Here is a 144,179-nt window from a genome sequence, read left to right as displayed (position 1 = left end):
ATCTAAGAAGAAGATCGGATAGGTCAGGTCTTATTCGCCAAGTAAGTAAATAGTTGTCTAAAGGTCGTATGTACACATATATATAGGCATTCATCATAGCAAGCAATCATGTAACAACATAATCATAGCACAACATATAAATCAACAAAGTGTTTAGTGAGAACATGACGTTTGAGATTTCATTAATTACCGACCAAAATTACATTATTTACAAAGTGTATCACATAAAAAGGGACATAGGGTCACACTACCCTTGTCCAATAAGTCTGTTAGTATACCAAAAATCACATGGTCAAAAGTGGTCTTCAAAAGTCTTCACAATCTTGGCTCAATAGTAGTGCTCTCACCAAAAGTAATGCATCTGCATAAGACCAAAAACCTACTGTACTGATGGCGGAGGAGGAGGTGGGAAGAAAAGCAAACTACGAACATGCGCAAGCTCCTCCTCGAGCTTGTATACACGGTGAAGCAAATAACTGATCTGCTGCTTGACAGTAAGGAAACAAGCATCAAAACCTGGAAAAGGTGTAAGAGCAGCAGGTGGATGTGTAAAAGGAGACGGTGATGAACGTGGAGGAACAAAAGTAGACTGGCAGGGACAAGGTGGAGGACGTGGAGTCAGCTCAAGTTCGAAAACTCTGCGACTCAATACCTCAAACTGTAACTGCAATGACAAAAGCAACTCGTCCCGTGTGTAGCCAACAAAGTGGGGGGATGATAGGGGTCTGAGATCGGCATAGAGTATGGTGGGAACCATCGGAATGGCTCGTCAAGCGGTGTAGAAGTGAAGGGAGAAAACGGTGCAGTCTGAGGAATCTGAGGAAAAGCTACCGAAGCAAAAGGATCGTAACTCGGGTGCTGGCCTGAAGTACCTTCCCCTGGACGGGGTGCATGGATGTTCTGTAAGAAAGTAATCAGCAAATCGGTGCGGTGGACATCAGACTCTATAGGAGGGAGAGGAGCAACATCAGCGGGTGCGGGTGGGGGAATAAATGGCTCAGCAAAAGGAAAATCAATAGGTGCAGAAACTGGGCCAGGAATAAGACGCACAATATCAGGTAACCCAAAAGGGACATGGTCATGAGCAGGAATCGGCTCAGGGTCAACAGGTGCAACATCAGGCTGACCAAAATGAATAGGGTCCGGCTCGGGGACATGCTCGGGGTCGTGTGGAGATGTAGGGTCACGAGCAAGAGATGGTGCAGCAGACATAGCAGTGTCATCGTCAGAGTCAGTAGCAAAAAGCTGTAATCTGGCCGCCTGTAAAGCTGAAGAAGTCACAGACTCAAAGGAGTCTGAAACCGAGTGCAGACTGGAATCAGAAGATATCTCAATGACAGTAATCTCAGGAGGTGGGACAGCTACAACATCCTCATCTATCTCCCCATCGCCCTGGGTGTTAGCTGGGGGACCATCTACAAACAAATCGACGTTGTCATCGAACAAGTCACCGAAAGGCCAGTCCTCAGGGGGGATGACCACAAGAGGACAGGATCGAGGATCGGAGCTACGATGTGCTCACCATCAGGGTGACCAATGATGAGGTGATCATGGACTGGAGCAGGAAGGACAAAAGGATCCTCGTCAGGGAAACCATCAGCAATAGGTAAATCATCACCAAAGTCTGGTAGCGCGAACGACTGGAAGTCGTCCTCGTCCACGAATAGCATGTCAGGATCACTCTCAGTGTCTGACATAAATATCTCTGGCTCAGGTATAACCTCGTCGTCTAATACGACAGCCATCGGGTCATGGTTATCCGACAACCCACTCTCTGAAGATGACATGATGCCTGTAACATAACAATCATAACATGTGCACATATTTTAACCACTAACACTCAGTATAGGCAAACAAATCAATCATCACTTAGTCATGTATTCACGTTATCCTTCGTGAAACCTTTCTATCTTTCCTAGTCTACCCCCTACAGACTAAACCACCAATGTGACCTTGCAATCGTATTTCTTGTCTTTCCTTTTGTAAAACGTTTGTTCCATGGATCTGGGTGTTTTATGTATGCAATGAAAAATACGTTGTAAAAATATTTTTGTGGGAGAGCCCTAATGATTGTAGTCTAGACTCGAGAAAGAATCCTAGTTCGCTACAATCGAAGCTCTGATACCAAACTGTCACACCCTGACTATTGCGGAAGCATGATTACGTGTGACTTGCTTAATATCATTGCATTCAACCATAACAAACAACTATATGATAGAAACCATGATGTTCATCCATAATTAAGTTTCAAAATATTACAACCAACCTTGTTTACCAACAAACCAAGACTTCACGTTTTAAAATACACAACAACCAAAGTTTTAAGTTCCATATTGGACTTCACAAAAGACACTAGTAAAAACGAGGCTTTGAATCATGTATCCTATCAAGGATAAAACACACGATTCAAACCCTTCAGTGCTGGATGACATCACTTATTTGAGACACAACTTGATATCTTGAACGCCCGCCAGATCCATAATCAGTTTCCTGAAATACATGTAGTTTGAAAACATCAACAAAAGTTGAGCGAGTTCATGTGTTTTGTATGTGTGCACGAATAACATTGTAAAACTTATGTATGTATGTATGTATTTGTAAACCTGGTAAGAAAGCAACAAGGAAACAAATCAATTAATGGTTTGTAAGGCCATTAATATGTGTGCAACGGTGTAGGAATGGCTCAATCCTTTATGCATATTTCGTATTGTGCCATCCGGCGGGAACGACATAGTCGCCTCATGGTCCAACCCGCGGGATCATGGGCAGGGCTCGCAACACCTAATAGATCTATCACTCATGCCCCTCGGTCCTTATACAAAGATTAATGGTCTTAAGTTCATCGCCTACCCATTCACATGATCTAGCAGTTCATTCCTTAGCAAACCATACCATTTGTAATTATCGAAACATTTGTAACATCTTTTTCACCCCGAGAGTTATAAATCTGAAAACAGTTAAAAGAAAAGGGGGACATGAACTCACAGTCTTGCGTTCTTCGATCAAATAACTTAAAGCTTCCTTTAGGTCGCAGGACTACCTACAAACGTTCTACGGTTTGTTAGACGGATGGGTCGTGCCTTGGCTTTTAGTCTTACTTAATATCTTTGAGTTACCTTTCTTTGTGTCATAAATATTATTCCACGTATATAATTATTTGTTAAAATAAATAATATTTAAACTTAAATTATGTTTTTTAAATTTCGGAATATTTGTTAAAATAATATATTTTAACTTGACACATTTATGTATTTTCACATATATAACTTCCCAAAGGATGGGTGTATCATATTCGTATTCGTAAACATGTATATTTTTTCCAAGTATCGGTGGCGTATTCCGGTGTATTTATACGTACGAGAATACGTATACTTATTGTGTTTATTAAGTATTTTTATACTTAATTTTCGTCTTAATTTTTCCAGAATAATATTTCTAATAAAAATTCACCAATATATATTTTTAAAATATATATTTTTAAGAAATCATTTATAGAAATTTATTTATATTTCTTCTTGGCAAAAATGTTTATATTTTCATATAAATCTCAAAAATAATACATTTTCAAGATTACCTTAGAAAATATTTATAACTCCATTTTTACCCAAAAATAATATATTCTAAGTTTATTTAAGAAAATATATATTTCTCCAAAAATAATATATTTTCTAGTAATCCAAGAAAACATATATATTTTTCTTTACCCAAAAATAATATATTTCCTTCTTGTCAAAAATATGATATAATTTTGTAATAATTGTAGAAATCATATTTTTGTTCTCTTGGTGTCCAAAATACCGTTTACCAAAATATACTCATGAATTTAATTCCGGAATATTTATGTAGGGTATACTCCTTGTTCGGTTTCTCCAATATTTTAGGCATAAATTGTATATTTATTCTCTTGGAATTTTGGTAATATTTTATATTGTAATTTTTGGTATTTTGGTGAGTTATATTATTTCAAGTCCTAAAATAATATAACTAATACACATAATATACAAATAATCACACACATGGTGACATCTAAATATATATTTCCCTAAATACATATTTAGTCACTTTTATTATAAAAAACCAACCTCCAATATTTATAATTTTTGTAACAAAAATTATGGCAAACTTTATATGAAAATTTCATGGTTAAAGATATACTTGTAAATATTTGTTTAAAAATATTTTCCTAAGTGTTTAATTTCTAAAAAATTTTTGCCATAGTTTCCCCTTAAAAATGGAGGTTTCCATGCTTTCAAAGCATATCATTTTCTTTTATAAATCATTACAATCAACAACAAATCAAACAATACTTACTAAGTGCCAAAATCAAGCATTAATCACTACTTCATAAACTTGAAAATTTATAAAAATTTGTAGTAACTTAGTAGTGTGTTTAGTAAGCTTAATTACCCTCTAAAGTGTGGTTGTTTATTTAAAAACATCATTCTTGAAGAATTTAGATGTTTAAAACTTATAAAATAATTTTCTAAAAATATTTCTTCTTGAATTTTTCTTGTTAAATACATGTTTCTACACTTGATTAACGACTAAAAATGTGATTATTTTCTTCAAGAACCAAGTTTATGTAAATCTTGTATTTTTAACTTGGCTTCTTGAGAAAATTATTTTTTAAAATCACTTATTTACAAGACTTATATTATACTTTGATCATCATTATTCAAGAAAAACGTTTATCCTTTCAAGTTCATGTTTCACATAAGGATGATCATCTTGATTTATAACATAATCATCCTCTCATCTTGCTAGATCATATCTTTAATCATAATCTAGCAAACTTCATATGATGTTTAACATCATTAACACCAACAATCAACAATCAAGAAGCATAATAACACTTAAACAACATAGATCATCATGATTTTTAGTCTTATGTTAAAGATTATGTTCTTGATCTTTCGTGTTCTTCATGATTAGTTACTTGTATCATCTTTTAACCAACTAAACAAGATGTAAAATGAGATTAGGATGATCTTACTACTAGCATAAGGCTAGGGATGAACACAAGATGAAGATGATGATGAATTTGGTGGTTAATAGCTTATGAGAGAGGTCCTTCCACTTCCAAAGGATCCTAGCTCCTTAAACAAGCTTCTTACACCTTGGGATTACTTGAAAATTGGATGAAGATGAAATGATGATGATGGTAGGGGTGATAGTGATCTCGGCCGTAACCAAGAGAGGGAGAAGGAGGAAGAGTGGTGTTGTGAAGTTTGTGAAAAATGAGAAGGTTTAGTCTTATGGTTTCTTAAATAATCTTCCAACACCATTGAACCCATTGTGTATTATGTTTTTAAAAGGCCAAACAATATCAAATAAAGAATTGAAATAAAATCTTTTGGTGGTCCCTTGTTGAGGCCGTAAGTGGGGGGGGGGGGGGGTGCACTAGTTGGGTTGTAATGACTAGTTAAGTTTAATAGTTGAAATCCAATGTTTAGTAAGGGTATTTAGTTGTTATGTTGTTCATAGAGTGTGTTATGATGTTCGGGGACCATAACTAGCTCGGAAACGATAAAACAATGCTTCTAGTGAAAATTTGGTGTTTCGGGTAGTGTCCAGTTGTTCGGTTGGTTACCGGTTCGTTAAGGTGCTAAACTCTTGGTTTCTGGCCCATTCTGTGTCTCAATACCATGTCTGTCTGAGTACTGAACTCCTGTCAGTATTTCTGATTTGTTTGATAACTGTGCTAACTTTGTTTCGTGCATCATTTGAATCATAGAGTGTTGCATGCAATAATGGTATGACATTATGCAAAATGTGATGCACATGTATGTATGATAATAGTAATCAGAAAGTATTCATGTCATTAATTTAAATCAGCACAGTCATTAAGTCATAAATTACTGTTTAAGTATGGTACAGACACATGAAATTCTGACAGTTGTCACATAAATAACTCAAAACAGTGTTGTAGAACTTATGTTTAATAAGACTTCTTGGTTAAAAACCTTGCAAATACTAAAATAAAGCTTGAAGTTTCAAGCTCTAATGGAGGTTGGAGAGTTTTGGAGAAGAAGGTAAGTGACAAAAATGGCAAAGAAAACATGGTTTGAGAGAAACCTTTTTGAGAATATACCTTTTAAGGTATGTGTGAAAATCCTAGCGAATCTTTGTCTTTGGAATTGGTCCAAATGTGCAGAAACAATGCTGACTTTATAGAAAATGATAGCACACTAACCACGACCCCGTGGTTAGACAAGATTTTGACACTTTTGTCCGTATTCTGAGCACGGGGCGTGGTGGCCTGAGCACGACCCCGTAGTGAAATTTGAGGTGGGCACGGGGCGTGTTGACCTGAGCACGACCCCGTGGTTAGAGTTTTTATGAAGTGGCGTATTTGTTTTTAAGGTTTTCATTTGGATCGGGTGGTTCCTTACTGGAGGGAACAACACCGAAATGCCTAAGGTACCTTAATTGCTCTTGATTTATGCAAGAACGCAAGAGGTTATCGGAAAGGGTAAAACCTAAACTACTTACCGGTGGGCAAAACAAACCTTTATTCCCTTTATCCGGGCTCTTGTTAAAGAAGGTGTATGCCGAATCGCTCAGGTCTATGAGCGCATTGGTGGGGGCCGATGGAGAGTCCTTCACGGCACAATCGACACATGGACGACTATCGCTCATGCTTTCACAAGAGGTTGAGGTACTTTTGGTATCGTCGATGTTAGTAGATTCCGAATGTGGCCCCAACATTTCTCCTTGATTTTTGTCTTGCGATGAATACCTCATTTTCATCATAAGTTCTATTTCTTTTATTTTTAGGAGAATCCTTTCTTCGATTTGACATAATTCTTCAGAGGTTATGTCGGTTGGAAGAGATAGTTGAGGGCACTCGGGCGGGTAATAGTGATCATTTTTACTTTCGCCCATCTTAAGGTGACTATAGGAAAACGATGGGTCTAAATAGTGGGGTTCATAATTTAGAAAGCAACATTCTAAATCTTGATGAAATCCACCACATATTTGACACCACTCACCTTAAAAGTGGCGAAAGAAAAAATAATCAATATCATCCATATTTTTGTCAGAAATTAACAACCGTCGGGATCTTACGGTCCTGTTTTCAGTAACTGGATATTGGACACGGGGGCGTGTTGAATGGATAAGGCCCCGTGGTTAGCTACTGTCTGACTTAAAACAGAGTTGCCAGTAAGGGAGATGGACACGACACCGTGTCTGGCTTAAGTGCTGAGTTCTGCAGAAGTTGAAAAACTAAGAAAAAAAATCCTAAAAATTAAAAAATGCTAAAAAAAATAGGCCGTCGATTTTAAACTTTCTTAAAATCCTTGTGTCCCTGGCAACAGCGCCAAAACTTTGGTGTGCGTTAAGCGTGATATGATTTTATTAATATTTTAAGCCCGTTTTACGCATTAGTCAAGTTTTAAATTTATAAAACACGATATTATACTAACACAAAACACACACTTTGGCAAGTGCACCCATCGTGAGCGTAGTATAGTGAGGTCGTCCAAGGACACAAGGTCTTTTAATACCGGTTTATCCTCAACGTCTAATCGATCCAAATTTTTTTGAGAAAAGTTTTGAAATAAGAAAATAAAACTAAGAATGAAAAGATAAATAAAATGAAAAACAAATAGACAAGATAGAATCACTTGGATCCAACTTATCTTTAATGTATCCTTTGATGATTTTCGCACTTTCAGACTTTTTAAGAGATTATCTTAGTTATAGTAGTAGGCCCCTCTTTTGAAGGTGATGTTACCCTCAACCCAGTGGTTTGAGTCAGCAGGGATACAATCCCAAAGGGTCGGAATATTGAAAGACAATTAAGTTAGTTATTAATGCGAAATGTGGTAGGCCCCTCTTTTGAAGGTGACGTTACCCTCGGCTAAGTGGTTTGAGTCAGCAAGGATACAATCCCAAGAAGCCGGTTTAAAGTATTAATAGTAGTTTACATATGAGGGGTTCAAGCTATTCGCACCCCTACCATCCAATAATGTCGGGCATTAAAGGAGGTCCTAGTAAGCTTGAACCAAGTCCTCGCAGGATCTATAGACTAAACGAGACAAGAACTTTACCAAACCAACCTCCTAACCCCCTTCAAGGTAGTTAACATGCTTTATATAGACCGTAAAGACACGAATGAGCAAATCAATGAAATCATGAAGAAATTGTAAAGAAAATTCACTTTCAACATAAGAAACTAGTTATTAAAGTCATTAATACAAACCCAATTAAAAAGTGCCTGTAGGATCAAATCGAGCCAAAAATCTGATTTTGATAAAGAAATCAAGATGAACACACAAAATAAACATTTAAAACCCTTGAAATGATTTGCAAAGTATGAATACAATATAGCCCCCAAATCTTTATCTAAATCTTTGTTGCTAAAACCCTAAACATCTCTATCTATTTATAGCCTTTACCATTTAAGGCTAATTACATTTAAGTCCCTAGAGATGATAACTTACTAAAGGGGCACTAAATATGAAAACTAATTAACTAAGATAATAAATATATTTTGTCTAAACAAAATATATTTAATTATCCAAAGCATTATAACTATCGAATCTCGAACTTCCACACGCCATATCTTTCTTCGATCTTCTCATGTCGACTTGCGTGTTGACTTTGACTTGTTTGTGTTGACTTTGTTGACTTGATTCGTTGATAACATTAGACTACACGTTTTAGACCCAACAATCTCCCCCCTTAGGCTAATGTTAAAAAAAAGGTAAATGCACGGTACCCCTGACCGCGGGAGGGATTGTCACACCCTAACTTTTGCGGAAGCGTGATTATGTGTGACTTGCTTAATATCATTGCATTCAATCATAACAACAACTATATGATAATACCGAATATGTTCATCCATTAAATAAGTTTAAAAACATAACAACAACATTGTTTTAAAACATAGAATTCAAATTCGAGTACAAACCATGCAACTTGTTTTTAGAGTTCACAAGGACTCGACAAAAGACATTAAATAAAACCAGGCTTTGGAAGACGTGTCTCGTCCAGGATAAGACACACTAACCAAAACCTAAGACCATGGATGACATCTTTTATTCTCAAACAACACTTGGAACTTCCGAATGCCCGCCATATCCACATTTAATTACCTGAAATACATGTAGTTTGAGAACATCAACAAAAGTTGAGCGAGTTCATGTGTTTGTTTGTGTGTATGAATAAACCTTTGAATCATTGAAAATATGTATGTAAGTTTGTAAATCCCGGTATGAAAGCAACAAGGAAAACAGATCATTAATGGTTTGCAAGGCCATTAATATGTGTGACGTGATGTAGGAACACTCAAACCTAGCCGACTTTGCACCGGGCTTCCAGCTGTAAGACATAGTCATCCCATGGGCCAAACCCTGGTCCAACATGGGCGGAGCTCGCTACACCCAAATAGATCTATCACTCATGTCCCTCGGTCCTACAAAGAGGATTGATGGTCTTAAGCGTCATACCCACCACTCACATGATCTAGCAGTACCCTTCCTTAGCTAACCATACCACGTATAAACGTTTGTAAACAGTTTGTAACATGTACTTCACCCCCGAGGTTATAAAACCGAAAACAGTTAAAGAAAAAGGGGGAGCATGAACTCACAGTCTTGCGTCTTCGTATCACAGTAACTCAAGCTTTGCCTGGCGTACACGACTACCTACAATCGTACTAACGTCTATTAGACGAGCGGGTCGTGCCTTGACTTAGTATTAATTAGTGTCTTTGAGTTGCGTTTCTTCGTGTCTTCGATATTATTCCAAGTTATATAATTATTTGTTAAAATAATAAATATTTTAACTTAAATTATATTTATTAAGTTTTGGAATAATTGTTAAAACAATATATTTTAATTTAATACTTTTCAAGTATTTATACATGTATTTCCTTCCCCAAGGATGGGTGTATGCGTATTCTTGTATTTGTATATTTTTGACATGTATTGGGGTCGTATTCCGGTGTGTATTTATACGTACGAGAATACGTATTTTTATTGTATTCATTAAGTATTCTTATACTTAATTTCGTATTAATTTTTCTGGAATATCATCTTTAATAAGAGTTCACAAATATATATTTCCAAAATACATATATTAAGAAATATTACTTAGAAAAATTATTTATAAATTTTCCTTTGGCAAAAATATTTGTAGTTTCATATAAGTTCCAAAAATAATATATTTTCAAGTCTAACTTGGAAATTATATATAAACTCATTTTTCTCCAAAAATGATATATTTCATATTTAGTTGAGAAAATATTCATTTCTTCCAAAGGTAATATACCTTTTAATAATTCCAAGAAAAATATATATTTTTTTATTCACCCAAAATAATATATTCCCTTATTGTCAAAAATATGATATAAGTTTGTAATAATTGTAAAAATCATATTTTTATTCACTTGGTGTCTAAAATATTATTTACCAAAATATACTTGTGAATCAATTTTTCGGAATATTTTGTAAGTTAGATTCTTTTGTTCGGTTTCACCAATATTTTGTGTAAAATGTGTATATTCATATTCTTGGAATTTTGGTAATATTTTGGATTGTAATTTTTGGTATTTTAGCGAGTTATATTATTTCGTGTCCTAAAATAATATAACTAATACACAAAGTATACAAATAATCACACACATGGTGACTTCTAAATATATATTTCCTAAATACATATTTAGTCACTTTTATTTATAAAAACCAACCTCCAATATTTATAACTTTTGTAACAAAAATTATGGCAAAGTTTATGTAAAGATTTATGGTTTGAAATACACTTGTAAATATTTGTTTAGAAATATTTTTCTAATTGTTTAATTTTTAGAAAGATTTTGCCATAGTTTCTCCTAAAAATGGAGGTTTCCATACCTTGAAGGTAGTATATCATTTTCTTTTGTAAAATCAACACCATCAACCAATAATTAACAACAAACAATCTTTACTTACCAATTTTGCCAAAAACAAGCATAATCTACTACTTCATGAACTTGAAATTTCACCCAAATTTGTAGTAACTTACTAGTGTTCTTAGTAAGCCTTGTTACCCTTTAAAGTGTGATTGATTCTTTAAAAACATCATTTTTAAAGAAAGTAGATCTTTACAACTTATACTCATGTTTTCTAAAAATGTTTCTTCAAGGATCTTTCTTGTTACATAAGTGTTCCTACACTTTATTAACCACCAAAAATAAGGTTTATTTTGTAAGAACCAAGATCAAGTAAATCTTGTGTTTTTAACTTGGTTCCTTTGAAAAACCATCCATGAAATTTTAGATCAATAAGTATTACAACTTACTTTGATCATTATTTTGCAAGAAAACCACATATTCTTTCAAGTTCATGTTCTATGTGAGGATGATCTATAATCCTACAACATTTTCATCCTCTCATTTTGCTAGATTATGTTTTTAATCATGATCTAGCAAGAACATATGATGATCAATATCAAAACCATGAATAAACAACAATCATCAAGCATAACAACACATAAACATCATAATTCCTTCATGATTTAAGCTTATGTTCAAGTATTATTCTTGTGATTCTTAGTGTTCTTCATAATAATCAACATGTAACATCTTTTAACCACTTGAAATAGATGTAAAATAGAGTGTATGATGTTCTTACCACTAGCTCAAGGCTAGGGATGATCAAGTGAAGATAAGAGATGGATAAAAGCAAATGAAGGAGGTCTTTCAACTTCCACAAGCTCCTATCTCCTTTGTGCAACCTCTAGCACACTTGTATAAGCTTGTAATGTATGTAGGATGGATGAATGATAGTGATGATAGTGGTGGTGAGTTCGGCCGAGAGCACAAGTGAGGGAGAAAGAAGATGTGTGTGTTTTAGTGTGTGTAAGAATGAGACTTAGGACTTCAAGTTCTTCTTATAATCCATTTCTAGTGTTTATCTCATGTATATTATGCCACAGAAAGCAAGAACATGATCTAATAGAATATTCAAATGAAATCTTCATGTGGTCCATATGTTGGCTGATTTCATAGGTGGGGGGGGGGTAGTAGGCTAGGTTAAAACTATCTAGTTAGTTATTAAGTTAAAATCCAAGTATTGGTTAGATAATTTAGTTACTAGATATTTATGTAGTGTTATGATGTTTGGGGACCATAGCTAGCTTAGTAATGTTAAAACAGTGCTTCTAGAGAAAATTTGGTGTTTCGGGTAGTGTCCGGTTGTTCGGTTGGTTACCGGTTCGTTAAGGTGCTAAACTATGCAGTTTAGTGTGCTTTATGTTACCTTTTGTGACACTTTTGATTCCCGACACTTAGGAAAGCATTCAGGACCATTTAACCATATTTCTGCATGATATTATTGTGTTCAAATGCTGAATATTACTGATTTTTGCTGAATTCAGCACTTTAGGTGAGTTATAGGCATTTTCCGGCACTTAAACTATCTCTAGGAATGCAGTTTTGTGATCCTTACTTTCCTACACACTATGCTAGTATAATACTTGGTTTCTGGCTATTCTGTGTCTCAACACACTGTCTGTCTATGTACTGAACTCCGTCAGCATTTTCCTAATTTGTCTGAATACTGTGCTAACTGTGTTTCGTGCATCATTTGAGTCAAATAAGCTTTTATGCAATAATGGTATGACATTAAGTAATATGTGATGCACATGTATGTATATGGAAATAATCAGAAAGTAATTCAAGTGATCAATTGTAATTCAGCACAGTCATTAAGCACTTAATCATGGTTTAATAGTTGTACGGATACCTGAAATTTGACAGTTGTCACATTCTCCCCCTGTTAAGAAAATTTCGTCCGAAATTTTAAGCTTTACTACTAGCAGCAGGGGAGTTGGGGAACAAATGCGGGTATCTTGCTTTCATGCGGTCTTCACGCTCCCAAGTGAACTCTGGGCCGTGACGCGCGTTCCATCAGAACTTGACGAGTTTAACACTACTCCTCCGAGTCTTGTTAACTTTCCAGTCGGTAACCTCAACAGGTTTTTCGGTAAAGTGGAGTGTGTCGTCAATGTGAACTTTGTCAGTAGGGATAACCACGGTTTCTTGAGTTGGACTTTTCTTCAGATTAGATACATGGAATGTATCATGAACACCATTAAGTTCTGCCGGTAGCTCCAACTTGTAAGCTACAGGACCAATCCTTTCCAGGATTTTGAACGGTCCGATATATCGTAGGTTTAACTTTCCACGCTTTCCAAAGCATGCCACACCTTTCCAAGGTGAGACTTTTAATAGAACCATATCACCCACTTCAAATTCCAAACGTTTCCTTCTTTGCTCCGCATAGCTCTTTTGTCGATCACGAGCCGCCTTGATGCGCTCTCGGATCTGCATGATCTTATCTGTCGTCTCTTGGACCAATTCGGGACTAACCAGCTGTCTATCACCTGCATCTGCCCAGCATAATGGTGATCGACATTTGCGTCCGTAGAGAGCCTCGAACGGTGCAGCTTGAATGCTTGTATGGTAGCTGTTGTTATAGGAAAACTCAACCAAAGGCAGGTGAGTGTCCCAACTGCCACCCAAGTCCATTACGCAAGCACGAAGCATATCTTCTAATGTCTGAATCGTTCTCTCACTTTAACCGTCCATCTGTGGATGAAAAACGTTGCTCAGATTTAACTGAGAACCAAACGCTTCTTGGAAGTATTGCCAAATCCTTGATACAAATCTTCCGTCTCTGTCAGAAATAATCGAGATAGGAACTTCGTGACGTGCGACTATCTCCCTTAGGTACAGCTCAGCTAGCTTACCAGTGTTATCCTTTTCTCTGATCGGCAAAAAGTGCGCAGATTTTGTCAGACGGTCCACGATTACCCAAATTGTATCATGACCTCTGGGTGTCTTGGGCAACTTTGTTACGAAATCCATTGAGATCTGTTCCCACTTCCACATGGGTATCTCAGGTTGCTGCAGAAGACCTGAAGGCTTCTGATACTCGGCCTTCACTTTGGCGCAGGTCAAACACTTCCCAACATAAGTAGCCACATCACCCTTAAGTCTTGGCCACCAATAATAGTCCTTTAAATCTTGGTATATCTTGTCCAATCCTGGGTGGATCGAGTACCTCGATTTATGAACTTCATCAAAAATCACATCTCTAAGACCACCAAAGAGGGGAACCCAAATTCGTCCCATAAACACAAGGTTCCTTCCTCATTGGGCACCAACTTTTTCTCCATCCCACGGAGATATTCATCCTTCAGATTCTCTTTCTTAAGAGCTTCTCTCTGTGTAACATGTATACGCAACGAGAGGTCTGTCTGTATAATCATCTCCAAAGCCCTAACCCTTATGGGCTTAATCCTCTCGTTTCAACTCAAGGCGTCTGCCACCACATTCGCCTTTCCTGGATGATATTTGATTTCACAATCGTAATCGTTTAACAGCTCCACCCATCGTCGCTATCTCATGTTAAGCTCTTTCTGATCAAATATGTGCGGAAGGCTCTTGTGATCTGTAAAGATCGTGCATCGGGTACCATACAAATAATCCCGCCAAATCTTCAAAGCAAACACCACTGCGCCTAATTCCAAATCATGTGTGGTGTAGTTTTTCTCATGAACCTTTAACTGGCGCGAAGCATAAGCGATAACCTTTTGTCGCTGCATCAGCACACAACCCAATCCCTGACGCGAGGCATCACAATATACCACGAAGTCGTCGGTGCCTTCAGGTAGGGATAAAATAGGTGCATCACAAAGCTTGTTCTTAAGCAGCTGAAAAGCTTCTTCTTGTTTGTCTCCCCATTCATACTTCTTATCCTTCTGAGTAAGGGAGGTCAGCGGTTGAGCGATTTTAGAAAATCCTCAATGAATCTGTGATAATATCCTGCTAAACCCAAAAACTGTCGGATCTCGGTCGGCGTCTTCGGAGTTTCCCAATTCTTAATCGCCTCGATCTTGGTGGGATCCACATGGATTCCATCCTTGTTTACCACGTGACCGAGGAACTGTACCTCACGTAACCAAAACTCACACTTCGAGAACTTAGCATACAGTTTCTCCTTCTTGAGCAGTTCTAAAATGGCTCTAAGGTGTTGCTCATGGTCTTCCTTCGTCCGCGAATAGATCAAAATATCATCGATAAACACAATCACGAATTTATCGAGATATGGCTTGCAAACTCGGTTCATCAAATCCATAAATACTGTCAGTGAGTTTGTCAAACCAAACGGCATCACCAGAAACTTGTAATGTCCATAACGAGTTCTGAAGGCAGTCTTTGGTATGCTCTCTTCTTGTATCCACAGCTGGTGATAACCTGATCGAAGATCGATCTTGGAGTAGTAACTCGAACCTTGAAGTTGATCGAATAAATCATCAATCCTCGGCAAAGGATACCGATTCTTGATGGTTAACTTGTTTAGCTCTCGGTAGTCAATGCACATACGAAAACTACCGTCCTTCTTCTAGACAAACAAAACTAGAGCTCCCCAAGGCGAGAAGCTTGGTCTAATGAATCCCTTGTCCAGTAGCTCCTGAACCTGCGTCGACAACTCTTGCATCTCGGAAGGCATAAGTCGATAAGGTGCTTTGGCTACAGGCGCGGGGCCTGGAACCAAGTCAATATGGAATTCGACTTGTCGTTGCGGCGACAATCCTGGCAAGTCTTCAGGGAAGACTTCAGGATATTCCCTTACCACAGGGATATCTTTCAGCTTCGGCTCTTCGACTTCCTTATCAACAACGTGAGCCAAGAAGGCAACACATCCTTTTCGCATAAACCTCCGTGCCTTCAAGCAACTGATAATCCTTAGAGGCGTATCATGCTTCTCTCCATGCACTACGATCGTCTCTTCATTCGCCATCGGGATACGGATGATCTTCTCATGACATACAATCTCAGCTCGGTTACTCGACAATCAATCCATTCCAACTACTACGTCAAAACTTCCCAATTCAACAGGCAGCAAATCAAGTGTAAAGTCATGCTCTCCAAGCTCTATCACACAGCCTCTAATTACTTCGTTTGCTTCTACTAGCTTTCCATTAGCTAGTTCTATTGAATACGGGATATCTAACTTACTGGTAACTAACCCAAGTATATCCTTAAACTCTAGGGATACGAAACTATAGTCGGCACCGGTATCAAACAGTACAGATGTAAAGTGTTGATTGATAGGGAACGTACCAGTGACTACGTTCGAATCCCGACGAGCTTCCCTAGCTCCAATGTTGAAGACTCTTCCTTGGGCTTGATTGTTCTTTGGACAATCCCGCTTGAAATGCCCAGCATCACCACAGCTAAAGCAACCTTGTCTGTTTCCAGTACCACCCTGATTGTTGTTTGCTCCACGGTTTCCGTTACCAGCATGATTTCCATAACCACCACGATTTCCATTTCCTCCCTGATTATTGTTTCCACCTTGGTTCCTATTCCCATAACCATTTCCACCACGGTTCCCATTGCCATTACCATTTCCTCTCTGACCACCATTTCCACGACCATTACCAGCCCAGCACGTCTCCTTCGAATGACCATTCTTTCCGCAGTTTTCACATTTCCTAAACCTACACTGGCCGGCATGATGGATCTAATATACATCACACTTGGGTAGGGTGTCCATGTATCCTTTCCCTTTGTTCTCAGAACTTGCAGCACCAGTCCTGACCTCGGCTGGTGGGTTAGCATCTCTTCGCTTACTAGCACTGTTGTTGTTTCCTTGGGTACCCTTCTTAAAATTCGAGAACTTCCTCTTGACGAGTCTCCTTCTTCTTTCCCTCAGAGATCGAAAACTTGCCCAATTTGATGGCTTCCTCTGTCAGTGCCACACTCAAGTCAATCGCTTCAGTGACCGTTGGAGGCTTCGAAGTAGTAACCATGCTCATTATTTGGGGTGCCAATCCCCAAATGAAACGTTCAACTCGCTTAAACTCCGGTTCTACCATGTAGGGGACAACACGAGACAGGTCATGGAATCTCTGTACATACTCAGCAATCTTAGGTCCATCCATTTTCAGATTCCAGAACTCGGTTTCCAACTTCTGAATCTCACCCGTCGAACAGTACTTCTTGCGCATCAGCTCTTTCATCTCATCCCAAGTCATACTATACGCTGCAGCCTCACCTAGAGTCTGAACCTGAAGGTTCCACCACGACAAAGCTCCATCTAGGAATAGTCCAGAAATGCAAGTGACCTGGTGCTCCGGCGCACACTTGCTCATTCGCAGCACAGAATCTGTTTTTTCAGCCCATCTTACGAAAGCTACAACACCTCTAGTGCCGTCAAAGTTCAGAGGCTTGCAGTCAAGGAACTGCTTGTAAGTATAGCCTGTACAAGCAACATCATTCACAGGAAGCATTAGCAAGTGTAAATGGAATGTCCAAACGTATTGTAATGTGTCTTAGGTGACTTAAACATTACCGTGAGGTGGGTTATTTCCTGATGTACCTCCGCTGTCTTCAGAGCGCAAGGCCTCATGTTGTGCAATTGCCCGTGAAATCCGTTCTTGTAGTTCTGCCTCTATTGTGGGCAACTGAGTATTCCTTCGAGGAGGCATCTTCTATAAAGAAGATTGTATAGGTCAGGTCGTATTCGCGTAATAATTAGTACGTATATAGTAGTGTTTACCATAACAAGTAAGCATGTAATCATCACAATCATAGCATAAACAAGTAAATTAACAACGTATTTAATGAGAACATGACGATTGAGCTTTCATTAATCATCGACCACAAATATTGTTACATGTTTTACAAAAGTATCGTATCAAAAGGGAACACATGGTCACACTACCCTTGTCCAAAATGTCTATCAATCTACCAAAAGTCATATAGTCAAAAGGTGGTCTCCAAAAGGCTTCACTAGCTCAGCTCAATAGTGGTGCTCTCATCAAAAGCAAAGCAACCTACATAAAACCAAAAACCGGCTACGCTGATGGTGGTGGAGGAGGAGGTGGTGGAGGAACAAAAAGCAAGCTGCACACATGCGCAAGCTCCTCCTCAAGCTGATAAATATGACGCAACAGATAACTGATCTGCTGCTCGACGGTAAGAAATCGAGTATCAAACTCTGGAAATGGAGTAAGAGGTGCAGGAGGATGCGAAAACGGGGACGGTGATGAATGAGGGGGAACAAAAGCAAGCCTGACACGGACATGGTAAAGGACGCGGTGTCATCTCAAGCTCCAAAATCCTACGACTCATGATCTCATACTGAAGCTGAAGTGATAAGAGTAGCTCATCCCGTGTATAACCAGTAAAGTGCTAGGGATGGTAGGGATCAGAAATTAGCATGTTGTAAGGTGGGAACCATCGGAATGGCTCATCCGGTGGTGAAGAAGTATAAGGAGCAAAAGGTGCAGACTGAGGTATGTGTGGGTAAGCTGCTGAAACATGAGGGTCATGACTAGGCTGCTGGCCAGAAGTGCCCTCCCCTAGACGGGGTGCGGGTATGTCCTGCAAGAAAACGATAGGGAGATCAACACGGTGAACATCAGACTCCACGGGGTGGAAAGGAGCAACATCGGCGGGTGCAGGTGCAAGTGGAGGAGTGACTGGCTCAATAACAGGAGGATCCACGACTGCAGGAACTGGGTCAGGTATGAGGGGTGCAATGTCAGGTATGCCAAAAGGAATAGGGTCATGATCAGGCAAGGGCTCAGGATCAACGGGTGCATCAACAGGCTGATCAACAGGGACAAAATCGGGCTCAAGTCCAGGCTCATAGTCATGTGGAGGGGACAGTGCAGCTGACATGGTCGTATCGTCATCAGAATCAGTGGCATAATGTCGTAGACCAACTGCCTGCAAGGCGGAAGATGTCATAGACTCAAAGGAATCTGAGACAGAGTGTAAGCTGGAGTCAGAGGAAATCTCAATAACAGGGATCCCAAGAAGTGGGATATCAACAACATCCTCATCGAGCTCTCCATCACCATGGGCATCATCGGGAGGACCATCAACAAACAGATCAAAATCATCGTCAAAAAGATCATCAAAAGGCCAACCCTCAGGTGGAATGACCATGAGAAGAACGGGAGTGAGGATCGGTGCCACAATATGCTCACCATCGGGATGGCCGATGATAAGATGATCGTGGACAGGAATGGGAATAACAAGAGGATCCTCGTCTGGGATACCATCAGCAAGCGGTAAGTCGTCTCCAAAATCGGGCAGTGCAAATAGCTGAAAATCGTCGTCGTCATCGGACATCATCTCCGGGTCACTCTCTGTATCAGAAGTAAAGATCTCTGGCTCGGGGACGATCTTATCGTCAGAAACAATAGCCATAGGGTCATCAGTATCGGACAATCCACTCTCGGATGATGACATGGTGTCTGTAACATAACAATCACAACATATGCACATATATTAACCACTATCATTTAACATCCAATTAAAGGCAATGTATCATGAAATCACTTATCCTCACAAATCCTTTCTATCCTTCCTAGTCTCCCAGACTAGACCACCTAGTCTCCCAGACTAAACCAACTAGTCCCCCAGGCTAAACCAACTAATCTCCCAGACTAAACCAACTAGTCTCCCAGACTAAACCAACAAAGTAACGGTGCATTGTGTTTCTTGTCTTTTTATTTTGTAAAATTGTCTGTTTCCCTGGATCTGGGCGTTTTGTGTAGGAAATGAAAACATGTTGTAAAAATATTTTCGTGAGAGCCCTAAGGATGGTAGTCTAGACTCGAGAAGGAATCCTAGTTCGCTACAATCGAAGCTCTGATACCAAACTGTCACACCCTGACTTTTGCGGAAGCGTGATTATGTGTGACTTGCTTAATATCATTGCATTCAATCATAACAACAACTATATGATAAAACCGAAGATGTTCATCCATTAAATAAGTTTAAAAACATAACAACAAAATTGTTTTAAAACATAGAATTCAAATTCGAGTACAAATCATGCAACTTATTTTTAGAGTTCACAAGGACTCGACAAAAGACATTAAATAAAACCAGCCTTTGGAAAACGTGTCTCGTCCAGGATAAGACACACTAACCAAACCCTAAGACCATGGATGACATCTTTTATTCTCAAACAACACTTGGAACTTCCGAACGCCCGCCAGATCCACATTTAATTCCCTGAAATACATGTAGTTTGAAAACATCAACAAAAGTTGAGCAAATTCATGTGTTTGTTTGTGTGTATGAATAAACCTTTGAATCATTGAAAATATGTATGTAAGTTTGTAAATCCCGGTATGAAAGCAACAAGGAAAACAGATCATTAATGGTTTGTGAGGCCATTAATATGTGTGACGTAATGCAGGAAGACTCAAACCTAGCAGACTTTGCACCGGGCTTCCGGCTGTAAGACATAGTCATCCCATGGGCCAAACCCTGGTTCAACATGGGCGGGGCTCGCTACACCCAAATAGATCTATCAATCATGTCCCTCGGTCCTACAAAGAGGATTGATGGTCTTAAGTGTCATACCTACCACTCACATGATCTAGCAGTACCCTTCCTTAGCTAACCATACCACGTATAAACGTTTGTAAACAGTTTGTAACATGTACTTCACCCCCGAAGTTATAAAACCGAAAACAGTTAAAGAAAAAGGGGGAGCATGAACTCACAGTCTTACGTCTTCGTATCACAGTAACTCAAGCTTTGCCTGGCGTACACGACGACCTACAATCGTACTAACGTCTATTAGACGAGCGGGTCGTGCCTTGACTTAGTATTAATTAGTGTCTTTGAGTTACGTTTCTTCGTGTCTTCGATATTATTCAAAGTTATATAATTATTTGTTAAAATAATAAATATAAATATTTTAACTTAAATTATATTTATTAAGTTTTGGAATAATTGTTAAAACAATATATTTTAACTAAATATTTTTCAAGTATTTATACATGTATTTCCTTCCCCAAGGATGGGTGTATGCGTATTCTTGTATTTGTATATTTTTTCCATGTATTGGGGATGTATTCCGGTGTGTATTTATACGTACGAGAATACGCATTTTTATTGTATTCATTAAGTATTCTTATACTTAATTTCGTATTAATTTTTCCGGAATATCATCTTTAATAAGAGTTCACCAATATATATTTCCAAAGTACATATTTTAAGAAATATTACTTAGAAAAATTATTTATAAATTTTCCTTTGGCAAAAATATTTGTATTTTCATATAAGTAAAAATAATAAATTTTCAAGTCTAACTTGGAAATTATATATAAACTCATTTTTCTCCAAAAATGATATATTTCATATTTATTTGAGAAAATATTCATTTCTTCCAAAGGTAATATACCTTTTAATAATTCCAAGAAAAATATATATATTTTTATTCACCCAAAGTAATATATTCCCTTCTTGTCAAAAATATGATATAAGTTTGTAATAATTGTAAAAATCATACTTTTATTCACTTGGTGTCCAAAATATTATTTACCAAAATATACTTGTGTATCAATTTTCCGGAATATTTTGTAAGTTACATTCTTTTTTCGGTTTCACCAATATTTTGTGTAAAATGTGTGTATTCATATTCTTGGTATTTTGGTAATATTTTGGATTGCAATTTTTGGTATTTTAGTGAGTTATATTATTTCATGTCCTAAAATAATATAACTAATACACAAAGTATACAAATAATCACACACATGGTGGCCTCTAAATATATATTTCCTAAATACATATTTAGTCACTTTTATTTGTAAAAACCATACTCCAATATTTATAATTTTTGTAACAAAAATTATGGCAAAGTTTATGTAAAGATTTATGGTTTGAAATACACTTGTAAATATTTGTTTAGAAATATTTTTCTAATTGTTTAATTTTTAGAAAAATTTTTCCATAGTTTCTCCTAAAAATGGAGGTTTCCATACCTTGAAGGTATATCATTTTCTTTTGTGAAATCAACACCATCAACCAATAATTAACAACAAACAACCTTTACTTACCAATTTTGCCAAAAACAAGCATAATCTACTACTTCATGAACTTGAAATTTCACCAAAATTTGTAGTAACTTACTAGTGTTCTTAGTAAGCCTTGTTACCCTTTAAAGTGTGATTGATTCTTTAAAAACATCATTTTTATAGAAAGTAGATCTTTACAACTTATATTCATGTTTTCTAAAAATGTTTCTTCATGGATCTTTCTTGTTACATAAGTGTTCCTACACTTTATTAACCCCCAAAAATAAGGTTTATTTATGTAAGAACCAAGATCAAGTAAATCTTGTGTTTTTAACTTGATTCCTTTGAAAAATCATCCATGAAATTTTAGATCTATAAGTATTACAACTTACTTTGATCATTATTTTGCAAGAAAACCACATATTCTTTCAAGTTCATGTTCTATGTGAGGATGATCTATAATCCTACAACATTTTCATCCTCTCATCTTGCTAGATTATCTTTTTAATTATGATCTAGCAAGATCATATGATGATCAACATCAAAACCATGAATAAACAACAATCATCAAGCATAACAACACATAAACATCATAATTCCTTCATGATTTAAGCTTATGTTCAAGTTTTATTCTTGTGATTTTTAGTGTTCTTCATAATAATCAACATGTAACATCTTTTAACCACTTGAAATAGATGTAAAATAGAGTGTATTATGTTCTTACCACTAGCTCAAGGCTAGGGATGATCAAGTGAAGATAAGAGATGGATAAAAGCAAATGAAGGAGGTCTTTCAACTTCCACAAGCTCCTAGCTCCTTTGTGCAACCTCTAGCACACTTGTATAAGCTTGTAATGTATGTATGATGGATGAATGATAGTGATGATGGTGGTGGTGATTTCGGTCGAGAGCACAAGAGAGGGAGGAAGAATATGTGTGTGTTTTAGTGTGTGTAAGAATGAGACTTAGGACTTCAAGTTCTTCTTATAATCCATTTCTAGTGTTTATCTCATGTATAATATGCCACATAAAGCAAAAACCTAATCTAATAGAATATTCAAATGAAATCTTCATGTGGGCCATATGTTGGCTGATTTCATAGGTGGGGGGGGGTAGTAGGCTAGGTTAAAACTATCTAGTTAGTTATTAAGTTAAAATCCAAGTATTGGTTAGATACTTTAGTTATTAGATATTTATGTAGTGTTATGATGTTCGGGGACCATAGCTAGCTTGGTAATGTTAAAACAGTGCTTCTAGAGAAAATTTGGTGTTTCGGATAGTGTCCGGTTGTTCGGTTGGTTACCGGTTCGTTAAGGTGCTAAATTATGCAGTTTAGTGTGCTTTATGTTACCTTTTGTGACACTTTTGATTCCCGACAGTTAGGAAAGCATTCAGGACCATTTAACGATATTTCTGCATGATATTAATGTGTTCAAATGCTGAATATTGCTGATTTTTGCTGAATTCAACACTTTAGGTGAGTTTTAGGCACTTTCCGGCACTTAAACTATCTCTAGGAAGGCAGTTTTGTGATCCTTACTTTCCTACACACTATGCTAGTGTAATACTTGGTTTCTGGCTATTCTGTGTCTCAAATACTGTCTGTCTATGTACTGAACTCCATCAGCATTTTCCTGATTTGTTTGAATACTGTGCTAACTGTGTTTCGTGCATCAGGGGAGGGGGTGGTCACTAGTGATAGAATTCTATCACTCACAAGCACCAATCAAGTTCCGCCATGTCATCAACCATTTTTCCATCACTCACAACCTTTTTTTAGTGGGGGTGGTCATCACTCACCACCACACCCAACAATTTCCCCCCAACCAACAACTACCCTCACAAAATAATATCATCACGCGTTGAAAAATTCACGGAAACATGTTTTCGTTAATGTATCACGCATTGATGTTTATGGTGGCGGTGGGAAATAACGCGTTAATGTATCAGACATGATGGTATAACGCACGACCCCCTGTGGCCTCATTTGAGTCAAATAAGCTTTCATGCAATAATGGTATGACATTAAGCAATATATGATGCACATGTATGTATATGGCAATAATCAGAAAGCAATTCAAGTGATCAATTGTAATTCAGCACAGTCATTAAGCACTTAATCATGGTTTAATAGTTGTACGGATACCTGAAATTTTGACAGTTGTCACTGGGATCCCTCTCCCTAGTTTGCTACCCGACCAAGCGCCCTGGCGGTGAATTCCCCAGTCTGCTCAGGGTAACAATCGAACTTGCGACCTTCCTCTTGCATCATCTTTAGAACCTTCAACTTCATGCATGTTGTAATCTTTAATTTGGCAAGCTTCAGTCTCAATTTTAGACCCAACAATCTCCCCCTAGACTGATGCTTTCCAAATTTTCTTCACTGAAGATCTTCTTTTCACACGTTGCTCTTTGAGTACTTTATCTGGATGAGCTCCCCCTTTTTGCATGCATTATCTTTGACAATCAGGAACAACTTTTTTCCAACTCTCTTTAGCTTGAGTAATTCAGAAGACGTAGGAGGAGGATTCCTAGCTCGGTATCTTCTGCAATCTTCAGGAAACAGGTGTTTTGGTATGATATCTTGCTCAATTGATGATCGGCCATCATTCCAGCAAATAGTGGAAGTAACCTGTTCACAATCACAAACACAACTTTGAATTTTCTTTTAGATAGATTCAAAGTATAGACAAAACCGTATTCATCTGTAGTGTGCAATGGAAAGAGTATCTCAAGTGGTTTGAGACACAATTGATGTGATATTGAAGACTTAGAAAAACAACTGTACACAAATCAAAATATTTTTGGATTTTAGAATTTTTCTTATCTATCAACCTTTGAGATGTAGAGCTGATTAAATATGTGATCATACCAACTTGAAAAGCCTAGTCACACTTCAACTTTCTTTAGGATAGCTACCACTCAAGAACGATTGCTGGTATGTTTGTCCTCTTAAATCCATGCATCCTTCTTTCAACATGCTTTCGGTGAGCTTGTTATCATGTTTTGGTAATATTGACAAAAATTCGATGGCCCCCACACAAGCTATTAGGAATAGAAACATTACGCCGGTGAGTCCCACATCAGGACATACCCCCGCGATCAAGGTATGCACAAAGGTTCCTCATAACAGGTGAGTATATCGATTTCATTCGTTTGGCTTTTCAACGACAAATAATTGGTGATCGGGTCAGTACTTCTGTACAGTAGAGAGACCAATATCTACCGAGGGCTGAGACAGATACCAGAAATGGTACGATTTATGCAATATTGCGCATTTTAATGACTTTCTATGAAAGCTTCTTCAATTTAGGGTTTTGGCCGTTTTGGCTCTTTTGAAAAGATATCATAATCGTGTCTAGGTCAGCATATATCTGGATGCAGCAGAAGAGCGACTATGATATCTCCGAATGATTAATCAATATAAAGACCTAAAATCTTGGACTTTGGCAATCTGTCAACGCAAGATTCAAGACCATTAAGCCATATGCCGCAACGTGTTACCCACAAGAATGCATAATGCTGTGGAAATCCAGAATTTTTGTGTAGACTTTATTTTTGTCACCAAGATGTAGTTTACTTGTCTGAAATGTTGAATCTACCAACATATCGTTAACTTGGAGCCGTATCTTCCATCAGATCCTATTCATGCGAAGACATAATCAAGTTAGTTCCTAACATTTCTCATATAAGATCATGATTATTTTGAAATAATTACATCTCATGGTCTAGGAAGTATTTTAATACTCCCCCTTAAAATTTTATTTATGTACAACCATTTACTGAAAAACTGTATTAACAAAATAAAGTCTTCCACACCAAGCACACAAAAGCATATGTCAGCAAGAAAATGAATGTGTTACAGTGCAGTTGAGTGCGCAACCAGGTTAGATACCATTACCAAACCTGTGATTTTCCTTTTCAAATTTGTATCTGAAACAACCACTGATAATAACCGGCGTTACTAACAATCCTTTTTGGAAGTTCCTACACTCATAAGCAATTCAGTTAGAGAGTGGAACCCAAGCCATCGTAGTCTTGGGTTGTCCCCTTTCATCAAAATAAGAAACCTCCCAATATGCCAAATCTTTTCCCTCATTGATTTCTTTTACAACCATTGGTTTGACTCGCCAAACGTGTGTTGGTTTAAAAATTTTTTTTGTAAAAGATTTAAAGTTTGAAATAATTTTATGTTTAAGACCGGAGGGACATATTGAGGTTTTGATGTGTTGGTCCTTTTCATCTTTGAATCATGTGAAACCGGCTTCACATGTGGAAACCTGGATGAAAAGTTTTTCATCTGATTTTTCAAAGATGTGTGATTTTTTCCTTTTGATCCAGAGAAGCAATACTGGTTGCCTTTACCATCTGGATCATGTCACTCTGGGCATTGCTTGAGCACGTGACCTTCTTTTCCACACCTAAAACATGCCTTGAATGGCTTTTGAGACTTTGCAGTTCTGTGTGATGCAACTAGGGGTGGGGATTGCTTTGAACTTGACTCAGCATGTTGACACATGTGAGGTTTGATAACTTCAGATGATCTTTTGATCTTTGACTCCCCAAGACTTTCATTCAACACTGATTCTTCATCTGAGCTTGTGGAGTCTTCAATAACTAAGTGTTCTTCTAGTGGATCTTGATTGACTGGACTTGCAGTGTCATTTGAGGTTCTTAATGTTTGAACATCAGACGGTTGTGATGATGACTCTTGATAAATTTCTGAAGATCTTGATGTGCTTGATTCTTTGATCTTCTTCAGCTTTTTGTTGATCCAACTTTCATCCTAAGAGTTTTCTTTGTCTTTATTTGATAAGTTTTGCGACTCTTTAGATGTGGATTCACTTGAGCTTTCATTTGCAATCGAAGAACTGAATTCCGATTTGCTTTGTGAGTCGCTGCAGCAAGATGTTTCGGTAGACTAAGGAATGAATTCTGGGATTTTCTCTGTCAGAAATTTTCCAAACCTGTTCTGATTCAAAGCAGGCACAAATACAGGTGGGATACATACATATTTATCATCAAAGAGAGCTAATTTAAGTCAACACATTCAGCACTCACGTCACAAACATCAAATTTAGGTCTATGCCTATTACAATTGTCCATCTTAGTTAAAGACTTATTACATTCATCCTGAATTAAAGTTTTCTTTGTTTTATCACAGTTCCAGGCGAACCAGTTAACAGTAGTATAACTGTCGCCTGAATACCCTATTCCTATTTTCGTGCCACCACAATTCTCAGCGCACACATCCTTCTCGCGCTCAATCACATCTGCATTGCTTTCAGAAATGTTAGTAATTTTATCATTTTCGCAATTGATATTTTGAGCAGTTAAATCATTTTTATCAATTAAATCGTTGTCTGGATGAGGAGTTGGCATGGGTACATAGTTTTTGCTATGAGGAGAAGGAAAGATTTTTCTTTCGTTTCCAAGCTTATCTTTGTACCCAACACCATCTTTCACATGTGTCGGTCGTTGGCAATTTTTGATATCAACCAGTGCCTTTTTACAGACATTCCACTTATCAATTATGATTTGCAATTTATTGTTTTCATTCTTAGATTTCTCTAATCATTCTGTTAAATCATTTATGAGAAAATCTTTTCTAAAAACAAATTCCTTTAAAGTTTGCATTTCAGCCAAAGTTGAGTTCAACTTTCTCTGATATGCTGCTTCGTTTTGTTTTAGTTCTTTATTAAATTGCAAAACTCTGTCCTTTTCTCTGATTAGGTCACGGTTGAGAGATTTATAATGAGCCACGACATTAACACATGGTTGTGAGCACAGTTTTACTTTGAACTCGAAGGGTATGTGTTTACCAAGTCCTTTTCTTCCTTCTCCTTGCTAGATTCTGCCTGTTGGGTTTCAACAGGCGTCTTCTCTTCATTCTTTGTACCTGTTTAACTAAAGCTTGCATCCACCTTCTCAATTTGCTTCACCTTATCAGCCTCCTCAGTAACTTTCTTTCCATTATCAGTTGTTGACTTTGCAATTTCCACCATTGCTTTTTCACTTAAGGATGTTTTTGTAGGACATGCGGGAAGATTATTTGGAATCTTAGTTGAAACAGATGATGAACTTCCTACACTGATTGGAGAAGTGAAACCCATGATGGTAGGTGTTGTTGGGCTTGCTTTTGGAGTGACACCAATCTGATTCTGCGCCATTTCAAGAGATTTCAAAGCGTCCACGACATCTGTCAGCGTTGTAGGATACATTATAAAGTCATTTTTAAACTTCATGCACCGCATACTCCATTCTTTTGGTAGCGAATCTAGCAACCTTTTGATTTTAGCATAGTTGGTAACGAGAATTCCAACTTTCTTCATCTTTGTCAGCAAATTCATGAACCATGTAATATGATCTGACAAACTTTCACCACGAACACTTTTAAAGTTATCGTACTCCTTTTGAATTTCATCCATTTTTTTAAGCCCGAAAAATATTTGTCTCAACTCAAAACCCAGTCCAAGTTACTTATAAAATTAAACCCGTATCAACTCCAAATATTCGTAGTACTTGGTCCAAATAAACTTGAAACGCCTGGTCCGGTGAAATTCTGCGAACACAAGTTAATTTTAAAAGGTTCAAAAATAAACTATGGATACCAGGCCCAAAACTGATAAAATTTTAGACCCACAAATAAAATTTTAAAACCCGGCCCTATTTTGAACTTGAAATAAACCTTTAGATCCAAAATAATTTTCACGAGGCACAATTTTTAGAAATGTTGATACCCGGCCCTTTAGCGTCAATTGTCTAGGCCCACTCAACTTAATAAGTCCACTAACCAACTATTGATTTAAAATTTAATAAGCCAATTTCTATAAATTCAAGCCCAATTCTTTAACTAGCACTAATTTGGTTCAATTAAAACTAGTTTAATACCCGTCCGTTGGACGGCTTACGCTAACAACGCAAAACAAAGCTAATATATATTGAGGGTGTTCGGGAACGCTTCTCCTTTTCTTCTTTTCCATATCCTTTTTTGAAAAGGTTGCAACAGTCTAACTTTTCCTTTTCTTCTTTTCAAACCACTAAAACTCATTCTCAAAACCCATTATCCAAACACTACAAAAAGGAGCTCAAAATAAGCAAATCCCAAACACCCACATTAAGTGGATACAAGTCTAAACAAAATTATAAATAAAAGCACCATTTTTAATTTATAAAAGGAAAACGAACGTGAATAGTGTACAACCACACAACAATATAAAATAAAAGTGATAGAGTGACAAAACATGAAATGATGTCATTTTAATGCAAAAGTAAACGGTAGGCAACAATGTGGGAAAGTTTTGTAACAGTCAAACATGGTTTACTTCCTCAATTTTTTCGGCTTTTGGATCGTCCTCTTTAACCTCAAAGATGGCCTTTTTTTGACTTGTTGACTTGATGCATGGTGCCCATTTGTCAAAGTATCAACACTAATATATGGTAGCAAGGGGGCAACATGTGACATGGTTTAAATGTTCTTATGTGATAATATATCCCACCTTGCCAAGATAAGTTCACCCTTGGTGAAGCATTCTCAAAAGTCTTTATGCGAGGGTATTTAAATACATGGCAAATATAGGATGAGCTGTAAAAAGGACAAATGTGCTCCTGAATTTACTCAAATGATTGGTTTTCTAATCTTACCAAAACCTAGGCCGTTGAGCAATGCCAACCCTGCATGGAAATAAAAATGGAATCAGATATGAATTTAGTGGGTGATTATGATATAAAGTTGAAGAATTTGGAGTTGCAGATTGACTCGCAAGCCGTTTTGGTATTAAGTATACTTTTTTTATTAGTGCAACTTTTATATAAGACTATTAAGTATACATATAACTTTTAATGTTTTTGTTATTACATTAGAAAACATGTAGATAGAGCGTGTCTTTTAAAAAAAGTTATTTACTTTTGAAGGTTTTTGAATTTTCTTAATAAAATGGTTCTTTATTTGCAAATACCACTAACTCAACTAATTTAGAAGAAAGTGGGTGTAGTAGGTATGCTTTTAGCAACCTCTAAATAACTAACTCGGTTAATAAGGACCAGTTGAGTAAACATAACTCTACCATCATGTCAGCATTCTTAGTGTTTAGAATCTCGATCATCTTGCATGAAAGACAAAAAATGGAATGATTAAAAAATTATGCAAAATTATCAATATTGTCGATATCTCAGCCCTGTCACAGTGTGTCTTTATATATATGAAAGATAAACTTTACCTGTTGCTCATCGTGCATTGGATTTAACCTGTTTATCTTACATGGAAACCAAAAAAAAGTAAAAGAATTGATTACTACTTAATAATATAAATTAAACAATAAGTAATAGGGTCATTTACCTAGTCAAGTTTATATGTTGATGTTAACCTCGACTGGTCCATAAAAAACTAATTTTTAACTATGAGACTTTCTTTCTAAAAAATAAAATAAACATAAAAATACACATCCTACAAGAAAACAAAATTCATTGTTGATTACATTTAATGAAGTAGGTTAGTAGAATATTTAATAAAATAAATTACCTTGGCAAGTTAGTTTATGGTTTCATTCGGATCTACTGTTGCTCCATGTAAATGTATCCATTTCCACTTATCCTTTGCTACTTTTGTTCCATGTCACTCGGATGAGATGAAAAAAAAGCATAACTATATTACAACAATGAAACATGTACGTCTCCATCTCTACTGTTTAGTATATCTTACCTTGGCTTTCGTAATCGTCAACTTCGAAAATGTACTTCATTTCTATAAGTTGAAGTGCTCCGCAAGTTCTGTTGAGAAAAAATATTTTTTAAGACACTATTCGCGTATTATATAGATATGCTAAAGGGCAGTTGCAACCCCAACTTCCCTCGTTGCCCCACTTTGTTCCTGCTAGTGTTAGTCTGAAACTTATGAAAAGAAATATAAATATTCAGCATGTCTAAACTTTACCCGTAGTGTTAAAAGTAAAACAAACATTTTCGAGTATTGTTAAAGTAGAACAAACCTTTTGTTCTTTCTTGATCGGGCTGATGTGTTGGTCCTGCTTGGCTACAAAAGCTTTTTTAGAAAGCTAAAATGTGATACATCAAGTGGAGGGGTTTCAATTATATAATAAAATCAACAAAATAAAAATACACTCATGCATGCATGCAACTCTAAAATCGTATAATTTAATGCATTGGTATTGTAAAATTACATAAAAAAGGTCACCTCTTCACTAATCTTTCTCAAACTGAGATTTGTAGGGCTGAAACATTGGCCGTAATAAAGGATCTCAACACTTGGGAGTGTTTCTCTGATCGGACTAACTATAAGCCAGTCCTGCTTGGCTTCAGAATCATTGTTAGAAAGCGGAAATGGAAAGTTTCTTAAGTTGCTAATACAATATATATAGTATGTATTTTGTCACTTTTGGATCATACACTTAAATTCTGCACCATGTAGAAAATCAAAGTTACCTTGCATGCAAACTCTGCTGTTGAAAATAGGTACTGCATAGCACGAAATATGTCTTGTGAGAAATCTGCAGTGTTTGTCTTGGTTATGTGACCAACAAAATGAAATACGTTTTCATGCTCCCTACGTATTTTATACACATTATGCTTGGAAGTTACGTAGACCGCTATCCCCACTACTTGCTGAAAAGTTGGGCTAACCACCCATTAAAAGATAACCACCAAAGTTGTGGAGATAATGGGTAGGAAAATGTGGAGCTAACCACCCATTAAGGAAACCGCTAATAACCGCTCTGAACCGCCACAATAGCGGTTAATTTTGTGAGTTTAAGTGGCTGAGATTTAATCTCAGCATGATCCGACGATGAAGATTGATTTCAAAGGTAACTTCCACTTAATGGGTTCCATATATATATAATTTAGATACAATTTAATCCTCAAATTAACAAGCTACGAACTTTAATTAAAACCAATATGAATTTTAAGGAAAATGTAATTCTTTGACCTTTTTAAAAACCTTACTTCAAATTTCAAGAACTGCCAACGAATAAGTTTGTTCTTTTATTTATTTATTTATTTTAACTATATATAGCCAAGGATTAATCCACCTCAACCTTTTAAAATTTATAACTGAAATCTTACACAACCTAATGTAAAATACTGTTTACTTTATACTTTCTACTAGGTTAGAACCCCGTGTATTACACGGGTTGAATAAATATAATTTTGTATACTAAGTAATAAAATAGTTACATCTTTTAAAAACTCATGTATTGCATGATTTGAATAAACACATATTTAGTGTGCATGATCCCAATTTCTATATGCTGTGATGGAGATCTTTTAATGTTATCTTTTTATAGTTCAGTGAAAGGATGATGTATGGTTTGGTTTGCTTTAAAAAAAACTTCTGCTTCTACACTTTCTCTTCTGAACACTAAATATGCAGGCAGATCTTTTTCTATCCCCTTTCTGTAAATAATTAAAAAACGCCGGTCGGAATAAAATTGACGGAATAACGACGCCGGAAAAGTCGTCGGAATTTTTAACTACGCCGGAATGTCGCCGGAAAACACAAATACACCGGATTTTTAATAAAACGCTATCTTCAATAAAAACGCCCAGATGATGAACAAATGCGCCCAGATCCGAAAAAAAACTTCAAAAACACGCAAAAAACTTTCTGATCGGACCTGAAATACCTCTAAATGATTTGATAAACAACTACAAATCTCCCTAATCACCTACTAATCAATCTCAAAAAATCTAAACATCAATTTAAACCATTTTCAAATCAGATTTGATGAAAATATTTAAAGTCTATAAAACCCAAAAACTTCAAAAAAAATACTCAAAAATCATATTTTTATGAAGAATTTGAAGATTATTAAATCTTAAATTCAAGTACCAAACTCTGATACCAAATTGTAGGATCAAATCGAGCCAAAAATCTGATTTTGATAAAGAAATCAAGATGAACACACAAAATAAACCTTTAAAACCCTTGAAATGATTTGCAAAGTATGAATACAATATAGCCCCCAAATCTTTCTCTAAATGTGTGTTGCTAAAATCCTAAACATCTCTATCTATTTATAGCCTTTACCATTTTAGGCTAATTACAATTAAAATTCCCCAGAGATAATAACTTACTAAAAGGTGCACTAAACATGAAAACTAATTAACTAACATAATAAATATATTTTGTCTAAACAAAATATATTTAATTATCCAAAGCATTATAACTATCGAATCTCGAACTTACACACGCCATATCTTTCTTCGATCTTCTCGTGTCGACTTGCGTGTTGACTTTAACTTGTTTGCGTTGACTTTGTTGACTTGATTCGTTGATAACATTAGACTACACGTTTTAGACCCAACAGTGCCGAAAGATTAAAAATCAAAAGTAATACATTAAAGACTTGTCTTCACCAAGTGTTGTAAGAGATTAGCCAAAGATGGCCTTTGATTGACAAAAACTCTTACGATCAATCTTAGATCCCGAGACTACTACGCACTCTAAAGATGGATGATGGATGATGGTGGTGGGTGTTGGTGGTGGAGTGGTGGTGGAGTGGTGGCAAAGTGGGAGAGAAGTGGTTTGCCAAGGGATGCATTTGAAGTGAACCAAGCACCCCTATTTATAGCTAAAACAGAGCCCTGGACACGGCCCCGTGTCCACTAGGCACGGCCCGTGGCCATCATTTTCTCCTCCTTCATTAATTGCATTTTTCAGCAGAGGGTCCCACATGACCCAATGTCTTATGGGCACAGCCTCGTGGTCAACTCTTTGTTGTACTACCAAGATTCTACAAATCTAAAAGTTGACCACGCCCCGTGTAGAGCTGGCATGGCCCCGTGGTGGGTGTAGAAGCTTCTACAGGTTTGTCTTGTTGTGTAGGGCCTGACTACGCCCCATGCCTGGCTGGGCACGGCCCCGTGGTCAGATTCTGTTTCCTTGTTTTTGTTTTGGGGATGCTGCCGAGGGGTCGGGCACACCACTTTATTCCTTCTTCTTGTGTTTATGTTAGTTTTGGTTGCTTATTTGTTCCTTTTGTTCTTTTAAGCTTGTTTAGTCCTGTAAATTCAAAAGGAAGAAAGAAACGCGCTTTTTCCAACATTAGTACTAAAAAGGGTTAGTTTTATGTCTCTATTGATGTAATTTATATGTTGCATTTTCCACACATCATCGCCCGCTACCACCACCACCTAGTCAGAATCCATACCTTGTCCTTCGTCGTCCTCCTCCTCATCTTCGTCTCAAACCACCATATAATCCCGGATGTAGGTGATATCATTTTGCATGGAGAGGATGTTGCGTGCCGTGCTGCCGATCCGGGTGCTTGAGCTTTGGCCTAAGCTATAGGCGTTCTTGGAGACTTGGAGGGTTTCCTGCATAATGTTATACAAATTCATAAGGTTATGAAAATCACCCCTTCCTTGAGACGAGGACCCCGGGAATTGTCCGGGACGAGGACGGTTCGGGATATCTTCGATTGCCAATATCATGTATGAGTTGTTTGGATTCCAAGCATGACCTCTTGCATCATTGAAGTGCATGGTACCGCGGGGGAATCGATGATAAGATACATGCTACGGTATACCGCGAGATCAACCTTTGTAATACTGACACCCTTGTTGAACGGCTATGGGGTTTGCCGAATGAAATGCTTGAATAACTTGGCGATCCATCCTCCATAGAAGATCGGCGTTCGGGTGTCCGCGGTGGCGTTGGCAGCCATGTTCCGAAGCAAAATGTGGGCGACGTCGATAGGTTGGTAAGTTATGAGACAATAGAGGCAAGTAAGTTTCCGTAAATTCACCACCCCACCAATGTTATCCCTTTGGCACAAAGAACCACTAAGGACCCGATGAATGTAGCGGATGAGCGGATCCCTGATTTTAGTGATCTTTGTGGAGCTTGGGTTGTAGTGGCCATCTCCAATCAATGCCCATGCAGCTTGGCGGAGGTTGTCTGGTAATTCTAGAATGGATTTAGTAAACTCTGGTTCTGCCGCATCCTCTTTGGTATATAGCCCGATATTGATACCGAATTGGGCGACTGAAATGCTATACCATTTTGCCCCACACCTGAACTCGATTGCATTAGAATCAAAGAAATCCGGCTCGGTCCTTTTGAACTTGAGCGTGCTTAAGAAGTCCATATTGTATTGATGTATGGACCAGAGTCGGGTTTCCAGAAAGATTCGTTGTGGACCAGTCACAAGTGCATTGTATCTCTTCCTTTGTCCAACCGTCTCGAGCGTGTCGTAATAAACCTGCCTCGGGAGCTCTTCATGTGGTGCTTGCAAGGTTTCGAATCGTGTTTGGTTCTCCAATTCAGAGTTTTTGAACCTCAAGAATTTGTGTGGTGCCATCCTGCAAGAAAGAACCAGTAAGACGGTTGATATGTTTGAAAAATATGCAAAAACATGATATCAGAGGGTCTGGACATGGCCCCGTGTCTGTCTGACATGACCCCGTGTCTGAGGTTTAAGGTTGGGCACGACCCCATGCTGAGACAGCACGGCCCCATGTCGAACAGTTTGTTTCTCAAAAAATCAAGGTTTTCAAGCCGGCTTCGAAAAATTAAAAATTTTTGGTTCATTAGCAGAGGTTTACCCTGATTAACAAACCCCAATAATCATTTTTACAGAAAACACCCGTTTACCCTTCCAATTTTAAGATTTTCCGTCAAGAACAAGGGTTTGGTTGAAACAGTGTGAATAATTCGATTTCCTCAACAATGTTCAGATATTTACTTCTATAAACACTAATGCTAACTACTACTAACAAGATCTAAACAAAAATTCAAGATTGCCACAGGTCTAGTTCAAGAACCCTAGATTAAACCCGAATTTTTAGTGTTAAACTACATGCAAATCGTTAAACTAACTACCATGATATTAGAATCATACCTTGTAGTCAGATTGGAGTGATCCAACGTCGAAAACCGTCAGAAAATTGGCAGGAACCGGTGACTCCAGAGAAACGGGTCATGTTGTGCTTGAAAAAGTGAAGACTGAGGGTTTTATATCTCAACAGTCAGTCGGCCACGGCCCTGTGCTAATGCAGCATGGCCCCGTGCCGTGTTTTTATTATTTTTTTGTATCTGGGCGTTTGGGCACAGGGGCGTGTCAAGTGGACACAACCCCGTGTTCAGACTGCCAATAACCTTATTTTTTTTATCCATGCACGTGTGTGTGACCGTTTTTATGTGGTTCGTTTGGTACTTACCTATTTTTCGTCAAGTCTTCATGGATGATGCTTTCCAATTGTTCCTACAAGATAAATAAAAAGAAAAATATGAAAATAAAAAAAATAAACATTTGATCGTTTTACCGATCACGTATCTACCTCTTGAAGATCCATTTCAATTTCCTCCTCCTCAACGAAGCCTCGTTAGAGTTTAAGCCTTTTTCCATTTACCTTGAAAGGTTCACCGTTTGGAGGCTTAATTTCTACCGCTCCATGTGGAAAGATTTGGGTGATGGAGAAACGTCTCGTCCACCTTGACTTAAGTTTACCGGAAAATAATCGAAGCCTCGAGTTAAACAATAGCACTTGATCCCCCTCCCGAAATTCTTTAGGTTTGCTTATTTTACCATGTATATTTTTCATGCGTTCCTTATAAATTTCGGAATTAAAGTATGCTTGATTTCTCAATTCATCTAGTTCGTTTAATTGATAGAATCGATTTTTACCGGCAAGATCTTGGTCTAGGTTTATGTTTTTTTAATGCCCAATAGGCCTTGTGAGCAATTTCTACCGGGAGGTGACAATTTTTCCCATAGACGAGCTTATATGGGGTGTTGCCTATTGGTGTTTTGTAGGCGGTTCGCAAGGCACATAAAGCGTCATCTAATTTATCCGCCCAATCTTTCTTGTTTTGACCTACGGTTTTTTCTAAAATTCCTTTTAGCCCTCGATTTGTTACTTTGGCTTGACCGTTGGTTTGAGGATGGTAGGCGGTTGAAAGACGGTGATAGACCCCATATTTTGTTAAAATTTTGTATAATTGATGATTGCAAAAATGGGTTCCTCTATCACTAATTAGTGCTTTTGGAGCACCAAAACGAGAAAATAGTCCTTTTAAGAATCTTACCACAACTCTACCATCGTTGGCTGGAAGAGCTTCGGCCTCGGCTCATTTGGACAGGTAATCAACTACTACAAGAATGTATTTATTACCTTTTGATGGTGGAAAAGTTCCCATAAAATCATTACCACAAACATCACAAATTTCACAAATAAGAATGCCTTTTAAGAGTATTTCATTTCTTGTCGAGATATTATATGTTCGTTGGCATGCATCACAAGTTTTAATGAAATTTTATGCATCCTTATGGGTGGTTGGCTAATAAAATCCTGAATCGAGTACCTTTCGTGCGGTGCTTGCGACTCCATGATGTCCTCCATACGATCCTTCATGATAATGGCAAAGAATTTTTATTGCTTCTTGACCATGGACGCATCTTTGAATAAGTTGATCGGCACACATTTTAAAAAGATATGGGTCTTCCCAAAAGTAGTGTTTTACATTGGCAAAAATTTTGTTCTTTGTTGATGTGACCAACCTTTGACTAAAATGCCACTAGCGAGGTAGTTAGCATAGTTGGTGTACCATTGTTCTTCTTGGTATTCAACCATTTCTAAAGATTCAGTGGGGAACCTTTCATTGATGAGCTCTTCTCGCGTCGACCCCAAAGCTGGATCTTCTAAGCGTGACAAATGGTCGGCGGCGGCACTTTCGGCTCCTCTTTTATCTTTTATTTCAATGTCGAATTCTTGGAGGAGAAGAATCCACCGGATCAAACGTGGTTTGGCATCTTGTTTTTTGAAGAGGTATCGAATGGCGGCGTGATCCGTAAAGACTATTGTTTTAGAAAGAACAAGATAGGAATGAAATTAATCAAAAGTAAATACTATGGCTAGTAGCTCGTTTCGGTTGTTGCATAATTTTCTTGAGCATCATTAAGAGTTTTACTTGCATAGTATTTTGGGTGAAAATGTTTTTTTTTCGTTGTCCTAAGACGGCTCCAACTACAAAGTCACTTGCATCGCACATGATTTCAAAAGGTAACTTCCAATCGAGCGCTATCATGGTTGGTGCATTGACTAACGTTTCTTTTAAGGTTAGAAATGCTTTGTTGCATTCCTCGTCAAAGACAAATGGTGCATCTTTTTCAAGTAATTTTGTTAGAGGTCTAGAGATTTTCGAAAAGTCTTTGATAAATCGCCTATAAAATCCGGCATGTTGATGTGTGTGCGGTGTTATATATTTTTATGTATATTTTTAGCCCTTTTTACACTTTTGTCAAGTTTTAAATTTATAAAACACGATATTTTACTAACACTAAACACACATATGGGCAAGTGCACCCATCATGAGCGTAGTATAGCGTTGGTAAGATACCGAGGTCATCCAAGGACACAAGAGCTTTTAGTACCGGTTTATCCTCAACGTCTAATTAAATCAAAATTTTAGAAAAAGGTTTAAACATGAAAATAAAAACTAAAAATGCTGAAAATAAAAATTAAAAAAAAAACAGATAGACAAGATGAATCACTTGGATCCGACTCGCCTTTAGTGTAACCTTTGATTATTTCCGCACTTTTGCACTTTTTAAGAGATTATCTTAGTTATAGTAGTAGGCCCCTCTTTTGAAGGTGACGTTACCCTCAACCCAGTAGTTTGAGTCAGCAAGGATACAATCCTAAAGGGTTGGATTATTGAAAGATAATTAATTAAGTTATTAATGCGTAATGCGGTAGGCCCCTCTTTTGAAGGAGACGTTACCCTCGGCTAAGTAGTTTGAGTCAGCAGGGATACAATCCTAAGTAGCCGGGTTAATGTTTTAATAGTAGTTTACATATGAGGGGATCAAGAAATTCGGACCCCCGCCATCCAATACCAGTGGGTATTGAAGGAGGTCCTACTAAGCTTGACCCAGGTCCTTGCAGGATCTATACACAGAACAAGGCAGGACGCTTACCAAACCATTCCCTTAACCCCCAACCAGGTGGCCAACATATCTCCATATAGACCTTGGAGATATGAATGGTGTAAATCTTTTATTTTATATACACAGTAAAATAACGCAGGGACACCACGAACAAATGATAAGGAAGTTTCACCTTCAACATAAGAAACTAGTTATTAAAGTCATTAATACATAACCAAATAAAAAGTGCGAAAAGATTAAAAATAAAAAGTATTACACTAAATGCTTGTCTTCACCAAGTGATGTAAGAGACTTAGGCAAACATGGCCTTTGATTGTCAAGAACTCTTACTATCAATCTTGGATCCCGAGACTACTACACACACTCTATGTTGGATGATGGTGGTGGATGTGGGTTGTGATGGTGGTGGTGGGTGGGTGAAGTGTGAGAGAGGTGGTTTGCCAAGGGATGCCTTTGAAGTGAACCAAGCACCTCTATTAATAGCCTGCACAGAAGCCCAGACACGGCCCCGTGTCCATTGGGCACGGCCCCGTGTCCATCCCTCTTCTCTTTCTTCATTAAATGCAGTTTGTCTGCATTAGTTGACCACGCCCCCGTGTCGGCTGGGCACGGCCCCGTGTGTAGAAGCATATCTGTACAATCAAGATTTGCTTGGATTCTGCGAATCTTAGCGTTGACCACGGCCCCGTGTCCGCTGGGCACGCCCCCGTGTTGGGAAATAGAAGCTTCTATAACTTTGTCTTTTCTACAGACACTTGGGCACGCCCCCGTGCTCTCTGAGCACGGGGTGTGTTTAGCCTTCTGTTTTCTTGTTTTTGCTTGGGAAGATGCTCTCGAGGGGTTGGGCATGCCACGTTTATTCCTTTTCTTGTATTATTGTTAGATTTGGCTGCATTTTTGCTTCTTTTGTTCATTTAAGCTCATTTATCCCTGAAAATACAAAAGGAAGACAAAAGCACACTTTTCCAACATTAGTACTAAAAAAAGGTTAGTTTTATGCCTCATTTGATGTGTTGGTGCATATTTGTGACAACAGCTTAGATTTGGTCTTTGGATATCTTGTAATTAGTTAAAAGATAAACAGTTAGCGGGTTTAGCTTTGTATTAGTGAGATAATTGAGTTTGGGCTAAACTAAACCCAAAATTTCGAAAATTTTGGGTCTTGAAGGCTCTTGAAGGCTCGGTTCAAAATTGTTTGCTCCAGAAACAGGACAAAATTTCGAAAATTTTAAAACCTGAAATTAGGGTTTCGAAATTTTCTTCTTGGTTTTGATAAAATTTTCGAATTTGTTGGCTGTTTTGATCTTCTGGTTTGTTTGATTGCTGTTTTGCAGGATTTCTGGAAAGATTCTGTTGATTGTTTGAAGGATTTTGGCTGGAAACACTTGAAGATTCGAAGATTGTTCTTCGTGTTCTTCACGTTCTTCGTTATGTTTCTTGTTGATTTTCGAAAATCTCTGATATTTTGCTGTTTTGATTTTGCAGATTTGTGTTGGAGAGGAGATAAAATCTTTAGAATTTCAAAAAGATTGAATTTCCTTATTACTGTCTAGCGAATTTAGCAAATTCGCAAACAGGACCAACATAATTAACTGAACGGCGAATTTGGAACTTAATAACTCGGTCATTGGCGAAATTAAATCCAAAGGCGACTTTGGTAATCGTATAATTTTCCACAGCGAAATTACTACGATTTTCGGCGACTTTACCAGTTGTCATATTCGCGAAATTAACCAGCGAAATTAAGGTGCTTCCCAGCGAAATTAATCAAGTTGAACAGCGAACCAGTGCAGCGAATTTGATTTGGATAAACCCAGCGAAATTAAGGTGCTTCCCAGCGAAATTAGCAGCAAATTTAAAAAGGTGGAAGATTTTTTGGCAAGCGTAAGGAAAAATTCACGTTTTCGAAAATAGAATGTGAACCGTAACTCATCTGAAGAAACCGTCTGCACCGTTGAATTCGTGGGATTTTTAGGACAAAAAAAAATGTTTTCGGAAAAAAAAAACTCTGGAAAATCCCAAAATCGTTTTTTGACATTATATATCATTGGATTCGTCTTTTCGAGACGATTCTAAAGGTGTAATTTGGTAACCACTGTTTTCGGAAAAATTTTGTGCGGTTTTATCAGTCTGTTACGTTAAAAATGTCGAACATGAAGACTTTGAATGCTCCTAAGATGATGAAGGTGGAAAATTATCTTACATGGAAGGACAGCTTCAAATCCTTCATTGAATCTCAGGATGCACACATGTGGATATGTATTGAAGATGGGTACATAAACCCAGTAGATGATTTTGAGGGCAGACCACGTAGAACAGAATACGTGAACATGAAAGAGGCTGATAAGAAAGTGTATGAAGCTGAAAAGAGAGCCTTAGCTGCTATCAGGATGTCCTTACCTGATGGCATCAAGCATATCTTTAATAAGTACACGAATTCAAAGGATATGTGGGATGCATTACAAAAGCGATATCAGGGAAACGAATGTGCCACTCAGGCATTCATGGCAGAGATAGTGCCAGTTGATGAGGCTGAAAGTACTGTGAGTGATGCTGAATCTGAAGTGAAAAATGCTGAAGCAAAAGTGGATGCTGAAGTAGAGAAGGAAAGTGAAGCTGAAAAGGTTGTTGCTGATGAAACTACAGAAGTTCATGAGGAAGAGGTAAAATCTAATTTTGTGTGTTTAAGATGTCGTGAATTACAGGGTGAGGTTGACAGGTTGTTAACACAAAACCAAAGTCTGGTGAGCGAGATGTCTAGCATAAAAGAGTCAAACTTTTTTGCTAAAAGAAATGAATCTCTATACTTGAAGAAGATAAAAGGTTATGAAAGTGAAATCGAAGCTTTAACATGCAAATTAAACGAAAAACTTCAAGTAATAGACTTAGCTCACGAAATGATGGCTGAGAAAACAAAAGAGATTTCTGAAAAATACAAAGAGTTGTCAGATGCACAACTCAAAATTGTTGAACTTGAACAGAAATTAAGCCAATTCAGAGATTCGTCTTTTGTTATGAAACACATGATGGGTGGGTTAAAGAAGAGTAATGACAAAACCACTGTGGGCTTCCAGGGCTTTAATGAAGTCCCACCTCCTCTTAGTCATGACTATTCTTTCCTGCCTGATGAAGATGAGCTAGCAGACTTTATGTCAACTGCACCAAGTAGTTTCGCATCCACATCAAGTCAAGGTGAGGGGTCTGAGAGTGATGATGCTAAGAAGAACAATAACAGGGAACATTTGAAAAATCAAAATTCACCTCCTAAGAGCAAAAACCAAACTTTTGTTAAAAAGATTAATTTTGTTCAAGGTAGTGATATGAAAAATGAAACCGCTGTTATTGAAAAAGAATCAAATGTAGAGTTTGCAAAAAATAAAACATAGAAAAATCTGAAATTAAGCAAACTGAACAAAATTCTTCCAAGGCATCATCACCATCTGATAAGGGATCTACCTTAGAGACTCCAGCTAAGAAGTCTTTGAAAAGGAGATCATGCTTCAGGTGTCACATCAAAGGACATGTAGCTAGCTATTGTCCTAACAAAAAGAGTGAAGCACAAGTGAGTGAGAGGAAGAGAGAGAAATTACCTAGAAGAGTGGTGATGATGAGGAGAAAGGTTCAAATTCTTCAAAGAAATCTGCTACTAAGCAACCGGAGAATGTTGTTGTTGGTGTAGATAGGGCTGGAACAGGAACTTCACAAGTTCCACGTTTTCAAAGAAATCAACAAAGATTTCAGCCTAAATCTCCACCAGGCAGATATCAGAGACCTAGAAGCAGTTCACCTAGAATGAACAATTATAATTCTAATAATTTTAGAAGTTAAGGTTAATATCAAAATCGATACCAGAATAATGGTGGTCGAACTTTTTATAACAATGGCTTTAGAAATTACAATAATAATGCTTCTTGGAATCAAAATTCAAGGTTTCAAAATCAAAATTTCCAAAGGTCAAATAGTCCAAATGTATATAGGAACCCTCAGGACCAAAGACCTAGTGGAAATCAAAATCAAATTCCAACAGGTCTGAGATCCAAGACTCCAGTAAGGAGTAATGGATATTGGATGGATGTTACAGTGGTTGGTGAATTTGGACGACCCAAGACCATTAAGGCTTGGGTCCCCCAATCTAACTAATTTCTTAGTTGGTGTGTACAGGAGCTGCTAAGGAGGATTATCAACTTATGGTATGTTGATAATGGCTGCTCTAAGCACATGACGGGGGATGTGAGATTGTTGATATATATATTAAATGATTTAAATTGAAGTTCAAAGTGCTGAGTCGACACACAAGATAACCTGGCAGATCTTTATACTAAAGCATTTGACAGGCCTCGCTTTGAACATTTAGTCGAACTCAACGGGAGGAGGAATCTGGAATAACTGGTTTTTCATAAGAATTTTGTAAATAGTTTACTGCTTTTCTAAAAAATAAAAAAAAATACAAAAACATTAAAAAATAAAAAAATAAAAAAAATAGAAAATAAAAAATGAGATATCACTGTGTGAAAAAGAAGAAATGATAGTACATCAGCAAGTTAGACTGTCACACTGAAACTGAATTAAATTGCTTGAGTGTGATAGCAGCTTCACCATATGATGTACCAGTAGGCGAAAAGCATGAAATAATCAACTTACCAATGTGATATAAACCTAAACGAACTGAAAATGAGTGGGGAACACATCAGTGGTGTATGGTTTAATGTCCTTAATTCTTGCGTTGATAGATTGTCAAAATCTGAAGTTTTGGGTCTTTATACTGTTTTTTTTCTGGGGATATCTTGGCTGTCTTTCTGTTCAGAACTAAAAATGTACATGACCCCAGGAAAGAAAGTCACCTGGAATTAGCTCATTTCTATTTGAATGTCTATATGTTGTTCCGATACACACAATTTTGATCTGATTCTAAAATCTTCTCTGAAAAAAGTCGTGTACCTCCTCTGCTGCATCCAGATATATGCTGACCTGTAGGTGCTAGGCAACGACAGCTTCTGCTGCATCCAGATACATGCTGACCTAGCTGTACGTTGTCGCGCTATAGATCTAATACACCCGAAAGAGGCCCTCAAGTGCCCAAAAGAAACCGAAGGAACCTATATCAAACTGAGAAAATCTCATTTGATCTGTATATTATACCATCTCCGCTAAAGATCTATTCTGTTCTCTTCTCAACCTATTCCCAGTTAAGATTTCAGAAATCTGGATTGGACTTGTGAAATATGTGGTAGGGAAGATACTTGCATGATAGAGTGTGTTGTTTATATTTCCAGGATTTGATTAGTATTTATTTGGGTGTTCATTGTTAAGCAATCAAAACATGACAAAACAGATTATATGCAGACCTAGGCACGTTCAGGATATCTTAAAGGATGACATCAGTATACTCACCTACTACGATGAATCTTTGTGCATACCTTGATCGCGGGGGTATATCCTGTTGTGGGACACGCTAGTATTTCAGAAAATAAAATTACCTTAACGTATCATACGGTAATGGTACTTGAAATGTTCATGCATTTTGTTTAAGTGGACAAACATACTGGTAATCGTCTTGAACTCCTTTTCACTAAAAATTAAACATAGAATAATCTTATTGTGTGAAACAATTTGATTGTGCTGATATGATCTTCTTACCAGTGATTCTCACAAAAATAGACTGTTTATTGCTTTTTGTTATTTACTTGCTTTCAGAAAATATAAAAATCCAAAAATAGTGTCTTTTTCTGTTTAAAATTCTTAACGTACGGAAAACTGTTATTTATTGAGGAATTGTTACTGATAGGGGGAGACGGTGTTAGAAAGTGAGTTCAACATTTTAACTTCTGCTGGTTCTTATGTGTTGGACAAAAAGTTTTGCGTGTTGGTGATGAATTTGAAAATGCTTAATCTGTAATACAGTTTAACTATCTCTTGAAAAATAATAATTTATTTAACTTTGTTGAAAAATTCTTATGGTTTCTCGAGATGTTTGTTTTATAGTATACAGATTGAACCGGTTTGTTGCTGAGAAGTTGCTGTGAAGTGTGAAGATGAGAGTTTGATTGGATGCATGGTAGAACCTCCTTTCTACATTGCAGACAAGATTGAAGAGCTTGAAGGTTGCTGTGCAAATGCTAAACTGGAGTTTACTCAAATGCTAACGAGTTGAAGATTTGGTGATTGGATGCATCAGCTTAGGGGGAGTCTGTTGCTGACAGAAGCTATTGAAGCTAAAGCTATCCAAAGACCAAAGACAGTGCAAGACTACATGAAGATTGTAAGAAGACTGAAGACAAAGTTTTTATGAAGCTATTGTCAAGGGGGAGTTTGTTGGTGCATATTTGTGACAATAGCTTAGATTTGGTCTTTGGATATCTTGTAATTAGTTAAATGATAAACAGTTAGCGGGTTTAGCTTTGTATTAGTGAGATAATTGAGTTTGGGCTAAACTAAACCCAGTTTGGGTCATAGGGGACGAATTGGGCTTGCCCATGTAGTAAACCCTAGCCCAAGTTGTAAACCTTGTGTTATATAAACAAGGTTAGGCTTTAGGGTTTAGGTTAATCCGCCAAAACAGAGTTTGAGAGGATTTTCGTGAGAGCTATAGTGCTTGGACGAATTTGAAAGAGTGTTAGGGTTTAGATTGATTGTAATTCCTTGTGATTGATAATCAATAGAAAACCCAGATTGAAAGTGAATTGCTGTTTCTGTTTCTACACGTTTCTGCTTATTTTGATCAAGAGGATTCCGGACTCTTGATTGGATTTACAATTCTGTGAAAGATCCATACATCAAGGGGACCTACATGATGTAATTTATATGTTGCATTTTACACACATCAAATACCCCCACACCTGAATCTTTGCTTGTGCTTAAGCTAAATTCTTTATAATGTAGCTTACACTCCCAAATGGAATGGGTAGAAGAGAAGGTTTTGGGCTTGTCTTGAGTGTCGGGAATCCAAGATTTTTATTAGGTTTTATTTTTATGTTATTTACAATCCTATTCGTTATAATTTATTTAGAACATTATATAAGAGAAATTTTTTATTTGGGCATAACCTGCCTCTTTAAAATTCCATTTATATACAAGTTCACATACCTTGCGGGAGATCACTCAACACTTGGCCGAAGATGTATTTTTGTGAAACACTTGGGACCGGCATGGAACTTACTTCTACCATATGCTTGCCAAGCAATCAATCCTCCTCCTTTTAACTATATACCTTTGTAAATATCAAGAGGACTTTGGGGAAGGGTTAGGATTGGGTTAAAGGTAGGTGGTTGGGTTAGTGGTTAGTAGAAAAGGGCGAAAGGTGTAAAAAGCGTCGGTTTTCGTAAGACTTTTTTTATGACTTTTTTATTCTAATGAAGCAGTTCTTCAAACAAAGTTCTTTTTGATGAACTTTTTTGTTTATTTCTTGACTTCATCATATATATATATATATATATATATATATATATATATATATATATATATATATTGATAAGGAATGTCACATGAAAAACCGAGCTTTTTACTAAAATAAAGGGTTTAAAATGAAAAAGGGTTTTGGTGGGTAAAGGGTGTTTGTTTTGTGGGTTTAGAAATGAAAAGGTTTAGGCTCAAAGGGGTTAACTAGGGGGATTTTGGGTAGGTGGTAAAAAAAAAAATAATGGTGTTGAAAGAAAAAGGGTTAGTCCTAATGCCTCCATCACTTACTTACTTGGGTTTAAGTTGGTAAGAACCGGGAATGTATCGTCGTGGCAAGTTCTAGAGTCGTAAGAAACCAAGCGGCTATTCACACAAGAAACGAAAAATGAGCACTTAGTTTTAAAGATGTGTATTTGTATGCTCAATAAAGGCTCAAAACTCACTTTTTGTGGGAATGAGTTTTTATGTGATCAAGTATATATAATCAAATTTTAACTAGATTTGTCATGCCATTTCATAATTTTCTTATGTTGGTTCTTTTTTTTATCACGACGCTATCGGTTGTAAATTTGTAAAAATATAACCTTTTTAAAACTTGTAATTCCCAAATTAAACCAATACAAGTAAAAAAATGAAAAGTTTTTGAAAAAATTTGGGGTGTTTACCGGTTCCAATAGAGTTTTGTGTAAGGCTTGTAACTAGGACTTGCAAAATTCAAGGTTTTAGCATCCCCCCCCACACTTAAATTACACATTGTCCTCAATGTGTCCCAAAAATAAGTTTTTAGGTTGATTGAATGTGTACAAGGTGTGTTAAAAACAAAATTTAATGTTACTGGGCATCTGGACACGGCCCCGTGTCGGATGAGCACGGCCCCGTGGTCAGATTACCAGTAACGAGAACTTACAGAAGATGGACACGGGGGCGTGTTGGCTGGGCACGACCCCGTGTCTGGCAAAAAATTTGCATAATTTAGACAAATAGCAGGTTTGGGCGATGGGCACGGGGGCGTGTCGGCTGAGCACGACCCCATGTGGACAAACTACAAAGGTGTAAAACAGGTTTCTGGCTTCGGTTTTGCTGTCCCGACATTAGTAGCACTAATGTTTAGTGCTCTAAGCCTCGTATGTACCTGTTTAACTAATAAATACCACACCAAACAATAACCAACATCCTAAGTTACCAAAGTTTAATCATCCACATCACAAGTTAAAAAGAAAAAGAAATGCAGAAATTAAAAAGTGTTAAAGGAAGTAAATTGTTCGACAAACGACACGCAGACCAGAAATTGTTCATAAGATAAGGGGGTTAACCTGTGAGACCTCCAACCGTGGAATGCGACCTCCTACTCCTCCCGCTCAATCCATGTCCTCGTCTTCATCATCATCATCATCCCCTCCGTGGCCCGCCATATACTCCCGGATGTTTCCAATGTCATCTTGCATGTTGGAGATGTTTCTCTCTATCACTCCGACCTGGGCGTATGTGTTGCTGGCCATGTTGAAGGTGTTCCTGGTGCACATAAGGTTTTCCTGCAGTAAATCATGTAAGCTTTGAAAGTTAGGAAAACCGCCTCCTTGAGAGGAGGATTGACCCGGATCACCCTGGTGTTGGTAGTGGTACTGAGGAGGAGGAGGTTGGATGTGTGGAGCGTGTAAGACGAGTGCTTCTTGCGGGTTCCATGCATGCCCTTGAACCCTTGGAAAACTGACCGTCCCGTCATCTGCTTCATAAATCAAGTTCATGGAGCGGAAAATGACCATGTCCACTCTCCCCGACCATGGGCTCTTTTGGAAAGACCTTGGCATCCTATCAACGAAGTGTTTGAAAAGGTGGTAAATCCACCCTCCAAAGAAGATAGGAGTTGGGGGAGTAGCAAGTTGGTTCCAGTGCATGGTACGGAGTAATAGGTATGGAACATGTTGGTGCATGTTTTGTGACAACAGCTTAGATTTGGTCTTTGGATATCTTGTAATTAGTAAAACGATAAACAGTTAGCGGGTTTAGCTTTGTAATAGTTTGTAATAGTGAAGTAAGAGTGATTGGGCCAAACCAAACCCATATAAGGGGGAGGGTTTGCGATTTGGGCCTTGCCCAAGACCTAGCCCATATGCAAAGCTTTGTCCTATATAAACAAAGCTTAGCATTAGGGTTTAGGTTGATCTTCTAATCACCTTAATCACTTGGAGAGAATTCGTGAAAGAGAAAGGCTTGGACGAATTAGGATCTTGATTGATTGTAATCGTTACGAAGATAATCAATAAAGATCGGGTTTGAAGTGATTCGTGTTTTACTCGTTTTCTGTGAAATCTAATCTAGGGGATTCCGCACTCTAGGTTGAATTGACGATTCTGTTACGATCCGCACGCGTTACGGGACTTACAATTGGTATCAGAGCATTCGGCTCTTGATTGGCTTGGTTCAGAATCGTTTTTGCAGAAAATCGGTGTTTTTGGACGTTTTCAGAGGCTGTGTTCGTGTTCTGCTGCAGATTCCGGATAGGATTCAAGCATTTCGGATCATTACTGATCAAAATACTTGAATTCCTGACCATTACTGATAGAAATCTTGCATTTCTGATCAATTTCGGACCAGATTTCTTCCATTTCGGACAGAAAACAAGTAATTACGGACCATTACGGATCTTCTGATTGCATTTCGGATTTTCAAACCTGCATTTCGGATAATCAGGCTTGCATTACGGATTGAACTGTTCCATTTCGGATTAATCAGTTGAATTTCGGACCAGTTAGGCTTGATTTCGGACCATTTTTGCTTGATTTCGGACTAGAAGGTGTGATTTCGGATCAGACTGTTTCATTTCGGACCAGAAGAACTTATTCCGGACCAGGAGGTGGTCATTACGGATTTATGTCCATTTCGGACAATTTCAGACCATTTCAAACGGGGTGGAATTTTCCTTGGCTTGCGTAAGAAAAATTTCACTGTTTCGTGATTAGGAAATTAACCGTAGCTCATCTCAGCAAACGGTTTGCAGCGTTGGGTTCGTTGGATTTTTAGGAAAAATCCCGAAAAAGGTCATCGACAGTATATATCATTGGAATCGCATTCTCGAGACGAGTCTAACGGTATAATTTGATAAAAATAGATTTCGAACAAAATTTGTACGGTTTTACCAGTCTGCTTACGTTAAAATGTCGAACATGACTAAATTGACGAACTCTTAAGGATGGAGCATGAGGTTGGCACAACCAACAAACCACCTAAGATGATGAGGGTGGAAAACTACTTGACATGGAAGGATAGGTTTCAATCCTTCATTGAATATCAGGACACTCGCATGTGGATCTGTATTGCTGACGGGTACACAAACCCTACACATGATTTTGAAGGCAGACCTCGTGTGACAGCTTATGTGAACATGCAGGAGAATGACAAAAAGATGTATGAGGCTGAAAAGAGAGCCTTCGCTACTATCAGATGTCTTTACCTGATAGCATCAAACATACCTTTAAGAAGTACACTACTTCAAAGGAAATATGGGATGCTCTAGAGAAGAGATATGAAGGAAATCCTGATGTCAAGAAGAACAAAGTTGATCTTCTGAAGAAGCAGTTTGCTGTGTTTAAACACATGAAGAATGAGTCACTTGAAGACATCATCACTCGATACTACCATCTGATGTCAGAGCTGGATAATTATGATATAGACTGCTATTCTGACATAGAGAAAAATGACAAGCTGCTGGATGCCCTACCTGCTAAATGGGATATTTACACTCTCATGATAAAGGGAGAAGCTAAATATGAAACAAAGGAGCTGGAGGAAGTTGTTGGAAAGCTAAGAGCTTATGAGCTCAGCATGAAGAAGAAGGACACTGGATATGATCAGGTTCAAGATCCAGGGATCTACAATGGGCTTGCATCTTCTTCATCTCATGATACTTCTAGCGACTCTGCCACTGCTTTTCTTTCATGTGATAATGAGCAGGTTACAGTTAATGAAGATGGTGATGTGTGTTTTGTAGCTGCTGCAGGAGGATCAACAGGAGTCAAGAGAACATCAACCTCAAAGCAAACAAGCAGTGCAAAGTCAATGCCTATGAGTGTAAAGTCTGCTGAAGAACATCTCGCACTACTTGCTTCGTTTGTTGCCTCGTATGAGAACTACATTCAGGGGAAGATATCTGATCCTGCTACGTTAGATGAAGATTATGATCAGATTGACCCTGATGATTTAGAAGAAATGGATTTGCAATGGCAGATGGCCATGATTTCTAGACGTGTGAAGAGGTTCATGAACAGAACTGGAAGGAAGTTTGTGGGGAAGAATGTTGGATTTGACAAGGCAAAAGTCAGGTGCTTTAACTGTCAGAGTTATGGTCACTTCGCTAGGGAGTGTCAGAAACAAAAGCATGAGACTTCGAGCCAAAGTTCAAACAATAGAAATTCATCAAACAACTCTAACTCAAGGGCGTTGATCTCTACTGCACGAGAAGGTTTATACGAATGGAGCATTCACTTGGAAAAAGATGAGAATGTTACACAAGCATTTATGGCAGAGATCGTGCCAGTTGATGAAGCTGAAACTAAAGCAGATGCTGAGAAAGAAAGTGATGCTGAGGTGAAGAAGGTTGATCAGACAACAGAAGCTGAAGAGGAAAAGCCAGAGTCTGAGCATGAAATGGAAGCTGATGAGAAAGATGAAATTATCAAAAGAATGGGAGCTCAACTTGCTGCTCTCATGGCCAACTCAGACAAATCGACAGGAGAGGTAAGTAATTCTGCTACTTCTGTTTGTTTAAAGTGTCGTGAACTATAGGGTGAAGTTGACAAATTGTCAACTCAAAACAAAAGTATTGTGAGCGAAATGTCTATCGTAAAAAATCAAATTTCTTTGCTAAAAGAAACGAGTCATCATATTTGAAAAAGATAAAAGGCTATGAAGCTGAAATTGAAGCCTTAACCTTCATTCATCAATGAAAAACTTCAAGTCATTGACTTAGCTCATGACATGATGGCTGAGAAAACAAAAGAGATTTCTGATAAAAACAAAGAGTTGTCAGATGCACAACTTAAAATTGTTGAACTTGAAAAGAAGTTAGGTCAATTCAGGGATTCTACTTTTGTTATGAAACACATGATGGGTGGGTTAAAGAAAAGTAATGACAAGACAAGTGTGGGATTCCAGGGCTTTAATGAAGTCCCACCTCCTCTTAGTCATGACTATTCTTTCTTACCTGATGAAGATGAGTTCACAGACTTTTTGTCAACATCACCAAGTAGTTTCACATCCAGTCAAGGAGATGTTTTTGTGGATAATGATGCTAAGAAGGAAAATAACAGCAAACCTGTTTTGAAAAAGAAAAGTACAACTTCTAAAAACAATAATCAAACTTTTGTTAAAAAGGTTAATTTTGTTCAAGGAAGTGATATGAAAACCAAAACAGCTGTTATTGAAAAGGAATCAAATGTAGAGTTTGCTAAAAACAAAAACATAGAAAAATCTGAAATTAAGCAAACTGAACAAAATCCTTCCAAGGCATCATCATCAAAACCAGAATCTAGTTCAAAGGCTTCAGGTGAGAAGTCTTCGAAAAAGAGATCGTGCTTCAAATGTCACACAAACGGACATGTAGCTAGCTGCTGTCCTAATAAAAAGGGTGAAGCACAAGTTAATGAGAAACAGAGAGAGAAGTCACCAGAAAAGAACGGTGATAAAGAGGAAAGAGAGTCTAACTCTCCAAAGAAATCTGCTCCAAAGCAACAACAGGGTGTTGCTAGTGGTGTAGATAAGGCTGAAAAAGGAACTCCTCAAGTTCCTCGTTTTCAAAGAAATCAACCAAGATTTCAGCCTGAATCTACATCAGGCAGATATGAGAGACCTAGAAGTAGTTCACCAAGAATGAACAATCAAAATTCAAATAATTTCAGAAGTCAAGGTCAATATCAAAATCGATACCATAATAATGGTGGTCGAACCTTTTATAACAATGGCTTTAGAAATTACAACAATCAAGCTTCTTGGAATCAAAACTCAAGATTTCAAAGGTCACATAGTCCAAACACATATAGGAACCCACAGGACCAGAGACCTTATGGAAATCAGACCCCATTTCCATCAACAGGTCCAAGATCCAAGACTCCAGTTAGGAGTGATGGACATTGGATGGATGTTCTTGTAGTTGATGAATCTGGACGACCCAAGACCATCAAGGCTTGGGTCCCCCACTCTAACTAATCTTTTGGTTGGTGTGTGCAGGAGCTGCTAAGGAGGATTATCAACTTATGGTATGTTGATAGTGGCTGCTCCAGGCACATGACGGGGGATGCGAGGTTGTTTTCTGAATTTGAAGAATATGATGGTGGACATGTAAATTTTGCTGGTGCTAAAGGTGGTAGGATTACTGGAAGAGGAAAAGTGATGAATGGGAAGATCACATTGGACAAAGTGAACTATGTTGAGCAGCTGAAACCCAATCTGATGAGCGTGTCACAAGTCTGCGACAAGGGTCACTCGGTCCATTTTACAAATACTGAGGCATTGGTGTTGAAACCGGGTTTGGTCATTCCGGACGATTGGATAGTGATGCGTGCACCAAGGAAAAATGATACTTATGTCATGGACATGGGTGCCAAAGATCCAACTGCTGCGGTGGTGTGTTTACTGTCAAAAGCATCTGAAGCTGAATCTATGTTGTGGCACAGACGCATGGCTCATATTCACTACCGCAAAATGAATTACATTATTAAAAATGAACTAGTGAAAGGAGTTCCATTGCTGAGGTTTCAAGTGGAAGATAAATGTCTTCCATGTCAAAAGGGAAAACAACAAAAGAAACCTCATAAGTCTAAAACAGTAAATTCCATTAATGCCCCTTATGAATTACTTCACATGGATCTATTCGGTCCAGTGAACGTAAGGAGCATTGGTGGAAAGTACTACTGTCTTGTTGTCACTGATGATTACTCACGTTATTCATGGGTTTTCTTTTTAGGTACAAAGGATGAAACAGCAGAGATGCTGATAGATCTTTTTACAAAATTGGAAAACGTCCATGATGCAAGGATCATGAGGATAAGGAGTGATAATGGCACGGAGTTCAAGAATCGTATTTTGGATCTCTACTGTCTTCGAAAGGGAATAGAACATCAATACTCTGCTCCTTACACTCCTCAACAAAATGGAGTCGCTGAGAGGAAAAACAGGACGTTGATTGAAGCCGCTAGGACGATGCTTTCAGATTCAAAGCTACCAGTTCTTTTCTGGGGAGAAGCTGTGAATACAGCTTGCTACGTCCTAAACAAAGTTTTAACTATTAAACGTTTTAACAAAACTTGTCACGAGTTGATGTTTAACGAAAAACCAAACTTAATAGGCTTTGAACCATTTGGATTGCCCTGCACCATTGTGCGAAACAAAGATAAACAAAAATTCGGTGAGGTGGCAGACGAAGGCTACTTTCTAGGCTATGTGCCTGGCACACCGAACAAAAGGGTTTTTAATCTAAAAACTGGTAAAATTGAGGTTGTTTTCAATGTGGAAATTACTTCTTACAAACCTCAACAATCAACGAGTGGTCCTGCTATATTATATGATTATGAAAGTGTTTTTAAATCATTTAATATTCCTGAGGTTTCTGATGCAGATGATTCTCAGCTAATTCAAACAGTGATTGGTGAGGACGATGAAGGCGAGTTCATGCCTAGATCGAATGTAGATATGTCAGATGCTCCGGAAACTTCCCATGGTGCTGCTGATCCTGATTCAAGTGATAGTGAGCCTGAACCCAATCAGGGGGAGGATTTCATTAATCCATTTGCAAATCAGAATGTTCTTGGGGAGGTTGGATCAAACCTGGGTGACAATCTGGAAGTCGATGCTGTTGCTACTACACGAGCAAATAGAGATCATCCAGTTGACATGATTCTTGGAGATCCTACTGCAGGTGTTCAGACAAGAAGAAGCATTGCAGCGAATTCTGGGTTATTTGTTTTGATTGAGAAGACTGGGATAGTGAATGAATGCTTGTATAGTTTCTTTATTTCCCAAGAGGAGCCGAAGAACATCCATATGGCTCTTAAAGACAATTCATGGGTTGAAGCTATGCAAGAGGAATTGGCTCAGTTTGCGAAGTTGAAGGTCTGGGAGTTAGTGGACCTTCCGAAAGGTGAAAGAGAAATTGGCACTAAATGGGTATTTAGGTGCAAGAAGGATGAAAGAGGTATTGTCACGCGCAACAAGGCTCGGTTAGTTGTTAAAGGGTTTAATCAGCAAGAAGGGATTGATTACAATGAAGTGTTTCCACCGGTGGCAAGGTTGGAGGCAATTCGTTTGTTTCTGGCTTTCGCTTCATTCAAGGGCTTCAAAGTTTACCAACTTGACGTGAAGAGTGCACTTCTTTACGGAAAAGTCCAAGAAGTGGTGTATGTCTCACAACCAGAAGGGCTTGTTGATCCAGACTATCCAGATCGAGTGTACAAACTTGATAAGGCTTTGTATGAGTTACATCAAGCTCCCAGGGCGTGGTACGAGACACTGTCTACACATCTGATCAAGAATGGTTTTGAAAGAGGTCAGATTGACAGTACACTGTTCAGTAAGAGGAAGAAGGAAGATTTTCTGCTGGTACAGATATATGTAGATGACATCATCTTTGGGTCATCTGATGAGAACATGTGTAAGGAATTTGAACAGGTGATGAAGAGAAAGTTTGAAATGAGTGCTATGGGTGAGCTGTCTTACTTTCTGGGATTACAAGTTGAATAGAAGGAGGATGGGATGTTTATTCATCAAACGAAGTATGTGTATGACATTTTGGATCGGTTCAAAATGAATGATTGCTCTACTTCCAACACACCTATATGCGAAAATCACAATCTTGGCCTAGATCATGAAAGTACTGAAGATGTTGATCCAACTCATTACAGAGCGATGATTGGTTCTCTAATGTACTTGACTGCTTCAAGACCTGACATCATGTTTGCCGTATGCTTGTGTGCCAGATATCAGGCGAATCCGAAAGAGTCACATATGAAAGCAGTGAAGCGTATTCTTCGTTACTTGAAGGGGAAACCTAAACTTGGGTTATGGTATCCAGCTGATAGTGATCTGAGGTTCGTTGCTTACACTGATTCAGACTTTGGAGGATGCAAATCAAACAGAAAGTCTACTACAGGTGGTTGTCAGTTCTTAGGAGGCAGGATCGTGTCTTGGCAATGCAAGAAGCAATCCTGTGTGTCTACCTCTACGTGTGAAGCTGAATATATTGCTGCGAGTAGCTGTTGCTCTCAGGTTCTTTGGATTCAACAGCAGATGCGCGATTACGGTTTGGATTTCACTCGTACTCCTATTATGATAGATAATAATGCCACTATCTCAATCACAAACAATCCCGTAAAGCACAGTAGAACTAAACATATTGACATACGTCATCACTTTATACGGGATTGTGCTGAAAAACGACTAATTGAATTACATCGAGTCGACACAGAAGATAACCTTGCTGATCTTTACACTAAAGCTTTTGATAGAGCTCGCTTTGAACACTTAGTCGAACTCAACGGGATGAGGAATCCTGAATAACTGGTTTTTCATAAGAATTTTGTAAATAGTTTACTGCTTTTTTCAAAAATCAAAAATACAAAAACATTGAAAAATCAAAAACATAAAAAATAGAAAATCAAAAATGAGTTATCACTGTGTGAAAAAGAAGAAATGATAGTACATCAACAAGTTAGACTGTCACACTGAAATTGAACCAAAATTGCTTAAGTGTGATAGCAGCTTCATCATATGATGTACCAGTAGGCAAAAGCATGAAATAATCAACTTACCAAAGTGATATAAACCTAAATGCACTGAGTATGAGTGGGGAACACATCAGTGGTGTATGGTTTAAGGACCTTAATTCTTGTGTTGATAGATTGCCAAAATCTGAAGTTTTGGGTCTTTATACTGTTATTTCATCCGGGGATATCATGGGTGTCCTTCTGCTGCATCCAGATACATGCTGACCTAGACACACCCAGGATGTCTTAAAAGAGCTAAAAATGCCAAAACCCTGAAAATGAAAAAGCTCTCAAAGAGAGTCACTCAATAAGTGCAAAATGCACAATTCGTACCAAAAATGGTATCTGTCTTAGCCCTCGATAAGATATTTTGGTCTCTCTGCTGTACGGAAGTACTGACCTGTTCACCAATTATCTATCGTTGAAATACAAAACGGATGAATTCAGTATACTCACCTACTACGATGAATCTTTGTGCATACCTTGATCGCGGGGGTACATCCTGAAGTGGGACATGCTTGTATTTCGGTATAATAAAATTACCTTAACGTATCATACGGTAATGGTACTTGAAATGTTCATGCATTTTGTTTAAGTGGACAAACATACTGGTAATCGTGTTGAACTGCTTTTCACTAACACATTACATAAAGAATTAACTAATTGTGTGTAACAGTTTGATTTTGCTGATATGATCTTCTTACCAGTGACTCTCACAAAAATAGAGTGTTTATTGCTTTTGTTATTTATTTGCTTTCAGAAAATGCAAAAATACAAAAAATAGTGTTTTTCTGTTTAGAATTCTTAACGTACGGAAAACTGTTATTCTTGGAGGAATTGTTACTGATAGGGGGAGACGGTGTTAGTAAGTGAGTTCAAAATTTTCAAATCAAGCAGGTTATGATCTGTTTTGTTTAAAGTTTGTGCGTGTTAGTGCTGAATAGAAAATGCTTAATGTGTAACACAGTTTAACAAATCTCTTGAATAATAATTATTTGTTTAACTTTTGTTAAAAAATTCTTATGGTTTCTCGAGATGTTTGTTTTATAGTATACAGATTGAAACTGTGTGTTGCTGAGAAGTTGCTGTGAGGATGAGAGTTTGCTTGGATGCATGGTAGAACCTCCTTTCTACATTGCAGACAAAGTTGAAGAGTTGAAGATTGCTATTCAAATGCTGAACAGGAGTTTACTCAAGCGCTAACGTTTTGAAGATTTGGTGATTGGATGCATCAGCTTAGGGGGAGTCTGTTGCTGACAGAAGCTGTTAAAGCTGAAGCTATCCAAAGACCAAAAGACTTGAAGATTCTGAAGACTGAAGTTACCTTTGCGAGCTATTGTCAAGGGGGAGTTTGTTGGTGCATGTTTTGTGACAACAGCTTAGATTTGGTCTTTGGATATCTTGTAATTAGTAAAACGATAAACGGTTAGCGGGTTTAGCTTTGTAATAGTTTGTAATAGTGAAGTAAGAGTGATTGGGCCAAACCAAACCCATATATGGGGGAGGGTTTGCGATTTGGGCCTTGCCCAAGACCTAGCCCATATGCAAAGCTTTGTACTATATAAACAAAGCTTAGCATTAGGGTTTAGGTTGATCTTCTAATCACCTTAATCACTTGGAGAGAATTCGTGAAAGAGAAAGGCTTGGACGAATTAGGATCTTGATTGATTGTAATCGTTACGAAGATAATCAATAAAGATCGGGTTTGAAGTGATTCGTGTTTTACTCGTTTTCTGTGAAATCTAATCTAGGGGATTCCGCACTCTAGGTTGAATTAACGATTCTGTTACGATCCGCACGCGTTACGGGACTTACAGAACATCAAGGTTGGTACGGGTGTGAATGCAATGGAGGACCACCAGATCTCGTAACCCTACAACTCTGCTGCTGTCATGCCTTTGTCTAAGAGAGTAGGTGAGGACCTTGTGGATGTAGCGGTAAAGAGGGTCTCTCAGCTGTGTGCTCTTAGTTAGGCTCGGATTATAGTTGCCTTCTCCTATTTGAGCCCAAGCAGCTTGGCGTTGATTCTCTGGAATCTCACGTAGACCGCCGGTGTTCTCTTCATCCCCAGCATCTTCTTCTGCATACAACCTAACTATTGCCCCGAATTGTGCGATCGAGATCGAGTACCTAGTCCCCCCACAACGGAACTCTACCCCATCAATGTCAAACGGGTCGACTCTTGTCTTGAAAGCGAACGTGCTGTAGAATTCCATGTTGTATTCATGCACGGAGTGAAGCCGAGTGCAAAGGGCGGCTCGTAGTGGGCCGGTGACAATGTTGTTGAAGCGGTCTAGTTGGTTCACTGTTCCTAGAAGATCCATGCACACTTGTCGTGGGTACTCCTCGGGCCTAGTTCTTAGCACATCGTATCTTGCTTGAGCATCCGACTTATTTGAATTGAATCAAGTAAATTTCTTGGCCATCTGAAAGAAAACACCAAAAAATTAGCAAGAAACAGTGAAATTTTCGGAGAAAACTGAAAACAGTCGGCTGAACACGGCCCCCTGTTCAGCGGACACGCCCCGAGTTCGCCTGGATTTGGCTGGACACGCCTCCGTGCTCAGCGAGCACGATCCCGTGTAAAGACGCATGTTTCCTAAAAATCCTATTTTCCGACCCGGTCCCGAAAACTTGAAACTTTTTGGTCCAGTATGGGCGGTTTTCCCCGAAAATGAAACCCCAAGTGCCGTTTTTTCTCAAAACAAACCGTTTTCCCCTTCAATTTTATCTTTTTCGGTTTAAAAACAAGGGTTTGGGGTTTTTGTGAGAAATCGGGCGAATATACAAACAATACAAGTTGATTTACTTCCTATAACATGTATCTACACTAATGCTAACAGATTTATGCAAAAATCTGAGGTTCGATCCGGTTCAAGTTGAAGAACCCTAGATTTTTCCCCAAATCTTGATGTTAAACTACATGCAAATGCTTAATCTAACTACTAATGATGATAGAATCATACTTTGATGTTGTTAGAAGTAGGGGAGACGTCGAAATCTTGCAGAAAAATCACCGAAACCAGGGAGTTTTTGGGGAAACGGGGCGTGTGGAATGAAGAAACTGTTTTGAAAAAGGGCTTTTATCCCAACAGTTGCGCGAACACGGCCTCGTGCTCGCTGAGCACGGCCCCGTGGGCGGGCAAGTTTTTAATTTTTATTTATTTATTTTATTTATTATTTTTTAAGTGCTCGTGTGAGTGCCCTGTTTCCCAGAACTTTGGTCTTAGAAATCTTACCGATTTAGATGTTTTCCCGATAGTTCGTAACTTACCAGGTATGATGATGATGCTTGAACCTTTGTTTCATTCTTCAACCGTTTGAAGCGAGATTTCTTCCTCTTCATCTTTAATGAATCCTTGATAGAGCTTCAGCCGTTGGCCATTGACTTTGAATGGAATTCCATTCCGAGATTTAATTTCGACTGAACCATGTGGGAAAATATGGGTGATGGAAAAAGGTCCTGACCACCTAGACTTTAATTTACCAGGAAACAATCGAAGTTGTGAATTAAACAATAGAACTTGATCCCCTACCCGAAATTCATTAGGTTTAATGTGTTAATCATGAAAATTTTTCATTCTTTCCTTATAAATTTCGGAGTTAGAGTATGCATAATTCCCTAATTCGTCTAATTCATTTAATTGGCAAAATCGATTTTTACCTGCAATTTCTAAGTCTAAGTTTACATTTTTAATTGCCCAGTAGGCCTTGTGCGCGATTTCTACTGGCAAATGACAGCTTTTTCCATAGACGAGCTTATATGGGGTTGTACCTATTGTTGTTTTATAAGCAGTTCGAAAAGCCCATAAAGCATCGTCTAACTTATCGGCCCATTCTTTTTTATTTAAGCCTACGGTTTTTTTGAGTATTCGTTTTAAACCTCAATTAGTCACTACAGCTTGTCCGTTTGTTTGAGGGTGATATGCCGTTGAGACCCGGTGATAGACCCCATATCTTGTTAAATTTTTTTCAAGTTGATGGTTGCAAAAATGGGTACCTCTATCACTAATTAATGCTTTTGGTGTTCCAAAACGAGAGAATAATTTTTTTTAGAAATCTTACCACGACTCCTCCATCATTTGTTGGAAGTGCCTCGGCCTCGGCCCATTTAGACAAGTAATCTACTGCCACAAGTATATATTTGTTTCTTTTTGACGGTGGGAAGGGTCCCATAAAGTCGAGTCCCCACACATCAAAAATTTCACAAATAAGAATGCCATTTTGTGGCATTTCGTTTTTGGAAGAAATATTACCTGTTCTTTGGTAAGCGTCACATGTCTTGACAAGACTTTGGGCATGTTTGTAAATGGTTGGCCAATAAATTCCTGAAGCAAATACCTTTCATGCGGTACTAGCGGCACCATGATATCCTCCGTATGGACCTTCATGACAATGGCGGAGAATTCTTCTTGCTTCACTACCATGTACGCATCGGCGGATGAGTTGATCGGCACACATTTTGAAAAGATAAGGATCTTCCCAAACATAATGTTTTACATCGGCAAAGAATTTCTTTCTTTGATGATGTGGCCATCCTTTTGCGACTATACCGCTAGCTAGGTAGTTAGCATAGTCGGCGTACCATGGCTCTTCTCGGTATTCCACCATTTCCAGAGATTCCGTTGGGAACTTATCCCTGGTTGCCTCTAAAGCTAGGTCTTCCAAGTGCGAAAGATGATCTGCTGTGGTGTTTTCTGCTCCCCTTTTGTCTTTGATTTCAATATCAAATTCTTGGAGGAGTAGAATCCACCGCATCAAACGCGGTTTAGCATCCTGCTTCTTGAAGAGATATCGAATGGCTGCATGATCTGTATAGACTATTGTTTTAGAAAGAACAAGATAAGAACGATATTTATCAAAAGCAAATACCACGGCTAGTAACTCTTTTTCTGTTGTTGTGTAATTTTCTTGTGCATCATTAAGTGTTTTACTAGCATAATAAATTGGGTGAAAATGCTCATCTTTTCTTTGTCCCAAGACAACTCCAACTGCAAAGTCACTTGCATCACACATGATTTCGAAAGGTAATTTCCAATCAGGCGCTATCATGATAGATGCTTTGACTAGCATTTCTTTTAGTGTTAGAAATGCTTGATTGCAATCCTTGTCAAAGATGAAAGGGGCATCTTTTTCAAGTAATTTTGTTAGAGGCCTTGAGATTTTAGAAAAGTCATTGATAAATTGTCTATAAAATACGGCATGCCCTAGGAAACTTCTGATAGCTCTAACGGAGGATGGGGGCGGTAATCGAGAAATGGTGTCTATTTTGGCTCGATCAACCTCCATTCCCTCGCTTGAGATTTTGTGACCGAGTACTATTCCCTCCGTTACCATGAAATTGTCACACCCCCAAAATCCACCATGCGGAGTACCACCGCTTGGAGGCGTGACGTGACCAGGATCGAGCCACCAATCATATCAAACAACATAATTAAATAATTAAAACCAAACACAATACGATTGGTGACCAAAAGGAAGTAAACCGATTTTAGTTAAACAGCGGAAGCATAAAACATAAGTTCAAAACATAGTCCATAGTTCATAAGTTTAAAGTCCAAAACGTAGGTTTAATAAGTTCATAAAGTTTATTTATTAAATACGGGACATATCAGTTCGCATCCCACAACGACCACCTCCATATGCAAGCTCCAAGCATTTTACGACCTGTAAGGCATGTAACAACGAGTCAACAACAAAGTTGAGTGAATTCACAGTTGGTTGTTTAGTTATAGCATTTGTTTCGTAAATTATCTGTTCGTTTTGAAAACCATGTATCGTATGAGTTTGCATCGCGGTCTTTCTGACATGTTTGCGAAGATTAGTGGGGGTTTCCCATGTGTTACTAGACCACGCGTATCGACTGCTACGAAAATATAAGAGGTGCCCTAAGTCAATGTCTATCAGCATTGACCCTTTGCCCATAGTCCATTAGTACACGCCCGTCCGACTGGCACGGTGTGAGGTTTGTTAAACCTAATAGCGCTATTAACTAATGACCCGCTCGCCATAGGCCTCGGCGATTAAGTCGATAAATGAGGGACTTAAAGTGATAGAGTTGATGGTCTTATGATCGTGTACGTAGGTTTTACGTACGTGCCCTTCAATCTGAGGATAGTAAAAAGTAGTTTAACAGTAATGATAGTACAACTAGTTAATCAATCCCATTCCCAAACCCCTGGGAATCCCATGCCTTAGAAAGAGTGTGAACTCACCTCGGTTTGCTCGGTTAGATTCTCAATATAGCTAACAGTCAAGGTCGGTCAATCTCGTCCTAATATAATTTACCAGTTAGTCATTTAGTGGCTTTCAAATAGAACACAAAGTTCCTACACGTATCTATCACATAACATTCATCACTTTAACGGTTTATGCCCTCTAAGTTTCCCATCCATTCCCTACTCAAAATCAAACATACGATAATTCACATAACATATATAACATGTTAGATCATTCACGGATAGCATACTCGACATTTAGACACGCAAGTCACAACTTATCTCAATTCAACATTTATATTCAAAACCGGCTGTTTTCGGACATCTTAATAAAATATTTATATTATTCCAAAAATTCCCAAATTTCTACAAGATGTCTTAAACGTTCCATATTTTATTGTGTAAAAATATCGGAGTCCGGTTCACTACCAATATTTTATAAAAAAATCATATTCCGGACTGAACTCAGATTTATGTATTTCTGACCACAGTCCACGGAACAATTTATTAAAAATTCACCGAGTGTCCGATTTACGAAATTCCAGTGGGGTAATTACACATGCATCGGTTGTCATCTACTGTACAAATTTCATGGTCCGATTCTACACAGAATACAAGTTACAACAGAAAATACAATGCTCATTTATTGCTGTAAAAACTCAGCCTAAGCTGCTGTTACGAATTGGTTGTTTAAAAATAGTAAACGAAGTCCAAAAATTACGATTCCGGTGCCATTAGAACCGTATTTCATAATGAAATATTTTAAATTCAAAATATCGGTTTTTCGTTGAGTTTATGACCTGTTTACAGCCAACTGAAGTTGGCTGTAAAGTATGGACAGATTGTTGTTTTTGGTCTCTAGCTTACTAGTTTGTGTTCGGTTGATCCTGTTAATTATATTTAGTGATTGTAACAATATCCCACATCAATAACAACAAGTAAATCAGCAAATACTCAGTACATATCAAAACAACTTTATACTAACACAAGTACATCATGTTTCATCTTCTTGGTTAAACCTTTTTTAGTGTTCTTGTGAAATAAACATCATTCTACAAATATTAGCCATAAAAGTAAGATAATCAAGGGTTAAACGAGAGCTTACTACTAGCTTATAGCTAGGGTAGAATCTATTGAGAATATGATGGTGAAAAAAGACTAGAACAAGGTCCTTAGAAAGTCCTTCAACTTGCACCTTCCATGGATGAACTTCAAGCTTAGAATGAACTTGTTAATGGAAGAGATAGATGATTGGAAGTGGTGGTGATGGGTTTCGGTTATGGAGGAACCGAATTGAGAGAGAGAGAGAGAGAGTGGGAGTTTGAGTGTGTAATCTAGAGAATGATGGTTGTGATCTCAAGACTTACTTATAATCATCATTCACATATCTTGGACACTTACACAAGCAAGTAATCCAATAAAAAATAAGATAAAATCTTCTCAAATATGTGGAGTATGGTGGATGGACGGTTCATTAGGGAGGAGAGAGAGATGTTGAGTGTGAGAGTGAATCTTGGTGAAGTGACATTGTGATATATACATCATGCTTATAAGGATGTTCATAATATTATGTTCACTTCAAGAAGCAAGAAATCAACCAAAATATCAAATAAAATCTTGGAGATATGGGGGTGGGTCCCTTGACCGATTTCATACATGGGGGGGGGGGTGGGTCTTGTTTGCAAAAGTTGTAACTAGATGGTTACTTACTAGCTAGAAACCAAGTGTATGTTTACTAGAGTTAGTTACTAGATGTTTAGTGGGTGTTATGGTGCACGGGGATCATAACAAGCCAAGAAATAAATAATCAATGTATTTGACAAATATTTGGTGTCCCGGGTATTGTCCGGTTGTTCGGTTTGACACTGTTCCGTTAAAGCGCTTAATTAATTCGTAAAGCGTCATATATATATTTTTTGTAACGTTTTTAATTTTCAACACTCCGGAAAATATAACGGACTATTCAGTGACCTTTCTGTACGCTATTAGTATATTAACAAGTACATGTAAGTATAGCACAGATATCAGAAGCAGTTAAATGATTCAGCACAGTCATCAAACACTTTAATTATCAATAATAAATTGTACGGATACATGGAATTACGAGGGTTGTCACATTCTCCCCCTGTTAAGAAAATTTCGTCCCGAAATTTAGCGCGTGGTTACTGAGGAAGCTAGTTAAGCTGCGTTGTTTTCCTGATTTTCCTGGGGTGTCACATCATCCCCCCGTTGATTTGGAATTTCATCCCGAAATTCTGCGGTAGCTTCAGCCTCAGAAGTGGTTGCATTTTTCTTAAACAGCTGGGGATACTCGAGTTTCATTTGGTCTTCTCGTTCCCAGGTAAGCTCTGGGCCATGACGGGAATTCCAACGAACTCGAACGAGAGGTATTCTGGTGTGCTTGAGAATCTTAACGTCTTGATCCGTAATCTCTACTGGTTCCTCGGAGAATCGCAGTTTGTCGTCGATTGTGAGCTCTTTGAGAGGAACTATGAGGGTCTCATCTGACAAACACTTCTTCAGATTTGACACGTGGAATACGTTGTGAACTCAGCTGAGTTCTTCGGGTAGATTTAACCTGTAGGCGACCTTGCCAATTCTCTCGGTGATTTCGAAGGGTCCAACGTATCGCGGGTTGAGTTTGCCTCGTTTTCCGAAAAGAACTACACCTTTCCAAGGTGAAACTTTGAGTAGCACCCGATCCCCAACCTGGAACTCGAGTGGCTTTCTTCACTTATCGGCATAGCTTTTCTGACGGTCACGAGCTGCCGCCATTCGTTGTCGTATCTGAGCAATCTTCTCGGTTGTATCTACTACGAGTTCTGGGCCAGTGATTTGGCTGTCACCAACTTCTGCCCAACAAAGAGGTGATTGGCATTTACGTCCGTATAATGCCTCAAACGGAGCGGCCTGGATGCTGGTGTGGTAGCTGTTGTTATACGAAAATTCCACTAACGGGAGATGCTTTTCCCAGCCGTTGCCGAAGTCGATCACGCATGCCCTAAGCATGTCTTCGAGAGTCTGAATGGTGCGTTCAGATTGCCCATCCGTTTGTGGATGATAAGCGGTGCTCATGTCTAATCGTGAGCCAAAAGACTTATGCATAGCTTGCCATAGTTCAGAGGTAAAACGAGCGTCACGATCAGAAATGATGGAGGTTGGCACTCCGTGCCTTGATACCACTTCTTTTAGGTAGATGTCTGCTAGAGTAGAAAACTTATCCGTTTCTTTGATAGGCAGAAAATGTGCAGACTTGGTCAGTCGATCCACGATCACCCAAATGGTATCATTTCCGCGTTGAGATCTGGGCAGACCAGTAACGAAATCCATGGAAATTTGCTCCCATTTCCATTTCGGGATCTCTGGTTGTTGAAGTGGGCCTGATGGTTTCTGGTATTCGACCATGACTCTAGCACAAGTCAAGCATTTACTGACGTAGGTCGCTATGCTGGCTTTCATACCAGGCCACCAGTATGTAGTCTTGAGATCATGGTACATCTTGTCCGAACCAGGATGTACTGAGTAACGAGACTTATGCGCTTCATCCATCACAAGCTCACGCAAGTCTCCATACAGCGGAACCCAGATGCGTCCGTTAACATAGTAGGCGTCGTTTTCTTTTTGTTCTAGCCGTTGCCTCGATCCTCGTAGGGACTCAGCCCTAATGTTCTCTGCTTTCAACGCTTCAACCTGAGCATCACGAATCTGAGCTGGAAGGTTGGATTGGATGGTAAGTTGTAACGCACGTACACGCCTAGGTATAGTATCCTTCCGGCTGAGGGCATCAGCCACAACATTGGCATTGCCCGGATGATACTTGATCGCGCATTCGTAGTCATTCAAGAGTTCGACCCATCGACGTTGACGCATGTTTAACTCCTTTTGCTTGAAAATATGCTCGAGACTCCTGTGATCGGTGTAAATGGTGCACTTGGTACCGTACAGGTAATGTCTCCATATCTTAAGCGCGAAAACAACTGCTCCCAATTCCAAGTCGTGCGTAGTGTAGTTCCTTTCGTGAACCTTAAGTTGGCGCGATGCGTAGGCAATGACCTTGTCACGTTGCATCAACACACAACCAAGTCCTTGGATGGAAGCATCGCAATAAACCACAAAATCATCTGTGCCTTTAGGCAATGAGAGGATAGGCGCGCTACAGAGTCTATCTTTCAAGTGCTGAAATGCGGACTCCTGTGCATCACCCCAACGATAGGTAACACCTTTCTGAGTCAGTGAAGTGAGAGGTTGCGCAATCTTTGAGAAATCTTTGATAAACCTTCTGTAATATCCTGCCAGACCTAAGAATTGGCGGATCTCTGTTGGTGTGCGGGGTGCAGGCCAATTCTTGATCGATTCAACCTTAGATGGATCCACATGAATCCCATCCTTGTTTACCACATGGCCCAGAAAATGGACTTCGCGAAGCCAGAAGTCACATTTCGAAAACTTGGCATACAACTGCTCTTTACGAAGTAGTTCCAGAATAAGCCTCAGGTGTTGCTCGTGTTCCTCCTGACTCTTAGAATAGATCAGGATGTCGTCGATGAAGACTATGACAAATTTATCCAAGTAAGGTTTGCACACTCGGTTCATGAGGTCCATGAAGACCGCTGGTGCATTCGTCAATCCGAAAGGCATAACCAAAAACTCGTAATGGCCGTAACGAGTTCTGAATGCTGTTTTAGAGACGTCCTCCTCTCGGACCCTCAGCTGATGGTATCCCGATCTCAAATCAATCTTAGAATAGAAGCTCGACCCTTGCAACTGGTCGAACAAGTCATCAATGCGTGGAAGGGGGTAACGATTCTTCACGGTCACCTTGTTGAGTTCGTGGTAATCAATACACATCCTGAAGGTACCGTCTTTCTTCTTTACGAATAACACTGGAGCTCCCCATGGCGAAGAGCTAGGACGTGCCTTTTCCAAGAGTTCTTGTAGTTGCGTGGACAGTTCTTCAAGTTCTGATGGAGCTAGACGATAAGGGGCTCGAGCTATGGGCGCTGCTCCAGGAGCTAGCTCGATTTGAAACTCAACTTGGCGATGAGGTGGAAGACCAGGTAATTCCTCAGGAAATACCTCAGGAAAGTCGCGCACAATAGGAATGTCTTCTATCTTCCTTTCTTCTGAGGATGCCTCAGTAACGAGGGCTAGGATAGCGGTGTGGCCCTTCCGTAAACACTTTTAGGCTTTAAGGATAGAGATGATGCCTACAACAGCACCACTCTTGTCGCCACGAATCACGAGGGTTCTTTACCAGGGCGAGGGATGCGGACGATTTTCTCCTTGCAAATAATCTCCGCTTGGTTTCGAGATAACCAATCCATCCCAATGACAACGACAAAACTACCCAGAACGATAGGAATGAGGTTAATAGAAAAGGTCTGATCGGCAAGGACAAGCTTGCAACCTTTAACTATATGTGTAGCCTCTAAACTTTTGCCATTTGCTATTTCTACCGTGTGCTTGGTGTTCAAAAGTGTTGGAGTGCGCTTAAGCATTTGGCTAACTTTTAAGGACACGTAGCTAGTATCGGCACCCGAACCAAATAAAACAGTAACAAAGAAATCATCCAGAAGAAACTTACCCATCACAACGTTGGGATCGTTCCTTGCATCACCCTGACCAATCACGAAAGCACGACCTCTTGCTCCATTACCATTTTTGTTACCCCCGTTGTTACCTCCATTGTTGTTCCCGTTTCCCTGGTTGTTGTTGTTGTTCTGATTTTGGTTAAGCTGGGGACAGTTCTTCTTAAAGTGGCCTTCAGCGCCACACTGAAAGCATCCCCTGTTGCCCCGTTGCTGTTGTTGATTTTGCGGTGCTTGCTGTTGCTGCTGGCGATTCTGATTTACAGGCCGTGAGCTCCTGCAATCCTTGGCTTCGTGACCCATCTTGAGACACCTCTGACAACGTCCTTTGTTGCATTGACCACTATGGTGTCTGTTGCATTTGTTGCACTTCGGGTGGTTTCCTCGATACCCACCCTGTCCTTGATTACCGGAGAATTGCTGACCAGGACTCTGGTAGCCATCAGTCTTTCTCTGCTGAGACTGAACCGAAGCAGAACCCTTACTGGAGTTTTCATCCCATTTTCGCTTGTTTTCGTTGGGAGCATCAGAAGTAGTGGCGCTAATACGTTTAGGCAGTTTGTTCTGCTCAACTGCCTGATCAGTGAGTCGATGAGCCAACTTGACGATTTGCTGTATAGTGCCAAGGTTAGCTGAGGTTACGTGGCTTTGAATTTCTGGCACCAAGCCCTTAAGGTACAGCTCAATGCATTTGTAGGGAGGGTCCACCATAGTAGGACACAGGATGGCCAGTTCGTTTGACCTCTTAGTATACGCCTCAATCTCAGACCCCGTCATCTTCAGATTGAAAAATTCCACCTCTAGCTTGTGGATGTCGTCACAACTGCAATATTCTTCTCTAATCAGTTCTTTGAAGCCGTTCCATGGGGTGGCATTAGCAACCGCCAACCCAAGCAATTGGACCTGTGCTTTCCACCAGGTTAACGCAGCTCCTTCGAGTGTTCCAGTAGCATACTTCACCTTACGATCTTCCGGGCAATCACACATTTTGAAAACAGACTCGAGCTTCTCGAACCAGTGAAGAAGGCCTACAGCACCTTTTGTGCCGCTGAAGGTGCTTGGTCGGCAATCCATGAAGGTTTTGAATGTGCACACAGGAGGCTGAGCATGTTGACCTGTGGTGTGAGAATAAATGACAAGGTTAAGCACGAGGGTAGGTTTGCGAAGGTAAGATCTAAACGTCCTAAGATAGGTCGAAGTAGCAGGTTATACCTCCTGCAGGAACAGCTGCGAGTGCCTCAGCAACTCGTTCGTTGATCAGAGCCGTCAACTGGGCTTGAGTAAGGTTGATACGTCCTCCGTGTCCGCTCATGATCTTCATAACGAAGCAACGTAAGTGAGGAAAGTGTCGTGAAAGTGCGTAGGTGTGGGACGACAGTAGAGAGTAAGCACACAAGGTTCAAGTAGCAGTTATCACATTAACTAATGCACAGTGTGAGCTATCTAACCGACAATATAACATAAATCATACCACCTATTGTGTCGAGTCTTGCACGTGGAGCGAAGCGTCGTTGTGGATCGTTGAGCACTGTACAGGTTATAGTCTGGTTTTATCAAAAATCTTTTCCGTTTCTAAAACCAAGTTCGCTATAACCAATGGCTCTGATACCAATCTGTCACACCCCCAAAATCCACCATGCGGAGTACCACCGCTTGGAGGCGTGACGTGACCAGGATCGAGCCACCAATCATATCGAACAACATAATTAAGTAATTAAAACCAAACACAATACGATTGGTGACCAAAAGGAAGTAAACCGATTTTAGTTAAACAGCGGAAGCATAAAACATAAGTTCAAAACATAGTCCATAGTTCATAAGTTTAAAGTCCAAAACGTAGGTTTAATAAGTTCATAAAGTTTATTTATTAAAAACGGGACATATCAGTTCGCATCCCACAACGACCACCTCCATATGCAAGCTCCAAGCATTTAACGACCTGTAAGGCATGTAACAACGAGTCAACAACAAAGTTGAGTGAATTCACAGTTGGTTGTTTAGTTATAGCATTTGTTTCGTAAATTATCTGTTCGTTTTGAAAACCATGTATCGTATGAGTTTGCATCGCGGTCTTTCTGACATGTTTGCGAAGATTAGTGGGGGTTTCCCATGTGTTACTAGACCACGCGTATCGACTGCTACGAAAATATAAGAGGTGCCCTAAGTCAATGTCTATCAGCATTGACCCTTTGCCCATAGTCCATTAGTACACGCCCGTCCGACTGGCACGGTGTGAGGTTTGTTAAACCTAATAGCGCTATTAACTAATGACCCGCTCGCCATAGGCCTCGGCGATTAAGTCGATAAATGAGGGACTTAAAGTGATAGAGTTGATGGTCTTTCGATCGTGTACGTAGGTTTTACGTACGTGCCCTTCAATCCGAGGATAGTAAAAAGTAGTTTAACAGTAATGATAGTACAAGTAGTTAATCAATCCCATTCCCAAACCCCTGGGAATCCCATGGCTTAGAAAGAGTGTGAACTCACCTCGGTTTGCTCGGTTAGATTCTCAATATAGCTAACAGTCAAGGTCGGTCAATCTCGTCCTAATATAATTTACCAGTTAGTCATTTAGTGGCTTTCAAATAGAACACAAAGTTCCTACACGTATCTATCACATAACATTCATCACTTTAACGGTTTATGCCCTCTAAGTTTCCCATCCATTCCCTACTCAAAATCAAACATACGATAATTCACATAACATATATAACATGTTAGATCATTCACGGATAGCATACTCGACATTTAGACACGCAAGTCACAACTTATCTCAATTCAGCATTTATATTCAAAACCGGCTGTTTTCGGACATCTTAATAAAATATTTATATTATTCCAAAAATTCCCAAATTTCTACAAGATGTCTTAAACGTTCCATATTTTATTGTGTAAAAATATCGGAGTCCGGTTCACTAACAATATTTTATAAAAAAATCATATTCCGGACTGAACTCAGATTTATGTATTTCTGACCACAGTCCACGGAACAATTTATTAAAAATTCACCGAGTGTCCGATTTACGAAATTCCAGTGGGGTAATTACACATGCATCGGTTGTCATCTACTGTACAAATTTCATGGTCCGATTCTACACAGAATACAAGCTACAACAGAAAATACAATGCTCATTTATTGCTGTAAAAACTCAGCCTAAGCTGCTGTTACGAATTGGTTCTTTAAAAATAGTAAACGAAGTCCAAAAATTACGATTCCGGTGCCATTAGAACCGTATTTCATAATGAAATATTTTAAATTCAAAATATCGGTTTTTCGTTGAGTTTATGACCTGTTTACAGCCAACTGAAGTTGGCTGTAAAGTATGGACAGATTGTTGTTTTTGGTCTCTAGCTTACTAGTTTGTGTTCGGTTGATCCTGTTAATTATATTTAGTGATTGTAACAATATCCCACATCAATAACAACAAGTAAATCAGCAAATACTCAGTACATATCAAAACAACTTTATACTAACACAAGTACATCATGTTTCATCTTCTTGGTTAAACCTTTTTTAGTGTTCTTGTGAAATCAACATCATTCTACAAATATTAGCCATAAAAGTAAGATAATCAAGGGTTAAACGAGAGCTTACTACTAGCTTATAGCTAGGGTAGAATCTATTGAGAATATGATGGTGAAAAAAGACTAGAACAAGGTCCTTAGAAAGTCCTTCAAGTTGCACCTTCCATGGATGAACTTCAAGCTTAGAATGAACTTGTTAATGGAAGAGATAGATGATTGGAAGTGGTGGTGATGGGTTTCGGTTATGGAGGAACCGAATTGAGAGAGAGAGAGAGTGGGAGTTTGAGTGTGTAATCTAGAGAATGATGGTTGTGATCTCATGACTTACTTATAATCATCATTCACATATCTTGGACACTTGCACAAGCAAGTAATCCAATAAAAAATAAGATAAAATCTTCTCAAATATGTGGAGTATGGTGGATGGACGGTTCATGAGGGAGGAGAGAGAGATGTTGAGTGTGAGAGTGAATCTTGGTGAAGTGACATTGTGATATATACATCATGCTTATTAGGATGTTCATAATATTATGTTCACTTCAAGAAGCAAGAAATCAACCAAAATATCAAATAAAATCTTGGAGATATGGGGGTGGGTCCCTTGACCGATTTCATACATGGGGGGGGGGTCTTGTTTGCAAAAGTTGTAACTAGATGGTTACTTACTAGCTAGAAACCAAGTGTATGTTTACTAGAGTTAGTTACTAGATGTTTAGTGGGTGTTATGGTGCACGGGGGATCATAACAAGCCAAGAAATAAATAATCAATGTATTTGACAAATATTTGGTGTCCCGGGTAATGTCCGGTTGTTCGGTTTGACACTGTTCCGTTAAAGCGCTTAATAAATTCGTAAAGCGTCATATATATATATATTTTTTGTAACGTTTTTAATTTTCAACACTCCGGAAAATATAACGGACTATTCACTGACCTTTCTGTACGCTATTAGTATATTAACAAGTACATGTAAGTATAGCACAGATATCAGAAGCAGTTAAATGATTCAGCACAGTCATCAAACACTTTAATTATCAATAATAAATTGTACGGATACATGGAATTACGAGGGTTGTCACATTCTCCCCATGTTAAGAAAATTTCGTACCGAAATTTAGCGCGTGGTTACTGAGGAAGCTAGTTAAGCTGCGTTGTTTTCCTGATTTTCCTAGGGTGTCACATCATCCCCCCGTTGATTTGGAATTTCATCCCGAAATTCTGCGGTAGCTTCAGCCTCAGAAGTGGTTGCATTTTTCTTAAACAGCTGGGGATACTCGAGTTTCATTTGGTCTTCTCGTTCCCAGGTATTCTCTGGGCCACGACGGGAATTCCAACGAACTCGAACGAGAGGTATTCTGGTGTGCTTGAGAATCTTAACGTCTTGATCCGTAATCTCTACTGGTTCCTTGGAGAATCGCAGTTTGTCGTCGATTGTGAGCTCTTTGAGAGGAACTATGAGGGTCTCATCTGACAAACACTTCTTTAGATTTGACACGTGGAATACGTTGTGAACTCCGCTGAGTTCTTCGGGTAGATTTAACCTGTAGGCGACCTTGCCAATTCTCTCGGTGATTTCGAAGGGTCCAACGTATCGCGGGTTGAGTTTGCCTCGTTTTCCGAAAAGAACTACACCTTTCCAAGGTGAAACTTTGAGTAGCACCCGATCCCCAACCTGGAACTCGAGTGGCTTTCTTCACTTATCGGCATAGCTTTTCTGACGGTCACGAGCTGCCGCCATTCGTTGTCGTATCTGAGCAATCTTCTCGGTTGTATCTACTACGAGTTCAGGGCCAGTGATTTGGCTGTCACCAACTTCTGCCCAACAAAGAGGTGATTGGCATTTACGTCCGTATAATGCCTCAAACGGAGCGGCCTGGATGCTGGTGTGGTAGCTGTTGTTATACGAAAATTCCACTAACGGGAGATGCTTTTCCCAGCCGTTGCCGAAGTCGATCACGCATGCCCTAAGCATGTCTTCGAGAGTCTGAATGGTGCGTTCAGATTGCCCATCCGTTTGTGGATGATAAGCGGTGCTCATGTCTAATCGTGAGCCAAAAGACTTATGCATAGCTTGCCATAGTTCAGAGGTAAAACGAGCGTCACGATCAGAAATGATGGAGGTTGGCACTCCGTGCCTTGATACCACTTCTTTTAGGTAGATGTCTGCTAGAGTAGAAAACTTATCCGTTTCTTTAATAGGCAGAAAATGTGCAGACTTGGTCAGTCGATCCACGATCACCCAAATGGTATCATTTCCGCGTTGAGATCTGGGCAGACCAGTAACGAAATCCATGGAAATTTGCTCCCATTTCCATTTCGGGATCTCTGGTTGTTGAAGTGGGCCTGATGGTTTCTGGTATTCGACCTTGACTCTAGCACAAGTCAAGCATTTACTGACGTAGGTCGCTATGCTGGCTTTCATACCAGGCCACCAGTATGTAGTCTTGAGATCATGGTACATCTTGTCCGAACCAGGATGTACTGAGTAACGAGACTTATGCGCTTCATCCATCACAAGCTCACGCAAGTCTCCATACAGCGGAACCCAGATGCGTCCGTTAACATAGTAGGCGCCGTTTTCTTTTTGTTCTAGCCGTTGCCTCGATCCTCGTAGGGACTCAGCCCTAATGTTCTCTGCTTTCAACGCTTCAACCTGAGCATCACGAATCTGAGCTGGAAGGTTGGATTGGATGGTAAGTTGTAACGCACGTACACGCCTAGGTATAGTATCCTTCCGGCTGAGGGCATCAGCCACAACATTGGCATTGCCCGGATGATACTTGATCGCGCATTCGTAGTCATTCAAGAGTTCGACCCATCGACGTTGACGCATGTTTAACTCCTTTTGCTTGAAAATATGCTCGAGACTCCTGTGATCGGTGTAAATGGTGCACTTGGTACCGTACAGGTAATGTCTCCATATCTTAAGCGCGAAAACAACTGCTCCCAATTCCAAGTCGTTCGTAGTGTAGTTCCTTTCGTGAACCTTAAGTTGGCGCGATGCGTAGGCAATGACCTTGTCACGTTGCATCAACACACAACCAAGACCTTGGATGGAAGCGTCGCAATAAACCACAAAATCATCTGTGCCTTTAGGCAATGAGAGGATAGGCGCGCTACAGAGTCTATCTTTCAAGTGCTGAAATGCGGACTCCTGTGCATCACCCCAACGATAGGTAACACCTTTCTGAGTCAGTGAAGTGAGAGGTTGCGCAATCTTTTTGAAATCTTTGATAAACCTTCTGTAATATCCTGCCAGACCTAAGAATTGGCGGATCTCTGTTGATGTGCGGGGTGCAGGCCAATTCTTGATCGATTCAACCTTAGATGGATCCACATGAATCCCATCCTTGTTTACCACATGGCCCAGAAAATGGACTTCGCGAAGCCAGAAGTCACATTTCGAAAACTTGGCATACAACTGCTCTTTACGAAGTAGTTCCAGAATAAGCCCCAGGTGTTGCTCGTGTTCCTCCTGACTCTTAGAATAGATCAGGATGTCGTCGATGAAGACTATGACAAATTTATCCAAGTAAGGTTTGCACACTCGGTTCATGAGGTCCATGAAGACCGCTGGTGCATTCGTCAATCCGAAAGGCATAACCAGAAACTCGTAATGGCCGTAACGAGTTCTGAATGCTGTTTTAGAGACGTCCTCCTCTCGGACCCTCAGCTGATGGTATCCCGATCTCAAATCAATCTTAGAATAGAAGCTCGACCCTTGCAACTGGTCGAACAAGTCATCAATGCGTGGAAGGGGGTAACGATTCTTCACGGTCACCTTGTTGAGTTCGTGGTAATCAATACAAATCCTGAAGGTACCGTCTTTCTTCTTTACGAATAACACTGGAGCTCCCCATGGCGAAGAGCTAGGACGTGCCTTTTCCAAGAGTTCTTGTAGTTGCGTGGACAGTTCTTCAAGTTCCGATGGAGCTAAACGATAAGGGGCTCGAGCTATGGGCGCTGCTCCAGGAGCTAGCTCGATTTGAAACTCAACTTGGCGATGAGGCGGAAGACCAGGTAATTCCTCAGGAAATACCTCAGGAAAGTCGCGCACAATAGGAATGTCTTCTATCTTCCTTTCTTCTGAGGATGCCTCAGTAACGAGGGCTAGGATAGCGGTGTGGCCCTTCCGTAAACACTTTTGGGCTTTAAGGATAGAGATGATGCCTACAACAGCACCACTCTTGTCGCCACGAATCACGAGGTGTTCTTTACCAGGGCGAGGGATGCGGACGATTTTCTCCTTGCAAATAATCTCCGCTTGGTTTCGAGATAACCAATCCATCCCAATGACAACGACAAAACTACCCAGAACGATAGGAATGAGGTTGATAGAAAAGGTCTGATCGGCAAGGACAAGCTTGCAACCTTTAACTATATGTGTAGCCTCTAACTTTTGCCATTTGCTATTTCTATCGTGTGCTTGGTGTTCAAAAGTGTTGGAGTGCGCATAAGCATTTGGCTAACTTTTAAGGACACGTAGCTAGTATCGGCACCCGAATCAAATAAAACAGTAACAAAGAAATCATCCAGAAGAAACTTACCCATCACAACGTTGGGATCGTTCCTTGCATCACCCTGACCAATCACGAAAGCACGACCTCTTGCTCCATTACCATTGTTGTTACCCCCGTTGTTACCTCCATTGTTGTTCCCGTTTCCCTGGTTGTTGTTGTTGTTCTGATTTTGGTTAAGCTGGGGACAGTTCTTCTTAAAGTGGCCTTCAGCGCCACACTGAAAGCATCCCCTGTTGCCCCGTTGCTGTTGTTGATTTTGCGGTGCTTGCTGTTGCTGCTGGCGATTCTGATTTACAGGCCGTGAGCTCCTGCAATCCTTGGCTTCGTGACCCATCTTGAGACACCTCTGACAACGTCCTTTGTTGCATTGACCACTATGGTGTCTGTTGCATTTGTTGCACTTCGGGTGGTTTCCTCGATACCCACCCTATCCTTGATTACCGGAGAATTGCTGACCAGGACTCTGGTAGCCATCAGTCTTTCTCTGCTGAGACTGAACCGAAGCAGAACCCTTACTGGAGTTTTCATCCCATTTTCGCTTGTTGTCGTTGGGAGCATCAGAAGTAGTGGCGCTAATACGTTTGGGCAGTTAGTTCTGCTCAACTGCCTGATCAGTGAGTCGATGAGCCAACTTGACGATTTGCTATATAGTGCCAAGGTTAGCTGAGGTTACGTGGCTTTGAATTTCTGGCACCAAGCCCTTAAGGTACAGCTCAATGCATTTGTAGGGAGGGTCCACCATAGTAGGACACAGGATGGCCAGTTCGTTTGACCTCTTAGTATACGCCTCAATCTCAGACCCCGTCATCTTCAGATTGAAAAATTCCACCTCTAGCTTGTGGATGTCGTCACGACTGCAATATTCTTCTCTAATCAGTTCTTTGAAGCCGTTCCATGGGGTGGCATTAGCAACCGCCAACCCAAGCAATTGGACCTGTGCTTTCCACCAGGTTAACGCAGCTCCTTCGAGTGTTCCAGTAGCATACTTCACCTTATGATCTTCCGGGCAATCACACATTTTGAAAACAGACTCGAGCTTCTCGAACCAGTGAAGAAGGCCTACAGCACCTTTTGTGCCGCTGAAGGTGCTTGGTCGGTAATCCATGAAGGTTTTGAATGTGCACACTGGAGGCTGAGCATGTTGACCTGTGGTGCGAGAATAAATGACAAGGTTAAGCACGAGGGTAGGTTTGCGAAGGTAAGATCTAAACGTCCTAAGATAGGTCGAAGTAGCAGGTTATACCTCCTGCAGGAACAGCTGCGAGTGCCTCAGCAACTCGTTCGTTGATCAGAGCCGTCAACTGGGCTTGAGTAAGGTTGATACGTCCTCAGCGTCCGCTCATGATCTTCATAACGAAGCAACGTAAGTGAGGAAAGTGTCGTGAAAGTGCGTAGGTGTGGGACGACAGTAGAGAGTAAGCACACAAGGTTCAAGTAGCAGTTATCACATTAACTAATGCACAGTGTGAGCTATCTAACCGACAATATAACATAAATCATACCACCTATTGTGTCGAGTCTTGCACGTGGAGCGAAGCGTCGTTGTGGATCGTTGAGCACTGTACAGGTTATAGTCTGGTTTTATCAAAAATCTTTTCCGTTTCTAAAACCAAGTTCGCTATAACCAATGGCTCTGATACCAATCTGTCACACCCCCAAAATCCACCATGCGGAGTACCACCGCTTGGAGGCGTGACGTGACCAGGATCGAGCCACCAATCATATCGAACAACATAATTAAGTAATTAAAACCAAACACAATACGATTGGTGACCAAAAGGAAGTAAACCGATTTTAGTTAAACAGCGGAAGCATAAAACATAAGTTCAAAACATAGTCCATAGATCATAAGTTTAAAGTCCAAAACGTAGGTTTAATAAGTTCATAAAGTTTATTTATTAAAAACGGGACATATCAGTTCGCATCCCACAACGACCACCTCCATATGCAAGCTCCAAGCATTTAACGACCTGTAAGGCATGTAACAACGAGTCAACAACAAAGTTGAGTGAATTCACAGTTGGTTGTTTAGTTATAGCATTTGTTTCGTAAATTATCTGTTCGTTTTGAAAACCATGTATCGTATGAGTTTGCATCGCGGTCTTTCTGACATGTTTGCGAAGATTAGTGGGGGTTTCCCATGTGTTACTAGACCACGCGTATCGACTGCTACGAAAATATAAGAGGTGCCCTAAGTCAATGTCTATCAGCATTGACCCTTTGCCCATAGTCCATTAGTACACGCCCGTCCGACTGGCACGGTGTGAGGTTTGTTAAACCTAATAGCGCTATTAACTAATGACCCGCTCGCCATAGGCCTCGGCGATTAAGTCGATAAATGAGCGACTTAAAGTGATAGAGTTGATGGTCTTATGATCGTGTACGTAGGTTTTACGTACGTGCCCTTCAATCCGAGGATAGTAAAAAGTAGTTTAACAGTAATGATAGTACAAGTAGTTAATCAATCCCATTCCCAAACCCCTGGGAATCCCATGCCTTAGAAAGAGTGTGAACTCAACTCGGTTTGCTCGGTTAGATTCTCAATATAGCTAACAGTCAAGGTCGGTCAATCTCGTCCTAATATAATTTACCAGTTAGTCATTTAGTGGCTTTCAAATAGAACACAAAGTTCCTACACGTATCTATCACATAACATTCATCACTTTAACGGTTTATGGCCTCTAAGTTTCCCATCCATTCTGTCACACCCCCAAAATCCCACCTGCGGAGTACTACCGCTTGGAGGCGTGACTGACCAGGATCCAGCCACCAATCATACTGAACAAGCACATAAGTAATTATAAAAGTTTAACCGATTGGTGTTCCAAAACAAATAAGTTTAAGTTGCAAGCGGAAGCATAAGTTTAAAGTTATAACATAAGTTCAAAAGTTTCCAAGTTTAACATACAACGCAGCAATCCGTGTCCCACAACGATCCTCCTCCATGCAAGCTCCAATTGAGTACCTATGGTCCTGCAAAGCATGTAGTAACGAGTCAACAACTAGTTGAGTGAGTTCACGGGTGGGCGTTCGTTTTAGTTGTTTCGAAAACGGTTTACTTTATCTGGCATCCTGCCGTGGAGGTTACCCCATAGTTTAAAAACGTGACATGTTCATTCCCAGTTACTCCGGCACTCCGGCCGTGGGGGCTACCCCATGATAGTTATCAGGCATTTCGGCCGTGTGGGCTACCCCATGCGTACACTAGACTCGTTACCATATCGACTGCTGACTGTAGTCATGTTTATGTGCCCTGAAAACATCAATGTCTATCATCATTGACGTGCCCCAGATCCATTAGTTCATGCCCGTCCTCTGCGGCACGGTGTGAGGCTTGTCAGACCTAAATAGCGCTATCTAACTAATGACCCGCTCGCAATTGGCCCGGCGATTAGTCGATACAAAAAGGAGGGACTTCGTGATAGAGTTTTAGTCTAGTACGTTTATCCGTCCATCCGGACGAGGAATCACATTCCTGAACCACAGACGTCCTACCCAAGGAGGACGAGGAATCCACGTTCCTTAACCCCGTTCCCAACCCAGGGAATCCCATGCTTTGTAGAGGGTGTGAACTCACCTTGGTTTGCTCGGCAGTTAATCACAGAAAGTCAATCAAGTCGCAAGTAGTCAATTACGTCCTAACACGGATATCACTTATAATCAGATTCGAACCAAGTAGTGCACAAATGTTCAACACGTTTGGCAAGCACGTTTAACAGTAACAGTTCACAGTTAACAGTCAGGCATAATCCAAAGTCTAAGTGTGAGGCCCAAACAGTTGGGCTTGTGATAACAGGCCCAAATAACACGTTAACAGTAGCACAGAAATTCATAAGTCCGGCCCACTAACTTAGGCCCAATAGTGTGGTCTCGAGTCGCAACCGGACTCGCAAGCATGGTCTCGAGTCATGCTGTGTGTTGATCATGGATGGTTGCGAGTCGCAACCGGTGTCGCAACCATGGTTTCGGTTCATCATGCTGAGGTCTCGAGTCGCAACGGGACTCGTCACCTGTGGTCTCGGCTTGTCCTGTTATGGTTGCGAGTCGCAACCGCGTGGTCTCGAGTCATCACGCTGTGGTTGCGAGTCGCAACCGGGTGATTGCGAGTCGGTAGCAGTCGTTTTCATGTTCACGTGTTGATGCAGATGTAGTCAGCCAAATGGTACAATGTAATCAGGCCCTAAATCAGGAAATAACCAATAGAATTCCACTAACATATTTCCTAATCAGGCTATTAGTCAAGGGTGGATCAAAATCACAAGGGTTTTCAATCTTCAACAATCATTCAAAGTGTTCTTCAAAATTTTCAAACATATATTCAAGTTCATAACACATTTAACACTTATTCAACCAAAACTATGAACAATCATCAAAACACTTAACATAACACATAACTCGGTTTCCATATATGTCCGATTTCATGCCAAGTGCAACCCGATTTTATGTATCATCAAGATCTAGTAGTTTAAACTCTATTTAACATAAGATATCATAACCCATGCATATAGTTTCATCTTTTGACAACAAATGGTTATTTCATCAAACAAGCTTCTTGATAAACAATCATCTCATACAAAAGAACAACTTAACCATCAAACTCAAACACTAAGCATAACATGAATCATCAACATTCATACATCACAAATCACAACAAAATCAACCATAAACATTAGAAACACTAACCGGTTAATGAAGTGTGTGTGTGTGCCGATCCGAAGTTCCAAACCCGAGAGTTCTTGTGTCAACCGATTGGATCCGAGAGTCTTGGAGGTGTGTTTGTGTTCTTAGGTTTTAAGTGAGAGAGAATAGGGGAGTATGTGTATGTGTTCTAATGTTCAACAAATGGCAAAGTTAACTAAGGGTGGTGTATTTATAGTCAAGTTCCAAGTGTGTGCACCCTTCATGGGTTTCGAGTGGGTTTACGGCCCAAGGGCCCAACCGGCCAAAGGTTCTCGGCCCAAGTTCACTCGAGACCTCGTGGTCTCGAGTCGGGTTCCTTATTCTCGGTCGGGTTCTCGGTTCACTTATAACACGTATAAATATATATAATGCACACATAACAACCACATATCACATAAAAAGGTTCACGTTTATCACTAATTTTAATCAGTCAGCTAGTCACATAACGTACAAGCAAGTTACATCACGACACACGAGAGGTTCTAGATTTCGAGTTGTCACATCATCCCCAAGTTGAAAGAAATTTCGTCCCGAAATTTGATGGCACTCACTGAGGAAGCTAGTTAGGTTGCAAGGTTTTCCCGGTTTTCCTGGGGTGTCACATCCACCCCCCGTTGATCTGGAATTTCGTCCCGAAATTCCGTAGCTTCAGCCTCAGTAGCGTTTGTACTGTTCTCAAACAGTTGGGGATACTTTTGTTTCATCCGATCTTCGCGCTCCCAGGTAAACTCTGGGCCGCGACGTGAGTTCCAACGAACTCGAACAAGAGGTATTCTAGTGCTCTTGAGGACCTTAACATCCCGGTCCGTGATTTCGACAGGTTCTTCGACGAATTTCAACTGTTCGTCGATCGTGAGTTCCCTCAGAGGAACTACGTGCATCTCATCTGACAGACACTTCTTCAGATTCGACACATGGAAAACGTTGTGAACTGCCCCGAGTTCTGCTGGTAATTTCAGTCTGTAGGCCACCTTGCCTATTTTCTCGATGATTTCAAAAGGTCCAACGTACCGTGGGTTGAGTTTGCCGCGTTTACCAAAGCGAACCACACCCTTCCAGGGTGAAACTTTGAGTAATACCCGCTCCCCAACCTGGAGCTCAAGTGGTTTCCTGCCCCTATCGGCGTAGGCCTTCTGACGGTCACGAGCGGCCGCCATGCTTTGTCGTATTTGAGCAATCCGCTCAGTAGTGTCTACCACATGTTCTGGACCAGTGATTTGACTATCCCCCACCTCTGCCCAACAGAGGGGTGACCGGCATTTATGTCCGTACAATGCCTCAAACGGAGCAGCTTTAATGCTGGTGTGGTAGCTGTTATTATACGAAAATTCCACGAGTGGCAGATGCCTTTCCCAGCTGTTGCCAAAGTCGATTACACAAGCGCGAAGCATGTCTTCTAAGGTTTGAATAGTTCGCTCGGACTGCCCGTCCGTCTGTGGGTGATACGCTGTGCTCATATCTAGACGTGAGCCAAAAGACTTGTGCATTGCCTGCCACAGTTCCGAAGTAAAACGTGCATCTCGATCAGAGATGATAGAGGTGGGCACCCCGTGCCTCGAAACAACTTCCTTGAGATATATCTCCGCCAGAGTGGAGAATTTGTCTGTTTCCTTGATTGCCAAGAAGTGTGCGGATTTCGTGAGTCGATCCACGATCACCCAGATAGTATCGTTTCCGCGCTGTGATCTAGGTAGGCCAGTAACGAAATCCATGGAAATTTGCTCCCATTTCCATTGTGGTATCTCTGGTTGTTGGAGTAGGCCTGAAGGTTTCTGATATTCCGTCTTGACTCGCGCACAAGTCAAACACTTGCTGACATAAGTTGCTATGTGGGCCTTCATGCTAGGCCACCAATACGTAGTCTTAATATCGTGGTACATCTTGTCCGAACCAGGGTGTACCGAGTAGCGAGATTTGTGCGCTTCATCCATCACAAGTTCTCGTAAATCGCCATAGAGTGGGACCCAAATGCGTCCTGTTACATAATAAGCACCGTCTTCCTTCTGTTCTAAACGTTGTCTTGACCCGCGTAGAGCTTCAGCTCTAACGTTTTCTGGTTTCAGTGCTTCTATCTGAGCAGCTCGTATTTGCGAAGGTAGACTAGAATGGATCGTGAGTTGTAGAGCTCTTACGCGCTTAGGCGTAGTGTCCTTTCGACTGAGGGCGTCTGCCACAACATTGGCCTTGCCCGGGTGATATCTGATAGTGCACTCATAGTCATTCAGCAGTTCGACCCATCGTCGCTGCCGCATATTCAGTTCCTTCTGCTTGAATATGTGTTCTAAACTTCTGTGGTCGGTGTAGATGGCGCACTTGGTTCCGTACAGGTAATGCCGCCATAGTTTAAGTGCGAAGACAACAGCTCCCAGCTCTAAATCATGCGTCGTGTAGTTCTTCTCGTGAACTTTGAGTTGTCGTGAGGCGTAGGCTATGACTTTATCTCGTTGCATCAATACACAACCAAGACCTTGAATTGATGCATCACAGTAAACCACAAAATCATCTGTGCCCTCTGGCAGTGAAAGAATAGGTGCACTACAAAGTCTATCCTTTAGATGCTGAAAAGCTAACTCTTGTGCATTTCCCCAATGATAGACAACGCCCTTCTGTGTTAACAACGTGAGAGGCTGCGCGATCTTAGAAAAATCCTTGATGAATCTCCTGTAGTAACCTGCCAATCCCAAAAATTGGCGAATTTCCTTTGGTGTGCGAGGCGCAGGCCAGTTCTTAATAGATTCCACTTTGGATGGATCAACGTGAATCCCATCCTTGTTCACCACATGCCCCAGGAAATGGACCTCTCGAAGCCAGAAGTCGCATTTCGAGAATTTCGCGTAAAGCTGTTCCTTCCGAAGGAGTTCCAAAATAAGTCGTAGATGTTGTTCGTGCTCTTCCTTGCTCTTAGAATAGATCAGGATGTCGTCGATAAAGACTATAACAAACTTATCCAGGTATGGCTTGCACACTCGATTCATCAAATCCATAAAAACTGCCGGTGCGTTCGTCAGCCCAAACGGCATGACCAAAAACTCATAGTGCCCATAACGAGTTCTAAAGGCCGTCTTAGAGACATCCTCTTCTCGAACTCTCAACTGGTGATATCCCGATCTCAGATCGATCTTTGAATAGTAGCTCGACCCCTGCAACTGGTCGAACAAGTCGTCAATACGCGGTAGAGGATAACGATTCTTCACAGTCACCTTGTTGAGTTCACGATAGTCGATACACATTCTGAAGGTACCATCCTTCTTCTTCACAAATAACACTGGAGCTCCCCAAGGCGATGAGCTAGGACGAATAAAACCCTTATCCAAGAGTTCTTGTAGTTGCGTGGAGAGTTCTTCCAACTCTGATGGCGCTAATCGATAAGGTGCACGGGCTACAGGCGCGGCTCCAGGAGCTAAATCAATCTGAAACTCGACTTGGCGATGGGGCGGAAGACCAGGTAATTCCTCAGGGAATACCTCAGGATAGTCGCGTACAACCGGAAAATCTTCTAACTTCCTCTCCTTTTCTGTGGTATCAGTAACTAGAGCCAAAATCGCAGTGTGGCCTTTTCGTAAGCATTTCTGAGCCTTAAGAAGAGAGATGATGTTCTCAACAGCACTTCTCTTGTCGCCACGAATCATGAGAGGTTCACTACCTAAACCAGGAATACGAACGATCTTCTTGTTGCAAAGAATCTCTGCTCGGTGTTGGGATAACCAATCCATCCCAATGACAACGTCGAAACTACCCAAGGCAATAGGAATAAGATCGATAGCGAAGGTCTGATTAGCGAGAATAAGCTGGCAACCCTTGACTACGTGTGAGGCTTCCAAACTCTTACCATTAGCTAGCTCTACGGTGTGCTTGTCGCTCAGGGGTGTAGGAATACGCTTAAGCATCTTACTAACTTCTAGTGACACATAGCTAGTATCGGCACCCGAATCAAATAAGACTGTAACGTAAAAGTCGTCGAGAAGGAACTTACCCGTCACCACGTTGGGATCATTCCTTGCTTCTCCTTGACCAATCACGAACACTCGTCCCCTAGCACCATTGTTGTTGTTTCCATTGTTACCATTCCCCTGATTGTTGTTGTTGTTGTTCTGGTTCAGTTGGGGACAATCTTTCTTGAAGTGGCCTTCAGCTCCACACTGAAAGCACCCTTTGTTGTTACCCTGCTGCTGTCGCTGGTTCTGCTGAGGTTGCTGACGATTCTGATTGGCGGGGTATGCGCTTCTGCAATCCTTTGCAACATGACCAGGCTTGTTGCACCGATGACAGTTGCCCCTGGTGCATGGCCCACTGTGATGTAGGTTGCAACGATTGCATTTGGGGTGATTTCCTTTGTACCCACCATGACTTTGACCACCGGACGATTGCTGACTGGGGCTCTTGTGATCATCCGTCTTTCTCTGCTGAGACTGAGTTTGCACCGAAGTTGAACCCCTGCTTGAAGTTCCATCCCATTTCCGTTTATCCCCACTAGAAGCACCAGAAGTAGTTGCAGCACCTATGCGCTTCGGTAACTTGTTCTGCTCCACCGCTTGGTCAGTAAGACGGTGAGCCAACTGTACAACCTGCTGGATAGTAGTCAAGTTCGCTGAAGTCACATGACTTTGGATCTCTGGCACCAAGCCCTTGAGATAGAGTTCAATTCGCTTGTAGGGAGGATCCACCATAGTAGGACACAACAAGGCTAGCTCATGCGATCTCTTAGTGTATGCCTCAATTTCTGACCCCGACATCTTGAGATTGTAGAATTCATCTTCCAGTTTGTGAATGTCGTCACGACTGCAGTATTCCTCCCTGATCATTTCCTTGAAAGTTTCCCATGGGGTGGCGTTGGCAGCAACCAACCCTAACATTTGTACTTGAGCATTCCACCACGTGAGGGCCAAACCCTCGAGAGTACCAGTAGCATACTTCACCCTGCGCGCTTCAGGGCATTCACACATTTCGAACACAGACTCCAGTTTCTCAAACCAGTGTAGGAGACCTACTGCTCCTTCAGTGCCGCTAAAAGTAGTGGGTCGACAGTCCATAAAGGTCTTAAAAGTGCACACCGGTGCCTGAGCATACTGACCTAAGGTAGGTGAAAGAAAAGACAGAGTTTAACACAAAGGTTGGTTCACGAGAGTAGGATCCAAATGATCCTAGGACAATTTCGGACTGCAGGATATACCTCCTGCGTTTGCAGCTGCGAGCGCTGCGGCAACTCGTTCGTTGATCAAAGCCGTCAACTGGGCTTGTGTCATGTTAACGCGTCCAGACATGGTTCTTCATAATAAGAGTAACACGTGTGAGAGAGGTTCGCGAAAGTACGATAGTAGGACAGAGTAAGCACGCACGTGTTCAAACAACAGTAGCTATACTAATCAAGCATACCATGAGCAATGTACTACGTAATCTAACAAGTAGGCAACATACATACATCATATTACCTAGAACGTCGAGCCTTGCATGAGGAGCGAAGTGTCGTTGTGGACCGTTGAGCACTGTTCCGGTTATAGTCTGGTTTTAACAAAAACGTTTCTCCTTTATTAAAACCAAGTTCACTATAACCAATGGCTCTGATACCAATCTGTCACACCCCCAAAATCCCACCTGCGGAGTACTACCGCTTGGAGGCGTGACTGACCAGGATCCAGCCACCAATCATACTGAACAAGCACATAAGTAATTATAAAAGTTTAACCGATTGGTGTTCCAAAACAAATAAGTTTAAGTTGCAAGCGGAAGCATAAGTTTAAAGTTATAACATAAGTTCAAAAGTTTCCAAGTTTAACATAGCACGCAGCAATCCGTGTCCCACAACGATCCTCCTCCATGCAAGCTCCAGTTGAGTACCTATGGTCCTGCAAAGCATGTAGTAACGAGTCAACAACTAGTTGAGTGAGTTCACGGGTGGGCGTTCGTTTTAGTTGTTTCGAAAACGGTTTACTTTATCTGGCATCCTGCCGTGGAGGTTACCCCATAGTTTAAAAACATGACATGTTCATTCCCAGTTACTCCGGCACTCCGGCCGTGGGGGCTACCCCATGATAGTTATCAGGCATTTCGGCCATGGGGGCTACCCCATGCGTACACTAGACTCGTTACCATATCGACTGCTGACTGTAGTCATGTTTATGTGCCCTGAAAACATCAATGTCTATCATCATTGACGTGCCCCAGATCCATTAGTTCACGCCCGTCCTCTGCGGCACGGTGTGAGGCTTGTCAGACCTAAATAGCGCTATCTAACTAATGACCCGCTCGCCATTGGCCCGGCGATTAGTCGATACAAAAAGGAGGGACTTCGTGATAGAGTTTTAGTCTAGTACGTTTATCCGTCCATCCGGACGAGGAATCACATTCCTGAACCACAGACGTCCTACCCAAGGAGGACGAGGAATCCACGTTCCTTAACCCCGTTCCCAACCCAGGGAATCCCATGCTTTGTAGAGGGTGTGAACTCACCTTGGTTTGCTCGGCAGTTAATCACAGAAAGTCAATCAAGTCGCAAGTAGTCAATTACGTCCTAACACGGATATCACTTATAATCAGATTCGAACCAAGTAGTGCACAAATGTTCAACACGTTTGGCAAGCACGTTTAACAGTAACAGTTCACAGTTAACAGTCAGGCATAATCCAAAGTCTAAGTGTGAGGCCCAAACAGTTGGGCTTGTGATAACAGGCCCAAATAACACGTTAACAGTAGCACAGAAATTCATAAGTCCGGCCCACTAACTTAGGCCCAATAGTGTGGTCTCGAGTCGCAACCGGACTCGCAAGCATGGTCTCGAGTCATGCTGTGTGTTGATCATGGATGGTTGCGAGTCGCAACCGGTGTCGCAACCATGGTTTCGGTTCATCATGCTGAGGTCTCGAGTCGCAACGGGACTCGTAACCTATGGTCTCGGCTTGTCCTGTTATGGTTGCGAGTCGCAACCGCGTGGTCTCGAGTCATCACGCTGTGGTTGCGAGTCGCAACCTGGTGATTGCGAGTCGGTAGCAGTCGTTTTCATGTTCACGTGTTGATGCAGATGTAGTCAGCCAAATGGTACAATGTAATCAGGCCCTAAATCAGGAAATAACCAATAGAATTCCACTAACATATTTCCTAATCAGGCTATTAGTCAAGGGTGGATCAAAATCACAAGGGTTTTCAATCTTCAACAATCATTCAAAGTGTTCTTCAAAATTTTCAAACATATATTCAAGTTCATAACACATTTAACACTTATTCAACCAAAACTATGAACAATCATCAAAACACTTAACATAACACATAACTCGGTTTCCATATATGTCCGATTTCATGCCAAGTGCAACCCGATTTTATGTATCATCAAGATCTAGTAGTTTAAACTCTATTTAACATAAGATATCATAACCCATGCATATAGTTTCATCTTTTGACAACAAATGGTTATTTCATCAAACAAGCTTCTTGATAAACAATCATCTCATACAAAAGAACAACTTAACCATCAAACTCAAACACTAAGCATAACATGAATCATCAACATTCATACATCACAAATCACAACAAAATCAACCATAAACATTAGAAACACTAACCGGTTAATGAAGTGTGTGTGTGTGCCGATCCGAAGTTCCAAACCCGAGAGTTCTTGTGTCAACCGATTGGATCCGAGAGTCTTGGAGGTGTGTTTGTGTTCTTAGGTTTTAAGTGAGAGAGAATAGGGGAGTATGTGTATGTGTTCTAATGTTCAACAAATGGCAAAGTTAACTAAGGGTGGTGTATTTATAGTCAAGTTCCAAGTGTGTGCACCCTTCATGGGTTTCGAGTGGGTTTACGGCCCAAGGGCCCAACCGGCCAAAGGTTCTCGGCCCAAGTTCACTCGAGACCTCGTGGTCTCGAGTCGAGTTCCTTATTCTCGGTCGGGTTCTCGGTTCACTTATAACACGTATAAATATATATAATGCACACATAACAACCACATATCACATAAAAAGGTTCACGTTTATCACTAAGTTTTAATCAGTCAGCTAGTCACATAACGTACAAGCAAGTTACATCACGACACACGAGAGGTTCTAGATTTCGAGTTGTCACACATTCCCTACTCAAAATCAAACATACGATAATTCACATAACATATATAACATGTCAGATCATTCACGGATAGCATACTCGACATTTAGACACGCAAGTCACAACTTATCTCAATTCAGCATTTATATTCAAAACCGGCTGTTTTCGGACATCTTAATAAAATATTTATATTATTCCAAAAATTCCCAAATTTCTACAAGATGTCTTAAACGTTCCATATTTTATTGTGTAAAAATATCGGAGTCCGGTTCACTACCAATATTTTATAAAAAAATCATATTCCGGACTGAACTCAAATTTATGTATTTCTGACCACAGTCCACCGAACAATTTATTAAAAATTCACCGAGTGTCCGATTTACGAAATTCCAGTGGGGTAATTACACATGCATCGGTTGTCATCTACTGTACAAATTTCATGGTCCGATTCTACACAGAATACAAGTTACAACAGAAAATACAATGCTCATTTATTGCTGTAAAAACTCAGCCTAAGCTGCTGTTACGAATTGGTTCTTTAAAAATAGTAAACGAAGTCCAAAAATTACGATTCCGGTGCCATTAGAACCGTATTTCATAACGAAATATTTTAGATTCAAAATATCGGTTTTTCGTTGAGTTTATGACCTGTTTACAGCCAACTGAAGTTGGCTGTAAAGTATGGACAGATTGTTGTTTTTGGTCTCTAGCTTACTAGTTTGTGTTCGGTTGATCCTGTTAATTATATTTAGTGATTATAACAATATCCCACATCAATAACAACAAGTAAATCAGCAAATACTCAGTACATATCAAAACAACTTCATACTAACACAAGTACATCATGTTTCATCTTCTTGGTTAAACCTTTTTTAGTGTTCTTGTGAAATAAACATCATTCTACAAATATTAGCCATAAAAGTAAGATAATCAAGGGTTAAACGAGAGCTTACTACTAGCTTATAGCTAGGGTAGAATCTATTGAGAATATGATGGTGAAAAAAGACTAGAACAAGGTCCTTAGAAAGTCCTTCAAGTTGCACCTTCCATGGATGAACTTCAAGCTTAGAATGAACTTGTTAATGGAAGAGATAGATGATTGGAAGTGGTGGTGATGGGTTTCGGTTATGGAGGAACCGAATTGAGAGAGAGAGAGAGAGTGGGAGTTTGAGTGTGTAATCTAGAGAATGATGGTTGTGATCTCAAGACTTACTTATAATCATCATTCACATATCTTGGACACTTACACAAGCAAGTAATCCAATAAAAAAAATAATATAAAATCTTCTCAAATATGTGGAGTATGGTGGATGGACGGTTCATGAGGGAGGAGAGAGAGATGTTGAGTGTGAGAGTGAATCTTGGTGAAGTGACATTGTGATCTATACATCATGCTTATAAGGATGTTCATAATATTATGTTCACTTCAAGAAGCAAGAAATCAACCAAAATATCAAATAAAATCTTGGAGATATGGGGGTGGGTCCCTTGACCGATTTCATACATGGGGGGGGGTCTTGTTTGCAAAAGTTGTAACTAGATGGTTACTTACTAGCTAGAAACCAAGTGTATGTTTACTAGAGTTGGTTACTAGATGTTTAGTGGGTGTTATGGTGCACGGGGATCATAACAAGCCAAGAAATAAATAATCAATGTATTTGACAAATATTTGGTGTCCCGGGTAATGTCCGGTTGTTCGGTTTGACACTGTTCCGTTAAAGCGCTTAATTAATTCGTAAAGCGTCATATATATATATATTTTTTGTAACGTTTTTAATTTTCAACACTCCGGAAAATATAACGGACTATTTAGTGACCTTTCTGTACGCTATTAGTATATTAACAAGTACATGTAAGTATAGCACAGATATCAGAAGCAGTTAAATGATTCAGCACAGTCATCAAACACTTTAATTATCAATAATAAATTGTACGGATACATGGAATTACGAGGGTTGTCACAGAAATGGCATTTTCCCAATTAAGGGCGAGGTTAGTTTCCTCACATTGGGATAGCATTCGTTCAAGGTTATCGAGGCATTGGTCGTATGAATCTCCAAAGATAAAAAAGTCGTCCATGAAGACTTCCATTGTCTTTTCTATCATATCATGGAAGATGGCCACCATGCAACGTTGAAAGGTTGCGGGGGCATTACATAGACCAAAAGGCATGCGACGATAAGCAAAAGTTCCATAGGGACATGTAAATGTTGTCTTTTCTTGGTCTTCGGGTGCTATCGGGATTTGAAAGTAACCTGAAAAACCATCTAAGAAACAATAAAATTTGTGACCGGATAATCTTTCCAACATTTAATCAATAAAAGGTAAAGGAAAGTGACCTTTCCTTGTTGCTTCATTTAATCGACGATAATCTCTACATACCCTCCATCCTGTGACAGTTCTCATTGCTATTAATTCATTTTTTTCGTTAGTTATTACCATCATACCTCCTTTCTTTGGAACTACTTGGACGGGACTTACCCAAGGACTATCGGAGATTGGGTAAAAAGTCTGGCGTCAAGTAATTTGATGACTTCGTTTTTAACCACTTCTTGGACATTTGGATTTACCTTACGTTGTGGTTGTATTACCGATTTATAGTCATCATTCATCAGAATTTTGTGTGTGCACGTGGAAGGACTTATTCCTTTAATATCTACAAGCTTCCCAGCGATTGCATTTTTGTGGTTTTTCAAAAGTGTAATTAATTTTTCTTTTTCTAAACTAGGTAAATTTGACAAAATAATTACAGGTGATTTACCATCTTTGTCTAGAAAAGCATATTCCAAACCTTTTGGGAGTTCTTTGAGCTCAAGAGGTGGGTCTTTAGGAGACTCCTTATTTGGTTGCTCATTTTTGTCAAGAATCACAAAGGTTTGTTCTTTGGCGACCTCTTCTTCAACAAAGTGGTCAACTTCTTCTCTTGTTTCGGGTGGTTCATCTTCATCTTCAATTAGGGGGTCATCATTGCCGAATGGATATTTCATTGAACGCTCAAGATCGACACTTTTTTTAAATGCCCCTAATTGAATAGATAGATTGTTGCACTTCCGATTTTTCAAAGCTTCGTGGGTTTTTACAAAAGGTCTTCCCAACACTAGAGGAGCGTCATCAAGGATGACAAAGTTGGTTGGGATTCGCATTTGGTTTGTTTGGACCAAGACATCCTCAACTACCCCTATTGATTTTATTACTTTCCGATTAGATAGAAAAATGGGTATCTGAAGTGGAGAAAAATCACTAATACTTAATTTTTCGAAAATGTAGTTTGGCATTATATTAACACAAAGATCATTATCAATTGTGACATTACTAATAAAGGAGTTTTGAAAAAAAACATGGAACCAGTGTAATGTTAATTTCAAATGGGTCTTCTTTTACTAGCGAAGTTTGATCATTTGTTAACTTAATGCTTACCGTTTCGTCAATTTTAGTGTTAGTGTTTAATTATTTTAAAAACTTAGCATGAGTGGGTACTAAACAATGATTTTCGAAAGAAGGTGATAAGAGATTTATTTCTTGAAAATTAGACTCTTCTTGAATTTTAACGTTGTCGGACTCACCTTTTTCGTTGTTTACTCATGTGTCGGTTTTTCACTTGTTCTTCCATTTTTACATTTTCAACTATCTCTTCTTTATTACGAGTTAATTCTTCTCTTGCGTGGGACTCCTCTTCCCTAGCGCGAGATTCTTTTATGCAACGTTCGATAGTTTTAATGTGTTCTATTATTATATCGGCTATGTCGGTGATAGAGTAAGGATCAGGATCCTCAAAGCTTGAATCCGGATGTTTGATCCTTTGTTCCTCATAATACTCATAGGAAGTAGATGGTTCACACCAATATTCTTCATTATAAGTATATGATGGATAAGGGTCGTAATTTTGTTCTTCATAATACTCATATGAGGTGGGTTGTTCACGCCATGATTCCTCATAATAAGCATATGAAGGTGGAGGCTCATATCTTGGTTCCTCAAAGCAAGGTTGGAGAACTCGCTAGTCGCTAGTCGGCCGGTGAAATGGGGACTAGCGACTACTCGGGATTACTCGGGATTAATCAGGATTAATCGGATCGGGTTTTTTATATGTAATTTTCAGTTTTATGTATAAATATATACATTTTTATAGGTAAATATTTTAAGTAGCTAGGTTTTAAATCTTACTCAACTAGCGAATGAGAATGAGGGAGAAGGTTCATACCTTTGGTATGAAGGCTCATACCTTGGTTCATCAAAATATGAGAATGAGGGAGAAGGTTCATACCTTTGGTCTTCATAGGATGTGTATGAAGTTGATGGCTCGTACCGGTGCTCCTCATAGTAGGTGTATGAAGTGGATGGTTGAAATAAGTCACAATATTGTACCGAGTGAGGGTCACCACAAATGATCCATAAGAATCACTCAGTAGACCACAACAGAGTCTCGAGACCAAAAATAAAAATAAAAACAAAGACAGAGGCTGGACACGGCCCCGTGTTTAGTGAGCCCGTGTTCAGGTTCTGTATCTGGGCATTTTAATAAAAGTAACTGGTTTTTGTGCTGCATGGGGGCGTGTTCAGTGAGCACGACCCCGTGTTCAGACTCTGTATCTGGGAGTTTTGAAAAAAATGTGCAGCACGGCCCCGTGTTCAGTGAACACGGCCCTATGTTCAGGCTACTGTAAATGCAAAAACTAACTAAAATGCAGAAAATGTGCGCGCGTTTTTTTTTTAAATGTTTTGAAAAACTGGTTAGTCCGTCAATTTTAAGCTTTCTTAAAATCCTTGTGTCCCCGGCAATGGCGCTAAAAACTTGATGTGTGTGCGGTGTTATATATTTTTATGTATATTCTTAGCCCTTTTTACACTTTAGTCAAGTTTTAGATTTATAAAACATGATATTTTACTAACACTAAACACACATATGGGCAAGTGCACCCATCGTGAGCGTAGTATAGCGTTGGTAAGATACCGAGGTCGTCTAGGATACAAGAGCTTTTAGTACCGGTTTATCCTCAACGTCCAATCAAATCAAAATTTTAGAAAAAGGTTTAAACATGAAAATAAAAACTAAAAATGCTGAAAATAAAAATAAAATAAAAACAGATAGACAAGATGAGTCACCTGGATTCGACTCGCCTTTAGTGTAACCTTTGATTATTTCCGCAGTTTTGCACTTTTAAAGATATTATCTTAGTTATAGTAGTAGGCCCCTCTTTTGAAGGTGACGTTACCCTCAACCCAGTAGTTTGAGTAAGCAAGGATACAATCCTAAAGGGTTGGATTATTGAAAGATAATTAATTAAGTTATTAATGCATAATGTGGTAGGCCCCTCTTTTGAAGGTGACGTTACCCTCGGCTAAGTAGTTTGAGTGAGCAGGGATACAATGCTAAGTAGCCGCGTTAATGTTTTAATAGTAGTTTACATATGAGGGGATCAAGAAATTCGGGCCCCGCCCATCCAATACCAGTGGGTATTGAAGGAGGTCCTACTAAGCTTGACCCAGGTCCTTGCATGATCTATACACTGAACAAGCAAGACGCTTACCAAACCATTCCCTTAACCCCCGACCAGGTAGCCAACATATCTCCATATAGACCGTGGAGATATGAATGGTGTAAATCTTTTATTTTATATAGACAGTAAAATAACACCAAGACACCACGGACAAATGATAAGGAAGTTTCACCTTCAACATAAGAAACTAGTTATTAAAGTCATTAATACATAACCAAATAAAAAGTATTACACTAAATGCTTGTCTTCACCAAGTGATGTAAGAGACTTAGGCAAACATGGCCTTTGATTGTCAAGAACTCTTACTATCAATCTTGGATCCCGAGACTACTACACACACTCTATGATGGATGATGGTGGTGGATGTGGGTTGTGATGGTGGTGGTGGGTGGGTGAAGTGTGAGAGAGGTGGTTTGCCAAGGGATGCATTTGAAGTGAACCAAGCACCTCTATTTATAGCCTGCACAGAAGCCCGGACACGGCCCCGTATCCATTGGGCACGTCCCCGTGGCCATCCCTCTTTTCTTTCTTCATTAAATGCAATTTGTCTGCATTAGTTGACCACGCCCCCGTGTCTGCTAGGCACGGCCCCGTGTGAAGAAGCATATCTGTACTATCAAGATTTGCTTGGATTCTCCGAATCTTAGCGTTTACCACGGCCCCGTGTCCGCTGGGCACGCCCCCATGTTGGGAAATAGAAACTTCTAGTCTTTTCTGCAGAAACTTGGGCATGCCCCCGTGCTCATTGAGCACGGGGCATGTTCAGCCTTCTGTTTTCTTGTTTTTGCTTGAGAAGATGCTGTCGAGGGGTCGGGCATGCCACGTTTATTCCTTTTCTTGTATTATTGTTTGATTTGGCTGCATTTTTGCTTCTTTTGTTCATTTAAGCTCATTTATCCCTGAAAATAGAAAAGGAAGACAAAAGCACACTTTTTCCAACATTAGTACTAAAAATGGTTAGTTTTATGCCTCATTTGATGTAATTTATATGTTGCATTTTACACACATCACATGTCCCAGGAAACTTCGAATGGCTCGAAAGGAGGAACATGGAGGTAATCGGGAAATAGTGTCTATTTTGGCCAAATCCACTTCCATTCCTTTGTTTGAGATCTTATGACTGAGTACTATTCCCTCCGTTACCATGAAATGACATTTTTCCCAAATAAGGGCGAGTTTAGTTTCCTCACATCGGGTTAGCATTCGTTCAAGGTTATCGAGGCATTGGTCATATGTATCTCCAAAGATAGAAAAATCATCCATGAAAACTTCCATAGTTTTTCTATCATATCGTGGAAGATGGCCACCATGCAACGTTGAAACGTAGCGGGGTGATGTGTGCAAAATGTAACATATAAATTCCATCAAATGAGGCATAAAACTAACCCTTTTTTAGTACTAATGTTGGAAAAAGTGTGTTTTTGTCTTTCTTTTGAATTTACAGGACTAAATGAGCTTAAACGAGCAAAAGGAACAAATATACAGACAAAACCAACATAAATACAAAGAAAAGGAATAAACGTGACATGGCCGACCCCTCGGCAGCATCTCCAAAGCAAAAACAAAGAAACAAAAGACTGACCACGGGGTCGTGCCCACTGTACACAAGGGCGTGGTCAGGTGCCTGCAGAAAAGACAAAGTTGTGGAAGCTTCTACGCCCACCACGGGGGCGTGCCCAGCTCGACACGGGGCCGTGGTCAGCGTGGTGTCGTTTTCTATAAAGTCAGCATGATTCCTGCACATTTGGACCCATTCCAAAGACCAAGATCTGCTGGGATCTTCACACATACCCTACAAGGTATATTCCAAAGAAGGTTTTCAACAACCATCTTGTCTTTACCACTTTTGTCTCTTGCCTTCTTCTCCAAAAACTCCTCAAACGTCCATTAAAGCTTGAAACTTCCATGTCTTCAAGCTTTATTGTGATATTTGCTAGGTTTTTAACCAAGGAATCTTATTAAAAATAAGTTTTATAACACTGTTTTAAGTTATTTATGCTCAGAAATGTCGCAAAAGTCATAAAAATAATTTGAAACACTAAGATTCCTTATTTCAAAAATCTGTAGAATGGAGGCCACGGGGTCGTGCTCAGTGAACACGGGGCCGTGGCCGGAGTTACTGTTCCATCACTTTGAACTTTTCTATTTGTTTTCTTAGAATGTCGAGCCGGAATAGCAGAACATCTTCAGCTCACTCGAGAAACATTCGCATAGAAAGAAGGCCATCGATAGAAGCAACCCTTGTGCGTTATGTAATGGCGCTAAGAGAAGCACTCGATGAGATGACATCCATGGAGGAGGTTCTAATTAACCATATGTCACCCCCCGACCGCGTAAAACAACAAACCGCGGCGGAAACGTCGGGAAGTGTAGCAACAGAATTATTGTTTCACAACCATGGTACTTAGAGTTTCGTTTTATTTATTAACATTGATTACATTGTCTTAAAACAAGGAAAACATAACATAAATTAAACTAGTCTTGCATCTTTTATTGTCACAAAGGCCCGAGTCCGCCTAAGTGTATCACGATCAACCCTATGCATCAACTCCTAAAAACACATGTGAAAATAGTTACGTCAGCATAAAAATGCCTGTGAGATACATAGGTTTTGTTGAAGCAGGATTCATGACTTATATATTAAAAGAAATGTTTAGCAAAAAGTTAGTCATGAATCTTGTATAAAATTTTCTTTTATAAATCATACGAAAATCGATATGAAATTCAAATGATATTAAAGAAAAGTGTATGGTTAACTAAATAACCAAGTAAAAATGAGTTTGTATATGATATGTTATTTGTAAACCAATATTTTGTGAAAATCTGTCGTTTGCCTAAAATGTATCATGTCTTTGTTGAAATGATTTAGATAACGCTACGATATGTAATATCATAAAAGCACTTATACATAGGAAGTACCAGCGGCGTATCGACCATGCTTTTATCATATTACACGTCGCCTCGTTATGTAAATCACTTATCAAATAACCACCAAAGTTTCTTGTTTAAACAAATGTCAAAATGTTTATGTGTAATTAGTGTCCAATTGTTAAATTTAAATCATGTCTTGTATAATCAAATGTTATGTATGGCAAGTAAAAAGTGACTACTCAGACCATATGTATAATGTCTATGTGTAATCAAATAATATGTATGGTGAATAAAAGTATTACTGAATCCCATAGGTAAAATGTACAAAACAATGTATTTAATTAAATCATAGTTTAAATCAAAAGTTATGTTTTGCAAAATCAATGCTTTACTGATACAAACATTTATGTGGTAATGTTAAACGCATACATTCAAGCCTTGAGACTGTAGGATAAACCTTCAAACAAATCAAAGGTTTATTAAAAATGTTTTCGGAGTCTGTCATTCCTTACGTCAAAACAAACCTAGGATTCCAGGAATGGGAGTTGTCAATTCCTATGGTACCACTACATACTACCGAGCGGCATGATCAGTGTTAATGAACGTATTTTAGTTTCGTTATACAAACCAAATGTCATACCAAATGTAAGCATGTTATGTGAAAACAATGTACTAAGTATTCTATGTAAACATACAAAGCAGAAATGTCATGTAAATCAATGTGCTAGCATGCTCAGTAAACATACATAGCAGAAATGTAGTGTAAATCAATGTGTCCATATGCTAAGTAAACATATGCAACAAATGTGTTTATGAAATCAATGTGCTAACATGCTCAGTCAACATACATACCAAAGCATAATGAAATCATGTACTATATGCGTACTAATGAACATAGCAAGTATATGTCATGAAAGCATGAAAATAACAAGTAGGCACATGTGTATCACCCCAAAATATTTGAAAACGGTAAAAGAGGGGACTATGTACTCACTTGATATTGCTTATGAGTCTTGAGATAATAACCAAACAATGCTAGATGGATCATGGAATCAATCGACACCTAATATAGGTAACTACGTTAATAAACCGGACCTAAGTCGGAAGATCGGATAAAATGAGGTTTCATAAACCAAATGAGTATTGGAACTCGTATAATATGGTTTAACAAAGCTTACATTCTAAATCGGAACCTATCCTAAGGGCTTATGACCCGTTTAGGTAGCTTACACTACTTTAACGCGTCATTTGCGCAAAAGCGCAAACGAATAGCCTAACTAGTCCTATGACAAGTATTATATGCCCTAACATGTTTAAATATGTTGCACAATCAGCTTAGGTGACAAAAGTTAGGCTACACATGCTTAAAATGAAATTATTCGCAAAAAGGGCATTTTGGTCATTTTCCTAAGGCATATAAACTACCTATCATACAACTAACTAAACGATGTGACCATAAGGTTTAACCTCGGAAGGTTATTCCCTATACAACTATGGTCACAAAATATGTTTGGTCGGATCCTAATGATCGACCAAATGGGTCGGGTTCGAAAGTCTAAGCGGTTGTGTAGACCGCTTAACTTACGACCCTATATAAGTACTAAACTAAAAGTGACGATTTAAACATGTTAAAACATGTTTAACTAAGTTAGAAAACAAGTTTGATATCAAAACAAAGGGTTTGATACCCGAAAATAGCTTCGTTGCAAAATACGCATAAATACATACTTTGACCGAAACTTTGACTCGTCACTACACCTAATTAACGTGGTAATCAGTAGGTATAGTCACAAGGGACTATAACCATCTTGATTACGCTCACGTTGCAAAGTTCAAATGAACTTTGTGTTGACCAAAGACTGGTCAAAGCAGAAAGTCAAATACTGTTTGACTTTCACGCTTGAAAAGAATAAACAAGCATGAAAGAAGCTTACAAAAGGTCCAAGAAAGGAAGAATTGATTCAAAATACTCAGGTATGATGTGTTAAATTTTAACTTAGAGCAAAATTGAATCAAATGTGAGGAATGAAGTGAAGAACCAACCCACTTCTATTTATAGTTGTTGGTGCATGTTTTGTGACAACAGCTTAGATTTGGTCTTTGGATACCTTGTAATTAGTAAAACGATAAACAGTTAGCGGGTTTAGCTTTGTAATAGTTTGTAATAGTGAAGTAAGAGTGATTGGGCCAAACCAAACCCACATATGGGGGAGGGTTTGCGAATTGGGCCTTGCCCAAGACCTAGCCCATATGCAAAGCTTTGTCCTATATAAACAAAGCTTAGCATTAGGGTTTAGGTTAATCTTCTAATCACCTTAATCACTTGGAGAGAATTCGTGAAAGACAAAGGCTTGGACGAATTAGGATCTTGATTGATTGTAATCGTTACGAAGATAATCAATAAAGATCGGGTTTAAAGTGATTCGTGTTCTACTCATTTTCTGTGAAATCTAATCTAGGGGATTCCGCACTCTAGGTTGGATCGACGATTCTGTTACGATCCGCACGTGTTAGGGGACTTACAATTGGTATCAGAGCTTTCGGCTCTTGATTGGCTTGGTTCAGAATCGTTTTTGCAGAAAAATCGACGTTTTTGGAGTTCTGCTGCTGATTTCGGATAAAACACAAGCATTTTGGATCATTTCTGATCAAAAGGCTTGCATTTCGGACTGTTACTGATAGAAATCTTGCATTTCTGATCAATTTCGGACCAAAAATCATCCATTTCGGATTAACAGGTTGCATTTCGGATTAACAAGCATCAATTTCGGATCCATTCCCGATTAAAAGGGTGCATTTCGGATTAAAAGGCATCAATTTCGGACCAGAATTCAACCATTACGGATCAACTGTTAAATTTCGGACTTGTTAACTGGCATTTCGGATCAAACAGTAGGATTTCGGACCATTACGGATCAACAATTGTTCATTTCGGACCAGCGGTGTTCATTTCGGATAAAGTGTGTTGATTACGGATCATTACGGACAATTTCGGACCATTTCGAACGGGGTGGAATTTTTGTTGGCTTGCGTAAGAAAAATTTCACTGTTTCGTGATTAGGAAATTAACCGTAGCTCATCTCAGTAAACCGTTTGCACCGTTGGGTTCGTTGGATTTTTAGGACAAAAAAAAAAGGTCTTCGACATTATATATCATTGGAATCGTATTTTCGAGACGAGTCTAACGGTATAATTTGGTAAAAACAGATTTCGGACACAATTTGTACGGTTTTACCAGTCTGCTTACGTTAAAATGTCGAGCATGACTAAATTGAACGAACTCTTAAGGATGGAGCATGAGGTTGGCACAACCAACAAACCACCTAAGATGATGAGGGTGGAAAACTACTTGACATGGAAGGATAGGTTTCAATCCTTCATTCAATATCAGGACACTCGCATGTGGATCTGTATTGCTGACGGGTACACAAACCCTACACATGATTTTGAAGGCAGACCTCGTGTGACAGCTTATGTGAACATGCAGGAGAATGACAAAAAGATGTATGAGGCTGAAAAGAGAGCCTTGGCTGCCATCATGATGTCCTTACCTGATAGTATCAAACATACCTTTAAGAAGTACACTACTTCAAAGGAAATGTGGGATGCTCTAGAGAAGAGATATGAAGGAAATCCTGATGTCAAAAAGAACAAAGTTGATCTCCTGAAGAAACAGTTTGCTGTGTTTAAGCACATGAAGAATGAGTCACTTGAGGACATCATCACTAGATACTACCATCTGATGTCAGAGCTGGATAATTATGATATAGACTGCTATTCTGACATAGAGAAAAATGACAAGCTGCTAGATGCCCTGCCTGCTAAATGGGATATTTACACTCTCATGATAAAGGGAGAAGCTGACTATGAAACAAAGGAGCTAGAAGAAGTTGTTGGAAAGCTAAGAGCTTATGAGCTCAGCATGAAGAAGAAGGACACTGGATATGATCAGGTTCAAGATCCAGGGATCTACAATGGGCTTACATCTTCTTCATCTCATGATGCTTCTAGCGACTCTGCCACTGCTTTTCTTTCGTGTGATAATGAGCAGGTTACAGTTAATGATGATGGTGATGTGTGTTTTGTAGCTGCTGTAGGAGGATCAACAGGAGTCAAGAGAACATCAACCTCAAAGCAAACAAGCAGTGCAAAGTCAATGCCTATGAGTGTAAAGTCTGCTGAAGAACATCTTGCACTACTTGCTTCCTTTGTTGCCTCTTATGAGAACTACATTCAGGGGAAGATATCTGATCCTGCTACCTTAGATGAAGACTATGATCAGATTGACCCTGATGATCTAGAAGAGATGGATTTACAATGGCAGATGGCCATGATTTCGAGGCGTGTGAAGAGGTTCATGAATAGAACTGGAAGGAAGTTTGTGGGGAAGAATGTTGGTTTTGACAAGGCAAAAGTCAGGTGCTTTAACTGTCAGAGTTATGGTCACTTCGCCAGGGAGTGTCAGAAACAAAAGCATGAGACTTCGAGCCAGAGTTCAAACAATAGAAATTCATCAAACAACTCTAACTCAAGGGCGTTGATCTCTACTGCAAGAGAGGGTTCGTATGATTGGAGCATTCACTTGGAAAAAGATGAAAATGTTACACAAGCATTTATGGCAGAGATCGTGCCAGTTGAAGAAGCTGAAAATAAAGCAGATGCTGAGAAAGAAAGTGATGCTGAGGTAAAGAAGGTTGATCAGACAACTGAAGCTGAAGAGGAAAAGCCAGAGTCTGAGCATGAAATGGAAGCTGATGAGAAAGATGAAATTATCAAAAGGATGGGAGCTCAACTTGCTGCTCTCATGGCCAACTCAGACAAAGCGACAGGAGAGGTAAGTAACTCTGCTACTTCTGTTTGTTTAAAGTGTCGTGAACTGCAGGGTGAAGTTGACAAATTGTCAACTCAAAACAAAAGTCTTGTGAGCGAAATGTCAAACGTAAAAGAATCAAATTTCTTTGCTAAAAGAAATGAGTCATCATATTTGAAAAAGATAAAAGGCTATGAAGCTGAAATTGAAGCTTTAACCTGCAAATTGAATGAAAAACTTCAAGTCATTGACTTAGCTCATGACATGATGGCTGAGAAAACAAAAGAGATTTCTGATAAAAACAAAGAGTTGTCAGATGCACAACTTAAAATTGTTGAACTTGAAAAGAAATTAGGTCAATTCAGAGATTCTACCTTTGTTATGAAACATATGTTGGGTGGGTTAAAGAAAAGTAATGACAAGACAAGTGTGGGATTCCAGGGCTTTAATGAAGTCCCACCTCCTCTTACTCATGACTATTCTTTCTTACCTGATGAAGATGAGTTCACAGACTTTTTGTCAACATCACCAAGTAGTTTCACTTCCAGTCAAGGTGATGTGTTTGTGGATAATGATGCTAAGAAGGAAATTGACAGCAAACCTGTTTTGAAAAAGAAAAATACTCCTTCTAAAAACAATAATCAAACTTTTGTTAAAAAGGTTAATTTTGTTCAAGGAAGTGATATGAAAACCGAAACAGCTGTTATCGAAAAAGAATCAAATGTAGAGTTTGCTAAAAACAAAAACATAGAAAAAGCTGAAATTAAGCAAACTGATCAAAATCCTTCTAAAGCATCATCATCTGAACCAGAATCTAGTTCAAAGGCTTCAGGTGAGAAGTCTTCGAAAAGGAGATCGTGCTTCAAATGTCACACAAAGGGACATGTAGCCAGCTGCTGTCCAAATAAAAGGGTTGAAGCACAAGTTAGTGAGAATCAAAGAGGGAAGTCACCAGAAAAGAACGGTGATAAAAAGGAAAGAGAGTCTAACTCTCCAAAGAAAGCTGCTCCAAAGCAACAACAGGGTGTTGCTAGTGGTGTAGATAAGGCTGAAAAAGGAACTCCTCAAGTTTCTCGTTTTCAAAGAAATCAACCAAGATTTCAGCCTGAATCTACGTCAGGCAGATATGAGAGACCTAGAAGTAGTTCACCAAGAATGAACAACCAAAATTCAAATAATTTTAGAAGCCAAGGTCAATATCAAAATCGATACCAAAATAATGGTGGTCGAACTTTTTACAACAATGGCTTTAGAAATTATAACAATCAAGCTTCTTGGAATCAAAACTCAAGATTTCAAAGGTCACATAGTCCAAACACTTATAGGAACCCACAGGACCAGAGACCTTATGGAAATCACACCCCATTTCCATCAACAGGTCCAAGATCCAAGACTCCAGTCAGGAGTGATGGACATTGGATGGATGTTCCTGTAGTTGATGAATCTGGACGACCCAAGACCATCAAGGCTTGGGTCCCCCACTCTAACTAATCTTTTGGTTGGTGTGTGCAGGAGCTGCTAAGGAGGATTATCAACTTATGGTATGTTGATAGTGGCTGCTCCAGGCACATGACGGGGGATGCGAGGTTGTTTTCTGAATTTGAAGAATATGATGGTGGACATGTTAATTTTGCTGGTGCTAAAGGTGGTAGGATTACTGGAAGAGGAAAAGTGACGAATGGGAAGATCACATTGGACAAAGTGAACTATGTTGAGCAGCTGAAACACAATCTGATGAGCGTGTCACAAGTCTGCGACAAGGGTCACTCGGTCCATTTTACAAATACTGAGGCATTAGTGTTGAAACCGGGTTTGGTCATTCCGGACGATTGGATAGTGATGCGTGCACCGAGGAAAAATGATACTTATGTCATGGACATGGGTGCCAAAGATCCAACTGCTGCGGTGGCGTGTTTACTGTCAAAAGCATCTGAAGCTGAATCTATGTTGTGGCACAGACGCATGGCTCATATTCACTACCGCAAAATGAATTACATTATTAAAAATGAGCTAGTGAAAGGAGTTCCATTGCTGAGGTTTCAAGTGGAAGATAAATGCCTTCCATGTCAAAAGGGAAAACAACACAAGAAACCTCATAAGTCTAAAACAGTAAATTTCATTAATGCCCCTTATGAATTACTTCACATGGATTTATTCGGTCCAGTGAACGTAAGGAGCATAGGTGGAAAGTACTAGTGTCTTGTTGTCACTGATGATTACTCACGTTATTCATGGGTTTTCTTTTTAGGTACAAAGGATGAAACAGCAGAGATGCTGATAGATCTTTTTACAAAATTGGAAAACGTCCATGATGCAAGGATCAAGAGGATAAGGAGTGATAATGGCACGGAGTTCAAGAATCGTATTCTAGATCTCTATTGTCTTCGAAAAGGAATTGAACCTCAATATTCCGCTCCTTACACTCCTCAACAAAATGGAGTCGCTGAGAGGAAAAACAGGACGTTGATTGAAGCCGCTAGGACGATGCTTTCAGATTCAAAGCTACCAGTTCTTTTCTGGGGAGAAGCTGTGAATACAGCTTGCTACGTCCTAAACAAAGTTTTAACCGTTAAACGTTTTAACAAAACTTGTCATGAGTTGATGTTTAACGAAAAACCAAACTTAACAGGCTTTAAACCATTTGGATTACCCTGCACCATTGTGCGAAACAAAGATAAACAAAAATTCGGTGAGGTGGCAGACGAAGGCTACTTTCTAGGCTACGTGCCTGGCACACCGAATAAAAGGGTTTTTAATCTAAAAACTGGTAAAATTGAGGTTGTGTTTAATGTGGAAATTACTTCCTACAAACCTCAACAATCAACGAGTGGTCCCGCTATATTATATGATTATGAAAGTGTTTTTAAGTCATTTAATATTCCTGAGGTTTCTGATGCAGATGATTCTCAGCTGATTCAAACAGTGATTGGTGAAGACGATGAAGGCGAGTTCATGCCTAGATCGATTGTTGATATGTCAGATGCTCCGGAAACTTCCCATGGTGTTGCTGATCCCGATTCAAGTGATAGTGAACTTGAACCCAATCAGGGGGAGGATTTCATTAATCCATTTGCAAATCAGAATATTCAGGGGGAGGTTGGATCAAACCTGGGTGACAATCTGGAAGTCGATGCTGTTGCTACTACACGAGCAAATAGAGATCACCCAGTTGACATGATTCTTGGAGATCCTACTGCAGGTGTTCAGATAAGAAGAAGCATTGCAGCGAATTCTGGGTTATTTGTTTCGATTGAGAAGACTAGGATAGTGAATGAATGCTTGTATAGTTGCTTTATTTCCCAAGAGGAGCCGAAGAACATTCATATGGCTCTTAAAGACAATTCATGGGTTGAAGCTATGCAAGAGGAATTGGCCCAGTTTGCGAAGTTGAAGGTCTGGGAGTTAGTGGACCTTCCTATAGGTGAAAGAGAGATTGGCACTAAATGGGTATTTAGGTGCAAGAAGGATGAAAGAGGGATTGTCACGCGCAACAACGCTCGGTTAGTTGTCAAAGGGTTCAATCAGCAAGAAGGGATTGATTACAATGAAGTGTTTGCACCAGTGGCAAGGTTGGAGGCAATTCGTTTGTTTCTGGCTTTCGCTTCATTCAAGGGCTTCAAAGTTTATCAACTTGACTGTGAAGAGTGCATTTCTTTACGGAAAAGTCCAAGAAGTGGTGTATGTCTCAAAACCAGAAGGGTTCGTTGATCCAGACTATCCAGATCGAGTGTACAAACTTGATAAGGCTTTGTATGGGTTACATCAAGCTCCCAGGGCGTGGTACGAGACACTGTCTACACATCTGCTCAAGAATGGTTTTGAAAGAGGTCAGATTGACAGTACACTGTTCATTAAGAGGAAGAAGGAAGATTTTCTGCTGGTACAGGTATACGTAGATGACATCATCTTTGGGTCATCTGGTGAGAACATGTGTAAGGAGTTCGAACAGGTGATGAAGAGCAAGTTTGAAATGAGCGCTATGGGTGAGCTGTCTTACTTTCTGGGATTACAAGTTGAACAGAAGGAGGATGGGATGTTTATTCATCAAACGAAGTATGTGTATGACATTTTGGATCGGTTCAAAATGAATGATTGCACTACTTGCAACACACCCATTTGTGAAAACCACAATCTCGGCCTAGATCATGAAAGCACTGAAGATGTTGATCCTACTCATTATCGGGCGATGATTGGTTCTCTAATGTACTTGACTGCTTCAAGACCTGACATCATGTTTGCCGTATGTCTGTGTGCCAGATATCAAGCAAATCCGAAAGAGTCACATATGAAAGCAGTGAAGCGTATTCTTCGTTACTTGAAGGGGAAACCTAAACTTGGGTTGTGGTATCCAACTGATAGTGATCTGAGGTTCGTTGCTTACACTGATTTAGACTTTGGAGGATGCAAATCAAACAGAAAGTCTACAACAGGTGGTTGTCAGTTCTTAGGAGGCAGGATCGTGTCTTGGCAATGCAAGAAGCAATCCTGTGTATCTACCTCTACGTGTGAAGCTGAATATATTGCTCCGGGTAGCTGTTGCTCTCAGGTTCTCTAGATCCAACAGCAGATGCGCGATTACGGTTTGGATTTCACTCGTACTCCTATTATGATAGATAATAATGCCACTATATCAATCACAAACAATCCCGTAAAGCACAGTCGAACTAAACATATTGACATACGTCATCACTTTATACGGGATTGTGCTGAAAAACGACTAATTGAATTACAGCGAGTCGACACAGAAGATAACCTTGCTGATCTTTACACTAAAGCTTTTGATCGAGCTCACTTTGAACACTTAGTCGAACTCAACGGGATGAGGAATCCTGAATAACTAGTTTTTCATAAGAATTTTGTAAATAGTTTACTACTTTTTCAAAAAAAAATCAAAAATACAAAAACATTAAAAAATCAAAAACATAAAAAATAGAAAATCAAAAATGAGTTATCACTGTGTGAAAAAGAAGAAATGATAGTACATCAGCAAGTTAGATTGTCACACTCAAACTGAATTAAATTGCTTAAGTGTGATAGCAGCTTCATCATATGATGTATCAGTAGGCAAAAGCATGAGATAATCAACTTACCAAAGTGATATAAACCTAAATGCACTGAGTATGAGTGGGGAACACATCAGTGGTGTATGGTTTAATGACCTTAATTCTTGCGTTGACAGATTGCCAAAATCTGAAGTTTTGGGTCTTTATACTGTTATTTCATCTGGGATATCTTGGATGTCTGTCTGTTCAGAACTAAAATTGTACATGACCCAGGAAAGAAAGTCACTTGGAATTAGGTCATTTCTATTTGAATGTCTGTATGTTTTCCCGATACACAAAATTTTGATCTGATTCTGAAATCTTCTCTAAAAAAAATCGTGTACCTCCTCTGCTGCATCCAGATATATGCTGATCTGGAGGTGCTAGGCAACGACAGCTTCTGCTGCATCCAGATACATGCTGACCTAGCTGTACGTTGTCGCACTATAGATCTAATACACCAGAAAGAGGCCCTCAAGTGCCCAAAAGAAACCCAAGAAACCTATATCAAACTGAGAAAATCTCATTTGATCTGTATATTATACCATCTCTACTAAAGATCTATTCTGTTCTCTTCTCAACCTATTCCCAGTTAAGATTTCAGAAATCTGGATTGGACTTGTGAATTATGTGGTAGGGAAGATACTTGCATGATAGAGTGTGTTGTTTATATTTCCAGGATTTGATTTGTATTTATTTGGGTGTTCATAGTTAAGCAATTAAAACATGATAAAACAGTTTAAATGCAGACCTAGACACAGTAAGGATATCTTAAAGGATGAATTCAGTATACTCACCTACTACGATGAATCTTTGTGCATACCTTGATCGTGGGGGTATATCCTGAAGTGGGACACGCTCGTATTTCAGAAAATAAAATTACCTTAACGTATCATATGGTAATGGTACTTGAAATGTTCATGCATTTTGTTTAAGTGGACAAACATACTGGTAATCGTCTTGAACTGCTTTTCACTAACACATTACATAAAGAATTAACTAATTGTGTGAAACAGTTTGATTTTGTTGATATTATCTTCTTACTGGTGATTCTCACAAAAATAGAGTGTTTATTGCTTTTGTTATTTATTTGCTTTCAGAAAATGCAAAAATACAAAAATAGTGTCTTTTTCTGTTTAAAATTCTTAACGTACGAAAAACTGTTATTCTTGGAAGAATTGTTACTGATAGGGGGAGACGGTGTTAGTAAGTGAGTTCAACATTTTGAAATCAAGCAGGTTATGATCTGTTTTGTTTAAAGTTTGTGCGCGTTGGTGCTGAATGGATAGTGCTTAATCTGTGACACAGTTTAACAAATCTCTCGAATAGTAATAATTTGTTTAACTTATGTTGAAAAATTCTTATGGTTTCTCGAGATGTTTGTTTTATAGTATACAGATTGAAGCAGTTTGTTGCTGAGAAGTTGCTGAAGAGTTGCTGTGAAGATGAGAGTTTGCTTGGATGCATGGTAGAACCTCCTTTCTACATTGTAGACAAAGTTGAAGAGTTGAAGATTGCTATTCAAATGCTGAACAGGAGTTTACTCAAGCGCTAACGTTTTGAAGATTTGGTGATTGGATGCATCAGCTTAGGGGGAGTCTGTTGCTGACAGAAGCTGTTAAAGCTGAAGCTATCCAAAGACCAAAAGACTTGAAGATTCTGAAGACTGAAGTTACCTTTGCGAGCTATTGTCAAGGGGGAGTTTGTTGGTGCATGTTTTGTGACAACAGCTTAGATTTGGTCTTTGGATACCTTGTAATTAGTAAAACGATAAACAGTTAGCGGGTTTAGCTTTGTAATAGTTTGTATTAGTGAAGTAAGAGTGATTGGGCCAAACCAAACCCACATATGGGGGAGGGTGTGCGAATTGGGCCTTGCCCAAGACCTAGCCCCTATGCAAAGCTTTGTCCTATATAAACAAAGCTTAGCATTAGGGTTTAGGTTAATCTTCTAATCACCTTAATCACTTGGAGAGAATTCGTGAAAGACAAAGGCTTGGACGAATTAGGATCTTGATTGATTGTAATCGTTACGAAGATAATCAATAAAGATCGGGTTTAAAGTGATTCGTGTTCTACTCGTTTTCTGTGAAATCTAATCTAGGGGATTCCGCACTCTAGGTTGGATCGACGATTCTGTTACGATCCGCACGTGTTAGGGGACTTACAATAGCAAGTTAGGATCAACAAGATCATTCCAAGTGTTATGAGAATCAATCTTGGCCATCCATGTGTTGCACATGGTTTTGAATACTATGGGACCTCAAATACCAGCTCCAAGTATTGAAAAGTTTGCATAAAAGACCCTGAAATTCAAGCCAGATCCTGAAAACAGAGTTTCTGTCAAAACAGGGGCATCGCGTGCTGCGACGGCACATCCCCTTTGCTATGGCGCGACGCCACGGCCTATCTAGGCCAGAAACTTTAAAAAATTGGCAAAAATGGTCCCTGCAGCATGTTTAAGACATTTTTGACGCGTTTAGCCCGTTAGCCCATTTTCAAGGCACAATAATGAAGTTTAAGTATAGGGTACATGAAATATGCTCGAAAATATCACGGATGTCGGTTCATTTGGTAGTACGGTCACGTTGTTTGGTTAATTACGACGAAACTCGAACGGACGCAAAAAACGATTCAAATTACATGACGAATGGAATTTTAGCATGCCAATCACTAAAATAAAATATTTTAATGATTAAAAAATTTTTGGATGTCTGGATATGTTCAGAACGCAAGATATGCGCGTAAATGCAAACTTATGCACTTTTTGACGCTTTTAGTCCCTGTTTGATCAAATAAGTTTATTTTCGCAAACCGAACCCCTCAAAGCCTATTTCTAAGCTATGTAAAGGATATTTATGGCATGTTTAACTTGTGATCAAGTTACGGAGTCTTCGTTACTATATGAATCGGCATACTTTCGCAGTTTGTCGAAAATAGTCCCTATAAGTGAATAAACTTGATTTTGCCATACCAAACCCTTCAAAACTTATTTCTAAGTTATGTAAAGGTTATTTAAGGTATGTTAAGCATATGTTGATATTCCGAAGTGTTTGTCGTGTTAAACTAATTACGTTTACGCATCAGTTTGCGTATAACTTTCTAGAAAGTGATATAGAGTTTGAAATCGAACGAAAATCAAAACGTGTAAAATGTCAAACATAAATAAACAAATATTGGGATCAAATAACATTGTTTTTTTGATAATTGAACTATTCAGAGTTTGTACAATGATTACAAGCACAGATGTCACACCATATTAACTACCTAACGGTGGGGTTGGAGAGTAGCTTCCAAGAAATCAACCTTTTGCACCACAGGTTGAACATTCTTGTAATGCCGCCAATGGAACCAATCTTCCCACAAGAAGATTGGAACTTGGCATAAGAAGTTGTTAGTCCCACCGGATGAGATGACATTCCCCCGGAACCTCCTCTAGACGCCTTACAAGAGGTTCCGGTGGAGGTCGCACCTCCTCGACATGAGGTGGACAATGAGCCCGTCTTCCTTCTCCCCCGGGAGATAGAGGAGTGGCTTAACGATGTGTGAGGAGCACCCTCCGAAAAGAAGTTCTAAAAGCCTTATTCAACCGAAAAATTCATTTTTCAGGATTTTGTTGCTCTTATAATAAAAACATCTAGGATAGAACTTCTTTGTGGTTTAAAATTTCTTGCATTCTAGGACCTACTTATCTATCTTAGTTTTTAGTTTGTACTTTTTAGTTTTTTAGGAACTATGTATCTCGCACTTTTTAATGAATGATAGTTTAGAATATTGAATGGTGTTTGGATGATGCTGTAATGGTTGAACACACTCGAAAAGGTGGGGGTTACCAAGGGAACGTTAGAACCGCACCCCATGCACAAAAACAGAGTCTCCTGACAAATTTCTAGCATTACAGCAAGTTCAGCACGGGGCCGTGCTCAGCCCAACACGCCCTGTGCCCAAGCTCTGCAGAAATTTGGCCAGTTCAGGTAACTGGAGACGGGGTCGTGCTCACTGAACACGCCCCGTGCCCAGCCTTCTGTTAAATTTTGTTACTGGCGATCTAACCACGGGGCCGTTCCTGGATCAACACGGGGCCGTAGCCAGACGCCCAATAACACAAAATTTTGTTTTTCAACACCTTTTTACACATTCAATCAACCTAAAAACTTATTTTTGGGACATATTGAGGACAATGTGTAATTTAAGTGTGGGGGGATGCTAAAACCTTGAATTTTGCAAGTTCTAATAACAAGCCTTACACAAAACTCTATTGGAACTGCTAATCATCCAAAAAAAATTTTCATAAATTTATCATTTTAGTTACTTACCTGTCTTGGTTTAATTTGGGAACAACAAGTTCTAAAAAGGTTATATTTTTACAATTTACAACCGATAGCGTCATGATAAAAAAGAACCAACATAAGAAAATTATGAAAAGGTATGACAAATCTAATTAAAATTTGATTATATATACTTGATCACATTGTAAACCCATTCCCACAACAAGTGAGTTTTGAGCCTTTATTGAGCATACAAGCATATATCTTTAAACTAAATGCTCATTTTTCGTTTCTTGTGTGAATAGCCGCTTGGTTCTTACTACTCTAGAACTTGCCGCGACGATTCGTTCCCGGTCCTTACCAACTTAAACCCAAGTAAGTAAATGATGGAGACATTAGGACTAACCCATTTTCCTTTCAACACCATTATTTTTCACTTTTTTTATCACCTACCCAAAATCCCCCTAGTTAACCCCTTTGAGCCTAAACCTTTTCATTTCAAAACCCACAAAACAAACACCCTTTACCCACCAAAACCTTTTTTTCTTTTTTCAACCCCTTGTTTTAGTAAAAAGCTTGGTTATCCTGTGACGTTTCCTATAAAAAAATGAAAGTCTAGCAATAAACAAACAAGTTCCTCAAAGAAACTTTGTTTGAATACGCTTAGTTTGAATAAAAGTCACAAAAACAAAAAGTTTTACGACGACGGACACTTTTTACGCTTTTAGCCCTTTTAACTAACCACTAACCAAAACCACCTACCCTTAGCCCAAGCCTAACCCTTTCCCAAAGTCCTCTTGATATTTACGAAGGTTTATAGTTAAAAAGGAGGAAGTTTAATTGCTTGGAAAGCGTATGGTAGAAGTAAGTTCCATGCCGGTCTCGAGTGTTTCACAAAAATACATCTTCGGCCGAGTGTTGAGTGATCTCCTGTGAGGTATGTGAACTTGTATATGAATGGAATTTTAAAGAGGCGTGTTATGTCCAAATAAGTAATTTTTCTTATGAAATGTTCTAAATAAATCATAACGAATAGGATTGTAAATAGAATAAAAATAAAACCCAATAAAGATCTTGGATTCCCGACACTCAAAGACAAGCCCAAAACTTCTGTTCTACCTATTCCATTTGGGTGTGTAAGCCACATATTAAAGAGTTTTGCTTGAGGACAAGCAAAGATTCAAGTGTGGGGGTATTTGATGTGTGCAAAATTTAACATATAGATTACATCAAATGAGGCATAAAACTAACCCTTTTTAGTACTAATGTTGGAAAAAGTGTGTTTTTGTCTTCCTTTTGAATTTACAGGACCAAATGAGCTTAAACGAGCAAAAGTAACAAATATACAGCCAAAACCAACATAAATACAAAGCAAAGGAATAAACGTGACATGCATGACCCCTCGGCAGCATCCCCAAAGCAAAAACAAAGAAACAGAAGACTGACCATGGGGCCGTGCCCACTAGACCCGGGGGCGTGGTCAGGTGCCTACAGAAAAGACATAGCTGTGGAAGTTTCTACGCCCACCATGGGGGCGTGCCTAGCTCAGCACGGGGCGTGGTTAACGCTAAGATACGCAGAATCTTGCAAAATCTTGATAGTACAGATACGCTTCTGCCCATGGGGCCGTGCCCGCTGAACACGGGCCGTGTGGAACCCTCTGCTGACACATGCATTTAATGAAGGAAGAGAAAAGGCTGGCCACAGGGGCGTGCCCGCTGGACATGGGGCTGTGGCCAGAGCTTTATGCAGGCTATAAATAGGGGTGTTTGGTTCACTTCAAAGGCATCCCTTGGCAAACCACTACTCTCCCACTTTGCCACCACTCCACCACCACTACACCACCAACACCCACCACCATCATCCATCATCCATCTTTAGAGTGTGTAGTAGTCTCGGGATCCAATATTGATAGTAAGAGTTCTTGCCAATCAAAGGCCATTCATGTCTCTACGGTCTATATAGAGATATGTTGGCTACCTGGTCGGGGGTTAAGGGAATGATTTAGTAAGGTTCTTGCCTTATTCTGTGTATAGATCCTGCAAGGACCTGGGTCAAGCTTACTAGGACCTCCTTCAATACCCACTGGTATTAGATGGCGGGGGTGTGAATAGCTTGATCCCCTTATATGTAAACTACTATTAATACATTAAACCGGTTACTTGGGATTGTATCCCCGCTGACTCAAACCACTTAGCCGAGGGTAACATCACCTTCAAAAGAGGGGCCTAGCACTTTTCGCATTAATAACTTAATTAATTATCTTTCAATATTCTGACCCTTTGGGATTGTATCCTTGCTGACTCAAACCACTGGGTTGAGGGTAACGTCACCTTCAAAAGAGGGGCCTACTACTATAACTAAGATAATCTCTTAAAAAGTCCGAAAGTGCAAAAATCATCAAAGGATACATTAAAGGCGAGTCGGATCTAAGTGATTCATCTTCTCTATCTGTTTTTATTTTATTTTTCTGCATTTTTTTTATTTTTCATGTTTCTAACCTTTTCTCAAAAAAAATTAGATTGATTAGACGTTGAGGATAAACCGGTACTAAAAGCTCTTGTATCTTTGGACAACCTCAGTATCTTACCAATGCTATACTACGCTTACGATGGGTGCACTTGCTCAAGTGTGTGTTTAGTGTTAGTAGAATATCGTGTTTTATAAATTTAAAACTTGACGAATGTGTGAAATGGGCTTAAAATATCAATAAAAATATATCACGCCGAACGCACACCACGGGGGCATTGCATAGAACAAAATGCATGCGTCAATAAGCAAAAGTTCCATAGGGAGATGTAAAAGTTGTTTTTTCTTGGTCCTCCGATGCTATTGGAATTTGAAAATAACCGGAGAAACCATCGAGAAAAAAAATAAAATTTACGACCGAATAATCTTTCTAACATTTGGTCAATGAATGGTAAAGGAAAGTGATCTTTCCTTGTTGCTTCATTTAACTTAAGATAGTCGATACAAACCCTCCATCCGATGATGGTTCTCGTTAGTATTAGTTCTTTTTTATCATTTGTTATTACCGTCATACTTCATTTCTTTAGAAATACTTGAATAGGACTTACCCATGGACTATCGGAAATGGGATAGATAAGCCTGGCGTTTAGTAGCTGGATGACTTCATTTTTAACCACTTCTTGTACGTTTGGTTTTACCTTACGTTGTGGTTGTATTATCGTTTTATAGTCATATTTCATCAAAATTTTGTGGGTGCACATGGATGGGTTGATGCCTTTGATATCCATGAGCCTCCACGCGATTGCATTTTTTTGTTTTTTCAAAAGCTTTATTAATTTTTCTTTTTCAAAAAGTGTTAGTTTATAAGAAATGAGGACAGGGAACTTAACATGTTCGTCTAAAAATGCGTATTCTAGACCTTTAGGTAGTTCCTTGAGTTCAAGTGGTGGTGGTGTTGGACCCAGTATGGCCTTAACAACTTCTTTTTACGTAATATGCAAGTGATTTCAGTATATGTGAAAAAGATGTGCGGAAATGGAAATCAGACTTTCAAGAAACAAGACCTACAGAATTATCAAGTTTATATCACTTTGAAACAAATTAGTTTAACAAGGTGATTGTAAGATTATTATCTAATACAAATGAATCTTGATTTCTGTGGGTGAGAAGAGCAGTGGAGTTTGGGTGTTTGTATGTGAATGCTAAGCTTCAAACTCAATTATCTTCTGCCTCTCAAGCCTTCTATTTATAGACGGCTGTGGACATGAATAAACATTTGTTTATTCATGCAATAAGTCCTGCATAAAGTAGCAATTTGACATATTCATTGAATCCATTGTTCAAGTTGCATTTGTAATCATGAAAACCAATAATGTCATGCTTCAGTCATGGGTGGCAGGATAGAGTTGTGATTTTTAGACAAGTGGGTCTTTCATCAGAATTTCTGATAAGCCACTTCATCAGAAATTCTGGTGAACAAATCATCAGAAAGTTTGATGATCAGAATTTGTCAGAAACTGATGATATTTCATCAGAAATATCATCAGATCCATCAGAAACCACCTTATCTGATAATCCAAATCAACTCTTTATCAACTTGAGATTCTTTGTAGTAGAAACTTTGCTTTTCAGTTGTCCCAACTGATTTTCTTCATCTTGCTGTGTTCTTCAAGACTGTTATCTTCTTCAGAGATCCAGTTGATTGAGATTTTCTTCAATACTTACAAATAAAGTTTCCTAACAGTTTCCCCCTAAGTATTGTAAGAAAATGAACTATTTCTATGTCCAAATGTAAGCAACTTTTAACTAATTCTTGAAAAAGAAAGATCAAGTGACTATGTCCCACATACATAAAGCATAAAACATAAAAGTTAAAGCATAGACCATCCAACCATTGTAAAAGAAACAGAAAAACAAATTCTAAATATTGTTCAAAAAAACAGTATTATCTTATCAATTCATTTAATTGATCTTCACTCCACCTCTGTGTTTGTCTCCTGGTTTCAGCTTTTTCTTGTGATCAATTATCTTTTGAGTTGCCTTGTACATTGATTTGTACCATTCTCTTGCTTCCATCCAATCTTCAATGCAATCTTCAATTTTCTTTCTTAGCTGTTCATTGTTCTTTCCTTTCATATTGAGTTGCTCTTGTTTCTCATTTATGCAGTTTCTTATATACTTTAAAGTTTAGTTTGAATACCTGCATATTTCGCTGATTCTGAATAGAGCTTTCTCATCATGAGCATCTTTGAAGACTGCACAAATTTCTGGTGTGTCAAAGATTGCACCAGTTCTTGCTAATTTTGAAGGGATTTCAGCTGGAATCATTGTGTTGGTTGGAGGTATTAACACTTTAGTGTTATACTCGAAATTGATACACAGATGAAAGTCTGCTAATGCTGCTCTTTTGTATAATTTCGCTCCTGCACTTTTAACACTGTCAACAGCTCTCCTGATCACTACTGAACCACCTTTCCATTCATCAATGATGTTCTTCATCTTGACTATGTCCATTGGATGAATTTTATCAGCCAGGACTTTTTGAACATCTTTGTCTTTTCTGACTAGGGTGTACTTGTTTTGACTTTCATTCCCTAGTAAGCCTCCTCCAGTAGTCAAAGTATCAACTCTTTCAATTGATACTATTGGATTGGTCAATTTGTTGTGCAGTATTACCCACCTGCCATTATTTCTTTCTTCATAAATACCTTTACTCATTAGTGAGAGTGGCCTTGTTGGGTTGTCTTCTGGACCTTTCCAATAGTAGTGCTTCAGATGTTCTTCTGGATACATGATTGTGTGTAGATCACCTTCCAGCACTTCTGATTCTTTGATGTTGCCTTCTAAATCTTCTCTCATTATTTTTCTTGGCCTTTTTGAGTAGGTCACTTCATGTTCCATTCTTCGCTTCTCTTTTTTGTCCATCCTTATGCTAAATTCTGTTTCTCCAGTGATGGTTGTAATTGATGGTTGAGCTGAAGTATATTCTTTATGTTGGATCCTTGAAGTGTCTGGCTTTGATATGCTTGGTGGAGGACCCATGGGTAACTTTTATTTATCTGGTGGTGGACCCATGGTCTGCTTTTGTTTTTGAACTGTTACAGCTTCTGTTTGCTTCATTTGTTCTTGTTGGATGGTTTCTGGTTGATGTTGGGGACTTTCTGACTCTGTTGCTTGTGTTTCTTGTGGAATTGGAGTCTTTAGTTTATGAAGATCAACTTTTGCCAGTGTGGCAACATTGTATTGCAATCTTTTTACTAGCAAGTGAATGTTAGTAAGAGCTTGACTATTTGTTTCTTCTTGCTTCTTTATCTTCTGAAACTCCTGATTTTCTCTATTTCTTTGTTCACTTAATTCCAGTACCAACTTTTCAAAAGCCTCAGTTAGGCTGCTGCTGTTGGCTCTGAGAAGTATTTCTTCAAGAAGCCTTCCTGAACTTGAACTTTCTCCTGCAGTTGCAATCTCTGTCATCTTTTTCTTGATATCATGCAGTTCTTTAAGAGCCTTCTCCATTTCTGAAGAACTTCCTTTGTTTTCTGATGACTTTTGTATTTCTTTGAGAGCTGCATTATTTTCTTCAGTGTGTTTCTGCACAGCTTTGACAGTCTCTGATAGAGCTTTGACTTCTGATTTTTGATTTCTGATTTCTTCCAGTATCAGATCAAGTTTTTCATCCATGACTGTTTTCTCAGTAGCAGCTTTATCTTCAAGTTCTTTATGAAGTTGTTTTGGAGACATAGATGGTTGTTCTTGGAAAATAGGAGAAACAACAGATGTTTCTCTTCTAACACCACCAGAAAACACATTTTCTGATGTTCTGAGGTTAAGAGGATTGGAAGTATCCAAATTCTCTGTTTCCTCACCAGAAATTTGAAACAAATTTAAGTCCTGGTTTTCCTCACATCCTTGAACCTTTTCAGGTTCTCCATGAGTTGTTGAGAAACTTTTATTTTTCTCATTCAGTTTCCTTGATCAGTGAACTGATCTCCACCTGTTGTTACCACATTTTCCTCCTCAGATCTGACTCAGAAAATGGGTCTTCTGTTTCACTCACATTTTATTTTGTAAAAACAGTGCTTCTTTGTAATATTTCATATCTTGGTTGAATTAATTCATCAGAATCACTTTCAGAAGTATAAAATATATTGAGTTTAGATTTTGTTGCACCTGTTTCTCCCATATGTGAGCCTTCAGCATGATGTTCTTCTGTTGCATGAGTCATATGCACATCTTTATCAGCTGGATGTGGATCAGATTCATCCTGCTGCTCTATTCTTGGTGTGCTTGATTCTTCTGCATCATGCTCCATGGGTGACACATTTTCAAATCCTTCTTTTGTTTCTGCTTGCCTACTTAACATTCTCATATATTCTGCTCTGTATGATGAATTTTCTGGTACAAGATCCATCATATTTTCTGGCAGAACAGGTACATCAAAGTCTGACTTCCATGACCCTGCAACACTCCAAGGTCTCATAATTTCTGATTTCCACATATATTTTGATTTTGGAGTTTGTAAATTTCTTTCAGAAAAAGCATCAGAAATTATGATGGATAGAAATCTGGGGAATGGTAGATGTGAATCTATCTTTCCAGTTTTGGTCAGAATTGACCTTTTGATCAGATTAAATATTTCTGTTCCAAAATCAATATTCAACCCAGTTATAAGGCTGAACATGATTGTTAGAATATTTATATTTATCTGATCCGTACCTCCGATCTTGGATGATAAACACTTATTCAATATTTCCATCAACACTTGCCAGAAGGCAGGCAGCTTGTTCCTCTTGAACTCATTGATTTTTGAAATCTTTGCCTTGCATCCCATTACAGCATCAAGTTGTTCAAACATGTCTTCTTTTGGTGGTGCTTCTTCATACTCTTGATTTAAAGGTAGTTCCAAACATTCCCTTATTTTCTCTGGTGTGATTATGATGAAGATATCTTCCCATACATGTGCTGTTAGCTCCATATTTGTACTATGAGCTTCGAGAGTTTTTACAACTTGTTGTAGCAGTCTTTCTGGTACCTCTCTAGTCTTTGTAAGAGCATGAGCTATTGGGCTTCTGATTAGAAACTCAATGAGAATTTGACACTTCACATCATATTGTTCGATATTGGTGTTCATTGCTTCATTGTTGTTCTTCAAAGGAAGATATTCAGCTTCAGTGATTAAGGGAACAGAGTGTTCAGCTGGAGGTGGACTGTTGTTGGTGGCAGCCATTTAGGATTTGGGTTTTTGCTTTTGAAAAGGGTTTTTAGGGTTTTTGAGAATGGAGATTGAAGATGGACGTCTCTGTGTTGGAGGGGATATTTATAGTGAGCTGAAACAGAGATTTTTGAGTGTTTTTTGTGGGTTGTTTGTTTTCAAGGTGGTTTATGACACCTTAATGATGTTTTAATCTTTTAAAGAAGCAACCGTTTTTGAAAAACCTTTGGTTTATCTCTAATTTAATGTATATCTTATTCAAGACAATTAGAGATTCCAACGATTTTTAAAAGATAAACACTAGTATCCAACTTGCACCTTTTTATGTGGGACCCTTTTTGATTTCAGAATTGGTCCAATCAAAAGCCTTTTCTTCAATTGAGTGCTTTCCCATGTTGTCCTTTTAATGATATATATATTGAAAGATTTCTAAATGTTTCTTAAAGAGTTGAATTTTCTCATATATATATATCATCAGAAGACATTTGATTCATTTATAGGAGTCTGAATCAAAAAATTTTTATTTTTTATTTTTTTTTATTTTTTTTAAGATGAGAGGGAATGAGTGGAGTTTGATAAAATTTCTTACCTTTATCTTGTGAACTCCACACCTTTGTTCTGATGTATCAGGAAGTCTCTTTCATATAGCTTGTTCCAGTCCTCAGAAAAAATTGAAAGAAACATATCTAACAATAATCTAGATTTTTTTAAGTTTCTTTAAGCAATCAATCCTTCCTGTTTTGTCAAGAAAAAATAACTTTTGATGTTTTGTATCAAATTTTTCAGTTTTATCTGGTGAATTTAAATCAAATTCTAATGTTTTAATGAAGTTTCTGATAAATTTTATCAGATTCTGATGATTTATCACATCCTATCAGATTTCATTTGATTCTTACCAGATTTTCCTTATTATCATCAGACAAGATTTCTTAGTTCCCCCTGGACCTATTGACATATATAACTAACATTTAATTAAGAAAAACTGAATATATTACTGAACGAAAGTGGGTTAGAACACACAAAAAAAAATCTGAACAAGCAAAAACAAACACAGATAGACCTAACTACTCATCATCTTCATCCAACACGTTATACATGCACTTCACATATAACTAGAGACTGGTTATTCTTCCTGTATGAAAGGTTGATGGACTTCACATATAACTAGAGACTGGTTATTCTTCCAACACGTTATACATGCACTTCATTAAAGTGTCCAGTCTTTTTCGAAAAGCAGACACTCAGCTGTGTTACCAAATATTGAAAAGGTGGTATAAACCCAGATTTGCAAATTTGCCTTGACATATTGTTTGAATTGTAGCCCATTTCAGTCAAGGTCCTTTGCACCTCTGCCTTTTCCAATATGCTAATCCTTCGATAATCACCTAATTTGAGGACATCTCTGAGTGTTTCCTCTTTTAGGGTGATCTCTACCCCCATAACCTCACTTCTTATCCACATAGAAGTGCCACTCATAACAACTTGAGCATTCCACCAGAACTCCTGAAGAAGTTCTTGATATATGGTGACATGTGTAGACATGGCAAAGCCCAAGGGACTTCTCATGATCATATTGTATACAAACCTACAGTCCTCCCATGCAGGTCCTTCTAAGTTGGATCTTAGTATGAGATTATGATGTTCGTAAAGTTTAAGAGGGAATTGGTTGGATTCCACTGATTTAGGGTGGTTCATTTGAAATAAGAAGTTTTTCTGATGGTAGGATTTTGAAGAGAAGATTTTGTTGTGAAGAATGTCTTTTTTAGATTGTTAATATTTATAGGTGAAAGTGATAGTTCCATATTAACAAAAAAAAAATTTCTTCTCTTCATTTAAGATGATATCTATTGAAGTGAATATGACAGTCTACTAAGCCTTTTATGTGAGTAAGCACTCAATAGGTGGGCGGCTACTTTCATAGCTCCTAATGATATTGGTGCTTACGTGTTTCTGTTAAACTCCTTATAACAGAATGACGTTGCATGTTCAAAAAAAAATCCTTTTGTGAAAAATCATGAAAAATCATTTATGACGATTGAATTCTTTGGATTTAATTTTATCTTCATGCATGTCATCAATGTTTTCCCTTTTTTTAAAAAATAAAAAAAACTATAAATTTATACAAATGGAATATGTATGAAGATATGGACTTTTGATGATTATTGATTATTATGTACAATTAAACAAAAGTTCCTGATGTAAATCAGAATTTCTGGTAAATCATCACATTTTATTGATGATTTATTAAATCGTCTGATTTTTCATCAGATAGATGAATTTCTGCATCAGAATTTTGTTTAATTGTCCTTTCATTCTCAGTATCTTGGTGATTATCAATTTGGTTTTCATTTTGTTTTGCTTTTATTTCTGAAACATTTTCATCTCTTATGTTGACCATGCCAAGTTTGCTGATCAAAAAATTATATCTCTTTTCATCAAGAGGTTTTGTAAATATATCAGCAATTTGGTTTTCAGTTGGAACAAAATACATTTCAATGTTACCTTTCTCCACATGATCTTTTATGAAGTGATATCTGACATCTATGTGTTTGGTTCTTGAGTGATGAACTGGATTTTCTGTTATTGCAATTGCACTCTTTGAATCACACAAAATTGGTATTTTTGTCAGATTTACTCCATAATCCTTCAGTTGAGTTTGCATCCACATCACTTGTGAACAACAGCATGCTGCTGCAACATATTCTGACTCTGCTGTTGATGTGGCAACACAGTTTTGCTTCTCGCTTGCCCAACATACCAATTTTTCCCCTAATATTTGACAAGCACCAGATGTGCTTTTTCTGTCAATCTTACACCCTGCATAATCTGCATCTGTGTATGCAATTAATTCAAGGTTTGTATCCTTTGGATACCAGAGACCAAGTTCTGAAGTGCCTTTTAGATATTTGAAAACCCTTTTCACAACTTTTAAATGAGATTCTTTAGGGTCACATTGATATCTGGCCAGAAAGCATGTAGCAAACATGATGTCTGGTCTACTTGCAGTTAAGTATAACAATGACCCTATCATCCCCCTATATGTTTTAATATCTACACTTATTCCATCTTTATCAGAATCTAATTTGTTCCCTATTGCCATGGGAGTTTTTGAAACAGAGCAGTTTTCAAGTGAATATTTTTGTAGAATTGTTTTGACATATTTTGATTGACTCAGAAATATTTCATCAATTCTTTGTTTGACTTGTAATCCTAAGAAAAAGGTTAATTCACCCATCATGCCCATTTCAAAAAGGCTGGTCATTAATTTTTGAAACTTTTTGCAAAATTTTTCATTTGTTGATCCAAATATAATGTCATCGACATATATCTGAACCAACAAGGTATATCTTTTGTGTGTTTTGAGAAAAAGTGTGGTGTCAATAGTACCTTTGGTAAATCCAGAATTGAGTAAGAAGTTTGATAATGTTTCATACCTGGCTCTAGGAGCTTGCTTCAATCCATACAAGGCTTTGTTTAATCTATAAACATGATTTTGAAATTTTGGATCTACAAAGCCTTCAGGTTGTTGCACATAAACTTCTTCTTCAATTTTACCATTTAGGAAAGCTGGTTTTACATCCATTTGATAAACTTTGAAATCCTTGGATGCAGCATAAGCAAGAAAAATTCTTACAGCTTCTAATCTAGCTACTGGTGCAAAGGTTTCATCATAATCAATACCTTCTTGTTGACAGTAACCTTTGACTACTAACCTTGCTTTGTTCCTTGTGATTATGCCATTTTCATCAGATTTATTCCTGTATACCCATTTTGAGCCTATGACAGATTTGTCTTTAGGCTTGGGTACCAGATCCCATACCTTGCTCTTTTCGAATTGATCCAGCTCTTCTTGCATAGCTTGTATCCAATCTGGATCATTCAGAGCTTCTTTGGCAGATTTGGGTTCTATTGTGCTTAAGAACCCAGCATATGCACATTCATGTGCAGTTGCAGATCTTGTTCTCACACCATCAGCTGGATTACCAATGATATCAGAATGAACATGCCCTTTGATCCACCTTAACCTGTTTTGAACAATTGTTGGTTCTGATGGATTTGAAGTTTCCCCCTGTTCAGTTACATCTGTTTCATGTAAAGCACCAGAATTTTGATTTTCTGTTGTGCTATTTACTTGTTCTTTATGGTTAGTACATGATATTTCTGATGATTTAAATGTACAAGCTTTATCATGTTCTAAAAAATCTTCTGATATCATTTCAAAGAGATGCTCATAATTTTCTTGTTTGTGACAAAAGTTTATTTCTTTCATGTATTCATCAGAAACTCCAGTCTCTGATGAGTCATCAAATGAGACATATAAACTTTCTCTGATTGTCCTTGTATTAAGAATAAAAATTCTATTAGCTTTTGAGGACAAAGAATATCCAAGAAAAATACCTTTTTCTGCTTTTCTGTCAAATTTTTCAAGGCTTTCAAAATCATTGAAAACAAAACATCTACAACCAAATGTGTGTAAAAATTTTACACTTGGAATTCTATTATTTATAATGTTGTAGGGTGTTTTGTTTAGCCTTTTGTTGATGAGAGTCCTGTTTTGAGTAAAACATGCATTTGCAATTGCTTCTGCCCAAAAGTGAGAGGGCATTTTGGCATATGCAAGCATTGTTCTGGCAGCTTCTACTAAGGTTCTATTTTTTCTTTCAACAACCCCATTTTGTTGAGGGGTTCTGGGAGCAGAAAATTCATGAGAGATTCCTTTGTTTACAAGAAAGCTTTCAATTTTTGAATTTTTGAATTCTGTCCCATTGTCTGATCTGATCCTTCTTACTGTTAGTTTTAACAGATTTTCAATTTTCTTGATAAAATTAATGATCAAATCAGGTGTTTCACTTTTCTTTCTCAAAAATTCAACCCATGTATATCTGGAAAAATCATCAACTATTACTAGTATATATTTCTTTCCAGAAAAACTTTCTGTACCTATGGGTCCACACAAATCCATGTGTAAAAGTTCCAAATTTTGTGTAATGGAAGATTCAGAAATTAACTTGTGAGAGCTTCTTTTTGACTTTTTCATATCAAAAGCATCACAAATTTTATCCTTTTTGGAGGATATGAAAGGTAACCCTTTTACCAAACCTTTACTTGCTAATTTGTTTAGGTTTTTGAAATTTAGTAAGCCAATCTTTTATGCCACAAGCAACTACTTCCTTTGTTGATTTTTGAAAATAAACATAGTTTAGGATGTTCATTTTCTTCTTTGAAGTCAAAGTAATAGATTGATTGTCTTATCCTTTTCCCACTCAAATATATTTTATTATCATCCATTCCTATTAGCAAGCATTTTTCTGGTAAAAATGTTACCTGAAAACCTTTGTCACAGAATTGACCATAGCTCAGCAAATTATACTTTAAGCCTTCAACATAAGCTACTCTTTCAATGGTCAAACATCCATACCTGATACATCCGTATCCCATTATCCTTCGTTTCACTCCGTTTCAAAAGTTCACCATTTTACCCAGCTTTGAGACAAAGTTGCTGATTAAGCTCCTATCTCCAGTCATGTGCTTGGAGCTTCCTGAGTCGCAGTACCAGATCTGCTGCACATGATGGTCCTGAAATGAAATGATTAGAGGGTTTTAGGTACCCAGGCATGCTTGGGTACACTTTCTGATGATATTCTGGTTCTATTATTTCTTCTAGATGACCTTTCATCAGAATTTCTGTTAAATGCTGAGCCATTAACAAAATTTTTGTTTTTCTTTTGGAGATGGTGTAGAACAAGCTTCAGTATTTCAACACACATACAGGAATCATCAGAAATTTCTGATTTTCCTTCTTGTGATGGAATGAAGGGATAGTTTTGAAAAGATGAGTGAACTGCTTCTGGAGTTTTTACAAACTCTTGACTGCATTCACTTCTTTTTGTTTCAAAATTTGGCTTATCAAAGGAGTATTCAGAACATGTTGATTTGCAAGTTTTAGAATCAGATTCTGATAAGTATTTATCAGAAGTCTGTTGACTAACTTTTACAAAGACAGTAGGTTTGTTATTGTTTGTTCTTACATAACCCAACCCTTCTCCTTTGTTCTTTGGAGTGGACTCTATGAAATTTATGAATTCTTTTTCTTCTTGAAAACCTCTTACATTAATTTCTTTATCATTGATTTTCTTGTAAAGATCTCTTCTTTCATTTTCATAGAACTCAATTTTAGCTCTTTGATCTAAACTTTGTTCTATCAGTAATTGGTTTTCAAGAATGATTTTATTCAAGGTCCTCTGCAACTCATCATATTTTTTACCATCTGATTGATGTTTAACTTGCAATTTTAAAAAATCTGACATGAGCTCATTTAGCTTGTGTTCAAGATCAAGATTGTCTAAACTTACCTGTTGTCCTGAAGTCTCTGGTATGTCATCAGAAAGTGCCATGAGACAGAAGTTGGCCATTTCTTCTTCTTCTTCATCAGAAGAATCATCAGATAGCCATGTATCTGTTCCAGCAATTAAGCTGACTTCCTGTTGTTGCTTCTTAGCTTCCTCAAGCTTCTTTTCATAGTAAGCAACATCTTTCAGCTTCTTGGTCTTACACTTAGATGCATAATGACCTTTTTGCTTGCACTTGTAACACACCACCTCCGCATTTCCTTTATCCTTAGATCTAACATCTTCTTTAGATCTATCATCCATCCTCCTTCTATCACTCCTCTGGTACCTTTGGCCTCCTCCCCTCAACCTTTGCTCAAATGTTTCGGTGAGCAGTGCTATTGCATCAGCAAAGGCTGAAAAATCTGATGATGAATCAGAAGTTTCAAAGGCCTGGTTGTTTGATGGTTGTGGATCATTGGAAGTTGTTTATCTTTGTGAGTTAGAGATAAGAGCTAAAGATCCCCCTCTTTGAATGGTTTCTTCAAATATTTCTTCCTCTTTGGGGATCAAGATGCTATATAAGTCATGAAGACTCATGTTTCCTAGTTCTAAGGTTGAGGACAAAGTCATTGTAAGTCTTCTCCATTCTCTAGGCAAAGCATTAAGAAATTTTATGTTTCTTTCATCATTTGATTTAGTTATTCCAAATTTCTTTAGCTCGTTTAAAAGTTTTGTGAACCTTTGATATGTGTCATTTAACTTTTCATTAGGTGAACTTTTAAACCTTTCATAGGATGAGACGTTGTTTGTTCTCTTGTTTCTTTTCATCCTTTCTCCTCCTTCACAAAGATTTTCCAACTGATCCCATATTTCCTTGGCTGATGCACAAGCATCAACTTGTGAAAATATGTCATTGGGGATGGCCATTATTAAGAGTGATTTTGCTCTTTCATCCCCTGCTACCAGTTCCTTGTCTTCCTCACTCCAAAGTATTTCACTTTTGGGAGCTCGGGAGGTAGGGATAGCAGGTAGTTGGTCAGTTGCTGGAATTGCAGGTATTTCAGTCATTGGTATACGTGGACCCCTTTCAATGGATCTAAACAGAGCTCGGTCATGAGCATTAAGGAAATTGACCATCCTGATTTTCCATTGGGGGTATTCCTCCCTGACCAGAGTCGGAGGTTTTGACATAGAACCAATATTGAAAGCATTATTCCAGGTTTGAAAGCTGGCCATATTTAGAAAAAAGAAGAAGAGCGATTGATCGTTTGAAAATAATTTATTCAATCTGCTCTGATACCAATTGTTGGACCCAGTATGGCCTTAACAACTTCTTTTTACGTAATATGGCAAGTGATTTCAGTATATGTGAAAAAGATGTGCGGAAATGGAAATCAGACTTTCAAGAAACAAGACTTACAGAATTATCAAGTTTATATCACTTTGAAACAAATTAGTTTAACAAGGTGATTGTAAGATTATTATCTAATACAAATGAATCTTGATATCTGTGGGTGAGAAGAGCAGTGGAGTTGGGTGTTTGTATGTGAATGCTAAGCTTCAAACTCAATTATCTTCTGCCTCTCGAGCCTTCTATTTATAGACGGCTGTGGACATGAATAAACATTTGTTTATTCATGCAATAAGTCCTGCATAAAGTAGCAATTTGACATATTCATTGAATCCATCGTTCAAGTTGCATTTGTAATCATGAAAACCAATAATGTCATGCTTCGGTCATGGGTGGCAGGATAGAGTTGTGATTTTTAGACAAGTGGGTCTTTCATCAGAATTTCTGATAAGCCACTTGATCAGAAATTCTGGTGAACAAATCATCAGAAAGTTTGATGATTAGAATTTGTAAGAAACTGATGATATTTAATCAGAAATATCATCAGATCCATCAGAAACGACCTTCTCTGATAATCCAAATCAACTCTTTATCAACTTGAGATTCTTTGTAGTAGATACTTTGCTTTTCAGTTGTCCCAACTGATTTTCTTCATCTTGTTGTGTTCTTCAGGACTGTTATCTTGTTCAGAGATCCAGTTGATTGAGATTTTCTTCAATACTTACAAATAAAGTTTCCTAACAGGTGGGTCTTCAAGAGACCTCTTATTTTCTTCTTTATTAAGGTCGATGGCTGAAAAAGTTTGTTTTATGGCGACTTCCTCTTCGACGAATTCTTCTTGATCTTCTGTATCGGGTGGTTCCGCTTCATCTTCAATTAGGGGGTCGTCATTATGAATTGGATATTTCATTGATTGGTCAAGATTGACGTACCTTTTGTTGGCCCCTAATCGAAGTGGTAGGTTGTTTTGCTTCCGTTGGGTCAAGGCTTGATGGGATTTTAGAAATGGTTGTCCCAACACGAGGGGGGCATCATCTAAGATGACAAAGTCGGTTAGGACTACCTCTTGGCTTGTTTGAATTAAGACATTTCTGACCATTCCTGTGGTATTAATCGTTTTGCGATTTGAGAGAAAAATAGGAATTTTAAGGGGAGAAAAATCACTAGTACCCAAATTTTTGAAAATATAGTTTGGCATTATGTTAATGCAAAGATCTTTATCAATTAGCACATTACTAACAAAGATGTTTTGAAAAAAACATGGTACCGGTTTTATGTTCATTTCATGATATTCATCTTTTATTAGCGAAGTTTGATCATTTGTTAACGTGACGCTTACTAATTCTTCGATTTCAGTAGAAGTGTTCAACTCATTTAAAAACTTAGCATGTGAAGAAACCAAACAATGATTTTCAAAAGAAGCTTGTAAAACGTGAATTTCTGAAAAAGTTTGGTCTAGTTTAGAATCGTTAGTTTTAGACTTACCTTCTTCTTTAGTTGGTTCATGCGAGAGTTTTTCATTTTGTTCTTCTATTTTTATCTCTTCAATTATTACCTCTTTAGTACAAATAGCCTCTTCTTTTCCACGAGATCTCTTAAGTAAGAGTTCTAGATTTTTGAGACCTTGTATGAGTCATTCGGCTTCGGGAGTGATTGTTGGTGGTGTGTCATAAGTTTCAAATGGATTGGCATCCCAATCAAAGTCTGACTTTGGGAGCTCAAACCTTGGTTCTTCATAAGTGGTGTATGAAGAACTTGGTGTTGTGTATAAGGTTGATGGTTTAAAAAGGTAACAATGTTGTACCGAATGGGATTCTCAGCAAATGGTACAATAAGGTTCCTCATAATCATCCTCAATATAATAGGTGTAGTCTTGTGAGTAGTAATCCATTGTATTGGAAGATACCCAGAAGAATAACGAGCCTCGGGATCGAAAACAGAATTTAAAAATTTAACAGAAGAATGACTACGGCCCCGTGCTGAACCGGCACGGCCCCGTGGGCAGTTCTGTATCTGGGAGTTAAAAAAGTTTTTAAGAAAAGTTTGCAATACGGGGGCTTGTCCCAGCAGCACGGCCCCGTGTTAAACCTACTGTAAAGAGAAAAAAAATTAAAAACAGGGGCGCAGTTTTGAAAAAAATGTTAGAATTTGATTAGGCCGCTAATTTTAAGTTTTCTTAAAATCCTTGTGTTCCCGACAACGGCGCCAAAAAATTGACTTGTGCGGGTGTGTGTATATTTTTTAGTATATTTTTAGCTCTTTTTACTCGCCAATATAAATTCCGAATCGTTGATGTTTTGAAATAAATATGAAACATTGTATTTATTTTATAAATGTATACGTATTAACGTCGTTTGAAATAAATAAAAACAATTATATTTATTTTATGAAAGTATACGAAGTTATTCGATTTGTCGATGTTTGAAATAAATATAATTAAGTATATCTATTTTATATAAGTATCGGGTTTCGTTACTTAGGAAATCATGTTTGTCGAAACGTGTAAAGTTTCCGTCTTGTGTTTTGTAAAACGTCGCCGAAATAAATATATCTTTATATTTATTTTATAATAAAACTCGAATTTTGCTAAGTGTTATTTTTGAGTTATAAATATGTTTCGTATTTTGGGTTTTCAATGAAAAATGGACAGAGTTTCCTCTGTTTTTGGAATAACTCGACAACTCAAGTTGTCGTCTTTTATCAAAACTCAACGTTTATTCAACAATATATATATATATATATATATATCAAATTTTCGTCAAAATTCACCAAAAATATAACAAGTCAATTAATGTATAAACTATAGTACGATGGTTCGAGCTCGGTTCGTCTAAAGTTAAAACTAGACTAATGTTTTTGTGAAAGTTTAACGCGATGTTAAAACTTTACCAATTCTCGCGTGGAATCGTGATGGGGTTTGACTGCGTTGTCCCAAACACCGAAACGGACCTGAACTAACTGTTGACTGGGCTGTAACCAGTTGACTTTCGCTGAGTAGCTTTGAAGATCAAAAATTCGATCAAGGCCGGAGCCTGTGATGGTGATATGGATCTTATAGGAGATGAGGACTTGAACCTGCAAAAAAGTAAACCGTTAGGCTCGCCTCAGAGATGGGAGGGCCCCTTTGTGACCACCCTCTGGCATGAGGATAAGTATTGGTAGAGAGAGAAAATAGAGAGAGAGAATAAGGACGAAGGTCCAGAAAATCGTACTTGGCTTTGTATTTGATGAGGTATTTATAATGGTCAACTGAGATGACGTCATTCGTCCAGACGCACTTGTTCGGATGTTCATCCTCGGTGACATGGGCACGGATGTGTTCAAGGTGTTCATCCATATGTGATTCGATCCGTCCCTTTGGATGAGAACCGGATTCGGATATGTATCTTCAAGTCCCCCAGTTTGTTAAGTTCTGTAAAGGACTTAATAAAATGTTTTTGCAAAGTGTTTATGACCGAATGACGTGGCGTTGTTTGTATGGATCCGACGTGGCGCAGGTGAGGTAAGTAATTTTGACCGTCGGTCACCGGTAGGTGACGGTTACAAAACCCCACTTTAGGAATCGATTGTCTCCGGACGTGATGGTTTGATTTGACGGCCCTTAACCGACCTAAAGTTTTCTATAAAAACCCTTTTTCACACTTCATTTTTACGTTTTTACTCTTATCTTCTCTCAACTGTTATCCTCTTGTTCATCCTCTTTCTTCTTCCACAAAAGTGAGTCCCTTTCCTTGGTTACTATTATGGCTCCCGGTAAAGATAACCTTGCTGAGAGCGTTAGTGTTCTTACCCAACGTCAGTTGGATAAGTTCATTCAGGAGTATAGGATTCCCTTAGATCTTAATCCGGTCCTCCCCTCAAAAAATGAGATCATATATCCCATCCGTTAGGGGATGTTCCCTTTGTACACTCGTGTGTGCAATTTCGCAAATTATAGGGTTCCTTTCTCGAAATTTCTGATTAGGGTTCTTCGGTATTTCCAGGTTCACCTCTGCAAAGTGAATCCCTTCGGATTAAGCCGCATAAACCACTTCGAGATTTCTTGTAGGGCTCTGGACCAGAGGCCGGATTTGGACGTTTTTAGACACTTTTATGAATTTATAACGGCCGGCGATTGGTATACCTTCGCCCATTGGAAGGGTATCCCCAGTCCTTCCGGAGATGAAAGGTCCAGCCTAAAGAATTGGAAAGATAGCTTTTTCTGGCTGGACGACCATTGCCTTCCGGTGGAGATGGTGTGGCGGTTTAAGGACCAAACAATGTCCTTTGATCTGGGCGAGGACTTTGTTTTCAACAAAGGGTTGGCTAGAGCCCTAATTGATAATAAGTCCCCTATCCGTCCCCTCCCCGAACATCTTCTTTTATGGGGACGGGTTTGTTTTTCCTAGGGCCGAGGGGGTAGGGATTGGCCGGTTATCCACACGAAGCGTGAAAGTAAGTCTCCGGCCTCTTACTTTCCCTTCGACATCTTTTCTTTTGCTTTTATTTTTTAACTTGTTTTTTTCTTCTGAAATGCAGGAAACAAGATGTCTTTTAGGGATGCATTGAAGGTCCCGAATTTCAACGTTTTGGACTTTGATTTTGACGAACAAGTTGAAGGTGAGGTTCCTTTTATGAAGCAGGTTTCTTCGTCGGCTCAGGAGATCCGTCCTTTGACTGAGCAAGGTGCTTCGGAACCACCTACCGCTGATGCCGCTTCATCCGGACCGAAACTTATAATGGATGCCGCTGGATCATCTGGATCCCGAGCCAAAAGCGATCCTCAACAGGAAGAGGTTGATAGTGATCCGGAGGTGCGGAGTTTGGATGAGGCTCTGAAGTATCGTCTATCTACTGGTTCTCTTAAGAGCAAAGGCATTGCTTCTGATGTTGAGTTGAAATGTCTGGTTCACAAGCGAAGGACTGAAGTTCCTCAGATCCGATCATCTGATCCTCTCCCTATGCCAAAAACGAAGAAGCCCAAGAAGAGTTCTTCTCATTCTAGTGGTAATGTTATCACTGAGTTAGACGAGCATCTTTCCAGTGGAAAGTCGTCTAGGGAGGAAGCCGCCCGGGCTCGTTCTGCTCCAACACCACTTTTTCCGGAGGTTTCCTTCCGGTGAACGAAGCAGAGAATATGGAAGTTGAAGATCCGGTGATTACGAGCAAGGGGGATGGGAAAACTCAAGGTGGAGCGAAAGTGGTAACTTTTTCAGGTACTATTTTGGACTCTTCATTGGGTCCAGACTGCTTTATTGATGATGAGGAAGATCAAGTGTCTTCTCTTCCTCCATCTTGGTACGGACCTGAGTTGATGTCCTTTTTTCGATATGTAGATGTGTTTGATGATATGGAAATCGATCCAGCTACGGCTGATGAGAAGTTTGTACCGGAATGGGACATACGGAACAAGGACTCAGTGATGAATGATCTTACAGCGAGGATGTTTTGTTTAACATCAGTACCCCACTGGATTATGCTCAGAGCAGGAAGATGAAAAACGAGGATCTGGGAGCAGCGGTATTGTTGAATCAGGCTCAATCTAATGTCTATGTGATGAAGTTATACCACCGGTGGGTTGAAGCGGAATCGGTGAAGGAAAATCTGGAGAAGGAAACCCTTGCCCTAAAACGCAAAATACAACGGACTCTAGACATCGAGAAAAAGCTTACCCAACTCTCTCAGGATCTCCAGGCTCAGAAGGAGAAAGTAAAATCTTTGGTTACTCAAAACCAATCTTCCTAAGCCGCGGCTGCATCTGCTTCAGAGGAACGAGACAAGATAGCAGCGGAACTGAAGAATTTTGCTGAATCTTCAAAGAAGAAGTACGATGAGCATAAGGAGGTTTTGGCCAAGATGGAAGAGGCTGTTTCTAATGCTCGTGCAGCGTACGAGAAAATGCTTGCAGGTCCGTTTCTTGCTTTTTATTTCCTATATCTTCTTTTTTAAATTTGCTAACACTTTTATCAGAACGTGATGCCCTTAAAACCGCATAAGCCGATCTGAAGGCTCGGATCGACGAGATGAAAGGTCATCACAAGGCCGAAATTGAAGAGCTTAAATTAGAGAATGCTGATTTAGCGGCGAAGGTGGAGGATCTGCAGGCGACCAAGGCGTGGCTTCTGACAGAGGGAGCGTAACTGCTGGCGAAGAATGTTCACACCGGGCCGGAAATGACGGTGGCCGTTGCAGCAGTGAACAACGCCATGAGTGCTATTGGAGTTAACTCCGGTCTTCATAGTGGGTATGTTCATGCGCTCAAAAAGAAGACTCCTTATGCCGAGGTTCCCCTGCTTAATCAGAATGCGGAAGCTGGTCTAAATACAGCCGTTGCATGTTTTGATTCCCTGACCTTCCCGGTAGTGAATGACCTACCGAAGCTTGTAAACGAACCTCTCTCAAAAATCAAGGACGCCCTTTTATTCGCCGGAGGAGCATCATCAAAAGAATGAGGTGGACATACCTGGCTCTTTGGGGTATGCACCTTTGTATACTTCAGTTAGTAAATCTGGGAAGGTGGACATGTTTGGTAGTTTGGGACACGCACCTTTTTTAGTTCGTAATTTTGTAATAATATTCGTCTTTACCGTTTGTATATTTGACAATTACCTTTAATTTTGTGAATGGTTGGAATGATTTCCGGATGTACTAATCCGGTTACTTTTGATGCGATATGCGTCCATGCTTTTTATAATTGCATTTTTATTTCTTTTTCTTAGAACGTTCTTATTGATATGCGGATCCGTCTTATTTATATACTTAGGATAATTTTAAGTGAAAGCAAAAGTTTGAACGTATGTGAGTCCATCCTTACTTTTTAGGGTTCGTATCCCCTGGTTCGGCCGATGATAATTTTATGTTGCAACTTCTAAGTGATAGAAAATTCATGTATTCTATTTAAAATATTCTGGAGTATACTCTCGGGATAATACAAACTGGTAAAAACGTTTAATAGGTGCGGGCAATACCCTCCGCAATACATGAAAAATGAAAAGATGTGGGTAATACCCTCCGCAGTACATGAAAAATATAAAGGTGCGGGCAATAGCCTCCGCATTACAATCTTATTTTAAAAACTTTCAAGACTTTTCTTCAAAGGAAGCATCTTTTGAGGTGCATCCCGTTCCAGGTAAGAGGAACGGGAGTTCCATCCATCTTGATAAGTGTGTAGGCACCATTTTTCCCGGAGGTTTTAACTATGTAGGGTCCTTCCCACTTTGGAGCCATCTTTCTTGTACCTTCGGCCAGACTAGCATCGTTCCTCCGCATGACATAATCTCCTTCTTTGAACCTGACCTCTTTGACCTTTGAGTTGTAATGTTTTTCCAACTCTTTTTTATACTTTGCTTCTCGGATGGCCGCGAGTTCTCTTCGCTCTTCGGCTAGGTCGAGGTTCAGACGGAGTTGTTGTTCGTTCTTTTCTTGACTTTGTCGCATGCGAGGGGTAGGGATGCGAACTTCAGCGGGGATGACCGCCTCCGAGCCATAAGTCAAACTGAAGGGAGTTTCCCTTGTGCTTGTCTTTGGCATCGTCCGGTGTGCCCATAGGACGTGCGAAAGTTCATCTGCCCAGGAGACTCCTTCTTTCCCCAGGCGTTTTTTGATGCCTTCCACGATGCTGCGGTTGGCTCTTTCCACCTGTCCGTTAGCCTGGGGATGGGCGACCGAAGCGAAGTTTTGTTCAATGTGCATTTTTTCGCACCAAGTCTTGAACGGTTTTTCAGAGAACTGCTTTCCATTGTCACTTATAATGCACATCAGCATTCCGTATCTGCACACAATGTTTTCCCATACGAACCGGAGTATTTGATCCCCAGTGATGGTTCGGAGGGGTTTGGCTTCGATCCACTTAGTGAAGTAATCAATTGCGACCAATAGAAACCTTACACCTCCGGTGGAGACAGGAAAAGGACCATGATGTCAATTCCCCACTTTTGCAAGGGCCAGGCCGAAGCTACAGGTACGAGGTCGTTTTTTGCACGATGACTGATTGGGGCATGTCGTCGTCAATCTTCGCATGCTTGTAATTCCCTAACGGCGCTTTGATGCATATCCAGCCAAAAATATCTGGCGTTCGTCGCTTTGGCTACGACCATCCTCGGTCCGGAGTGTATGCCATAAATCCCCCAATGAATTTCCCTGATAACATAACTGTCTTCTTCCGGTGTTAAACATCTCAGGAGCGAACCCAAGAATGTCTTTCGGTAAAGCTTCCCATCATGAACTTGGTACTGAAGCGCTTTGACCCTCATCTTTCTTGCCTGGGCTTTATCCTCCAGAAGCGTGCCGTTTTTTCAAATAATCTAGGATTGGGGTCATCAATGATTTTTCCTGTATGGCGGTCGACATCACGGCTTCCGCCTGGCTGATGGCTGGAGTTCATAAAGTTTCAAATAGCACCTCTTTGGACAGGTGACAGAATGTGACGGATGCCAGTTTACTCAGAGCATCAGCTTGTTTGTTTTTGCTTCTCGGAATATGAACTATTTTGCACAAATCGAATGTGACCATTAGACTGTTGACCTGGTTCAAATACCGAATCATCTTCTACTCCCGTGCCTCATTCTCCATTGACTTGATTAGCAACTAATAATGAATCAACTTGAGCTAGAACAGAACTTGCACCGGCTTTGGCTGCTGTTTGGAGTCCGGCTAAGAGTGCTTCATACTCTGCTTCGTTGTTTGAAGTCATGAATTCGAAACGCAGAACGTAGGTATACTCTATCCCTTCCGAATTTATTAAGACTAAACCGGCCCCAGATCGTTCTTTACTAGAAGCTCCGTCCGTGTACAAATTCCAAACTTTTGGGAGGACGGGTTTCTCCTTAGCGCTTTCTCCGGTGGGGACTTCGGTAAGGAAATCCGCCACCGCTTGGCCTTTTACCGGACCTCGAGTTCGATAGGTGATGTCGAAGGCTCTAAGCTGTCTAGCCCACTTCATAAGTCATCCCGAGACCTCAGGTTTTCTTAGGATTTACTGGATTTGGAGATTGGTTTGTACCTCTATTCCTCTATATTGAAGGCCTGAAAATACCTTCGGAGTCATCTTGATGCATGAACCAAAGTGAGTGCCAGCTTCTCGATCATCAGATACCGAGTCTCATAGTCTTTTAAGACGTGGCTCACATAGTAGACCGGTATTTGTGCTTGATTTCGATGCACCACGAGTACGACACTGATGGCGAAGTGAGAAGCGGAGAGATATACGGTGACAGTTTCTCCTGTCACTGGTGCGGTCAAGGTAGGTAAAGACCCAAGACAAACTTTTATTTCCTGAAAAGCTGAATCGGCTCCGTCGTCCATTCTATCTGTCCCTTACCAGTACACTTTTTTTAAAACATTCATGAAGGGAATGGTGCAGTCGCCAGCTTTGGAGATGAAACGATGCAGAGCTACGAGCTTGCCATTTAAAGATTGAATTTCTTTTACTATTTTCGGAGGCTGCATGGAAACCACAGCTTGAATTTTGTCTGGTGAGCTTGTATTCCGGACTGGGTTATCCATACTCCTAGAAATTTACCCTCCTCTAATCCAAAGGAACATTTTTTAGGATTCAACTTGAGATTGATACTCCGAAGCCTGGCAAAGGTTTCGAGTATGTCATCGATCATGTTGTCTTCGGCTTCGCTCTTAATAACCAGATCATCCACGTAAATTTCCAAATTTCTTCCAATTTGACCTTTAATTGCTTTATCCATCAATCTCTGATAGGTAGCTCCGGCATTCTTTAATCCGAATGGCATTTTGGTGTAACAAAAGAGACCCTCATTTGTTATGAATGTTGTTTTGTCTTCGTCTTCCAGAGCCATTTGTATCTGATGGTATCCTTTATATGCATCCAAGAAGCATTTAAGACGGAAGCTTGCCAAGGAATCGATTTTTAGGTCGATCTCCGGAAGAGGGTAGCAATCTTTCGGGCATGCATTATTAAGGTCGGAGAAATCAACACACATCCTCCATGTGTTGTCTTTTTTGGTGACCATTACCGGGTTGGAAACCCAGGTTTGATACCGCACTTCCCTGATAATTCCAGCATTTAACAATTTACGTACATCTTCGGCAATGGCTCTATGACGAGCCGGAGCCATATTCCTCTTCCTTTGAGCGACCGGTTTTACCGAATGTGACACTTTCAACTTGTGCTTATCCAAGGAGCGAGGGACTCCAACCATGTCGGAAGTTTCCCAAGCAAATATATCAAGGGAACTGGATAATAGTTTCCACAGTCGCTTCTTGGTTCGTTCAGGGAGTTGAGCTCCAATGGCAATCTTTTGCTCCGAAAAATGTGGATGAATAGCCCATTCCTCCGTAAGGAGAGTCGGAGGCTGTATGTTATTTCCCTCGCTTTGCCGTATTTCCGCGACACACATGGTGGATTCAGAATGTAAGGTTGCTACACCAGCTTTGGTGGGAAATTTTAGTGATCCATGAATGGTGGAGCTGATAATGTCAAAAGCACACATCCCTGGTCTCCCCAATATGACGTTATGGACAGACCTTGCTCCAACCACCAAGTATGTTAAGTTGACAGTTCTGGCCAAACTTCCGGTACCCAGCGTAGTTGGTAATGTGATTTGCCCGATTGGCTGAACCACTTCTCTGGAGAAGCTTACTAACGGCATAGATACTTGTATTAACTTCGCCTTGGTCTGCGGAGCCAGTTGTTGGAAGCACTGCTGGTACATGATTTCGGAAGCACTTCCGCTGTCAACATAAATCCGCCGGACCTTGTGCCCTGCTATAACTGCTGATACGATGATCGGTTCATCTTGGACTTCACCCGGAGTGATCGGAGGGAAGGCGATAGGATGATGCATCCATGCGGCCAAATGATGATTGGTCTGTTTGACCCCTTGGTTATTCACTTTTCTTATCATGCACATTGCTGTCTGGTTGTTTAGATTATCTGCCGAACTACCAGAAGATTTGCCTTCCTTCATTTCTTTCACCAAATGTGAAAGCTTACCGGATCGGACGGCTTTCTCGATCTCATGTTTTAAAGACCAGTAGTCGCCCGTATTGTGGCCTCGTGCGTGGTGGTAGTCGCAATATTTTTTGGAATTTTTGTCTCCCGGATTCCAGAGCTTCGGGGGTGTGGAAAAATTTGCTCCTTCGGCGCTAAGGATCTCACTAGGAGTTTTGGAGAGGTCCGATAGATTATAGAACCTTGACCCGGAACTTCTTCCGCGCTGAGATCGATCATTTCTGCTGTAAGGGTGCGATCGCCCCCTATTTCCGGATGGAGCCTTATCGAACACGGATCCTCCGTTCTTCTTCCAAGAAGACATTTTCTGGTCCGTTTCTGATGCTAGATTACAAGCATTTTTTCCACGAGCAAAGGCTCGGGCTCGCTCCATGAGTACTTCCATTGTTTTTGGGAGATTTTCGTGTAACTTCTCCACCAACTGATTGTTCCGGACACCGTGACAAAAACCGGATATCCTCAGTTGATATACCACCCCACTGATCTGCATACTTTCTCGATTGAATCGGTCCATGAAGCTATCCAGGGATTCGCTGTCTTTCCTCCGGATGTTATGTACTTCGGTGATTTCTTTGGAATAGTGCCTTTGTTGGATGAAGTTTTGAAGGAACAACCTTCGGAATTCTTCAAAATATTTGATTTCTCCTTCATGGCTTCATTCAAAGCATCAAACCATACTCGTGCAGCCCCGATTAATGTTTGTGCAAACATAAAGCACCAGGCTGGCATCGGCCATTGCTCAACTCGTGTGGCCCCGTCGAAATCAAACATGTGATCGTCCGGATCTGTGGTGCCATCATATTTCTTTACTGTGGTTGGCATTTTGAGCTTCGGAGGAAGCTTGGCATGCGTGATGCGAGCACTGAATTTGGATTTGGCCATCATTGATACTGGATGGTACAGTTTTGTGAGATCCGGATCATTAACCACTTCCATTTGAGAGTCAGTGCATGTCATGATTGCTGGAGATGGTCCGGAAGAGACCTGCATGTAATTGTTATAAGCTTCTGAAGTAATAACTGTGGAGAAAGTAGGAGAGGTGAAAATCGTAGGACCCGTAGTCCTTACCGGAGTTTCATCGTTGTGACACCCCAGGAAAACCAGGAAAACCATGCAACTTGACTAGCTTCCTCAGTGAGTGCCATCAAATTTCGGGACGAAATTTCTTTCAACTTGGGGATGATGTGACAACTCGAAATCTAGAACCTTTCGTTGTGTCTTGATGTAGCGTGCTTGTACGTTATGTGATTAGTTAACTGATTAAACTTAATGATAAACGTGAACCTTTTTTTGTGATATGTGCTTGTTATGTGTGCATTGTATATACTTATACGTGTTATAAGGGAACCGAGAACCCAACCCGAGAACAAAGGACCCGACTCGAGACCATGAGGTCTCGAGTGCATAGTAACCGAATGGGCCTTGGGCCGAGAACTTAGCGACCGGTTTGGGCCTTTGGGCCGTGACCGCCCTTAACCGGTTTATAAGCCCTTTGGGGCACACACTTGGAACTAGTATATAAACCACCCTTAGTTAACCATTGTCATTTGTTGAACATTACAACACACACACTCTCCTACTTTCTCTCTCACTTAAACTCTAGAACACAAACACATCTCCAAGCTCTCGGATCCAATCGGTTGGCACAAGAACTCTCGGATTTGGAACTTTGGATCGGCACACACACACACTTCACCAACCGGTTAGTATTTATCATGTTTATGGTTGATTTTTGTTGTGTTTTGTGATGTATGAATGAGATGATGTTTATTGTTAGTGTTTACATGATGTTCTTGATGAATATAATGATTCTAATGTGCACAAAGTTGATAACCGGTTAACATATATTATATGGTGAGTTGTGATACCATGTGTTTAAATGAAGTTCGAACTACTAGTTATTAATGTTCATGAAATCGGGTTGCACTTGTCATGAAATCGGACTTATATGAAAACCGAGTTGTGTGTTATGCTAAGTGTTTTGATGTTTGTTCATAGTTTTGGTTGAATAAGTGTTAAATATGTTATGAACTTGATGAATATGGGTTTGAATATATGAAGAACAATTTGAATGATGGTTAAAGGTGTGAAAACCCTTGTGATTTTGATCCATTTTTACTAATAGCCTGATTAGGAAAACTTGTTAGTGAAATTCTATTGGTTGTTTCCTGATTTGGGCCTGATTACATTGTACCATTAAGCGGACCATACCTGAATCAACACTGAACGTGAAAATGACAGCATACCGACTCGCAATCACACGGTTGCGACTCGCAACCACAGTGTGACAACTCGAGACCACGCGGTTGCGACTCGCAACCATAACAGGACAAGCCGAGACCACAGGTTACGAGTCCCGTTGCGACTCGAGACCTCAGCAAGACGAGCCGAAACCACGATTGCGACTCGCAACCATTTATGTTCAGCACAAACAACATGACTCGAGACCATGCTTGCGAGTCCGGTTGCGACTCGAGACCACTTATGGGCCTAAGTTAGTGGGCCGGACCTATGAACTTCTGTGCTACTGTTGATGTGTTGTTCGGGCCTGTTATCACGAGCCCAACTGTTTGGGCCTCACACTTGGACTTTGAGCTTGTAATTGACTGTTACCTATGAACTGTTACTGATTAAACGTGTTTGCCATACGTGTTGAACATTCGTGCACTGCTTGGTTTGAATCTGATTATAAGTGGTATCCGTGTTAGGACGTAATTGACTACTTGCGACTTGATTGATCTTTCTGTGATTAACTGCCGAGCAAACCAAGGTGAGTTCACACCCTCTACAAAGCATGGGATTCCCTGGGTTGGGAACGGGGTTAAGGAACGTGGGTTCCTCGTCCTCCTTGGGTAGGACGTCAGTGGTTCAGGAATGTGATTCCTCATCCAGATGGACGGATAAACGTACTAGACTAAAACTCTATCACGAAGTCCCTCCCTTTTTGTATCGACTAATCGCCGGGCCAATGGCGAGCGGGTCATTAGTTAGATAGCGCTATTTAGGTCTGACAAGCCTCACACCGTTTCTCCTTTATTAAAACCATGTTCACTATAACCAATGGCTCTGATACCAATCTGTCACACCCCCAAAATCCCACCTGCGGAGTACTACCGCTTGGAGGCGTGACTGACCAGGATCCAGCCACCAATCATACTGAACAAGCATATAAGCAGTTATAAAAGTTTAACCAATACGATTGGTGTTTCAAAACAAACAAGTTAAGTTGCAAGCGGAAGCATCAGTTTAAAGTTATAACATAAGTTCAAAAGTTTCAAGTTTAACATAGCACGTAGCAATCCGTGTCCCACAACGACCCTTCCTCCATGCAAGCTCCAGCTGAGTACCTATGGTCCTGCAAAGCATGTAGTAACGAGTCAACAACTAGTTGAGTGAGTTCACAGTTGGGTGTTCGTTTTAGTTGTTTCGAAAACAGTTTCCTTTAACTGGCATCCTGCCGTGGGGGTTACCCCATAGTTTAAAAACGTGACATGTTCATTCCCAGTTACTCCGGCACTCCAGCCGTGGGGGCTACCCCATGATAGTTATCAGGCATTTCGGCCGTGGGGGCTACCCCATGCGTACACTAGACTCGTTACCATATCGACTGCTGACTGTAGTCATGTTTATGTGCCCTGAAAGCATCAATGTCTATCATCATTGACGTGCCCCAGATCCATTAGTTCACGCCCGTCCTCTGCGGCACGGTGTGAGGCTTGTCAGACCTAAATAGCGCTATCTAACTAATGACCCGCTCGCCATTGGCCCGGCGATTAGTCGATACAAAAAGGGAGGGACTTCGTGATAGAGTTTTAGTCTAGTACGTTTATCCGTCCATCCAGACGAGGAATCACATTCCTGAACCACTGACGTCCTACCCAAGGAGGACGAGGAACCCACGTTCCTTAACCCCGTTCCCGACCCAGGGAATCCCATGCTTTGTAGAGGGTGTGAACTCACCTTGGTTTGCTCGGCAGTTAATCACAGAAAGATCAATCAAGTCGCAAGTAGTCAATTACGTCCTAACACGGATACCACTTATAATCAGATTCAAACCAAGCAGTGCACGAATGTTCAACACGTATGGCAAACACGTTTAATCAGTAACAGTTCATAGGTAACAGTCAATTACAAGCTCAAAGTCCAAGTGTGAGGCCCAAACAGTTGGGCTCGTGATAACAGGCCCGAACAACACATCAACAGTAGCACAGAAGTTCATAGGTCCGGCCCACTAACTTAGGCCCATAAGTGGTCTCGAGTCGCAACCGGACTCGCAAGCATGGTCTCGAGTCATGTTGTTTGTGCTGAACATAAATGGTTGCGAGTCGCAATCGTGGTTTCGGCTCGTCTTGCTGAGGTCTCGAGTCGCAACGGGACTCGTAACCTGTGGTCTCGGCTTGTCCTGTTATGGTTGCGAGTCGCAACCGCGTGGTCTCGAGTTGTCACACTGTGGTTGCGAGTCGCAACCGTGTGATTGCGAGTCGGTATGCTGTCATTTTCACGTTCAGTGTTGATTCAGGTATGGTCCGCTTAATGGTACAATGTAATCAGGCCCAAATCAGGAAACAACCAATAGAATTTCACTAACAAGTTTTCCTAATCAGGCTATTAGTAAAAATGGATCAAAATCACAAGGGTTTTCACACCTTTAACCATCATTCAAATTGTTCTTCATATATTCAAACCCATATTCATCAAGTTCATAACATATTTAACACTTATTCAACCAAAACTATGAACAAACATCAAAACACTTAGCATAACACACAACTCGGTTTTCATATAAGTCCGATTTCATGACAAGTGCAACCCGATTTCATGAACATTAATAACTAGTAGTTCGAACTTCATTTAAACACATGGTATCACAACTCACCATATAATATATGTTAACCGGTTATCAACTTTGTGCACATTAGAATCATTATATTCATCAAGAACATCATGTAAACACTAACAATAAACATCATCTCATTCATACATCACAAAACACAACAAAAATCAACCATAAACATGATAAATACTAACCGGTTGGTGAAGTGTGTGTGTGTGCCGATCCAAAGTTCCAAATCCGAGAGTTCTTGTGCCAACCGATTGGATCCGAGAGCTTGGAGATGTGTTTGTGTTCTAGAGTTTAAGTGAGAGAGAAAGTAGGAGAGTGTGTGTGTTGTAATGTTCAACAAATGACAATGGTTAACTAAGGGTGGTTTATATACTAGTTCCAAGTGTGTGCCCCAAAGGGCTTATAAACCGGTTAAGGGAGGTCACGGCCCAAAGGCCCAAACCGGTCGCTAAGTTCTCGGCCCAAGGCCCATTCGGTTACTATGCACTCGAGACCTCATGGTCTCGAGTCGGGTCCTTTGTTCTCGGGTTGGGTTCTCGGTTCCCTTATAACACGTATAAGTATATACAATGCACACATAACAAGCACATATCACATAAAAAGGTTCACGTTTATCATTAAGTTTAATCAGTTAACTAATCACATAACGTACAAGCACGCTACATCAAGACACAACGAAAGGTTCTAGATTTCGAGTTGTCACATCATCCCCAAGTTGAAAGAAATTTCGTCCCGAAATTTGATGGCACTCACTGAGGAAGCTAGTCAAGTTGCATGGTTTTCCTGGTTTTCCTGGGGTGTCACATCCACCCCCCGTTGATCTGGAATTTCGTCCCGAAATTCCGTAGCTTCAGCCTCAGTAGCGGTTGTACTGTTCTCAAACAGTTGGGGATACTTTTGTTTCATCCGATCTTCGCGCTCCCAGGTAAACTCTGGGCCGCGACGTGAGTTCCAACGAACTCGAACGAGAGGTATTCTAGTGCTCTTGAGGACCTTAACATCCCGGTCCGTGATTTCGACTGGTTCTTCGACGAATTTCAACTGTTCGTCGACCGTGAGTTCCTTCAGAGGAACTACGTGCGTCTCATCTGACAGACACTTCTTCAGATTCGACACATGAAAAACGTTGTGAACTGCACCGAGTTCTGCTGGAAATTTCAGTCTGTAGGCCACCTTGCCTATTTTCTCAATGATTTCAAAAGGTCCAACGTATCGTGGGTTGAGTTTGCCTCGTTTACCAAAACGAACCACACCCTTCCAGGGTGAAACTTTGAGTAATACCCGCTCCCCAACCTGGAGCTCAAGTGGTTTCCTGCCCTTATCGGCGTAGGCCTTCTGACGGTCACGAGCGGCCGCCATGCGTTGTCGTATTTGAGCAATCCGCTCAGTAGTGTCTACCACATGTTCTGGACCAGTGATTTGACTATCCCCCACCTCTGCCCAACAGAGGGGTGACCGGCATTTACGTCCGTACAATGCCTCGAACGGAGCAGCTTTAATGCTGGTGTGGTAGCTGTTATTATACGAAAATTCCATGAGTGGCAGATGCCTTTCCCAGCTGTTTCCAAAGTCGATTACACATGCACGAAGCATGTCTTCTAAGGTTTGAATAGTGCGTTCGGACTGCCCGTCCGTCTGCGGGTGATACGCTGTGCTCATATCTAGACGTGAGCCAAAAGATTTGTGCATTGCCTGCCACAGTTCCGAAGTAAAACGCGCATCCCGATCCGAGATGATAGAGGTGGGCACCCCGTGCCTCGAAACAACTTCCTTGAGGTATATTTCCGCTAAAGTGGAGAACTTATCCGTCTCCTTAATTGCCAAAAAGTGTGCGGATTTTGTGAGTCGATCCACGATCACCCAGATAGTATCGTTTCCGCGCTGTGATCTAGGTAGGCCAGTAACGAAATCCATGGAAATTTGCTCCCATTTCCATTGTGGTATCTCTGGTTGCTGAAGTAGGCCTGAGGGTTTCTGATATTCCGTCTTGACTCGCGCACAAGTCAAACACTTGCTGACATAAGTTGCTATGTGGGCCTTCATGCTAGGCCACCAATACGTAGTCTTAATATCGTGGTACATCTTG

This window comes from Helianthus annuus, chromosome 9 (assembly GCF_002127325.2).
Source record: "Helianthus annuus cultivar XRQ/B chromosome 9, HanXRQr2.0-SUNRISE, whole genome shotgun sequence".
Classification (NCBI taxonomy): Eukaryota; Viridiplantae; Streptophyta; class Magnoliopsida; order Asterales; family Asteraceae; genus Helianthus; species Helianthus annuus.
This window is presented reverse-complemented; position numbering follows the sequence as displayed.